This window comes from Astatotilapia calliptera, chromosome 20, assembly GCF_900246225.1.
Source record: "Astatotilapia calliptera chromosome 20, fAstCal1.2, whole genome shotgun sequence".
In the NCBI taxonomy this organism is placed as follows: domain Eukaryota; kingdom Metazoa; phylum Chordata; class Actinopteri; order Cichliformes; family Cichlidae; genus Astatotilapia; species Astatotilapia calliptera.
Genome location: NC_039321.1, coordinates 9,081,989 through 9,225,203, shown reverse-complemented (window position 1 = coordinate 9,225,203; position 143,215 = coordinate 9,081,989). Strand labels below are relative to the sequence as shown.

Sequence of the window (143,215 nt, the reverse complement as noted above, 5' to 3'; positions counted from 1 at the left end):
GATCAAATCAGCAGTTCAAATCTTTTAAGGTGAGAAGTGATGAATGGAATGATGGTGTTGCACATAAAGCAGAGACATAGGGTATGTTTCTTTTTTTTTCATGTGTGAGTGTTATTCTTTGTGCGAGTGCTGACACGGGGCAACATCTCTCTCTTCATGTGCATGATTTTAGAATCTAGGTCAGCCTGGTGAATTAGAAACAATCTGCATCCCTCTGCATGCCTACAGTGAAGCCATCCAATAAGGATCCGTGTGTATGCGCACGACACCCACTCACACAAACAGACACATACGCGTGCACATCAATCAAGCCCTAACAAATATAATCCAATTTTAGATATGAGCCCTAGTTTCTCAAAATTCTCAAAGATTTAAGAGAGAAAAATATTAAAGGTGTTTCTGTTAGGTCTGCTGACAACAAAATGATGTGTCTCTTTGACAAATGAGGGCATTTTTTTTTTCATACCGCAGTTCAGTGCATGAGAATGACACCACTGTGTGGGAATGAGTGGGATTTGATGGAGTCTGCGCTTTGTTGTAGAAAGCTCTTGGTTAATGATATGCCTCTCTCATCCAGCTCGAGTCGCGCCTCCCCTCCCATTCTGCAAGCAAGAGAGATAACGAGGGAGCAGACAGCCCAAAACTTCACACAAAGAAGAGAGGAATCAGCACAACCGCAATCTCAGCCTTCACTCGCAAAACTTTCTCTTCTTCTCTGTCTTCTGTTTGCCGATAGTCTTAAGATGCTTGTTCAAACTTGTTCAAATACGCCTACTGATCAAGTAGGGGACAGCTGCACTTGTGTAACTTAAATGTTGGAGGGCTCTCTGGAAACAAGTCCAATCTGAATGTAATGTATAAACAAAAAACTGAATCTGAGGGTAGCTCAAGGCAGGAACTGCAGTAAGGTGACGGAGACACTTTGAGTCCGTGACTCATAACTATGAGGACTGTTTGCTTGCGAGCGTGCCTGTCTTCACTCTGTGCACACTCGTGCGTGTGCACTTGCCTTCCACATATGTGCATGCGGGTGTGCACGAGTTTACGCAAGCTTACATGTTGTATTCGTGCGCGCATGTCTGCGACTCACTGGGACAGAGGCTCGTCCCCCTCTAGAGCACCATGCTCTGATGGATGTTAATGTGGACTGACGCAGGGGTGTCCCCCGAGGGAGGGAACATGGCCAACGAGTGAGGAAGGGTGTGTATGTGGGTGTGTGTTTCTGTGTATGTGTGTATGAGATGGGGAGGGGGATTCGTTCGTTCTAATCCTCTTCCTTCTTCACAGAGCCAGAGCGGGGAAGAGGCACTGAACCGCCCAATGAATAAATAAAAGCCTCAGCCCCTGCTTCCTCCTCCTCCTCTCCCCTCCAGCCCAAAGCCCTGCACAGGAGCACTTAAAAGCATTTTAACAAGAGAGTCACTTCATTAAATATGTACTTCCTGTCCACAAAAACCCTAGAAGGAAAACTCTGGGTGACTTTTCACATTGTGAAATATTGGGAAAAATGTGGGGGTGGGGGGTGGGGGCATTCATGGGAGTTTGAGGCAGACAGAGAAACTATTGCGCAGAGAGACAAAGGGAGAGAAATATAGCAGTGCTGAAAAAAAGGACAAGCAAGGCGAGATAACAGGAGCAGTGAGGTGGAAATTGGTGAAGACCTGTCAGATCTCTCTAAATTTTCACAAACCACACATCAGGGCAGTTTTGCGTTCATATTGCATCCTTTTTATGTTTGTGTGTGTGCGCCCATTTGTTACCTGTTTTCAAAGCTTTGACAGAAAACAAATTTCATCAAATTACATTGCAGAGTCGAATAAGACTGAAAAAGAAGAAACAGAGTAAGATAAAGACAGTGGGGGGATGAGTTCTGCTATGCAATCAGCTCAAAATTTTAAAGACTTAAAGTTTGTAGGAAATTTTGGAGGGAAAGAAATCGATGTTTCTTTCGTGTTTTTGAAGCCACTGCAAGAAATGGTGCAACTTAAGCACCAAATTCAGCTCGATGGTGTATTAATGTTGAAACAGGCTGCTGTTAAAAGGGACTGTACCACCTCTGAGCACTTTTCACCCAGACATATTTAATATGTCATAAAAAGAGGAGTTCAGGTCAAATGTTAAATCTTTTAGCTTGCATCGGTGTCACATCTGCAGTCTAGAAAATGCTCCACACAGACGGTGATGGTGTTTATCAAAAGCACATTCATTCGATCTTTTGCGAGTTTATAATTTAAACTTCAAAATACATTTTGAAATTTGGCACATTCTAGGATCTAATTTAAAAAATCATGCGAAATATGATTACTGACATTCAATTTTTCATACCAAGCTTTACAGACACATACCTCTACTATAAATAATGCAAAGTGGTGCCTTAAGTAACACTTCAGATTGGGATATCTGTTGGGAAAGGTGATAAAGATCAGGCATATACACCATAAATACAACAATGCATCTGTACAGACCTGCTTAAAATGAACATAATCTGACCTGTAAAGTTTCTCATTGCAGAGATCACTTTACTGGTTAACCCTTGTGTGGTGTTTGGGTCCGTCGGGCTTGTTTTCAAAATCTCAACAAAAAAACCCAAACATTTTATCACGATTCAACCTCAGATTTTTCTCGTTTTCTGTGACCTATGAAATAACACATTTTCTATGACTTCCCATTGTGACGTGTGCAGATGTTGTTCAACCAGAGCTAACAGTAATGTCTGCACGACATCAAATAAGAGTTTAAACCTTGCATCCTACTAAATAATCCTTATTGGGAGATTATTTCCTGATCTAAATTCTGTTCTAGATTCAGTAGTAAAAGATGAGCTGCACTGTGTGTGCCCAGGATAGACAGGAAAACACAGTATACGTGCATCAAGTGTAAGAAATACATATGCAACACACAGGAAAGCTCTGCCCCTCATGTGTTGCATAAACTGGCACGAATAAGATATTCCATTAGGGACTAAAAAAATAGACTAACATGAATCTCTTCACTTTCTAATTCAAGTAAATATCAAACTTTGGCAAACTTTGCTTCCTTTATATTTGTTCAAGGTACAGATGTTACGATTTTTCTTATTATATTTTGTTGTATGACTTGAAGATTAATGGTATTTTATTCAAACTGGCTCTAACAGAGGAAAATACCAAATATTTACTGTATAATATGTGGTATATGTTGCTTTAAAGCGGGATAAAGTAAACATCTGTTAAGTATTTCTTTGCATACATCACTCTCCACCATTTGGCCTTAGAACTGAAGAAGCTTCTCGGATGAGAGGTGAAACGTCTTCAAGTAACTTGAAGAAGTCCAGACGCTTTTCTTTGCAAGCTCCTTTGACTACGATGACCTGGATGACTGAGAACCTTCACAGACATTTTGCATACATTTATATGGCCGTATTGATTTGAAAACTAAAAAATGCAGTGAATCCATCAGACCTGCAAGCACTAGCTGAATACACCACACAAGGGTTAATATGCCATTCAGTCTGGAATGTTTGGCCTCCAAGATGAATCTAACTCGCCAGCATTATTCATGTAGGAAAGGACATTTTAACTCTGAATGAAACTCCTCCTGTGCTGTGGTCTTATTTCAGCAGCTGCAGGTTTGTCATTTCATACACTTTTCAAGTAGAAAATAACAGACTATTTGTAAAAAGAGGAATCACGAGGTTAAGGGGAATTAGCCAACTGACATCTAAAGATGTTAAAGCAATACAGCACTGTTTTAATTCTGGACATAGCAAAAATGAACATCTAAACACTAGCAAGGTTAGGGAGGGTTACTAAAGGAATACTAATTCAAATACACTCCCCAGTCACTTCAATATTTCATAAAGTGCCGATCTACTTGGACTTTTCTGCTAAACAATTTCTAGGATTTACAGAGAATGGTTGGAAAAAGATAAAATATCCAGTGAGCATCAGTTCTCTTGTTGATCATATGTTGGTGATAATTTGATATCTTGGTGATATGTTGTTGATGCCAGAGATCAGAGGAAAATGGCCTGATGGCTTCAAGAAGAAAGGACGGCAACAATAACTCAAGTAAGGACTTGTTACAACCAAGGAATGCAGAAGAGCATCTCTGAATACTACAGCAGCAGAAGACCACACTGGGTGTCACTCAAGTGCCCTATGTTTTGTATTATGTATTTATATATTTTAACTTAATTCATGATCTTTTCCCAAACATAACCAAAAACTAAAAGTAACATTTACATTTTAAAAATCCGCAAGTGCCAAGGTCTCAGAAGTGCATGAACCGCAGTCTTCTAGCTGACAAATCAGAGGCTGTTGTAGGCCTCTATTTTGGATCCATATTCTCAGGGTGTCCCATAAACCCCTTGCTGGTTTGTCAAGGCCCCAGTGGCAAAGGAGACCTTATGTGTAACACCGAGATTCAGGGCAGGGCAAAACAGCACTGAAGTACAAATAAGAACAAATTGATTTGGGAATTGGTCGCATGTCAAGAAGATATAGAAAGCTGTTAAAGTTGCATCCAAGAGTGTCTGAGATGACAGCATACACAACACGAGATAGTAATTAGTATGTTATTGCGTGGTTTGCATTATTTGTTGCTGAGCTTAATCTCCACGGAAAATATCTTAGTCATGGATTAGCTGGAATATTTCAAACAAACGGCGTATGTTGAAAAGACAAGAGACATTAATGCAGTGGGGCTTAGGGCAGTATTCTAGCAAAGTCCATCCAGTTAACAAACAGATGGATTGGCTGGTCATAGAAAATAATTTTTTACTGCTTACTAAGTTTTGGTTTTTTTTTCACTTAAAAATACAACTGCTGACTGCTTTGACCTCCACGGTGATCAGGCTAACAGAACAAATCATCATCAAAACAAAAAAAGCACACTTTTAGATAACATTTTTATGATCTACACAGTCAGTAGTGAAAACAGAGACAGGTGTTCACCTTGTCCCAATGCATTTTCTTTCAGCACAAATTCTTTGATGTTTTGACTCCAAATCTTGGATATACATATGTGTGTCAAAAGGGAACGGTTGGATTTATGCTGTTCCAGCTGTGTGTGGCTACAATGTGGTAACATCCAGCTCGGAGCGAAGTCCACAAACATGCCGAATGGCTACTTGTGGATGGTTATAAAACTCAGTCACTCTCCAAAGACACTGACGCTCAACTTTAAAGTCTAACACAAAAAAGCTTATGTTTGAAATAAAAATTACCAGTTCAAGCTGTAGTAAGGCTTAAAGTTGTCATGTCACACATGCCATTTCGTCTAGGCTGATAGTAAAAATAAAGGTGGTTACGCATACAGCCCATGGACATATATGATATCACAGTAGCTACAACCATCTTTTATTTACAGTATATGGTTACATACTTGCTGGTGGCTGTAAATCTCAGTTTTGCTTCTATGGAAAACATGAAGGTGCCTTTGTGCTATTTGCTATTTACAAAAAATGTAGGTGACACTCCGCATGTTATGCATCACCAACACAGCTTATATAATGCAGTTTTAGTATAGCCAGTGTTTAATCACTAATAAATATAATCAAACCCTTGATGTGAAAGAGTCATTCATGGTTGGTTTAATCTAAATCTGTCAGTGATTCAAACTGTTACTTTCAGCATATTACAAAAGCATAATTTAGAACAGTAAATAGCTTTCTTTTATACCTACTGTATCACATCATATTTGTGTTTTTTTCCCCCTTTTGTTCTTTCTTGAAGCGTATAACCAGGCGGTACATTATATCACGGCTAATTGGTACCTTCAGATCAGGTACAGAAATTACTGCTCACTTTGCTGATTCATACTGAATGAATGATTTAAAGTCACTGATTACATTCTTGGTTCATTTCTTTTATCACATTTCAAATGCACTCGAGAATATACATTAATTAGCAACTGTATTTCTTCTCATACTGCTGCAACAATCTGCACTGAACCTGACCGCCTTAACTTAACTGATTATTTCACTCTTCTGTTGGTTCAAACTTTTAGTGCCTGAAAGCTTGCGTGTTGTGCTTCCTGAGTAATTGTGTATCTTTTGATATATTAGACATTACATGTGTTAAAGGCCCATGTTTGAGTAGATTTTGAGCCATGTACATGCATCACTGTCCTTCTGAAATATTAACATGTAAGCTGCACAAAGCTTGTCATTATTATTTTGATTCTAACTTCTGTTTTTAGGAGTTCAACCAAATCATCTCATATTTATGCATATCCATGTCAGGAGCAAAAGAAAGACATGCACTGGAAGCACTAAATCTATTCAAATCAATACGAAAAAAATTAATAACACTAACAGCTAATGGATTTTTAAAAAAAACTACAAACCAAACTGCAGCAAGAAAATATTTTGCACTGATTCTATTTTAATTCTGAGTGGTATTGTATTTGCCCTAGTTGGTAGAGCCACATAGAAATAGCCAGATTCATGCACTCTGCATGTTACAATGCAAACATCATTATCAAACCTGAAGCATGACAACATGAAACAGCATTATAAACTCACAAGATTGCTGTATGACAAAGTTTTGCTGACAAAATCAAATTTTCACAACAGTGTTTACCCTAGTTCTGTGCACATGCTGATTAAATCATTCAGCTCTTTAAACCTGTTTACACAATCAGCTGCTTCTTGCTCTAACCTTTGTTACTTTCCAACATGCCAATCTACCGGCCAAATGCCACAGATTACTGAACAGGCCACATGGAACCTTTGGCACGTTCATCTATCACACAGTGGATTTAGTTCCTGAAGATACTACATCTGAGTAGTAACTCAAACTGTGGGGAAACTTGCTGCTCCTATTTTTGAGACTAGCAGCTGTTAAGGACTCACACTGATAAGAGAGGATATATTATTCTCATTTTCCTCTCTATATTTTCATTCTAATGACTCTGGAGTAGATCTGCATGATTCACATATGTACTAACAGTTTATGTACCCCATCAGTTCATTTTAGCTCTTTTCTGTCTTTAAGTCCAGTTTTTTCCTTTTGGCCAAGTTACGAAAGCCTGCAGAGGGGCAGTGACCAGTTCTTGTGAGGTGTCCTGCTTGTACATTTTGGGCAACTAGAGGATTGTACAAAGATGGCATCCATGATGAGATGGCATGGCCACAGCAGAAAAACATTTAAAAGCCTAGCAGAAGTCTGACGCCTGAGTTTTGTGCACACGGGTATTAGGTTTACCTCTTTATTTGAAACTGCTGCCACAGTCAGTATGAACATGTGCATCACTGTAGCTGCCTTTGGTCATTGTTTCTGCTACTGCTATGATCACAAGTTTTTTCCTCCTTGTGGCATCAATACAAATCAGTTTTATGTAATAGGACAACATTAAACATTTCATTCCAGCTCTAATTTAGTATGGGCTACTTTTGTCTTTCAGAAACCATTGCATTCAACTTAAAGGCATCTTCTAGAAAAGCTGGCGAGTGAGCACTGCGGAAATACTGTTTGTTTAAACTCGATCATGATGCATGTTCTTAAATAGCTGTAGACATGCGTTTGACAGCTGAGACCACACAACTCACTTGTGAATTGGTTCTGTTCCTTTTGCAGCACTCATTTAAACATTTTGCGTTGACTTATTACAGAGTACGGCTGCGGCACCTTTAAGGGGGGCGAAAGGGACTCTAAAGTGGGTCAGAGTAAAAATATCTTCAACAATTATTCATGGGACCCCGCCTATCTCTACCATACCTCCACCCTGTGAAAAATCTGCATTGCACTGCAGTGAGGGGAGACAAAATGGAGGGAAAAAGAGATATGGCGCGAGGGGAACCGTGGAGGATGGAATTTCGGGATAAAGAGACCAAACACAGAGTCAGGAGCGAGTACTTTGTTTAGTTCTTTTGGCTCGGCTTGTGATGAAACGTGGGTGCAATAGGCGATATGCAACGTACAATGTGCAAGCTGCACTTGACAAAGATTTCCTTTCATGTTCAATGCTAAATTTTGCCAACTTTTGCTCTGTCATCATCAGAAAAGATCTTCCCAAACACTAACATTGTACCCGCCATTTCAGCTGACTCCTAAGACTGACTGAATTAAACATTTACCACACCGACCACAGCGATCTCGTGCTAACTAACTTCCTGTCAATTCTAAGATGAAAATAGAGAGGTTTGAATTGGGGAAAGGCTTTGCAAAGCGGAAAGTTTTGCGAAATCTCTCTGATTGGGCAGGTACAAAGTGTGTCCGGTGATTTGTGACAGCGTGGGGATTTTTGGAGACTCTGGATTGCGTGCTTAAGGTTGAGTGAGACTAAGACTTTTGGGTTTGTTTCATGAGTGCCTTGGCTGAAAGCATCACGACCGGAGCAATGAATAAAATAAAGAGCTCTAATTATTTGTGCAAAAGAAGAAGAAGAAGAAGAAACTAGATTCCAGTGCAGCAGAGGGGTGTCATGGCTGCCAGGTCCCTGCAGGTCTGCACTGTAAATCCACACATTAATCAGAGTCGGCAGGGAGAGATCAAAGGAGCCTGTTCCATCTTTACTCAGAGCAGCACTTTGATGTGTGCATGTGTGTGCGTGTGTGTGTGTGTGTGTGTGTGTGTGTGTGTGTGTGTGTGTGTGTGTGTGTGTGTGTGTGTGTGTGTGAGAGAGAGAGAGAGAGACAGAGAGAGAGATGGGGAGTGAATCAGACAGAGAGGGAGCAGGGTTGAAAGACAGCCTGAAAAGAAAACTCTCATCCTGCTGGGGTTTGAGATACAATCAAGACCTGGTCTAACTTTGAATATCAGCACCTGTTAAGACTAAAAAGAGAAGAAAAAAAATGCTCCCGCTCACTGCATGCACGGGAGTCTACAAAGAGCAAAATTAGCGCACATCATGATGACAGCGTGAAGCCAACACAGCCGTGTGTATAACATGGATGCTCGCGTCCACACGTCTGCATGCATGCACATATAAACGCATTTGCCTACGTGCTTTGCCGCGTGCATTGTTCCTGTCAAATGTGACCGCCGCCAATTTCGGTGCAATGGAAAGTACTTTCCTGCCCCATGGTGGTCCTCCCCTGTCACTGCAGCGTAAGCCCTTCTCCCTTCCTCGCAGCAGACACTGTCACAGAGGATGGTGGTACGCCACCATCGCTTGGCAGCTGAGCCTGCAGTTGCCATGGCGACACGGAGCTGCAGCAGAGGCTTTAAAAGCATCATGTATTAATAGTTGGTGTGTTGACACTTTTTGTGCTTCTTCCATTCTCTGTGAAGCGGGAGCTTTTAGTGCCCAGTCCTGCTTGGAGAAGGTGAGGATTCTGTGTAGTGCTGTTAGCCGAACACTTGGGGATCTGATCTCAGTGAGCAGAGAAGTGCAGTACTGCCATTGCTGTATCTACTTACAGTACAAGGCTACGTTTCACTAACACTCTAGATCCTTAGTCTTAAAGTTAGTGATATTATTAATGCTCTGTGTACACCTTAGAGCTCTGCTTTTGTTTAGATGCTGTTTGCAAAACCCCTTTAAAATAAGCTTCAGTAGTTAGATTGACATGAACATTTGTGCGGTAGAAATAGCATAATCAAATCACACAAAATAACTCAAGAAATGACCAAAACTTTCTTTACAGACAGACCGTTTCTTTTCTGTTGTAATATGTCTAGGGTATTCTTTTTTTTTTTTTTTCAATTAATGGACGTCTCTGCCATCTGCTGGCAGAAACTAATACTGAAAAGGTGAATTGCACATTAAGTTTGAGAATTAGATTTAACAAACTATGACGTGATGTAACGCCCACCCTTAATCATCAGAGTAAACCTGGACTATGTAGTGTTTGAAGTCACACACGTGAATAAATTGTAATATACAATGAGGTTTTCACCTACAAAAAATATGTAAATAGCAACAATAAAAATAAAATCAAACCCACACTGAGAGGTTTGTGATCAAACACCTCGCTATTCTCTGTGTGATATTAAGAATATATAACTAGAAAGCATATTAATATTTCTATGGGAAGGATAGTGTAGAATTTGTTTGTTATCATGAAGCTACATGTTTGCTACAGCCTTCAATCTTTTGTATATGGAAAATCTTTATACCCTGTTGTGCTTTATGTTATCTTTTTACCTGAGATATTTTTATGTGTCTCGCTAAGCACTGATAACAAAATTAATAACAGATTATTCCACAAAGCTGCTGCATTTTCAGAGTTATGGCATTGTGCATGGTGCTTACTGTCACACTGTCATGACTTACTTTTTGTCATTACAGTATCCAAAAAGCTGTAAGACTGTAAAAATGTAAATAAAAACACAATAAATTGTTTTGGAAATGATTACAACTAGGGGCAAAGACAACATATCAGATGTTGGTAGACAGAAATGTGTTATTATTATTTTGGTATATGCTTATTTTCAATTTGATTGAAAAAGAAGGATGTCATATTTACCGATGTTTTGTGCTACCTCCTCTTTAAATGCACTCTGTAAGCAAATGAGAACTGAGGAGACTAGTTGCAGTTTTGAATACAAAATTGTGTGAGAGCTGTGTCTGTTTCTAATGTTACCTGGGAGCCTGAAGACATTTCCTGTCCTTTCAGTGTCAACTGCTTGCCATTGTGATGTGATGTGATTTCAAATTCCTGAATTCTTTGGAATCAAAAATGCATACCTATGCAATCTTTTATATGTGAACACCTTTTTCATTTTCTTTACTTTTGAGAGATTCAACCCAACTGGTATGTACTTTCAGGTCCAATCATTTGCCTATTTAGTTATCAGTATTCATCAGGTGTACACAACGATTTCAGTCGTTTTTGTTGATTTGTGGCCCCTCAACCTTTCTGATACACGCTGCTGGCATCAATGGTTTTTTTTTTAATGGAGAAAGAAAGTTGGAGCAAAACAATAAAATGTGTTAGTTTCAACAGTCTATATATTCTCCTTATTCTGTTGGATATGAAATAATTTTAATCAAATAATCTTGTCATTTGAAATCATTGTGTGCTATCATGGTTGGCACAGTGGTTAGCACTGCTGCCTGAAAGCTTTTCTGTATAAAGTTTGCATTTTCTCTATGTGTCTTCACATATTCCCCAACATTCTCCAACAGTCCAACATGCTTTATGGGTTAATCTATAAACTGACTGCGGGTTTAAGTGGTTGTCTGTTTCTGCAATTGACTGATGACCTGTCCAGGGGGTACCCTGCATTCTTTTACCGCAACTTTTTAAGAAACTTTTTTGTATTATGTTAGGTTGTCTTATTTTAGACCGCATCTGCCACTTGTCAAATCACACCAACAATAATTCAGTTAAATGTTTCAAAATTCAGTGAAATCAGTTGCTTCAGGATGTCAGAGCAATAGGTTGCCACACAACTACCACACAACTAAGTCATTATACATCAACTAGTAGTAATTGTGTCAAATTCGATTCAACAGTAATTCCTAATCCAAAGGAGTGGAAATACAAAAAAGCACATTGAGATAGTGTACCAAGAATGACTAAGACATGTAGTCCCGTGGACAGACTCAAATGTCCCATCTTTTAAGCCCCTGAATAGCACCGAAGCATTACAGTTTTACTGAGAGACCTAGACAACGTCTAATGCTGTGCTTCCAAGGGGCCATTAACCACACACATAACTCCACTCATGGTGCATTATCTATTTTCCACAACAACAACTGTACATCTGCAGTAACAAAACTAAAAACACCACAGCAGATGCAATAAACACAGTTCTCTTAAACTTAGCAACAAAAACAATGTTCACAGGGCTTGAGGGAAGTTTATCTAAGCCATTATAATAATACAATATATCAAACACGTGCTAATAATTGCATTTGCACACGATCAGAATGTCACACTTTCTCTCCCCATGAAATGAAGGTGCAAACTGCTGTGACTGAGCTTTTCACATACAGTGAATCATTGTGCATCATGAAGATCAAACATCTAAGTGTCTAAGTGAAGTATGAGCCCCTGGAAGTATACACTACTCTTCAATGCAGGTATACTACGGGCATCTTCAAGAGTACTGCGTGCGTATATATATATATATATATATATATATACCTCGTCAAGCTGTCGCACTAGAGCATTTTTAAGGCATCTCCACAAGGTGGCACCATCACCTAAACAAAAATATACACTAACATAGGGGGAGCTGAATGTACAGTGTATGGCTTTAGTGAGTTACGGGAGGCTTCACCGTGGTGTAATGCTCTACAGTGAACTCAGAGTGGCACCGTTATCTCAGCTATCAACTTAGTGACAGTCAGGACACCTGTTCCTCATCCTCAGGAAGTGTCTGACTTGCACTCTAACACCTACAGATATAATGACGTTTTAATTCTGATTATCGTTTGGTATATAATTGTATTACAAATCTTTATTTAGCAGATTTAGCAGATATTTAGAGATCTCAAGTTGACGCTGAGCTATTTTCTTTAAATTCTATCAAAGCATCCTATTGTCTCTTCTTGCAAAGAAGAGTATTGGCCTTTAATATTATCGCAACTTGTGACCATTTTGATGACATTTGGTTACTGATTCTTTCACTAATCACTGACTGGATAGTGTAAGGGGCTGTAACACCTGATGTCTGAGTGTATCTGCCCACGAGCTTTTGTTGGTGCTGATAGCAGAGTGCAGGTGAACGGCGGTCAGGAGGACTGTGGGTTCATTGTTAGGACTATCAATCAGAGAAGGCTGCACAATTGAAACTGATGCCCAAAACTGTCACTGCACTGTCAGCTTGTCTATCTATCACATTCACTTCAAAAAGCAAAACGCTCGAACCTGGAGGTCACATTCCCAAACCTCACAAAATGTCCTTTACCTGATCCCTCACTATGTTTCTGATCTAGACTTCTTCAGATAGGTGAGTCCTTTTTCTCCAACGACCTAGTCGTATGTTAAGGCTTGAGCTCTTCTTCATTTGTGCATTTTAAATGCCTAAAAAAAAATCCTACAAATACCTCCAACTTCAAGTTGATTTAAAGTATCGGAAAGAACAGTTTTGTTAAATTTGTATTTAGTCGTGGAGAGTGCCGGCATACACGCGGCTGTGTCAGTTTGTGTTGCATTTATCGCTTTGTGATTGAAATTGGGAGCAGACCTGCGCTCTTCCTGAGTTAATTAAAACGCCCCCCTGATTGGACGGGCAGATAATCCCGACGGGCCTCGTGCTCCTACTAACTTGCAAGCAGGGCAGAGCGCCAGTCACAATCTGCCCAAGGCGAGGGAGGGCAAGAAAGACGCGCGAGAGGAAACCGACCGTACGAAAGGGACACGAGCGCTCCGGTCTCAACGAGCACAGTTAGAGAAGTGTTGTTGAACGTGGGCTATGCGCGCAACAAGGGGGGAGCGCAGTGTACAGAGGAGGTGAATGCATGTAGAAGCTTCAGATTCACAGCCTCCTTCTTGAAGAGTCACTGCACTGACAGAGGAAAGGAGTGAAGAAGGAGAGGAACTCCTTGGAAACAGCAACTCTTGGAGAGAACTACGCGAGAACACGCTACTGTTTCCAAAACAAAAGCTAGGATAAAGGATAAGGATAAAGGAAGCGCGGTAGACTTTTCCTGGTCAAAACCTGCTCTGGAAGAGAAAATGAATGTCAACGAAGAGAATCTGCTCAAGTCCATCAGCAACGACGCGCTCCTCGACCTGACGCAGCGCTACGGGCAGTCAGCCTTCGGGTTTGGCGCTGGCCATGGTGCTGGAAGCCCCGGCCGGTACCCGCTTACACCTGCCACTGATTTCCTCTCCGGGCAGACCGCGAAGTCCAACGAGAGCGGCGGGGAACACACGAGCGACGACGAGGATGGCTTCGACTCGCTGGAGTCCCGGAAAAGGGGCTCGTCATTTGGGGACGACAAGCCCGGAGGGGCCCTCGCTAAGAAGAGCAAGGAGCAACGGTCCCTGCGGCTCAGCATCAACGCCCGCGAGAGAAGGAGGATGCACGACCTGAACGACGCGCTGGACGGCCTGCGCGCCGTTATTCCCTACGCCCACAGCCCCTCGGTGAGAAAACTCTCCAAAATAGCCACTCTCCTCCTGGCCAAGAACTACATCCTCATGCAGGCGCAGGCTCTGGAGGAGATGAGGCGGCTGGTGGCGTATCTGAACCAAGGACAGACCATAACCTCACCGATCCCCACCGCCCTGGCACCCTTTGGACAGGCTGCCGTATACCCCTTCTCGGGTTCCGCACTCGCCACCTGTGCCGAGAAGTGCACTACTTACTCTGGGGCACCGTCGAGTCTCTTCAAACACTGTAACGACAAGCCTTGATTTGCTTTAACTCTCTTTCCTGAACTTTTAGCCTACCTATACTGCACCCGTGTCGGTCTTTCACCCACCCTAGTTATTTTAAAACCATTCTGTGGAAAAAAAGAAGAAAAAAAAACGACTTTAGTCTAATGCATAATCTTAAGATATGGTTAAGTGAGCATATTGCAATGTTTCATCCAGATTTAACTGACGCTACATAGAAACTGAACTGCTTAGGCCTTCTTATAGGATGACGTCCCTGTTACTTTGTCGCTTGTACTTTACAAACACTTACAGGCCATGTCCAAATTTGGGTAAATTTGAGAAAGCTTTTGTTATCAGCTCATTTGTAATCTATGCAACATTCAGTAACAACAACACGAAACGACGAAACGGGACCCAATGCTACAACATTTAGATTTGAAACCGCAATTAAGGCTTCCCCCGACTGACTATATGATGCTATGTGGGAGATAAAAAACACAACTTTATGTGATTCTGACTGATATTTTCTGATACCATGTGTTGACAGGTTTGTTTTTATTTTACGTTACTGCACATTTCTCATGATTGTATTGTACAACTTAAAAAAAAAATCACTTGCTTCAAGCCCGGTTATCTTAATGGTTATATGACTACAGCCTATCAACTGAAGAAGCGTTTTGGTTGTGTTGCAACATGGATTTCATATATTGTTTATATGTCTTTATAATTAAAACACATATCTATGCTCGGACTCGGTTTGCTTCATTTCAACAACAACGCCACAGCTTTAAAACAGTTTTACACGAGACACACCGCTGACATGATATTTAAACTTCAGGCAGTGTAAAAATACACACTTTACTTAATTTAAAATTTCAAAATTTTCAAATGCATTCTGTTTATATTTACGTTCCGGACACAATGCCGTGTTTTTTAGGAAACCCTGAAAAAACTGACACACTTTTAACGCATCTATTTTTCAAGGCAAACAAATGGGAGAATAACGGTGCATTGTAGCCACAGACAAATTTTATATGTGAAAAAGAAAATAAAAACTATCACGCTGCTAACATGATCTCTACTTCTTACCCTCTGAGTTGAACCCCCCACTCACCCCGCAAAAAATGAGTTGGCATTTTTCTGTTCTTGCATTTCAAGCCTTTGACATGAAGAGATGGGTCTAAACGAGCTCAGTGGGGCTGGTGAGGCCTGTTTGGCACGCAGTGGGGTCGGTGGCGCTGAAGGGAAGTACGCAAGAGCCGCCCGGGGCACCCAGGACCTGTCTCTGGTTATTTGGGTGATTGTATGCTTCCTTGGCGGGCTCTTAAAGCCTGGACAGCTATTAACACGATTTCTGCTCCTGTCTCTTTGGTAGACAATTCACTGAACGTTACAGGGCCAGCTCCCCTTTGCAGGTTGGGCACTGGATGAATTTAGAGCAAAGTATATACATATTTAAAAAGAAAATATGCTTGGTATTTGTACTGGTCAGAGAGAAGTGATATTCACATTCCTGAAAACAAGCATTTGTCTTTGTTTTTGATCATCTCTAACTGTCTGATAGTATCTCTGTTTGGCACACTAATAACAAGTCCATGTTATCGCTAAGTTTACATATCAGTGCTTTATTATTTCTCTTTTTAGTTATAGTAGTGTACATATGTTAATGTAAATAGTCAGATTTCCATTTGTGGTTTTGGGGTGTAAATAAAAAACATCTAACGTCACAAAATATATTACATATTTAACCTATTGATCTGGAAATTAACACTGAACAAAGATCCACACAGTAGTAGTGGATTAAACAACGCTTCCATTAGACTGATTACAATTGTAAACCGTTAGGTAAATGTGCTCTTTTTCAATCACCACCAGCCTGAAAAGTACTTTGATTTGTAAGAAAGAACTTAGAAAAAATGAGTAATACCAGAATAAATGTTGCCTTTAATCTCACAGGTGCTTTTCCTACACTGACATATTCACACTCATTTGTGTTCTTTCTACTTGCTCCGATGAATACATTAAACCAGACATTTGTTCTTGAGCAGTCTGGTAAATCTAGTCAGAGACTAAGTGATCCACCACAGTGTGTCTCTCTTACAATTTAGATACATGTCACAACAACAGGCCACCCATGGCATCTTAAATGGGACCTTTGATGACACATGCCTTGTCTGAGGCCCCGTGAGACAGTTAGGACAGCGGAGATGAAATGTGACAAATGCTGCCAATGATGTGAGGACTCTGGCCCTGCGCTTCATCAGTCCCTGTGCAGCCTAATAGCCATAAATGAGACTGTTGCTTTTTGTGTACCGATGGTTGGGTGGTCACTGTTCCTCCCTATAGGCCTCAGATGTCGAGCTAAAGAAATATATGTTATATTTTGGCACCTTATTATCTTAATGGCCATCAGCGTGCATAGTGGTAGTGTGTTATTTGACATGTTGGCTATACATTAAGACAGATTTGTGGTCTTGCTGGTCACATGATGGTGTTCCCCGATGCTTTAGCCAGTCAGCAGTGAATGAAGTGTGTTTTAAATAATCATTTATCTTCATTTTTCTGTATAACGAGGGCACTTTTGTGTGTTTTACAATTTTCGTAAATGTAAATCAGAATCTGAAGATGTGGGAAGTGGCAAACATTCCTTTTTCTTGTTGTGCAACATGTTGACTGCTCATTTAATTTGCTGATAAATGGACTCAAATTAAATAACTGTTCTTAATTATCCATGTAATAAATTGATAATTACATGGATAATTCATGTGACTTAAAGTAAGTGTCTAATGCAATATCAGAAAGTACAATTTGGTGTTTAAAAATATTAAAATTGAGAGAAATGTACATATCTTTTTTCATAACGTACAGTAAAAAAAAGAAAAGAAAAGAAGAAAGAATAAAACAAACACACGTAAAGAATTTTTATCCATACAACTACAATTATACAAACCCATTGATTTTGGATGCAACACAGAAAATAGATACATTTCTGGATATGCTCCGGGCAAGGTTAAAAACAAAATCTGCCACATGTTTGTGAAGGCTACAATTATAAAAACAAGATTTAAAGTCATCATTTAAAACTATGAATGAAGTACAGTGAAAGACAGTTATGTGTACTTATATTCCTCATCTGGACCTGTCTGATCTGTTCTACCATGACAGATTGTGGAGTCACCTCACACACAGAATTTAAAAATAGTCATATTAACCTGCGTCATCACTGTCCTCTCCTCACAAAAACACATTTTCAAACAGGTAGTGGGAGTACTGCAGTTGAACGTAGATTCATCTCTAAATATGATATAATCCAGGTATTTCAAAGTGTTGAAAGAAAATATTTTACTATAAATGCATTGTAGTATTGTATAGCATATATTAAGATTGCAAACTATTATTGCTGCCTTTTCTCACCTATTTTCTCTTGTGGACAGTGTATTTATTCGGAGAAATCCTCGGTGCTTTACTACTCTCACAGCCCAGTGTGGTGCAGGAGTACGGACAGACTGTGTGATGTCTGTAAACATTTGTGTTTGCTCTCGGTGGGATAGAAAGGGAGTGATTTCATTACCATGGCTCAGAGCTTTGAGGTATGTTTGTGTGCTTTTCTCCAACCCGATGGTATAGTACTAAAACCATATGCCCTTAAGTGCGTACCTCTGCCTAATGCATCTGACAGCGCTGTTTTCTCTAATTAAGTTCTCTCCATGTGCAAGCTCATGTGTCTGATGCACATTGTAGCACTCCGTTTCACACACACATAGCCCAACACACAAACTGTACTTACAACAGGGGCCTTGAAGGAAAATGAACACCCTTCGACTCTGATTAAGCTTACTGCAGGGGGACCAAAGGGTTTATTAAACATTAGAGATTTTTTGTCTTCATTAAAATGCGCTCACAGAAGCATAGTTGAGGCTTTGTATGTGAAGTGGCATTGAAGGCTTGTTTTTATGCAGGTTCCTGAGAGGGGGAAGGGGCGAGGATGTGAGATAGAGAATAGACCTAGGCAAGTGGATGTGTGCGCGGGGGGTTCATCAGTGTGTGGAGTAAAAAAGAGGGCACAGCACGTGGAGGAAGAGATGAGGTGCTGAGGAGATGAGAATGCCAGAGGTTGCACTGTAAGGATGCCCCACATTCACCCACCCAGCCACCCGTGGACCTCCAACTTCTCTGCTTCACTATGACATCACACTTTGTCGTCCCTCCCAGCCCCGCCTTGTCGGAAGCGATAAGCGGGTGAGTCAGTTGGTTCCGAGGAGCCATGTGATTTGGGGCGACGTTCCTACAAGTGTAGCGGGGACGGGCCAGGGCCTTTCATTCGTTAATCAGATGTCTAAAGGGGGGTTGGAGAGAGGATGTCTGTTTGTATGTGTCTGTGTTTTTGTGCATCGTGTGAATGTGTGTGCGCGGATGCCCGTGTTTTGTGCTCATATGGCTGAAAACCCTTGAAACATGGCAGCCATGCAAAGCGTTTTGCCTATCGCCACAAGGCACCTGACACGACGCATGGTAGACCCAGACAGTGTGGCAGGGGCCAAATTGGGCCTGGTAGGGGGGGAGAGGAGCTGGGATAGGCAGCACTTGATGACAACAGTCTGAGCCATTGTTGAAAATGATATCCTAGGCCAAAATTACCCTCATTTTTTGTTGATCCCAGGACATTTTGATTCTCAAAGGCTCAATTTTCTTTCAAGACCTCTTTTGCACTTTACTAAAGCTTTTCTCACCCCTACATTCTCCTGCTAACTTGCCTCTTTTTCTCCTCCTCCTGCAGTCCCTCCCCCTTTTTCTATCCCTGTGCTCATCACACTCTTTCTCCTTTAGCTTGTTGTCTTGACAGAGGATATGAGCTGACAAACGGGGGCATCCGTTATTGTAGCATGGCCTAATCTCTGTAATGGTCCCAGACATACATAACTGGTGGTGGGCAAACACTAGACATACACAGACACATAGACACGCAAACACACCTCAACTTACTAGACAAATGTACATGAATGCCCTGGAGTCAGCAATCAGCAAACCCTCCATCACACTGTATCTCCTTCTAGTCCCAAAGACTTACCCTAACTTTAAACACTTCTTGCCTAGCACTAACCAGTACTCCAACTTTAAACCACATCTCAGCCATTGAATTTGAAGAATTATCGACAAGGCACGTAATGCAGAAGTAAAGTATACACCCATCTACACGCGCACACACACACTTTCACACACAGGCCCCAGCACCCCTCTCGCTGCTCAGTACCAGCTGAGGAGCACCATGGTTTTGTGGGGAGCAGGGGGAGCTCGTTATCCTCATTAATTAATGACAAAAGCGATGTAATTGGCCATCCATAATCCTCCATGCGGAGACGGTGTGACAGGCAGGGCCGGGACCATCCTCTACAGCGAGTGCTACTCATAAACACACACACCGAGGGTAAATGAAGACACATTTCATCCTGTTTTTGTGCGTCAGTATTTATGTGTGGCTTCTGATGCACATTAACTGAAAGACATGCAAAGTGATACCAAAGGTTGCAAGAAGAGGGAAGCGTGACTCTGTGTGTTCCCACAGTTTCGGTGTCATTTTACACAAATGAAGAACATTTCAAAGTGTGTCACTTGGTTTTTAATTCTCATCTTATTGTACTGTTTAAGGCTCCACTGGGCCCAGGCTGGAGCACCACACTGCAACATGCTGTAACCCCCCCACTCAGGATGAAAAGACAAGATTAATGGCACTTCCTGTCGCTGACGATCTTGCACTAGCCTAATTAAAACCACTGGAACATGCGCGTAGCCAAGGATCAGTGGCTTTTAATGAGGAGCTTGTAGGCTGATTTGGGCCTCATTTTCTGCTTAATAAGGCCGGTTTAAAAAGTAATTTTGGAGGGATGTGACTCCTTTAAACCTGCTCATTATCAATGATAGCGCTTCACTTAAGTACTTCAGGAAACGCTGTGTTTAATTAATATTGTGTCGCGCACGTGGATTAGCTGACAGGCTGGAATGGTGGAGTGCAAGCAAGTGAGCAAGGGAGCTGGAATTGATGAAGAACTTTCAAGGGCACTGATTTCATTAAGCAGCTTCATTACAGCCCAAATAACTCTTCATGTCATTTCAGTGCTCCAGTCACTCTTACTGTGCACATACACACACATACACACTCACTCACACACACACAATAATCCTTTGCCGAACAAGGAAGGCGCAGCAACAACTTTTACATTTTAAGTGAAAAGAAAGACAATGACAGTTTTGCTTCAGGTGATCTTGATGACACCCATTCTCAACCCGACAGTGTTTTTCTATTCTTTCTTTGTGCAGTGCTGCCAAACAGAATTAGCAACACTGCATTTTACCATGTTACGTGTTTTGTTTTGTTTTTTTCATTTTCTCCTCTTCCCACAGCTTTTTCTTTGAAAGCTCATAAACATTAAGGTCAAGCAGTTTAAGGGCTTGTGAGTGCTGTCACAACTTTCATTGTGCATTTCTAACCCACCCACAATACAGAGGCTACACAAAAGCTCTTACAGCCTCTTTATCCCATTGTGTTAATCTTCTTAGCCCCCTGACTTCACTGTTCAATATGTATAGAGCAGAAAAGAGCTGGACTTGAGGGGCTTTGAGTGTCATACAGCTCAGCCTCTGGGATTTTCTTCACTCTAGGACTAATAACCACAAACAATCAGTCGGAGGACCCTGCTCTGTTACAGTAGGCTGTTAAACTGAGACAAGTGTACATCAGTCATTCTAGATTCCAGCAGCTGATGGTGTTCATTTTGTTTCATTTGATGTGTAAAATTTGTTTTGGTGTGGGCAATGTGTGAAAATGTGCTTAGACAAAAAGACCCTGAATGACTTAGCGCAGTGGTTCTCAGTGATTTTCTGGCATGCCCCCTCACTTCTCAGTTCACTTCTCACAACCCACAATTTTTGTCAATGATTAACAATAACAAAAGATCCAAGCTAGCTTCTAGTTGCATAAATCTCAATCTGATTGCATTAGCAAACTTTTTTTGTTTAAAAAGGTAATTCATTCATATTTTTCCGCCGATCATCCATGCCCTTCATGCAGTGGCTTCGTGTCCTGCCAGTGTGGCCATCCCACAGTTTGAGAACCATGTAGTTTGTGATTTCAGGAGGGAAATAAACTCGCCAGCATCAAAGGAGTGACAACACCAACATCAAATGTTCAAAATTTCATAGCAATCACAAGCTGGTGAAATAGACCAAAGTCGTGGCCTAACTGACACAGTTAGAAATACTTCATTCATCACAGCTGAAAATCACAAATGTGTAAAATCCTCAAAGCTAACTGAAAAAGTGAACCCAAAATTATGTTTCCTTAATTAACCCTTTTATTGGAGATATAGTAAATAACTTCTGTTTCTTTAAGCTGCATGACAAAGAAAAAGAAACTGTTTATGACTCATTCTGGGGCAAGGAGAGAGAACTTCAGCGAAAAAAACAAGCTTTACATTCTGGGGAAGAGAAAAATTGGAAAAGAGACATGCTCGGTTTAATCTCCAGAATGGGAAACTGCTTACATTATTTTTCGCCATGCCTTGTTGATAGTATTCACACTGTACAACATCCTATCAGGTAATATCACAGTCTTTGAGGGATTAGCGGGAATAAGAGGGCTTTTATTCTGTTTTTTGGAAGGGATAATTCCTCTGAAATATTCGAACATTTTATTACTAATATGAAAATGGATTGAAGAGTATTTGTTTATTTTGTCCATGCTTAGGTTTCTCTGGGACAGTGTAGTGGACAAGCAGGGTGATTTTAGTGATTGACAGCGAGAGGAACAAACAAACAGACAGATGCTTTATTCTCAGAGAGGCTGGGTTTTAGCATCACTGTTATGCAATAAAGCCTCTCTCTTTCTCTCTTAGTAAGAAACAGGGGTTTTCAAGGCTTTTGATTTTTGCCACCCTCTTGATGTAGCATCTTGAGCTACATAACCAAGTTAGCTTCTGGCTGCTAATGCTAATCCCACAGTGGTTAATACAGGAGCTCTAGATAAGCCATGGACCCACTCTATTGTTATTCCCTTTTCATACAATACAAATAAGAGGATAATAATGCCAGATATGATCCCCGGAGACTGCTATTGTTTTTGATTCTGAGTCAAACAGCAGAAAAACACCTCTTGTTTGTTTCTCCAGTATCCCTTGTTGTTTTTGTTTTGCTATGGTGAATATCTGGAAGGAGATGAAATCATATGTGAGACCTACTAAGCACAGCACTGAAAACATCATCTTGTTAAAAGACAATATTGTTCTCAGCTAATGAATCAATCAACTTATCTAACTGCTAAGCTCCTGTATATAAATCATTCATTATCAATGCTCTGGTAACCTTCCGGTTTTATCTCGGAGGTCCAATTGTCATCCCTCAGGTCTCCTGTCTCAAGGTTGATCTGCACAGAGGATGGACAAGAGACAGCTGCCCATCAGTCTCCTGCTACAGCAGGTCATTAGAGCACAGCCTGTGTTTGTGTCTATGTGTTTGTCATTTACAGGTTTAATTAGACAGTGCTGTTAATGGAGGAGATGACTTTGGGGCTGTGGATGAATGACACTCCCTCATCTCAGGCTGCAGGGCTACAATATGTTTTGCTAAGAGTAGAGGAGGGGAGCTCAAGACGGAGAAATGTGTTAGAGGAGTGGCGATAAAGCAGAAGGAAGGAGGGACGAGTGGGTCATATTGATATTATTTATGAATGGATGACTCTGTGTGTGTGAGTATGTGTGTGTGTGTGTGTGTTTGGTAATGGAGCCCCATACTGTATCACCGTTGGTCCAGGTCACCTGCCGTTCACTCTGTTGTGTTAAGGATTATCCCAGGAAGTGAACTGAAGCAACAATAATATGAAGTGTGCCTCTTACTGTAAGCTCGCCCAGGAGTTGCTGACACACACACACACACACACACACACACACACACACACACACACACACACACACACACACACACACACACACACACACACACACACACAAATAAGCGCTCACACAGATACATGGAGAGACATTTGTTAAAGACCTTGAATTAAAGCTTGATGTCTGCAATTCAAGTATTTATTGCATCACAAATCCTTTGTGCTGGTGGCAAAAATTTGAAAACTGCATAATTTTCAAAATACTCACGGAACTGAGAATATCCTACAGTATAATTCATTTAACGTATAAATAAATAAAGAGATAAATAAATAAGCAGATTAATTGAGCCAAATCTTTGTACCCAGTGGTTTATTTCATATTTTGCCATTTCATAAGAGTCATAATCCAAAACCCCGCAGCACATTTGGAATATGTCCATACAGGTGACTCTGTGTTGAATCACATTAAAAACATGTTTTTGCTTCAAACAAACTGCACATGAATAAATTAATTTATTACTACTAAGAATGAAAACAATAAATATCACCAATCCAATGCTATCAGTTAGAATGTATCTTCTGTTAATACTGCAGACAATAAAACCCTATTTTTTTTTTATAAAAACAAACAAACAGGAAATAACACGGGATACATTTATCTTATCTTCCTCTTTTATGCACACACACACACACACACACACACACACACACACACACACACACACACACACACACACACACACACACACACAAAGAGCGAGACAGAGAGCGAGACAGAGAGAGAGAGGGCAAGATAAAAAGTCCTGTTTCCTTCACTTCAGAGGACAGTACATTGATTTAATTCATTCACTTGTCATCACCATAATCAGGAAATTCCTAGAAGACTTAACCTACACAGGGTAACGAGGTCCTCACATTGACTTAATAAACATGTGCGTCCTCACAGAGCCAGTAATACGAGTACACACACACACACACACACACACACACACATTTCTGATCTTCCTCATAAGGTGAACATGGGATTTCTGGTAATGTCCCAGCTCCATTTTCATTTTAATCACGACAATGGGATCAGACAAGCTAGTGGGACGGGCTTGGCCTGGCTTGGTTGATTGTTCTGATTGAGTTTTCTTTGTTTGGCAGATATGTAATGCAGCCTGCTTAAGAGGATTTGATAAGGGGAAGGAGGTTATTGTGTGATTTAATCATGTTCACTGAGGTGAACCTGCACTTATCTACTTCCTGACAGGCAGAAAGTGGTCTTAATATTTCAGCACAGACAGGGACAAGTTTGTTGGTATTATCAACATTCTGCCGCTATGCTACAGCGTGCAGCAGTGCATAGTTTATGATAGGATCTTTCAGCCATTTTTCATATGGTTGTACATTACTTTAGGACAGCGTTCCTGATTGTGTAGGATTAGAGGTAGGTGACAGAAATAAAACAAAAGGGATTGATATTGATATAGGTTCAAAAGTATTTAAAATTGTAGGTTAGCAATATTCTATCATTTTCAGAGAAGAGACAAAATAAAACATATTTGATGCCCCAACCCTGTCTGACACAACAAGCCTGTTCATTACAGACAAAGATCTAAATAAATAAGGATAAAATTTCCTGAAATACCTGGAAACTCTATTTTTAGGAAATGTTAATTAAACAGAAGTAAATGGTACCTTTGTGTGAAATTATCTTCAGCTGTGTATGTGATGTTTAACTGAACATTTACACACACAGTGCATGTCCTACTGCTGCAAATATAATCTACCATACTCTCTTTCATCATCACCCAGTGTGGTCATGCAGTTCACTCTTAATTTCTTTTGATAATAATGCACGTTTATGACCTAGGCTGTGGTGACACAAGCAATATTTGTCAAGTCAGTACTTATTGTGTTGACACTAAGGAATTTAAAAAAAAATCACTTGAGTTATGCTTTAAAGTTTTGCCAAAAGAAAAAAAAAGTTGAAAATGTAAGTGTAGGAATTTAGAAGACTGAAGGTCTGTTTGGTTTACGTTTTGTGTTTTTGGGGGTGGGGGCATCTTTAACATTTGACACAGCAAAGATGGATTACTTAGCAATCCCTAGACACATAATAGACAGATTATGGTTAAGCAAATGCTATGAGGATAAACTATGTCATGAACAATGTGCAAAAGATTAAAAGAAATGCAAAGAGTTAGTGTGTCACAAAGGATTTTTGAGGTAACTGGACTCATACATTCCTACATATTTCTTATTAAACTGCTTTTTGTGCAAGCTAAATTCAAATCCAGGGTAATTTATATATAAAATAAACATGTTTTAGTTTCTAGTCATACCTGTCAGATTCACATAAATTTCAAGTGTACATCAATATCAATGTGTTCATATAAAATCAGTGCTCTTAATATATCCATAGGGGTCCCCTGATATCTAAATGGTGTTCCCGTCTGCCACTGGGAGGATTAAAAAGGCTAAAATGGGGGGTGATCTCCTCCTCCTGATGTTCACTCTCCCTCTTACATTTTCACCCTGTGCTCTTCATTACTATCTGCTAAAATAATCACCTGAGGATATTTTTTTTTTTACCAAAAGGCAGATTGAACTACACTAACTAATGTCTCTGCAGTATTACAAATGTAAAGACTTAAAATACAAGGCTGTCTGCTACTGTACTGCATGTGTGTGGGAGACAGAGGAGCAGAGAGATAGATAAGCCGAGCATTAGCTTTGCTCAGTTAGTGGGGTTTCCTCCATCAGCAGCAGTATTATTTACATGAGTCCCAGCAGGGTGCCTGCTCCTGATCCAAGATTTTACTTGGTTAGTCTGTTGATATTTGACATGACAGTTTAATCTAGATTGAGAGAAACACGATACAGCATGCAAATTCATATATTTTTACTTTACAATAAATGACATAGATGTATCTTTTTTCAAACAAAATTATTGCAGGAGAGATCATCCAGTGCGTTTGGATTTCCTGGATATAAGCATTACAATATTAATATACATTTTTTAACAGTGTACACTTAATTACTTGATCCTCTTATGGCTTCTCCAATTCTCTGATAAACAAGGTCGTGTGAAAATATAGAGCATGTGTATGAGAAAATGATATGACCTATTGCAAAGAAATTGCCACACCCAAAAACACTGCGACACTATGACCTCAACAAACATTACCATTCAGCCCCTCCCTTCACCTCCTGCCACCCCCCTCACAAACACTCAGACAGGCCCATCTCATTTTAACCTAATCAGGATTTACAATATGTAGGTGCACACGCACACTATTTATTAAAGCATCTTGAAACTCGGATATTATCCTGATTTCCTTTATAAAATCTTTATTCTGAGATTTAATTTAATTGTGTTTTTGTTTTTTCCCCCTAATCTGGCACTTTTTTTTGTTATATTCTGCATTTGTGCAAAAATATTTTAAGCTTCCTCTAAAATGTCTCCACCGTCTCCTGTCTCACATCATTTTTAGGCCTATACTTGCACAGAGGCTTTGTGGCTGACTTGCTGGCTGGTTGAGTGTGACTGGCTGGCTTAGCGTCAGCTGTTGGCCCAGCCAGGCTCAACTCAGATTGCTCCAGATTAGGAGATGGGGCACTCTGAGAGCAACTATGATCCATATTAAAGCTGCATAAAATGAAAATTGCAAAGATTTAGAGGCGGATCATAGGCCACAGAGAATTTAATCACAACCTGGCAGTGTCTCTGTGTGTCTGTGTGTGCGTGCGTGTGCAACTCTGCATAATACAGAGTGCGCAGTGACATGAGGATTATTGATGTAGGCTGTATTTACTTATCAACCCAGTGTTTAAAGATGTATCACAAATGTTTTATCTGTGCTGTATTTTTTTCTCCTGTAAAGGCTCCCCGTGAGCATGGTGATGATGCATGAAAAGTGCAAGGCTTCTATGATTTAAACTTTGGACACAAATATAGTGCATTCATGGACCAAAGAGAAAAAGCTAAGTCTTGTATTTGTTCTGTGTTGGTGTGTGAGTGGGCGAGAGAGTGTGTGTGTGCTTGAGCACAGCCGGGGATGATTCTGTTCCGGTGTCCTCAACACTTGTAATCTCCCTAAAGCTTTAAATACTGTATTCAAATTGTAGTCTGGTAATAGATAGCTGCACAAAGGTCCTAAATTTAGCCATGATATTTACCTGTATTGTGTAATATTTTCTCTTATCTGCCTACCATTTAAAACTAAAATTAAATATTTCAGTTACTTTATTCGTATGAAGTCATCACATAAGATATTGTGAACAATACATATTAAATCCACAGTCCTTCGAGTCATTCAGAAGTCTGCCTGGTGTATCTGGACTAGTGGAAACATACAAATAACCTTTTTGGTTATCTTTTTGTTGTTTGAGTATTGTTATTATGTGCTGCTTGCATTTCAGAATTAAACATTGTACAACAGATGGCTATCCAGATTCAAATAGACAAAACATTAAATCTGTTCAGAAGCCTAAAATGTTAAGCGATAGTTCTGATTCAGACAGCCCATAACCGTAGAAAACACTTTCAGATTTGGTTCATTAGCCAGCTGCATTTTCAACATTTTTGGGAAAGATTATATAACAAGTGCAATTCTGCACAAATATTTTATTTACTTTAAAACTAGCAGCCAATGTCACTGCTGTTGCTTACATATAATTTTATGCACTTTTTATGGATCTTGTTGTTACTCCAGCAAATGTTTTGTAAACCTATTTTACTCCTGTATATTCATGGATGTATACATTGTTTTCAGCTTGGACAGTGTTAGTAATAAAACAACAAAAAAAGTATTTTTTTTCCTTTACAGTTTTCTATTTTTTGCAAGTGTGCTTTTTTTGCATGTTTGCTTGCAACCACAGGCTAGATGCGCTGAGGAAACCTGACAGAATTTGTAATTTGTGCCCTATTTGTGCTCACCTGTATTTGTGTCTCTGCTGTATCTCAACACATATGATGTTACCTACATGAACATTTTTTCAGACTCTCTCCTTATATCACTTTCATTGTTTCTTTCTTCATGTTAGCACAGGTTTTTGTTGTTCGTATCTCCTCTGCTAGCTGTTTCATCCTCTCTTTCTTCCTCCCTCCTTTTTCCTCCATCCCATATTTCCAAATCCCTCTCCAAGAGCACATTGTGTGTGTGTGTGTGTGTGTGTGTGTGTGTGCGTCTGCATGATTGTCATACACACAAATGTGCACACACACATGCACAGAACGCAGACTTAGATCGAGCAGATGGTGACCGTATTCATTTTTTCCCCGACTAACATTAACCATTCATTATAGACAGCAGACTAAGCCAATCCCACATCCGCCCCCATGCAACACGTACACACACATCCACACACGCACACACATAATGTCCAATAATTTGCCATTAGCTCAGTGATGGTCCCAAAATCTTGCATGCCCCTCCGTCAGTGTTGATACTCTCTCCTTCCAGACGGTCCCAGTTCTGCTCTGACTCAATCTGTTGACATTTCTGATTCCGTCTCTGTGACTCAAATTTCTTCTCCTTCACTTCAGCAACCCACAACAGGAATGAGGAGCATCTGACGATTCCCTCTGCCTCCCTTTCCATCCAATCCATCTATTTTTTTTTCTTTGTTCTTTCCACTTTCACTGTCTGGCTTCTTCTGGCAAGTTCCCCACAAGTAGGAGACACAATCACACAGTCACTCTGCTTCCTTCCTTTGTTTCTCTTTCTGCCTCATTTACATCCTTTCTTCTTTTCTATCTCTCTGAAATTAAATAGAACAAAACTAAAACCTGTTAGGCAGTAAATCAGGTTTAATCTGTGGCTTGAAGAAAAGATGAACATTAATCCACATCTGTCCATACAAATGTTTACCGCTTATATTTCAGACGTGATTAGGTTCCGCTGTTAATCTGCATGCTCACAGTTATGTACAGTACACGCATGGCTGCAAAAGAAAAAAAAGGAAGAAATACGTAGGAGTGCTATTATTTGCATACACAGTTTAGCTTAAATACATGCACATTTGCTTCTGTGCATCCCTCCCCCTGTAGAGAAAGCCATCTGAGGAGATTTTGGCCCTTTGCTGCTTTGTTCAGTCAAAAGGCTGCAGAGGCAGAGAACTCTCACTCTCACACACTTAAACTAATGAGAGTTGTAGCTGCACCCAGAGAGCAGAGTGAGTTAGTGTTCCTCAGCCACCCGTTGGACATCAATTGCCCTGAAAGGCCTGAAGGCTTTACTCAGTTCCCTTTGCGAAACCACACCCATCGCTGCCCTTTGGACACAGCCACACAGACCTGCCCACACGGACAGTCGAGGTATTTTTCTTGAGTAGTCTAACTCTTTTGTGGTCTATACCAGAAAGGGGTGCATCATCACAGCGAGCTCCTCTGGAAAAGCAGGTATAAAGACAGATGACTCAGTTCTGAGCTCTGATTCCACACAAGCAGTTGGTACAACAACACAAAGTTTAAAGGTGCCCTGTGGAGATTTTGACTACCATGGTATACTGTTATATGGAGGGGATCCCTGTTGTTGCTTATACAGTGCATACAGGCCAGCATTTGAATGACGCAAACTACTGCTTCTCATTTCAGCTATCCTGCTGATATTTGACAGTGACACACAAAGAGTGCACTGGACCTATGAAATGGGAATTTTAAAACAAACAAACAAAAACAACAACAACAGGATTTTATTAGGAAGAAAATACATTTAGCATCTTTTAAGCATCTTTTTAGTGCTTGATGATACACACAGTAGAAATCACTTTAGCATTGTTCTGAAACTGTACACATATTGTGTGTACTTTCATTAATCAACAAAATCACATGACTTTAAAGGAGCAAAACAGAGTTCACGGTGACAGTTTATGATATTACCTGTACAGTAGTTGTATTAAATTGTATAAATTGCACTTAAGCTTACTATATTTGTGTAAAAAATACTCCAGTTTGCAACATGAAATGCAGTGGAAAACTTAAATATTTGCTTTTTTGTTCTGATTGCTTTATCGGACATTAATTTGCCGTATGTCACAAAGGCCACGAGTCCTTTATATTGCACGGTTTAACTGTGATTCCTTTTCATTCTTCAGTTGGATTTTTTCTATGTTGGTGGTTAACCTGAGTAAAGCAGTGCAAGTGTCTGCCTGCGTAACGCAGGTGTGTCAAAATACATTTGATTGTCCGGTGCAATTTATTTTGTCTGCTCTGTCCATATTCCTTGCAAATAGGACCCATCCCCCCAAAAAAACACACCACAAAACACGTTGACAACACTCCTCTCCCTCCTTTTGTCTCCTCTCCGTCCAGCTCCTTTTCTGTCAGTCAGTCGGCTGCCCTAAAACTGTCCTAAATGACTTAATCTACAGGGCAATAGTACTCCAGAGAGGCTGGTGAGTGAGGACAGTCTCTGTGTGCTGTAAGGGGATTGCTGTAATTACTGGGATCTGTGCACCGTATTTATCTTTTCAAGGGATGGGTGATCCTGCCATAAAAAGCCCAACATTTGGCAGTTAACTAATGCACACCATTAGATTGATTGTGCTGGATTTGTGTCTGTGTGTGTGTGTCCCATATTTTCCTACTGCTGCCATGGTCTGTGATGTGTGTTAAATAATGCTTGGTTGTTCTCTGTAATCCTGATTAAATGAGGGTTAATGTGTGTCTGTTAAACTTTTTCACAGATCCCCCAACCGTGACCTTCTACAGCTAAATAGTTTGCATAAATGAACTGGCTTATGAGATATAATTAGATAGACGGAGACACAGGCAGACAAGGAAGAGGTACAAGGATCAGGTAATACCACAGGCTATGTCTGTTTTTCTGCCACGATGTCCACTATTCCATTTCAAAAAATAAATAAAAACCATTGTCTGATATGCTCCTTCCTTGAACATAAACCTCAGCAGCTTTCAAAATCTGACATTAGGAGTAAAATAAAAGAGAGAAAATAATGAAAGAAAATGAAATTATCACTCTTATTGGATGTGGCAGAGAAACAAACAGATTGACCACGCTCCTCTTTCCAAAATCCTCCCCCGTGCAAGCAACATGTTCCTCACGTCCATCTTGGCTGTTTTTTTTTTCGTTTTTTTTTCAGATATTTGGTGTCAGTGTGTGTGTCTATCTGTGTGTGTGTAAATGTGTAAATGTGTGCATTGGTTTGTGTGTGCTGGTTGTGAAGACGGAGGCTGCACCAGGCTGTCCAGCCTACACACAAACCGTCCCGTCGTTAAATCACCTTACTGTTCCATCCACCATCCACTGCCCTGAGCATGTTTTTCATTTGATGTATGTTTTGGTCGAAATGAAAGACACACGGGGAGAGAAGAGAAAATAAAAATGCAGGGGTATCAAGACAAGATGCATAAACATTGGATGTCAAAGTGACTAAAGACTGTCTTCTCCTTGCATTAATAAAACTAACTTTTGCCATCTTTTAAACTCTCGCACACTCGCTCTCTCATTTAATCTCTCTTCTCTATCCCCTTTCTCCCACTTGTTCCTCATTAATTTTTATGTTTCTGACCTCAGAAACGGGCATGAGTACACAGATATATTACAGTAATTATCTAATTTTACAGTGCCATTAAATGTCACAGAAATCCAGAGTTATGACATTAATACAATAAAGAGGTTTTGGGCCAGAGGGATGATAACTTACTACTGCTCCAAAGTGTCTGCTGTGGATTTTTGCCAGTTTCATTCTACCAACATCAGCAGTGTCTTTCATAGTTAAACACACTGCATACATTAGACAATTCGTTTATTAATATCAGGTTAAATGTTAAATTGCATGTGTGGAAATCCGTTTTATCTTTAACTGAATATTCAGAGAACAACCATAGTGTGATATGATTACCAAAGCATACATTCCACATCTTAATTTCTGTATTCAGAAGAATTTTCCAGTAGACATCAGATTCACAAAATATTATATTTAGATTCTCCTCATTTTCCCGGATTCTGGCCGGCAATAGTGTTATTTACTGTGGCTCTGACTGAGGCACATTTGGGAGCAGTTCAAATTCAAAGCTGTGCCAATCTACTCATTCCTTTTTTTGTCTTTTTTTTCACCCCCTCAGTCTCCCTCTATTTCTCTCACTTACTCTCCACTCATTTCGGTGTACCTCTGTCCCAGTAGATGGAGATGTGAAATATTTAAACACACTTTGTTGTTTGGGGACAATGCACTTCAGCAGATGGGCCATCGCTGCACAGACCCCAATGTATGCAAATCTCCATACAAAGCAGCCCAGGATGTTTTCAATATAACACAAGTGCCTCAGGCCTTGTTTTAATCCCTCTTTACCCGCAGCCAATGCACTGTTTCATCCAGTCAAACGCCTTAAGCGCTGTGTCAACTTGGACATCTGGCCACATAACTGAACCCAACAAAAGTGTGCATGTGTGTTAGGAAGAGAACATGTTTATGCTGGTTTAGAAGTGGAGGAAAAGGTGATATAGTGCATGCTATTGAACTAAAATACCCAGAAATAAAATCATCAGTGGTGTTATTAGAGTCAGAGTACATCAAAGGACCAGTCATTGTAGTTTCTGTGGTGGATTCTTCGCCCTCAACACCAGGGGAAACAGGTGCCAGTGTTGCTTTCTTCATTGTCTCTTAACTTGTTTTGCTGTTTTTCTCACTTGTTTTTCTCACCCCCACCCTCTAGGAACAGGCAACCAGAAGTACACACATGCAAATGCGTGCGCAGATGCACCAACACACATGCACGCACGCTGGTGCTCATGTACACAAATGTGGCAAGGTAACACACGCATGCTGCCTGCAGACTTTCTGGTCAGAACACTGATTTCTGTCGTTGTGACATCTGAAGGGCGCTACAGCACAGCCAGACACCTGGATACACATGGCATCCTTCACTACTGTGTGTCAAAGTCCACGTGTGTGTGCGTGAGGGTTTGTGTGCTAGCTAGGTGTGCATTAGGTGTGGGGGGAAGGTTCCATAGAAGGCAGCATCTCCTGAGGGTAACTCATGAGCTTTTCCTGGATGGACCACAAGTTCAGACGCTTAGAGCAGTGCTGCATGTCCTCACTGACCTACATGATACACATGAACACGTATGTACTGCATATGTACAGTGTGCATACTGCAAGACTCGTGTAGGAGGAGGAAGCCATATTTACTCATACTGTCAATAACTAGGTTAGCACAATTCATTGAGCAAAATTTTTAAAAAAAAATTTAGCTAAACTTTCACTGAATGACAGTTTAGTGTTTGGCTTGGAAAGGTTGGAAAAATACACTTCAGTGTGAAATAATGAAGCATTGTGTGTTTAAAATGTTTTCTGATTTATTTGCATCAGATAGAAATTTTCACTTAAGGAACGCAATCGAAATATTCTATGTTTTTTTAATTATAAAATGTGCGGGATAAAATGTTCCATTTAATGGAATGAAGCTAACATTGCTACTGACAGCATAAAATCCCTGCACAATGAAACTACATGGATCAAAGTATAGAGCCATGATTAGAAATACTGATTGAAAGTCAGAGTTTAATGGATACATCTCTTGGATTTTAACATCTCTGTTTGCAGATTTTTATCAAATTGTAAAAATGTGTTCAGTGAGCAGCCACTATAAATTGGAGCTCTGTAAGCATATTCCTTTTGCGCCGTGTTTGTAGCTGGCATGAGAGAGACTGCCTGCAGCTTGTGTGATGGTCTGTGGATATGTGTGGATGTGGGGGGGCTTATGTGTGCATGTGTACTTAAACCTCAGGCCATGAAAGTGTGTGCGTGTCTGTGCGTGTCTGGGTGTGTGTGTGTGTGCGCGCGTCTCATTATGTGTATGCGGTTGCATGTGTATGGATCAGTACGTGCGTGTTCAGGGGGAAGAAAGAGTGTAGGTGAGTGCAGGAGACAAACCTGTCAGTTTCACAGCTGGTTTCTCTGGCTGCAGGGCTCAGGCCGGAGCAGGGTGACACTCAGCATCACAGCACCACAGCACAGGGCCTGGGGTAAACACACCATCATATACTGTAGAGGCAAACACATACACACATACACATACCTTGGTTGGCTGCCCTCACCCATAAGACCAAGAGACCAGTGAAACACACCACCTGGGCAAGTCATCATATCTTGTCAAAGATTTTTTTTTTTTTCCTTTTTGGCTCGTCGAAGGTGTGAACAACATCACAGACCAGATTGCCTGGCAATGGACTGACCATCATGTTGTAAGGAAGGGGCGGGGGAGGTTGAGAGGAACACAGAGTGAGAGAAATAACAAGAGAAAAGTATAACGTAAGATGAGAATGGATGTGTCTTTAGTAGCTTTACCGAAAGACGGAGTCGCTTGTCTCCCCGCATTATGAGCCCCAGTTGCTCGTTTGCAACTATCACACTCACTCTTGACGCCTTATTGATGATAGGAGTTGGCGTGGACTATTAGCTGGGTTGTCGCTTCCTACGTCAAAAAGAGATGGCGCTTCCATCCTTTGGTCTCATTTCAGGACTTGTTTTATAAGTGCGTTCCCGAGCGGAGTGGACTCTGCGGATGAAAGAGCCTAAGGCAGTCTCCCCCACACCCTCCCCACATCCTCCACCATCACACATTACCATCTCCGAGTAGATGGAAGTGATGGCAATTTCTTTAGGGTATTAGGAGGATGCTGGCCCTTTTTAAAAAAATTTTTAGTTCTCATACCAAGTACAGTTTTGAAGAAAAATGATCATCAAGGTAAGAAATGTGTTACATGAGTTAAGGTGATAATTATAATTCTGTGCAAAGCAGCTGAGCAACAGAACGCAGGTATGTTCAGGAAAATAAACAGCCCCACTGTGAATTCTGTTGACATTTTGCAGAGAAAGAACCCAAAGTGAGTCAATTATAAAAATAAAGTAAACATGTTGACAGGAGAAACGAAACTGTGTTTTGACTGCTCCTGTCGAGGGAGGTTCCCCTGTCTAAAGTTTACATAGTAAATGATTATGCTTCACTGATTTTGCCCTGGATATGTGTGTGTGCGCGTCTCTCTCTGTTTGAATGTGTGCACTCGGCGATCAACTTCTGCTAAATACTAATTACTGAATACTTAGTACGGATGCCCTTTCTATTGGGTCCCTTTAGTATAAACATTCATTATAGTGCTTTTTCTCCTTTGTAGCTCCATCATCATTATTCCACCACATCCCCTGAGGAGTGAGACAGAGCCGAGGCCGAGGCCGGGGCCGGACCAGGCTGGGAGAGAAAACACTAGAACCAGAGCGCCAGGACCTGGGAATGCACACAAGTGATATTTGTGCGAGGAGATCAAAAAGCGTTTACCTTTAGATGTTTCCCTGATATGAATATTCAACATCCTTATTGAAATCTAATTTGGGTCTCCTTGTCTCAGGGGTCTTTTCATCAGTGCCTGTTGCCTGAGGCCACTGCTGATTGACAGCCAAACTTTAGTAAAGAGCAAGCAGGAAAAAAAGGGGAGATCTGGTGGTGTTGGAGATGTGAGCGGTGTGAAGCTGGGGAGAGCTGGAACAGATGAGTGGAGGGGTACTGAGGGGGGGTGGGGGTGGGCGAGAGGGCGGCGGGGGTGATTTATTTAACCTCCTGGTGTGCATGCACAAACAGAATGCAGCAAATTATTGGGAACATAACAAGCAAAACAGAACTATTTCACAATATTTTATGATTTCAGGCTTTTTGTTCTCTAACCATGTTGTCCACATGGACACAGCGGTATGTGAAGAAGGAATCACTATACTGGCATTTCTTTTCTGAAAAATAAGCAATTGGATTAACCACTTAATTGATGGTTAATCAGCAACTAGTTTGAAAAGTGACAATTTTAAACAATTTCATGAAACAGCTTAAAAATGTCTCCTGAAGCCAGATTCTCCAGTCTGAGGAGTTGCTGCTTTTCTCTGATATGTATCAATGCAAATCAAATATCTTTAGGTTTTGGACTGTTGCTCAGACATAACAGTGAATCTGACGATGCTGACCTGGACTCTGTCACTGATGAAATGAAAGTATGTTTATTCAAGCCTCATACTTTACATAAAAAACGTGGAAATTCTTGCTCATTTTGAACCTACTACAGTGATATTGGAGCTTTTTTAAACCTTATACTTTAGGTTTATAATTTTTATACCATTCCTGTCCATCTAAAGCTGTGTATCTCTGAATATGATTATCTTAAATGTGACATTTTTTTCTGATTAGATTAAGTAAAAACTGGAAGTTTGTTCATTTTAAAGAAAAAAGCTAAGCAATGTCTCTAATCTGAATACATGGCTGCTTCTGCGGGCTCATGAAAACTTTAATTTTAAAAACACCAAGGCAATTACAGGAATGGAAAAGGCATATGCGACATTGTAGAATATCATACACTACTGTAGATTAAACAGTATTAAAATCAGCTCAGCCTTAAACATCTACTGCAACAACAAAAAAAATGCAACAAGAATATTAATCCAAAATGCCACACACTGTATCTGCGAGGGACTATTTTATTGTGGAATAATTACCTTTATTTGTCATACTTTAATTACATTCTGCTAAAAATTGTTAAATACTTTTGAATGAAGGTTTTTAACTTGTACTGGAGTAGTCTTAATGTGTGCTGTTATTCTTACTTCGGTAAAGGATCTAAAAGCCTCATTCACCCAATCACATACATCGCCTTGACCAACACTCCCACACACACCATCCAATCAACCCCACTCGGGCCAACTCTAGGTTCAGTAGCAACCGCTTCAGAATGCACAGTGGAGGAGCTGGGGATCAAATCCCCCCCCCCCCCCCCCAATCAGTGCACAACCCGCTATTCCCTTCTGGGCCACAGCCACCCCCAGAAAGCTAAATCCAAATCCACCTTCCCCTGGACTCCACTTCTGGACTCAATCGGGATAATAAATTTGAGATTAATTAATAACACAAATAAACCGCAACCCTAGATCTGCATACCTGCTACACATAGCAAAGGGGCTGTGTTTATTTGTAATTTACTGCTCCAGTCACCTAATTTATTCACCCCAGTATTCAAGTATTCATTTTTTTCAAGATCATATAGCAAGAGATGCACTGAATGTTGTAATTCAAATTTGCTTGTTTCAGGTGAGATGAGACGGTAAGATAATTCATCCTCAACTGTTTGATATTTCTGATTAATTGATGATTTTATGAGCAGTAGCAGAAAACATTTTGCGATAAGAGCCTCCCATTTTTGGTTAATGATTTTTCTATCTCTTGCATTAGTAAACAGATTTTCTTTGTGTTTTGAATTTTTTAACAAAATGTACAAAACAGATTTTACTGGCAAATGATTTATGAAAAAATAATGAGAACACTGGGAGCTAAAAGAAATACTTTTACTCGTCTTAATATTAAAAATATTAGGAGAAGTAAAGTCATTCTCATTAACAGCAACGCACAGACATTCATGTTTAATAAATATACTTTCATTTGTTATGGGTGAACTGAAAAGGCGTGCTATATTTACCCCATCAGTGTTTTATCTGTTCTGTTCTTGCCTTAAAACCAAGCATCTGACACTCTGTGCCAAAGGCGTAGCACCATATTGTTTTCTAAAATTATATTTCTAAACATTTGTTCAGATATTTGTCTCTGTTTCTGACTAAGGACCTGTGAACTCCATAACCATTCATTTGGCAAAAGAAGAAAAATCTGTACTCTCACTCTGACTGCAGGGGAGAGCTGGTTTGCAGTGATGGAGTGCATTTGTGTCTTTGCTTCTCAGGGTTATATAATAAATATTAGACTCTGAAAACAGCCTGAGCCTCTTTTCTGCTGTTGTGGCTCTGAAAACAGAAAACATATCGCTGCGAAGGATTCAAACCAAACATACCTGTGGGTTCTAGAAACAGACCAAACAATTGCAGGTGAGGCTGAAATGAGATACAGTAGAGCCATGTGCATGTATACACACACACACACAAACCAACACTGTCCTCATCTGGCCAGTGGGCTGAGCATGGTTTAATGTTATTATCACGCAGGTGTGGGTCTTGTCCCTCAGGGTTCCATTAAAATGATGCCCCTCTCAATGGAGGCTCCATTTGCTCTTTAGATTTAACACGGGCCATATGTCTAGCAGGAGGCAAACAGCTGATGGGGTTTTAATTGACAGAAATCAACATATTTGGTTGTGCGCATGTGTGTGTGCGATGGTGCGCTAATGGTTGATGAGCTTGGGCATCAGGGGATCCCTTTAAAGGGTCAATTATCTATCAGAAGAAAGAAAGAAAGAAAGAAAGAAAGAAAGAAAGAAAGAAAGAAAGAAAGGGATGGAGAAACGCTGCGGGTCTCGTTTAGCATTGTAGGACATAATCATGCACATCAGTGAGTGATTACAATTTCCTTCATTTTGGAGCTGACATTCATTGTCCATCCCAGGAACACACTGGGTGTACAGAGCACTAACTTCATGTTTCATCCAGCTCCACAGAGATAATGCACCAGGCTGCAGTCAAATCATGTAAAATTACCTCTGTCACAGAGCTGCTTTAAGCTCAGGAGGGGACCCAAAACCAAAGACTGTGTCTGCTGTTGTGTTCAAACTCAATCGCTGCTATAACAAGAGACTGAAATAACAAGACGTAACATACGAAACCATTTTACACTCACTTAAATGGAAATATTTCTTGGACGATTGGTGAAAAATGGTTGAAAGTAGTTCGAAGTCCTGAAGGATAACAAAACGTTAGGCTAACAGGCGCAATGCAATTAGCACATAAAGCCTGTCAATGGCCTTCAGTATCACAGCCCTCTAAGGAGTGGGAGACTTGTAAAGCCTCCTGATCTATTGCCACAAAGTGATTAATCCTCCCTAACAATGACCAGTCTTAAACTGGGCCTCTATATTATTAGGTAGTCCTATATAGCATTTTAGCTTTTCACTAATTAGCATTCAGATCAGGGACCCGAGAGACAACCCCTCCACCACAGAGGAAGGACATAGGATGAGATGGCGACACAGTGAAATGTCATTAACTTGATGTTAATTACTAATTAATGGGGCTATTTCATTTACATGTATCTCTGGCTCTCTGATGGGCCCTGCATTTACTGGGTTACTCCTACCAGCCAACAAGTAGAGAGGAGGTGGGGAGGGTTTATCTCCCCCTCTCTCCTCTACTCTCCCCTCAGTGTTTCATCTCTGCTAATTAAATAGTGGGCCACTCATCATGATTATGTCTGCTTTTACAACACCATTTTGTGTCAGTGAGAGCACTCCAATAAGTGACTGGCCATCTCTTTAACACCGACGTGTTTTCTTTTTTTATATGAACTGTACATCAAAAAGCTAGATTCACTGCCAACCCGCTCCGCTCCTCTGACTTTTATCTGACTTGTTACTTTCACTCACTTGTGACCCCTCCTTTTTTTTTTTCTTTTCATCGCCACGCGGCAGCCACAAGCCATCCGTCTCCATAGCAACCCGAGCCATTCGGTCCCATGAGGGGGAGTGACTAGCGTCTGGCCATTCGCACGTGGGTAGTGCCAGCTAGCCAACATGGCACACAGCATCCTGCCATATGGTGCCACCACATAAGTACTGCTGGCCTGGACTCGGGATCCGGGGCTGTAGTGTGGCCGGTAGTGTGAACACGACGAACCTGCGGTGGAACCTGCTTTGGACTGGTCTAAATAATGGAGTCCAAATAAAAGGTTCCCAGGACAAACCTTTATGGTTCCTGAAAAGCTTGAACGCTTTGTGTATGAAAAGGCTCTTTCGTGCAGAAGCTGGCGATATTTGCTGCAAATCGACATTCATGAAAACTTCATGGGTATGCTGTTAAACAGGAGGACCCCTTTATACATAACAGGAACTGTGGAGTATCTGGAGATTGGGAAGCACGCCATGTGCTCGCCTCATTACTGATGCTGCACTGCCTCTCTGTGGAGATGCAGAGAAAATACACGCAGTATTTTCTCTGTGCAACATATTGAAGAAACTCAAAATAGTTGACAAAAATATATATTTTTTTATTCAAACTCAAGAGCTTTTAAATACAGTATATCTGAAACACATTAGAATTCTGCATTTTATTTTATCTAACGTGTACATTACAGGTTATCAAAAACTATTTGACAGAAGGCTTTCAGCAACCTGTAGTAAGATATGTTGGCGAAAACTATTTATAATGTAAAAGGTTTACATTTTCAAGATGTGAACATAACAAAAAAAAGAGGCATGTGGGCATTTGTGAATAGTGCAGTGCAAGCAACTGTGAGATCCAGCATAAGAAAAAAAAAAAACTGTTGAAGAGGGATTATTTTGTACAGTAGTCTTATGTAAGACACAAACACAAGCATGATCTGATGTCCCCGCATTTGTGTTGTTGTTGGATCATCAAAACCTATGTTGTGATGTCATCACAAGCTCATAACCATAACTATAGCCAGTAACACTAACCCTAGCCCAAAATCACACCCTAACGAACATTAATTATGATGATCCCGGAACAATACCAATACGTGGATATCGATACACCCAAGCAAAACACACTCTGTGTACGGCCACACTAAAAACATAGTGTTGGAACAGAATTTTAAGAGATTTGGGGAAAGATACTCGATTTTAGATAAGAGTTTTTAAAAAGGTAATCATAATTTATAGCTACTTAGGATTATGTTTTTCTACCAAACACAAAAATAAATAGGTAAAGAAATGTTCTTTTTTTTTTTTTACTCTGAAAGACGGAGAGCTGCGCTTTAAATAAATCCAATGACTTCATTCTTTTTTGTAACAAGTGACAATGCCAACATCAGAAATGCACTTCATGTTACACCTCCAAGTATACATGGAATAAAATCCTAGAAAATATAAGCCAATGTGGAGTTGTATGCCAATAACAGTAACAAAAGACAAAGAGGCAACAAAAATCCAACAAATAAGGCAACTATCAGCAATGTACAGCAATCAGCACTTGACACTTTGTTACCACGAAGGTGCATGTCTTGCAGTTTTCTTGTTGCTCAACTGAGGCACGAAACAATAAATGCATAGATTTAAGGTATCAAATAAGCATCTGGACCTAACATGAAAACAGAACTTGTAAAACTGTGAACGCCAAAGATAAACATTACATTTACCTAAACCTTCAGACGGAGTTATGCAGCTAGTTTTACGTTGCTACATAGGTTTCCAGTTCGATTGTACTGAATCCGATAATTTATCATTATCTCGCCTGTCCCCTAACATTCATAACGTCACTGTGTAACTTGGAGACTATTTCAAACTGCCTTAGTGACAGCTAGCACTATCTATCATGAAAAGTTAATGGATGCCCTCTCAAATACTGATATCACTTCCTGTCTAGTGCCTAAGTAACAAAGGTATTAAGTGCGATGATAATAATGCAACCTAAAAAGGTTTCTTCTTGAAGAATCGTGTTGTCTGCATGTGTTGTTTTTACATTATTATGATATCACACTGGTGATTATTTAGATATATTTGTTGTCTATTTAACACAATTTAAAAAAAGAAAGTCTTTCAAACTCTATCCATATAAATATAAAATTACTCAAAGCAGTTAGGTGAGGTATTTCTATTCCATGCAATTACAAATAATGAAAATACAATTATTTAAATTAATTAATAACCTTTGGTCTTTCAACTTAAAACAAACCCTTGGAGACAACGATCAGCGAGAGCGCCTAGGCAAAGCCTTGCTGCCATAAAGCTCTTGGTGATTCGAACCACAGAAGGTAAATTGTATAGGACATTAAACCGCCTTTAAAGTAATTAGTGGCTGGGTAATGAGGTGTCACTCAGATCTCTCAGTGACGGCTGAGTGAGGCGTACTAATAAAAGACTTCAGGTATGAGAGGCTGGACTCTCCCTGTGTTATCCACGCCGCCTAACCCATCCCTGCAGGGCAAAAACAAACCACCTCGGTCTGTCACAGCTCTCACTCCGGAGAGTGACACATCCATCACTCTCACAGCTCCTTCGGCACAAACACAGCAGAGCAGTGGGCTATGGCTTTCAGTTAACAATCTGTTTGATTTTCTTGTTCCTAAGTAACACAGTTTGTACACATGTTAAGTGTAAACTATTTTCCATGGAGCCTGGAGGTAGTGTAGTCTTTCCTACTTCCACGTTCTTCTTTAACTAGCACAGCACCCTTTAACACAGTTGTCTTCTTTCCAGGATCCAAGGTTAAAGCCCGACAAGACTTTTCAGTAACATTGTGCAGGCTCTGCTGTGTGCTGCTGTTGCAGTCAAACAACCACAGAGCCAATCAAACTTTTCATAATTGTTGTGTGCAGTTCCATCTATGCGCTGGATAATATCGCAGCTGCTGGTTGCCCGAGGTCACATTCAGGTCCCTCCAATAACTGACGATTTAGATGTGTATGTTGTGGTGGCGGAACTTAGTAGAGTCAATGTCAACCCGGCGTGCCTCAGCGAATGCCAGGAAGGTACAGAGGCCAAGCAAGTTGACCGTGGTGATGAGGGCAAACACAGAAGCCCATGAGCCTGTCGCCTCAATGAGATACCCCGAGAAGTACACCATTAAGACCCCTGCACAGGAACACAGAGTAGCTATAAATAGCAAAGCAGCACAAAGAGGGTAACAACATGTGCAAGTGGCAAAACTATTCAATTTGTCCCACATCTAAATTTCTACAGAGAAAATGTCAATCTTTTCTGTGTCCCTCACAGGACCACTAACTGTCATCTCCTCATCCCTGTATTATTCATCTGACACAAACTTCATCATGGTCCCTTGATGAAATATGAATGGGACAAAGAGACAAGCGGGACTGACATTCAGCACATCACCTCAAAGTTTGAATTTAGAGAAGTGAATCAATGATTTCACTTAAAAGCATGGAAGCAACTACTGGTAAAAGATTAATGACATGTAGATATTTTTTTAATTAATACAAACTCACCTGAGAAAGCACCGCATGTATTCATAACGCCTGGAAAAGAAATGTACAGTAATTACTCGTAAGGTGTGACATTTTGCCATTGTTCTAAAACACATTTTTAGAACTTACCAAATAAAGCGCCAGCACAGGACGGAGCAAGATCTTGAACATTTACAGAAACACCACTGCAACAGAAAAACATGTCATTGTCAATTTGAACTTCAGAAATGACTCTAAATACATCCCAAACCGCAACAGAGTATAAGCCTAACTCTGAATGGCATTTTTTCCCATAAAAAAACAGATGGAGAGAAAATCTGTGTCTGTATGGGCTACTGCTGAATGCATATTTACTGGTTTATTGTAAACATATCTATATCAATTCCACTCTCTTTTAGTCATCAAGGCTGGAACCAGAGTGAAGAATAGATTTTCTTTAGTGAGTTCGAAATATCATTAATGGAGCCACATAAAAACAAAATGAAATACATTTATTGTCCACATCATAATCATTAAATTTACTGATTATTACTACGAGGTAATATATGTATATAACTTATACTTTTTATTTACACCATTCAAATATGTATAAAATGTAGTATTAGGGCCACAGTTAAAAAAAATCTATATTGATGATTGTTTTGAGAATAAAGTTAGAATTTCAAGAAAAAAATCAAAATGTGGAGATTACAGTTGATTCAAGACCAACTGCCACGGTTGCTGTACCTTCTGAGTTAGTGAAATCATACTTCAGAATCAGCTTTAGTAACAAGGAAGGAAACTTTTTTTTCTTTAAGCACATAAACACTATTTTATCAAACAGAAAAACCACATGGCTGGTAAAAGGCTGCTAATGAACAGATGCAAAGTCATTGATGGTTACCATGGTCATTGTTCCTCAAGCTTCCCCTTTCAGTATGCAACTGAATACACTAAAAGAAGTGCACTCACAATTTCATTTAAAGGATATCTGATTATTTTTAGATATATTTTTGATAGGGTTAGCACTGTTGCCGCACAGCAAGAAGGTCCTGAGTTCAATTCCAACATCAGGCCGGGGTCTTTCTGTGTGGAGTTTGCATGTTCTCCCCGTGTTTGCGTGGGTTCCCTCCGGGTACTCCGGCTTCCTCCCACCGTCCAAAGACATGCAGCTTGTGAGGATAGGTTACCGGTAATTGGAAAATCCAAATTGCCACTAGGTGTGAATGTGCGAGTGAATGTGAGTGCGAATGGTTGTCTGTCCCTGTGTGTTGGCCCTGCGACAGACTGGCGACCTGTCCAGGGTGTACCCCGCCTCTCGCCCTATGACAGCTGGGATAGGCTCCCCCCCCCCCCGCGACCCTGAAAAGGAGAAGCGAAAGCGAATGGATGGATGGATATTTTTGATATCTTATTGCTTTGAACAAATCCCTTAAAAGCCCCAAACCACCAAAGAACTGATCATTGTTTTCTTATTCTTTTTTATCCTTTTCTTTAGTCACTCTTTTTTAAAATGTTCCTCTGTGCCAAAGAGCTCCAGTGTTGTTCACAAGTTATTAAATACACATCAATGAATCATACCATTGTAGCGGCTGTACCTTCATTACCATAAACCCAAGTTGGCTTGCATACTTATTAGCACACCAAACATGCATTGATGCATTCTTTAAAAAAAATGCAGTATTTACTTTGGAAGTTATTTTAACTTATTATAATTAAAGCCGATGTTTATGCCCTGTTAGTAGCTGGGATGACGAATTCCAAGACAAACCAAATGTAATAAGGCACTACTAGGTAAAGTGGTTAAAACATAAATGCTTACAGACACTGATCCGATACAATGACAACTAGACAAACTGCATGCCTAATAAAAGCTGAGATCTGCCAAGTCTTCCTTGGTTATGCCTGAGCCAAGCAGCATGATTTAAGACTTTTTCAAATACAAAGTTGTACACTGGGGGGCGGAGTGGTGAAATATTTAACATTTAATTTCTAAGCAGCTATGCAAATAAGGGTAATATTCTGAAATTGTATCATCAAGTTTGAGTGAACAAAACACAAAACAATCTCTCAGGAAACACCACATTCACATGTAAAGCTAACCTCACATCTGCACAAATACCCACAATGGGGAAAAACATTTCTTACTAAGGAACAAGCAGGTTAAAGACCATTTAATATTTGATCCAGTCACGTGGGATCAATGTGTTCTCATAAGCACCTCTGTCAGGTAATGTTTAGAAAAGTTCAGGGCTGCAGCATAAGTGTGAATACAGCTACAGAGTGTGAGGAAACAATGGGTGGCAGTACCTGTGACTGAAGGTGGTGAGGCCCATGGTGGCAGACACAAATGCTACAGCCCAGGGGAAGGTAGTTGTGCCACACAGAAGAAGGGTAAACACACTGGACACACCCATGGAGAAAAACTAACACAGAGGGATGGACACATTAAAAAACCCCACATCAAACACAATTGTACATAATTCATTACATAAGCAGTGTAAACAGGACAGTCATGCACTTTGTACTGGGAAGAAGAATCACACTAAACATGCAACATACAACAGAATAACTGAACAACTGAGAAATATCGTACCTGCATCAACTTCCTCACTGATGCTGTATCGAAGCCTGAGGGATTCAGAAGAGAGATTAGGGAAGTCCAATGTAACGATATCAGTGCACTAAACATTTAAAATAATACTGATGTACAGTTTATTTCTCCTATTGTTTACCTTGACTGATGAGGTGGTCAGAGAGACAGCCACTAAAGAGGGATGACGGTATGGCCACTAACCAAGGAATGACATTGAACACCCAGCCCTGGAAAGATAAAATATTTTTGGGCTTTATTTGACCACATACAGCAGCCAGCTTCGTGTAGTGTATCAAGGACATGTGCTGTTTTAGTGACCTGTCTCAGTGATGATGATCCTAACAATTAATGACAAATAACTGTGACTTAATGTTGCTTTAAAAAGTCGACGAGTCTTAAAAATTATTTTTAGAAGATGGATGTAGAAACCCAGTGGTTTCTTGACTGCATTTTAAAGCCTAAGCAATAGCATTTTAGTCACTGTCATGCTTTTAAGGAACCAGAGGAACCCATGTTTAGGAAATATGGCAGGGTGCTAAATATACTTGTTCTTCAAGTATGTTAAATACAAATATACCTGACAAACCAGCTGCCTACATCACCAAATCTGGCAATCAAAGTGGCCACAGCTAAAAATCTTAGAAAAACCACGAGTTAAAACAACAAGAAAACCCACCAATTGTAGAGCTGTTATGAATTTGGGCCATTTTTGTGCTAGGTTGTAAACATGCTTTGCAGTGGTGTTTGTTAATTTGGACATTTTAGCATGCAAATCTATGGAGATTGCCTCTGTTTTGCAGCCAGGCTCAAGTGGCCCCTCCAGGAACTATAGTTCTTGTAATTTTTCCAGCTGCTTGGTCAGACAGATTTTCAAGTTAAAATGCTCAACATTGTACCATAAGTAAACATGTTTGCAGCCTAGTACAAAAAAGGAGGTTTTGGCCAAAAAAACCCCCCACCTAATATCTACTTCCATAACAGTTCTGGGAGGTTGATTTTATTTTTCATCCTTTCTTGTAATCTCCTTCTTAAATTTCATTAAGTCTTAAAAGATGCAGAATAAGATGTCCAAAGCTAGTTCACCTCAGCTAATTTGAGTCACTGAACCAGATGACTCAATTGCACTTGTGTTACTTGTGCCTTTTGGAGCCTGTTTAATGCAACTACCTGACATATAATATTGCTGGCACCATTTTTGCTGGTTATTTTTTCCTACAGCCTATATGTGAATTCTAAAGAGTCAAACTGTAGTATTTTATTCGTATGTTATTCAGCAGATATCTGTGTCTGTGCAATGCAGTCTATGAATCCTCCACAGTGTCATTTAAGTGGTCACTTCTGGTTCCATGAAACCAGGATGGTGATGGCCAAAATTCTAAAATCAAAGCTTCAAAACAGGAGTTTACAAAAGAGTGCATTTTTCCTTGACTTTTCCTCAAGCGCCACCATTTGGTCAAAATTTTAACCTATTCAGAGTTTTGATTTATATAACTGCAAAACTTAGAACATAGTTCAAAGCGCCTTTATATCTAATTCTACTTTCACAAAGTCACTCACATGGCTGTAGACTCTAAGTCTAGTAAATAAAGGTGCAGTATTTCATATTTTTATCCCTTAAGCCCTTTTTTTATTGATTGGTTTCTCTAATAATCAAAGGAGTCATGAGAAAATAGTTACCTTGGCATCGGGGAATGTGTCTTTAAAGAATGTTGGCAGCCATGACAAAAGAGTAAAGAAGGTGCTCGCCGTGCAGAGGTGCGTCACTATTACAGCACTGGTTATTGAATGAAGAAAAACAAGTCTCAGTGAGCCCATTATAATTACACAACTACTCGCTCTGGGTTTTTTAGCACACAATGACACATTGACTTAGATACTGTTTTTCCTATTAGACAAAGGTTTGTATCTGTGCTATTTGTTATTAACCGATACCTCTATGAAGGTATGATGCATTATGTTAAAGTGAGTCAACAGCATAGTAATACTTACAAGCCTAAACTACCATGTAATATGTGGAGGTGTCAACAGGGATCAGATCAATTAAGACCACACATGTACTCTGTGTCACTGAAAATGGAGCACATCAGGTGTATTACAGTGTATAAATATCTAGGTCATAGGGAGGGACTGGAAGGAAAAGACCTCAGAGACATGATTCAGACAGTTGAGGAACACCAACATAAATCCAATAATAAGATATTTTACATATTTCCACATTCCTCCACCTATTTTTTTTCTTCTAGCTCAACACACATGCAATGGTTACAATTAGTATTCTGAAATTTTGAGGTTGCAGTAAATCAGCCGAAGCATTACATCAGAACCTGAAGGCACACAGGCAAGATTATTGCTGCTTATCCATCTGAATATGAAAACAAGCATGCAGTACTGCACATGTGCACAGAGCATAAAATATGTGTGCAAAAATTATAGGTGCAATTGCACATAAAGTCACACCCTCATAAATAAACACAGGCTTTATCTCACCAGACAGCAGGTTGTTTTAAGAGCCGTAACCAATGTCTTTTGGTCAGTTTGGACTGGGCTCCACTGCTGCCCAGGGACTCCAGGGTGATTATAGGCCCTACAAAACACAGATAAAATACAGGAACATGAGCACAGAAGAAGATGCTGACTCCAGCTGAGCAGGTACAAGATAAGAGACAGCACAGAAACTACTGACACAGCTGAAGCATCACTTGCCTTCTCCTTTGAGTAGATATTTCCACATGCAGTAGGCCCACAGGACTGAAAGGAGTCCAGAAACATAAAAAACACTCTGCCAGCCGTAAAGGTCCAACATGAGGGAGCCTGCCCCCCCAATTACCAGAGTGCTGGGAAATAAAACCACAACAACATGACAAGTTAAAACACAACCCTGTAAAAAGACATTTCCGCATGTGATTAGTATGACAGAATTTTATTGTGAAATTTCCTTATACAATTTTACAGAAACAATAAAATCACCATATGTAATAGTAACTGCTATTAAAATCAATAAAAGCACAAAAAAACTTCTTGTTTTGCAATAAAAACACCCAATAATGAACTAAGAAGGAACACTCAGCCTTTTCTCACTACTACCCAGTTATTGCATAACACTTGACTCACCCCAGATAGGAGCCACTACCCACGGTGCTCATGAGGAAGCCTCTTTCACTTTCCACCACCTTTTGTGAGCACAGACTTGCAAGAGAGGGGTAATGAACTCCTGACATGAAAACACAAAGCATAACCAAATTTTAGAAGGGCTTAAGGTTCAGCGGAAGAACGTTACACATTATTGTCTAATAAGACAAACATAAAAATGTGACAGAAAATAGAAACAGAGTAGTACATATGATACTGTGCTGGGTTATTTGAAATAAAACAATGCAGTCAAATCAATTTAAGGACACTTTTAAATGACTAAACTTAATCGCTGTTCTAAAGCCAAACAAAGCAAAGTACAGATGTCTGTTTGACAAATCGAACATCCCACCAGCAGAGGTAAATATGTCTTGATTGCTCAACAAATATGAGAATTATTATTTGTTTTCTATATAAAAAGTAGCCATGATGAATGTAGGATACTCAAAGATCTTGGATTCCTGGGATCCCACATTTTTAACATTAAAAGACTAGCTAGTGCAAGGGTGTTTTTAGCATTTCTTTGTTGTCTCTGCAGTGGACACGTTCAAGTCACATTCCTTGTAAGTGTGACTGACAAATTGAATCATTAAACACAAGACAAACGTCCGCAAACATGAACCAACAAGGACTTTAACAAGTGTCTGCACGAGTTCATGTGGGTCAGATAGATTATTTCGACTTCCCTGATGCAGACAGTAAGCAGATGCATTGTAAACAGAATTTTGTAAGAAATGCCACAAATAATAAATGAAAGATCATTTACTGGCAAATGTTCTTGAGGCATTAAAGGCAGCAGCAGTTGTGGTCAGATGAATAATGTCTGATTGCCCATCCCTACTGTTCTTGTGCACAATATCTTTAGAGCACACTGAGAAAATCTCACCAAATCTGGGGCAAACATTCACTTGGACTCAAAGAAAGTCACTCTGACCTCACATCGCTTTGTTGTCTCTTCAGTTGTTGTGAAGATGATATCTCAAGTAACCCTAAAGGAAATTTTGTGTCTTCAGGTTTGGCACGAACGTCTTCTTGGGCTTAAAAATGTTTCAAGGTCACATAAGGCCATAGATAGAATAGAAAATTACAAAAACGTTAGGGGGGGGGGGGGGGGGGGGGGGAGTGGTGACATTTTATATTCAAAAGGTCAAAGATTTGCACATTTGCATGTTAAAGGTCTGAAAAATAATCAAAAAACTTCTGGCCCTCACTCAACACTGTATTTCAGAAGTCTTCACAATGTGAGTCCATTTAAACGGAAGCATGACTTTTTGGCAGGGACATACGACTGAAAAACAGCAATTACAGATGCAAATAAGTCTGGCAGTTATCGGGAACCCGAAACTGCGACCGATGGGAGTACTGTCCGAGACCTTTTTCATTACCTGGATCTTACACCTCACTAATGTAATCTCAAGTGGTGATTCATCTTGCACACCGCTAATCTCACCTTGCAGTAGGCCCATGAGGAAGCGAGCTAGTGTCATAGAGAGGATCGGCTGGGAGCAGAAGTGGGCCAGGATTGGGGTGAAAGCTGTCATTGAACCCCAGGCTGCTGCAGACAGCAGGAGGACCTTCTCACCTCCCACACTGTGAACAGAGCACAGATGGGTTGCATTAGCTTTAACTTTGGCCTACTAAGATATCAACTTTTGACTTCTAAGATATCAGCTTGGAAGAACACATTGAGAGGTTTTAATCTTTTGGATAACTTTGGCTGAAAATATAATCATAGAGAATATTTGATCTAAATAAGGTGAGCATTTAGATCAAGTATTTTGGACTGTTAACAGTTTCTAGAGTGGGGAAAAAAAATACTGTGCAGACACCCATGCAGCTTATCTGTTAATGACACTGTGACTTAACATGACATTACAGGGCAAACATCTCGCTCTGTAGACTGAGCAAACACCACTGGGCTGCTTACGTCAGTGCCAGCACGGTTCAACATAAAGCGACTTGATTTTAATTACAACTCTAAAACTAGAACAGATGCCAATTGAAGACCCGCTTCAGAGTTCTGTAGACTCAAGATGATTTTCAATCATAAACCCAGAGCCTACCAACTTATAGAGCATGCGGTTTCTTACCGGTCACTCACGTAGCCTCCGAACACCTGAGTGAAGCAGTAGCCCCAAAAGAAGCTGCCCAGTACCATGCCGGACTCCCTCTTGCTCCAGCCGAACTGCTCTGCCATGCTGACGGCACAGATGGGCATCGCCACACGGGCGCAGTACAGGAGGCACGTCCCCAGCAGCAGCACCACTGTCCATATCCTTGCCACAGGCCTGCACCGGAGGAGAGCAGAACAATTTGAATTTGGCTGCACATCCCCCAACAGCTGGGGACAAACTTTGGCCTTGTTAGACCAGTTCGTAGGGGCTGTCTTATCTACAGTATGTGGCGGAAGCAAGTCCAACCTGTAGGGCATTCAACAGGGGTTAGTGGTGATGGGTTCTAACATGGTTTGGTTAGATTTATACATAAGATACTAGTATTCAAAATGTACATCATAACTTTATAATAGTTCATGGCAGTCTTTTCATAAAGGCAGCACTGTTATTTCCTTCTTTTTAGCCAAAACAGCACTGCATAAAAACACTGAGCCATGAAAGGCCAGAAAAGATACGTGTCACCACCAGATACAGCACTTCAGAAACCCTGAGAGGACCGGTGTTCCAGATCAACTGGCGTTTAGATCAACTGGCGTTGGTTGAACAGATGTGTGGCAGTCTTGCGTTTCAGGAGCTCCTACCGACAAACCAGCAAAAAAACGCCAAATGTGTCACCTGTGACACTTGTGAGGTTGTCTCAAACACACTCCGTCAGTCTTGATGCTGTTGAACAACAAAATGTTTAAAAATGTGGCGAGTTTACCTGGTGATATCCTCATGCGCGACGCGATCGCGAAAACAGCAAACAAGTAACACCACGCCGTTGTTGTTCACAGGACAGCAAGAGTAAACGATCGGGAGACCCTTGTCGTCGTTATCGTTCCACTCGCACGGTTTATTTCACCGAATTCAGCGTTTTTGCTCCACAACTAAAGCGAGCAGTTTGCTCTGTGCACCAACATGGAGTCGAGTCAACCAGCGCCACCTCTGGCCAAGTGCCACAGCCTACAGCCAGATCAACTGGTGACACACATCTGCAGCACGTTTGAATTCGTGTCATGCACATTTGTACCTTTCAATTGTGTCTGTTTGTGCGTCATGCAAATAAACCTTTGAAATGATATCATGTATTTATTATCAGCCTACATTTGTACAAAATGCCAAATGACATACACATAAGAATCACCATCCTGATATCAACACTTTTGCCCATAAGAAAAATGTCGTGAACAAATATATGACACACCAATATTTCACCAGTGTTGTAACTCACATGTCGCCAGCATAGTCTGCCTGTGTCCCCCCTCTGCAAACGCACATTTCAGAGTTGGATGTGATATACAGTCTGCATAAGTGTGGTCAATCTAATAAACATTTATAAGGAGATGGCAGTTACTGTGAATGTACAGCAGTTACACAGTGATTAGTAATAAACAGTCAGACAATGACCCTGACAATCACATTCAATCTTGCAGATTGCACCTTCTGTGGAAAGTGGTACCACACGGTGTGTGTGGACTTCCCCTGTGCAGAAGGCGACTACAAATGTTGTGGGTGCTAAATAAACAGAAACAAATGATCCCTGTTGTCTTTGCTTACTGATTGTTTGTAGTGTTGACAATCCACATTGCTGGCATTGCATGTTTCAACATATTTGTGGGTAGATTTAGATGCACCACGTGTGAGTGCAGCCACTCAGCCTTTACTCAATGTGATCATAGCAGCAGGTGCAGATGTGTGTCACAAGTTAATCTAGTGGTAGGCTATGGTACTTGGCCACAGGTGGCAGCAGTGGACTGACCTGCATTGGGGACTGGTCCAGCTGCTATGTGGTAGTCAGTAGATGGGCTCCACATTGGGGATTATATGCAAGTTTTGGGGACTGTTTATTGCTGATCACTGTGTGACTGCTGTACATTCAGCGTAGCTGCCATCCCCTTACGGATCGTTATGGGATTGACCACACTTATGCAGACTGTATATCACATCCAACTCTGAAATGTGCGTTTGCAGAGGGGGGACACAGGCAGACTATGCTGGCGACATGTGAGTTACAACACTGGTGAAATATTGGTGTGTCATATATTTGTTCACGACATTTTTCTTATGGGCAAAAGTGTTGATATCAGGATGGTGATTCTTATGTGTATGTCATTTGGCATTTTGTACAAATGTAGGCTGATAATAAATACATGATATCATTTCAAAGGTTTATTTGCATGACGCACAAACAGACACAATTGAAAGGTACAAATGTGCATGACACGAATTCAAACGTGCTGCAGATGTGTGTCACCAGTTGATCTGGCTGTAGGCTGTGGCACTTGGCCAGAGGTGGCGCTGGTTGACTCGACTCCATGTTGGTGCACAGAGCAAACTGCTCGCTTTAGTTGTGGAGCAAAAACGCTGAATTCGGTGAAATAAACCGTGCGAGTGGAACGATAACGACGACAAGAGTCTCCCGATCGTTTACTCTTGCTGTCCTGTGAACAACAACGGCGTGGTGTTACTTGTTTGCTGTTTTCGCGATCGAGTCGCGCATGAGGATATCACCAGGTGAACTCGCCACATTTTAAACATTTTGTTGTTCAACAGCATCAAGACTGACGGAGTGTGTTTGAGACAACCTCACAAGTGTCACAGATGACACATTTGGCGTTTTTTTGCTGGTTTGTCGGTAGGAGCTCCTGAAACGCAAGACTGCCACACATCTGTTCGACCAACGCCAGTTGATCTAAACGCCAGTTGATCTGGAACACCGGCAGGCATTAAGCGTCATTAACGATTTAAAAGTTAAAAACTCTCCCCCCTCCATATGGCCTCTGTGAGCCTTTTAGGCGGTGGGTTTGATTTAGTAGAGTTGTTAAAACATGGTTAAAACGAGCCCCGATGAGTTGGTGTTACCAACGGTTACCTTGACCAGCTGGTGGTGTGTTCAGGCCACTTCTTATGACACCCGGGGACGATCTTGGCGGGCGGGTGGTTGTCCTTGTGACAGACCAAATCTTGACTATAGGTCTTGCCATGTTTTTGAATAACTGCCATTCAACGTGAGGTGACGGACGGCAGCCTCTTCTCAACCGCTCCGGGTATACTGCACTTTCTTCCCTTTCCGGTCGATCAGTGAGAAAAGTAAGCGTTCGGGTGAAAAGGGGAAATCTTCTCCTAAAAGTATGCGCGAAATCACATCATAGGATCCTGACGGTGAATTCCATACCCTGTAAAACTGGACTAACAGAGAGAGAGGAGGTGATCGCCGTATTCGAAACAGAGCTAGAAGGGGGGGCAGTCTGTTTTTCCTGATGCCCTAGGAGGAGTAATCCACGTGTCAGTTTTTCTTCCCTGCCTCCTCCTCCAGCCAGCAGCCACGCAGCAGTTCTTCTTGTCGTCGCTAGGGTTAATCAGGAAGTGGTTTAGCCCGGCTGCTTCATCCGTTACCTTATCATCTGAAACGTCAGAGAGACGCCTGTGACTCCGGGCCCTCGGCGATGATGACGATGCAGTACTGCAAGTAGAAACAGAGCCTCCGCGGAGAACCAGGATGGGCTCTGTCGGTGAGCTGTCCTTGCCGGATGAAGATGTGATTCTCCCCGTGCTGAGATGCAGCTGTCGGGCTGGGGCACCAAAATGCGCAGTACCTAGAAGGTTGCTGAAATGCTCCCCCGGCTATACTGAGTTAGCAGGAAATTGTTACATAACACGTCACAGCATGTATGCTGGTTGCCGGTGGGAATTAATGTACGGCAACAGTGTAAAGTAACAAACTTTTTGATAGTAAAATAAGAGGACAAATTAACAGCAGACTTCACCTACACACACACACACACACACACACACACACACACACACACATACATACATACATACATACATATATATATGTATATATATATATATGTATGTATATATACATACATATATATGTATGTATACATACATACATACATATATATATATATATATATATATACATACATACATACATACATATATATATATATACATATATATATACATATATATATATATATATATATATATATATATATATACATACATACATACATATATACATATATATATATACATACATACATACATACATATATATATATATATATATATATATATATATATATATATATATATATATATATATGGTAACATCAGGTAGAAGGAATTCTCAGAAGCTTGAGAAATACCAAGGGCTGAGAGCGGCGATTTGAAGGGTGAAGCCAACAGTGACCCCCAGACTGGTAGAGTGGATAGACTGGTAGATCTCTGTTCAGAACAGTGCAGTTCCAGGAACAGCAAAGACCCAAGCTTGAAGGATAAAGACTGCCCGCAGGGGCAAGTTAAGAATTTAAGATTTTTTTAGTTGCATATTTAGTCACCGTTTAGATATCACCGCAGTGTCTGTCTCTATCTCATCCAATCACAAAACAAATTTCCCACGTGTGGGACTAATAAAGGTTATCTTATCTTATCTTATCTTAGCTTAGCTTACTCTTCTGTTACACCAATCCTTTGAATATCCTTTGAATTTGAATCCTTTGAATACATCAGTGAATTTTCTCTGTGTTCTTCCTCTTTTTTTCCTGTCTGGCATCTCCATATTCAACATCTTTGTCTGGCACATCCATTTTCCCTCCTCTGCACATGTCTAAACCATTACAACCTTGCCTCTTTATCTTTGTTTCCAAAGCACTTAACCTAAGCTGTCCCTTTGATATGCTCATTTCTAATCCTGTCCATTCTTGTCACTCCCAATACAAATCTTAATAGCTTCAGTCTGCCTCCTGTCTTTTTGTCTGTGCCACTGTCTCCAAACCATGGATCCATACAAACACGCAGAGGCCTCACTGTCATCTTATAAACCTTCCCTTTCACTCTTTCTGCTGTCCTTCTGTCACAAATTCCCCGACAACCATTTTCACCCAGTCTACCCTGCCTGCACTTTCTTCTTCATCTTTCTTGTGCACTGTTAGTTGCTATGGATGACAGACCCCAGGTTTTCAAACTCATGTCATCTCACTAGATCTCCTCCTTGCATGTTCACCTTTCCACTTATCTTTTTCCTATTCATTCACATCAAATCAAATCAAATCAAATCACTTTTATTGTCACATCACATGTGCAGGCACACTGGTACAGCACATGCGAGTGAAATTCTTGTGTGCGAGCCCCACAAGCAACAGAGATGTGCAAACACAACAACACAAACGAGCAAAATACAAGAATGGCCAACCTGAAACTAATAAATATATGTACAATATATAATAGTGTATGCATTTCTGGATGTGTATACTAAATATTTTCCTACGTGTGTGTGTGTGTGTGTGTGTGTGTGTGTGTGTGTATACACATTTTTACAAATTAAATAGTAAAAAAAAATAAATAAATAAAATAATAATAATAATAACAATAAAATATATAAAATATACAGAGTTGAATATGTGCAAAACAGTGGCATTACTGTACAGTATGGAGTGCATAATGTTAAAGTTCCAGTAGTGGAGGTGAGGTGTCTATGACGTGTTCAGCAGTCTGATGGCCTGGTGGAAAAAGCTGTCTCTCAGTCTGCTGGTACGGGACCGGATGCTGCAGAACCTCCTTCCTGATGGAAGCAGTCTGAACAGTTTATGGCTGGGGTGACTGGAGTCCTTGATGATCCTCCCCGCTTTCCTCAGGCAGCGCTTCCTGTAGATGTCTTGGAGGGAGGGAAGCTCACCTCCAATTATCCGTTCAGAGCACCGCACTACTCGCTGGAGAGCTTTGCAGTTGTAGGCGGTGCTGTTGCCATACCAGGTGGTGATGCATCCAGTGAGGATGCTCTCAATGGCACAGTGATAGAAGGTCCTGAGGATGCGGGGGCTCATGCCGAATCTTTTCAGTCTCCTGAGAAAGAAGAGGCGCTGCTGCGCCTTCTTCACTGTTTTGTTTGTGTGTACTGACCACGTAAGATCCTCAGCCAGATGTACTCCAAGGAACCGGAAGCTGCTCACTCTCTCCACAGCAGCGCCGTTGATGGTGATGGGGGTGTGTACTTCTCTGCACCTCCGTTAGTCCACTATCAACTCCTTTGTCTTTGCGACGTTGAGGGTGAGATGGTTGTCTTGACACCAGTGGGTCAGGGCGCTGACCTCCTCCCTGTAAGCCGTCTCATCACCGTTGGTGATAAGACCCACCACTGTAGTGTCGTCCGCAAACTTCACAATGATGTTGGAGTTGTTAGTGGCTGTGCAGTCGTAGGTGTAGAGTGAGTACAGGAGAGGGCTCAGTACACACCCCTGTGGAGCACCAGTGTTCAGTGTGATGGGGGATGAGGTGATGCTGCCCAGTCTGACCACCTGGCGTCTGTCAGACAGGAAGCTAAGGATCCAGCTGCAGAGGGAGCTGCTCAGTCCTAGATCCTGCAGTTTCCTGTCCAGCTTCGAGGGAACGATGGTATTGAATGCTGAGCTGTAATCTACAAACAGCATCCTCACATACGTGTCTCTCTTCTCCAGGTGTGACAGGGCAGTGTGTAGTGTCAGGGCTATGGCATCATCAGTGGACCTGTTGTGGCGGTATGCAAACTGTAGAGGGTCCAGTGAGTCGGGTAGTGCAGAGCAGATGAAGTCCCTGACCAGCTTCTCAAAGCATTTGCTTACGATGGGGGTCAGGGCTACAGGTCGCCAGTCGTTCAATGAGGAGATGGTGGAGGATTTGGGTACAGGGACGATGGTGGCCATTTTGAAGCAGGCTGGGACTACAGACAGAGAGAGGGAAAGGTTGAAGATGTGCGTGAACACTCCAGCCAGCTGAGCCGCGCATGACCTGAGGACGCGGCCGGGAATCACATGTACTCCATCTGGCTTCTTATACTCCAGAACATACCTCCACCACTCCAGGCTCTCTTCCATCTCTCCCTACTCTCATTAGAGATCACCTATACATGAATGCATCAGTAATAAGTATGATTCACAGGCAGGACACTTTCTAGAGTTAATAAAGTGAACACTTGTTTCACAGCATGTCATTCATCATTGTGTCTCTTTCAGTGAATTCCTATAAGTGAAAGTATGATATTGTTTGTTTGGTAACAGTCAGTATAACATGGTAATGTTTAATGTAATTGGTAAGCTGTCATATACCAGAATTTTAATGGAATTAAATATACTTGATTGCTCTTTACCTCTACAGTTTGAAGTCTCTAGAATTGAAACACACCAAGTCTTTCAACACTTGCCCAGTTTAAAAATCCCACTTTTATTGCAAAATAATATCCCAGCAAAAAAAGAAAAGCACATTAAATTTTGCAAAACAGCGACTGGTTTCATAAATGTAAATAAATCCATCTGTAAAAGTGCCTCCATGTCTGCGGACACATTATCCATTCACATCTTTAAACATTATCAACAGTATTCAAAACACTGAAACTGAGGCTGCCTTTACACTTGATGGCATTCCGGTAATCTCCTAGATTTTCCCTCTATTGCTAATATTATATTTAGTCTGAAAGTCTTTGTGGGCATCTTTTTTTTAATAATGCCTCAAGCAACAATACAGCATAAAATCTGAAGCAGATTTTAACTTTAAAAGGTAACAGTAGCTTCAAACACCCCAAGTATCAAGTTGTGGCTACTGTCATCACACAAGAGTAGTAGCTGAAAGACCAACAGCTTAGCTGAGCAGACTTTTTTTTCTAGGGATGGAATATATGTTTATTTGAAGCAGTGCACACTAAGCCAACCATTTATCCTGATCAAACTTTTCCTCCTCTAAGTGGTTACACACAGAAAGTGATAGCCTAATTTAGGCTTTATTCACACATTCCAATGCCAACAACTTTCCCTGCCAAAAGACAGAAAAACTAGTGTAACTTAAGTATACTAATTTTATATAAACAAATATGTAAATTAGAATACCAAGTGAAATACTTGCACGTCACTTTAGTGTGAGAGGTCATTTTAAAATGCCATCCAGTTTCCTGCACATTCTGAGTTAATAAAGTATCAAAAAGCAACCCTTACAAAAAGAAAAGGTTGTACTCTATATGAGTCAGTTTGTTGCGGGGTATGAATAGATAAAGGAAATGTGTCCATCTTGTGATGCTGTGGTACTTTTTTCACTTTGATCCTTATTTTGGGTCTTCAATGGTTCCCTTGCTGAGGTCAGTCATTTTGGGGTATTTCACCTTCTTCTGGTCCAGCTCATTTTGAGCCCACAGCAGCAACTTCAGCAGTTTGGCCAGTTTGGGTGTCGACTCTCTGTTTTCATAGTCTAGTACACACTGATTTACTTCACTCCACACCTAAAAAAACAGAAAGCAACATATAAAATAATTTCTTGTGTATGAAAATGAGATCACTTCATTTGATGTTCTCAGATTATAAAAATCTGTCTTCAGAACTACAGCAGACATCACAGGATGAAGGTCACTTCCTGTTGATGGGAGTTTTTATCTCACACCATCACTAGCTGCTGCTCATAAGGGACTGTCTGATTGTTGGAGTTATCTTTGTAATACTGTTGGGTTTAAACCTAATAATATAAAATTCCCTGAATTGACTGTTGTAAATTCGCACGACATAAAAAAAGCTGAATTGAACTGAACTTTACAAACGCTCACTGGGTGAGAGTAGTACTGATAATTTAAATTGGCTTCTTATGTAAAACTGCTAGAATGTTCCCTTCAATCAGTTAAAGGACACTTTGCCTATACAGTAAATCAGTTTAAAATTATAATGTGTGTATAATAATTATAATGTGCTGATTCTACCTTTTGCCGCTGCATCATGTTGAGCAGATCTCCAAAGGGTGACTCTTCTGGGTTGTCAAATGCCAAAAGGGCTAGCGTTCGCTCCATCTCTGTCAGACACTCTCGGCTCTCCTCCCCCTGCTCTGCCAGCTGAGACTGAGCAAATTCAAGGGCAGCTTCAGTCTCCCTCAAACGAATCAGCTCAATAAGATGCTGCTGCTGCAAAAACCAGAAAGCCATGGATGCAATCAGGTGTTAAAATAGCAAGGCATACATAACAAGAAGCAGTTATTAAAGTACAAAGCTGAGATGTCTCACCTGGAGATGAAAGTAGAGGTAACGATTTGTGTCCAACAGCTCTGGGTGCAGACTGTTGATTAGGGCGATAGCATCCTGGATCTGTCCTTTCAAGATCATTTCTCTGATCTTAATTCTTTCATCTAAGGAGTCCAAGTCCACACTAGGCTCTATCCCAGACTCCATCCTGAACTTCTCTGCTGCCTCCTTAAAACCCTCTGTTGGACAGGAAAAAAATATATATACATAAGAAAAAATCCGCTCCCAAAATCCACACTCACATCTGTACTTGGCTTCAGATGTCTGTAAGAATAGACATCTGAAACCCAACTTTCTGTAACAAAAACCACAAAAAGATACCTCACCTGTCACCAGGTAGTTCATAATGAGTCTGTTCATATCAGCCCTCTGGATGTGGACATTGTTGAGTTTTTCCATCCACTCCTCCCTTGTTATATCCTCCGGCTTCTCTGCATAACTCATTATGATAAGATCCTGCAGGAGTGCATCGGGGTTATGTTTACAATTTAAAAAGATATAATTTTAGACACCGAGAATATTGGCTTATGTAGTATTAACGGTTTATGTAACTAACTGTAATTCCTTCAGTGTGACTGCAACATGACAACATGACATATGAAATTCTACGTAACAATAGTTTGGGCCTTCTCTGAAAAACACAACACTGAAGCCTGACTTTCGTCAACACGAATCAAAACAAAGATAACCTGCACCTTTAAAAGCATATACTTCGGATAAACGCATCAAGGACGAGCCTTAATATATTTAATTATATTCTATTAGTATTTATATACTACATAATGTCCACATAATGGGTAGTTTTATCACAATACCTGAATATTTTGTCGCTACTTTCAAGCAGTAGCTAGGTAGCTAACGGAGAGTAAGCCTCTTCTTCTTCTTCCTTCGTCTTCCTTATTTCCGGTAGCAGAATGTGCCGCAGAGAAAATGCTGCCCCCTAGAATAAACCCGAAGCACAGCAAATGCACACTCTGTGACAAAGTCCATTGTGCATAAAACATACCGTTTTCAGTGCGGTTTGAAGAGGACCACAGGTGTAGAATAGGAGTTAGAACAATCTAAAAATGTCTGTATTCATGTCTCTTCTTCAAAAAAGAGCTTTCTTCAGTAATCACCGCGAAATTAAGTTAGTGTGAATATCCTGATAAATCCTAAACCTGATACTTTACTCTGAAATCTGTTCAAATTATCAACTGACCAGACTTCCCTTTGTATTGTATTACAGCTATTTAAACGATCATTTCACTGGTGAAGAAAATATATTATAAATGCATGAGCCACCCGTATTTCTTTCAATGTTGCTTCCAGGGAACCAGATTTTCTTGTAATTTTGTTAAACTGTTCTTGTATGCTTTTTTTTTTTTTTTTGCAAAAAAAACCCAAAACATTCTTAGTCAAGTTCATAGCCATTTTCAGAGAAATATATATATTTTGTCTCTTAAGGCACTTAACAGTTACCAATTTATCATTCAAGCATAAAAAAGCACTTAGTTGATGAACCAGTGCTGTGTTTACACATACCAAATAAATTGGCAAAATAAATAAATAAATAAAGATGTAAGTATCTTTATGCACTTTGTTACTAGCGATCTGCCATTTGTTTCAAGGATGGGAACAATAAACTCCGCCTCTTCCTGTGGCCTGTTAACTGTTTCTATGGTAACGACGCCGTTAAAGCTTCACAAGTCGGTTCAGAGACTAAATTGTGATTATTTACGAGTAAACTAAGCAAAGCGTAAATGTATTGGAGGAACAAACAGGTGAATCGACAGATTTTCACTGCAGGTAAATACTGTAATAAATAATGCAACGTAACGTTTGCCTGTTCACGGTGAAATGTTAGCAGAACACTAAAGTTAGTTAACCAAATAGCTTGGAATCTTTCAGCTAGTTTTTCTTCTGGTTCTCTTCAGTTTCTTGCTGTCAGGAATGGCCACCTCTCCCGGAGTGTTCAAAAACACACAGAAAAGGATGTTCAACTTTCCAGTCCTGCCCCCTATTGAAGGGGCACAACAGCTTGGAGAAATTGAGCAAATCATAGCCAAGAAGGAGGAAATAGCGGAGAAGGTAGCGGTCTCCAAGAAGCTGCTGAGACACAAAAGGAGCAAAATGGAAGTAAAGCAACGCCTAAAGATACTGTATGTCCTTTCTTCAGCTATGATTTATTTAATTTTTTTTTTCTGTGTTAAAGTAGTCCATATGTCTGACATATGCAGGTATTTATATTGGTTTCTGTTTCCTGAAGTGTGGCAGTTTGTTGCTTGAATTTTTTAGGGTCTCTAAAGCAGCAGAGGATTTAAGACAGAACAGAGAGAGGGGAGTTGTCCGCAGCTTGTCCCCAGAGCCACAGCTCCCACCTTCTGTATGGCATCTACTTATTTATGCATACATACATACAAGTACTAGCTAAATAAGAAAATATTCCCCAAAATAATGGTATATTTCAATCCTTACTTTACAGATGTTTAGTCAGCAACGGAAACAAATGGTATGTGTACTTTTAAGTATTAAATTTGATATGTGAACAGACAACCTCATTAACATCTATGTTAATCCTTGACTATTTAATGTATTTCCACTTTTACAGATGAATTACAACTTCCTTAAGCAGTGTGTGGAGAGACGCGAATGTCCAGTTATTCAGCAGCAGTGGTTAGACTCGATTGTAGATCGAGTCCCAGCAAGACTAAGAGGCAGCCCCGAGTCAGAAAAACTGCTGCAGGAGCTCTGCAAGGAAGTCAGCGACAATTTCAATAGTGTAATTGTAAAGTACACAGGTATTTCCAGTTATTTATGTTGTATGAATGTACAGTGCAGTGCAAGAGTGTAGGTACTGAAATTAAAAACAGAAAGCTTTCAAAAATATGTTTTACTTTAATTTTTAAATGTAGTAAAAAAACAGTTTTCCAACAGTAAAGAAGAAAGTTGTATTCCTTTTTCAGCAGTAACTTGAAGTAATAGTTTTCTATATGATTTCATCAGTCTCCCACATTGCTGTGTAGGAATCTTGGCCCACTCTTTTTTACAACGTTGATTCGATTGTGGTTTGTGTGTGTTTGTTAATGCACAACTGGGAATCTGCAAAATTTTAATTGTTTTATTTTTGACCAAGTGTTAGCTGTTGGACAGATGGCCTCACATTTGGGTCTTGAATACTTTGGTATTCAATGGTGGACTCAGTAGCTCCAAAACAGTGTCAGATTATTCAGTGCTGTACTTCACAGCTGATATGAGGTGTTTCTGATATGCTGTGTTTGGGTTTCATCCAACAAGACACTGTGTGCCATGGCCAAACATCTCCACTTTGGTCTTGTTTGTCCAAAGGACATTACTCCAGAAGTCTTCGGGTTTGATCAGATGCAACTTTGCAAACCTAAGCTGTGCTGCCATGTTCTTTTTAAAGAGGAGATGCTTTTCTCCTGGAAATCCTTCATAACAAGCCACACTTGTTTAGTTTTCATGGTTCTGGCTTTAAATAGTTAACAGGTTATAGTCTGAGCTGCACCTCTTACTTTTTTTTTGGAGCGTCTCTGAGCATTGCACAGTCAGACCTTGGCGTGGATTTGCTGGGATGTCTACTCCCTGGGAACAGTGTGGCATTGCATTAAAACACACCTGAATCCTCCGGACTAGCAAACTAACAAGATGTTTTCCTTTGATAGAGGTGGTCACACAATCAGTTGATTTGACTGCAAATCAGATCAATCACTTATTAATTTCAATGGAAGCAGAAGGGGTGTGCAATTCAGTGAAAGTTTTCTTTTTCAAATCCATATAAATGTAAACATTTGCATGGTCTTCCAAGCAGCTTAGACACCATACCTTAGTTTTTCTGTGGCTTTATACTTCCCCAAAGTGATTTCTTGTTAAAACTGGGGCTCTGGGGTAGCAGGATTTTGCAGGACTTTTTGTTGCAGGTTTTTTCAACTCACTTTAAGTGTTTTATGGCTATTGTTATGTTGCACAATGACAATATCTGCTGATCATATAGATTAGAGTCTAAACATCTAGATTGTCTTAAACTAACCAGATATGTGTCACTGGTATGTTGATCTCCTATAGTGGGCACAGTGTTAAAGAATCCACAGGCAGATGGATTGAACTCAGAAAAACAGAGCGCTACACAACCAAAGTGAGTCCTTAGTGTGCGTTTAGATCTGTGATTTAGACATAATGACTAATATTCATCAGTCTTTTTATGTTCCCATTTTTAAACTGTATTTTTGATCATTTGCAGAATTCTCAGCTTCTCCCGTCCATGGCATGATAGTTTTATCAGAAGCCGCAAGATGATAAAGGCAAACTTGCATATTCTTAATCCTGTAATGCAGACTCTGTTGGATCTTGGAAACACAACATTCTCTTCACTGGTCCTAATTGAGCTTTCATCATACAGGTGAGGGATGTGGACATAAAGGCAAACAGGCAAATTTGACCTGTCTCAGCAAATATAGACATCTATTTGATTTTACTTTGGCTTCTGTTGATATAGAGCTTCAGGACCCGTGGATTCTAAGAGCCTACAGAACAAAATGGCTGTGGAGTGTAAGAGGACAGAAGATCGCATCATGAACACCTGGTTTCCCAAAGTCATCCACCTTTTAACAAATCAAGAAACTCTCAAGGGAGTTAAAGAGGAAAAAATTGATTCCTTTTACAATTGTGCTTCCACCCTAATTTCCAATCAGGTAAGATGATGCTCACTATATTTTAACCTGAAGAATGTCATAAAGACCATTTCATAATTGGCGGTTGACAGCTAGTAAAATCAGTATTTCACAGTGTTTCATTTAATGAAAAGCTTAAATATATGTAAAATGTGATTCTTAATTGTACAGTTAGTCTCATGCATATGTTTTTCTGTAAATTCGTAGCTGAAATCTCTTCTTCATGGAAGTGTGGAGGAGTTTGTCGGTGTATTTGATCCAAGCAATCACCACCGCTTGCCCATCTTTCGGATGGCTTTAACCTTTGACGATGAAAAGATGGAAATTTATCCCGCCTTACAAGATCTGGAAGCTGCTGTTCTTGACATTCTAAGTGCCATAACAAACACTTTTCAGGTGAAATTATCACTTTATGCCAAATGTGTCAAATTTATGCTAAATTTGCCAAAAATGCATTCAGAGCTGGTAATGATATCTATGACATTGTTCTACAGAAAGTACAAACTGTCCAGTCGTGGCTGGCACAAAACACATCTTTATTTATGGATGCCAAGGTGACTGATCAGATCCATGCTTGGGCTCAGGCCACCGTGAAGAGTGCTGTGCGCAGAAATCTAGAGGAGCCTGACAAATATTTCCAGAACTATGGTAATGTGCCATAATATGGTCATTTGTAATCTGCACTCCAGTAATATTACTTCAGTTTATTGGTGAAATTTGTGGTTTATTTCGTAGTTGACAGTTACGACTGGCTGGTTAATGGAACTGCACAGGCTAAAGTAGAGACGTTTATGGAAGAGGAACACTCTTTTGATGAATACACTAAGGTAGCAAATCATAAAGTTGAATTCAGATTCTTGCCTTATCTTGTTTTATCTTGTTTTCTGGTGACTGTCATTGTGTAATCTCACTGCTTATTAAAGCAAGTGGAGGAGTTTCGTGCTCTGTCAAAGGAGATTATGAGCCTCCCATCAAAAGCCCGCTTCACAATGGTCCATCTGGACTGTGAGGAGCTGAAACAAGGGCTTGCCAACAAAGCCAAAGCTTATGCCGAAATACTTCTGAAGAAATTAGTCTCCAGGCACCATGAACAAAATCTAGAGTAAGTCAGTTCTTATAATACTACCAAACAAATCTGTCCTTCTATGCTTAAATTGGTCACATTTTAATTCTTGTTTGTGTGTGTGTGTCTGTAAAAGGATTTGCTCTGAGTTTGAAAACATCAGAATGAGAGCTTTGAAAGTTCCAGAGAATACAGAGGAAATGGCTCAGATGCTTGACTTTATACATGAAGCTAAGAGTAAAGGTCTTGCAGAGCTTAATGAAAAAATTAAGGTAAATAAACCAGTAATTGCTTCCACCTGTTATAAAAGCATACTAATTTTTGATGTCTTGCATCAATTCTAACCTGGTTTGCTGTCTCGCTTTGACAGGAAGCATGCTGCAGACTAATCTACCTCTTGGAAGTCCACGTCATTGAAGCAGAGGATATGGAGCTTAATTCGACTGTTTTTCTCTGGCCACAAAACATCCTTCATACTTTTGAACTCAGCGATGAGGTAATGCGGTAGCGTGTGCTTAGTTCAATATAACATGAGTGTTTTGTTTTGTTATGAATAATCTTGATTCTGGGCGGCTCTATTGTTTTCCAGTTAATGGAGAAGGCCAAGAAGAAAGGAGAGGATGAGTTGGTTGCTAAAAGAGAAAAATTAATGGTGCAGCTTGAAAAGTTGGGACGCAGGACTGAGGAGTTTAAATTTCTCTCTGAGCTGGAAATGATGCAGCAGGTAGAGCATGGTTTATGTTTCAGAATACCTTTAATGAAAGAGTTTTTTCTTCCTTTCTTTTTTTAGTAAATTCTTTATTTGTATTCTTGCCTGTCCCATCTGTACAGTAAATATGTTTGTTACATTCTTTGAAAGTCCAGTGGATATGGGGAAGCAACAAAGGAGGGTCTAGGTCAGGGGTCTCAAACTCCAGGCCTCGAGAGCTGGTGTTATGCAGGTTTTAGATATCACCTTTTAGATATCATACACCTGAATCAAATGATTAGTTCATTACCAGGCCTCTGAAGAACTTCAAGACATGTTGAGGAGGTAATTTAGCCATTTAAACCAGCTGTCTTGGATCAAAGACACATTTAAAACCTGCAGGACACCGGCCATCGAGGCCTGGAGTTCAAGACCCCTGGTCTAGGTTGAAAAAAGAGACAAGAAAGCAAACTTGGCAATTAAAGTATTTTCATTGATTAAACTGAAGAAGACAGTCAAAACACTGTCACCATTACTATCACCTTAAGTACTCTGGCCTATTGCTGAGTAGAGTCAGCTGCACAGAAGGGTAGCGCCTAAAGCTTGACAGCGAGCAAGACACACCCACAGGATCAAAAATCACAGTAGGCCATGCTAGGGATGTAGCTTAGCTTAAGAGACAGTCTGTCCAATATATGCCATCGCCAAGCTTCAGGACCTATGCCTGGCCGGGTTTGGTTTTTGCATAATAGTGATTTACTTCTGAACAGAGTAGATTATCCGTTGCTCCAGCCTGATGCTAAAAACGTCAATTCTGAAAGAACTGTAAAATTTAGCAAAAAGTGATACAACTTTATACTCCTGGCCTAAATTGCATGTTATTTTGACATATTTATTACACAGCAACAATAAGACTGTATTATTTGTTTTGTTATTTCCAGCTTAGACGCTAATCAATAGCAAAACATGTCAGCAGCATTGCTATAACTGGTATCTCTTTTTTTTAAATCAGTATGTTGCGGATGTCCGAATAGTTCAGAAACTTCTCCACGAGGCTGAGGAGGCTATTACAATCATTAATAAGGAAGAGGCCTTCTACAAGTGGGACCTGACATGTTTCCCAGAAGTTGAGATCATCAACGAGAATATCGAACCATATCAGAAGCTGTTTGGATTTGTCCTGAACTGGCAGCGCACAGAGAGCAGGTCAGATTCCTATTTGATGCATGCTGTTCCTTTTTTAAATTTTTAAATCCTGCTAACCTTTTGTTTCTTTTGTGCCTAGGTGGATGGATGGCTCCTTCCAGGACCTTAATGGTGAGACGATGGAGGTAAAAGTGGATGAATTCTATAGGGAAATCTTCAAGATGCTCAAGTTTTTCCAACAGAAAAAGATTAAGGCTGCGCAAGAGATGGAGAGGATCTCTGAGAAGAGGCGACACCCTACTGAGGATGATGTGACAAAGGAAGAAAGCCCAACTATCAGTTTGTGTTCGGCTGTAATGGAGCAGATTAAAAACTTTAAGGTATTCTACACAACTGATATTTAAAAAGAGTTCATTAACAAAGTGTTGCTTTTTATGGAATGCCATTAAAAGGAATGTGTTTGTGTTTAGAAACATATCCCCCTGGTGTCCATCTTGTGCAACCCTGGCCTCAGATCTCGCCACTGGACCCAGATGTCACAGATAGTTAGCAATGAAATCACCCCCAATGGTGGTACAACACTACGGAAAGTTCTCAAGCAAAATCTGACTCCATACCTGGAAGACTTTGAGTCCATCAGTGCTGCTGCCAGCAAAGTGAGAAGATTTTGAAAGTCTGTGTGTGTTTATACAGGTTGTACTTTATTCTTTGTGTTAAATTATATATGTCCACTCTATTACTCACTACAGGAGTTTTCCCTTGAGAAGGCTATGAAAACCATGGTGGGCATTTGGGATAGTGTCTCCTTTCACCATCAACCTTACAGGGAGACTGGCGTTTCCATCCTGACCGCCTTAGATGACATTCAGACAATGTTAGATGACCAGATTGTGAAGACTCAGACTATGAGGGGCTCACCTTTCATAAAGCCCTTTGAAAATGAAATCAAGGTTAATATGAGTTTTATATTTGCATAACAAATAAATGCTGAATTTGCCTATTAAATTTGTATAATTTGGCACCTGGGAGTATTTTTTTAACCTCCTACATATAGAGAAAGCTTTAACCATTTGTTCTGTGATGTTAGCAATGGGAGGAGCGTCTGCTTCGTATCCAGGAATCCATAGATGAGTGGCTGAAAGTACAAGCCCAGTGGCTTTACCTGGAGCCCATCTTTTCATCCAAGGACATCATGCAGCAGATTCCAGAAGAGGGGCGACTTTTTCAAACTGTTGACAGGAACTATAAAGAGGTTATGAGGCATTGTGTTAAGAACCCTAAGGTAAGAAAAAATGCATTTACATTTACAGAAAGTAAATCTAAAACTATAATTTTTTGGTTGATTAACTGGATAATTTGTTAACATAGATTCTCCCAGCAACCTCGCTACCTGGTTTGCTAGAGAAACTGCAAGATTCCAACACCCTTCTTGATAGCATTATGAAGGGCTTGAATGCATATCTGGAGAAGAAACGTCTGTTTTTTCCTCGGTAAAAATATTTTTTTGCAGATTTTATTTCTGTCCAGATCTTTCATATTATCACAGATTTTAATATGTAATGCTAACCCTGGTGATAGGTTCTTCTTCTTGTCCAACGATGAAATGCTGGAGATTCTGTCTGAGACCAAGGATCCACAGCGAGTGCAGCCACATCTGAAGAAGTGCTTTGAGGGTATTTCCAAACTAGACTTTCTGCCCAATTTGGATATCCAGGCAAGGCAGTCACACATGTTGTTTTCATTACATAATGGTGTGGATGATTAAGCCTTTGACTAAACTGCACAATGTTCTTGTTCAGGCCATGTATAGCAGTGAAGGGGAGCGCGTTCAGCTCATCCAGCACATCTCCACGTCCGAAGCCAAAGGAGCTGTGGAGAAGTGGCTGATTCAGGTGGAAGACGTGATGCTTCGGAGTGTTAGAGATGTAATAGCCCGGTCCAGGGTGGTGAGATCACTGTTCTTCGTACCTAATTTGAAATAGTATTATGGTTTACTTACAATGCTGTCATACTGTGTATGATCCTGTGCATCAATATATATATATATGCATGTGAGTCAGTGACAAATGAATGGATGTATATGGGTGTCTTTGGCAGGCATACGCTGAGACTCCACGGAGCCAGTGGGTCACGGAGTGGCCTGGGCAGGTGGTACTTTGCACCTCACAGATTTTCTGGACATTGGAGGTTCATGAGGCTATCAGAGCACACCCTAACGTGGGTCCTTTTACGTGTTTCTAATAAAGAAGTGATGTTTCTCACTCTTGATCAAGTGACCTGAGTATCTTTTACAATGAACTAGACACCTTAAAAATATCACCTTGGGAAGAAACTAAAATAGTAGCCGGCTGTTCTCTGCAGGGTTTAAAGAAGTACTATCAGAAACTTCAGAGTCAGCTGAATGACATCGTAGAGCTGGTGAGAGGAAAACTGGCCAAGCAAACACGGATTACTTTGGGAGCTCTGGTCACAATTGATGTCCATGCCAGGGATGTAGTCATGGAGCTTATTGAGAAAGGTACTGCAAGAACAAAACAGGTTTATTAGTATTATGCATTATTATATAAAATACCTTTGAACGATAAAGAGAAAATGCACAGCGATTAAAATGTTTTCTGGATTTTTAATAGGTGTATCACAAGAAGCTGACTTTCAGTGGCTGGCCCAGCTTCGTTATTACTGGAGTAGTGATAATGTTCGCGTTCGCATAATCAACTGTGATGTTAAGTATGCCTATGAGTATCTGGGGAACTCGCCACGCCTGGTCATCACTCCTCTGACTGACCGATGCTATCGAACCCTGGTAAGAAAACATTTCTTAAAAATAGTTAATTAAATATGTTTCAGAACTTGCATACTTTTGCTTTTGCTGTAGGAGTGATAACTGACATCATATTTTAACTATTCTTTTTGAGATTGGAGCTTTCTACATGAATTTGGGTGGTGCACCAGAGGGTCCAGCTGGAACAGGAAAGACAGAGACGACTAAGGATCTGGCTAAAGCACTTGCTGTGCAGTGTGTCGTCTTTAACTGTTCAGATGGACTGGATTATCTGGCTATGGGAAAAGTAACATCCACAAGTTGAAAATTTTCCTTTCTAATGCTTTTTCAGACATTCAAAACATGGTTTACTAACTTGTAATTTCATATAGTTTTTTAAAGGTCTTGCTTCATCTGGTGCGTGGGCCTGCTTTGACGAATTCAACCGTATTGAGCTGGAAGTGCTGTCTGTAGTGGCCCAGCAGGTTCTCTGTATTCAAAGGGCCATCGAGCAGAAGCTGGAGTACTTTGACTTTGAAGGGACCATGCTCAAACTCAATCCCAACTGCTTTGTGTCCATAACAATGAACCCTGGCTACGCAGGACGATCAGAACTCCCAGACAACCTCAAGGTCTTTTACCAGTAAAATATTTTATCACACATAGCATACACATTGCTGTTCTGTTTCAAATCACACATGCTGGTGCTCTACACATCCTTAAGTATAATCTGAAAAATGTATGTTACTGTTCAACGTTTTTTATATTTTCTCTGTGCAGGTTTTGTTCCGAACAGTTGCCATGATGGTGCCCAACTATGCACTTATAGCAGAGATATCTCTGTATTCATATGGCTTCTTAAATGCCAAACCTCTCTCGGTGAAGATTGTGATGACCTACAGGCTTTGCTCAGAGCAGCTCTCCTCTCAGTTCCATTATGATTATGGCATGAGGGCTGTCAAAGCTGTCCTTGTGGCTGCAGGAAACCTCAAGCTCAAGTATCCCAAGGAGAATGAGGACATTCTGGTATTTACTAAACATCGATCTATACTTTGTGTCCTGATTGTGAACTTTATTGCCAGTTTTTGATCCTTTCAATTTCTTATTCATGTTGTAACATTCAGCTCCTGAGATCCATAAAGGATGTTAATGAGCCCAAGTTTCTCTCCCATGATATTCCGCTGTTCAATGGAATCACCAGTGATTTGTTCCCAGGCATTTGCCTTCCCGAGGCTGATTACCAGGTCAGTGTTGATTTGGGTCCATATTGTTTTGCCTAAAATCTACCAAAACCCTTTATTTGTGTGGTTATGTGTGTTAGAATCTGTTTTTTGTTTGTCAGCTGTTTCTAGAGGCTGCTAAAGAATGCTGCAAAAATCACAATGTACAGCCAACAGACGTTTTCATACAGAAGATGATCCAGACCTATGAGATGATGATTGTTAGGCACGGGTATGTTATGTGTTTCAGTTTCCATGCTGGTGTACTATATTATGATTTCCTGCTTGATATTCACATGATTGGAAAATGGCTTGGAGGAAATGATCTAAAATTCAATATGGATTTATAAATATTGTTATAAATACTGTTTTTAAGATTCATGCTGGTGGGAGAGCCTTTTGCTGGAAAGACCAAAGTGCTACATGTTTTAGCTGACACTCTGACTCTCATGAATGAGAGAGGACACGGCCAGGAGGAGAAAGTCATCTTCAGGACGTTAAACCCAAAGTCAATTACTATGGGACAGCTGTTTGGACAGTTTGATCTAGTTTCTCATGAGGTAAACCCGTGCCATCGATCTTTTGTTTTACAGATAAATAAAAGCGTGTTTACAGTATTGACATAGAGGTGGCTTTAATTTTTTATCCTCATTCTTAGTGGACAGATGGGATTGTGGCTAACACGTTTCGGGAGTTTGCATCGGCTGACACTCCTGACCGTAAATGGGTGGTGTTTGATGGTCCAATAGATACACTATGGATTGAGAGCATGAACACGGTGCTGGATGACAACAAAAAGGTACATGTTGCACAGTAAAATAATGTATATAATATATATAATGTAATTATATATATTTTTCTGTTTTTCATACCTTTTTATTTTTTGCTTCCTTGACAGTTGTGCCTGATGAGCGGTGAGATCATCCAGATGTCAAGTCAGATGAGTTTGATTTTTGAAGCTATGGATCTATCACAGGCCTCTGTGAGTTGGATGTTTGCAGTTAATAAAGTTATTTGCTAATCTTATTTTAAAATGTAAAATAATTTCTAGTTAATTTGCAAAATGATAACCTTTCTTTTATGAAGAAAACTGTCTTTCTAAAAGGTGCTTGATAAGACTGTTACTGTAGCATTACTGTAGCTTGAATTGATAGGATGCTTTTTTCTGCATTTTCTCCAAATGAAGCCAGCCACAGTCAGTCGATGTGGTATGATCTACATGGAACCATCTCAGCTGGGCTGGAAGCCCTTGGTGCTCTCCTGGATGAACACTCTTCTTGATGATCTTCAGACTCCAGACAACCGTTCCTTGTTACTGGAGCTTTTCCACTGGCTCCTGCCACCTGCTCTCACAATGCTTCGAAAACATTGCAGAGTAAGTGGCCTCAGAATCCAGGGAGTGTATGTGTTATTCACATTATATCAATACAATAATTATTTGACATGCTAAATTTTGGTTTGGTTTATAGGAAGTCGTTTCCAGGAGCAACAGCAACATTGCGGTGTCTTTGTGTCGACTGTTTGAGATGCTTCTCACTAAACCTGTGAAGACGGGTCAAAGTGATAAAAATATCCGCTGCTGGATAATGGTAAAAGGGCTTATATCTTTTAGAATTTGATATAATATTTGAACTTATTTATTCAAAATACTTGTTAGGATCTGCACCTTGCAAATGTTTTGCAAAAATGTTTTTTGTATATGCACTTTGCACTGCTACTTTTTCTTTTTGCCCGCAGGCAGCATTTGCGTTCTCACTCGTGTGGTCTGTGGGTGGGAGCTGTGATGCAGACAGTAGAGAGAAGTTTAGTAGCTTCTTCAGGTTGATTGTTGCAGGACAAAAAAAAGAACATCCTATCCCTGAAACAGTGGGAAAATGGGAGTGTCCATTTGAGGAGAAGGGGCTAGTGTATGACTATTTCTATGAGGTATTGTGTAATTATGTCACTCAGAAGACTTTAGCTTGTGTTATACCAGAAAATCATAATATATTCTTTCATTTCCAGTTTAAAGGGAAAGGCAAATGGTTTCACTGGAATGAGGCCATTAAAAACATCAACCTGGGCGACAAAACCACCAAAGTGCAAGAGATCATTGTACCCACCATAGACACAGTTCGCTACAACTACTTGATGGATCTTTGCATCAACTACGAAGTGTCAGTATTCTCTGAGGGATTGGTCAAAACTGTTTTTGTTGTTCTTTGCATCTTTAGTACTATGATAATAGTGCATAGCCTGAACTTATATACATTTAATCAAACATAATACACTTAAAAATATATGTTTTGTTTTGCCTTTAAGTCCTTCCCTGTTTGTGGGTCCTACTGGAACTGGAAAATCTGTGTATGTGAAGGAAAAACTCATGAATAATCTGGACAAAGATCAGTACCTACCCTTCTTCATCAACTTTTCAGCCCGCACAAGTTCAAACCAAACTCAGGTTAGTGTGAGAGACATGAGACATACAGTTCTTAACAAATGTATTAGACCACCTGTCATACAAACGAGAAAATAAATATTAACAAATATTTTTTTGAAAATCTGCCTAAAACTTACATAAAAGGAACAAGAAACATTTTATACCCAAATTTGACCTGATGCACTGGTCAAGAGCATAACTTTCAACCAATAATTTTTTTTCTGTTCAGGAATGCAAGTAAATAACTGTAATTTGCCATCTTAATTCAAAAATAATAATGTGCTTCAGTAATTATTAATGTTAGCCTTAAAAATCTGATTTTGATCAAAGAAGTTGCACATACTGCTAAATTAACCATTGGTGGTCTAATAAATTTGTTAAGCACTGTATGTGAAATAATGTCCCTGTAGAGAAACAGCTTTAGTGATCATATATTATGTGAGGTGTTTGTTTGTTTCTAAACAAATAAGAGGTTATAGTTATTTAAATTGTATTTATTCTGTTTATTTCATCATGTAGAATATCATCATGTCCAGGTTAGATAAGAGAAGGAAGGGCGTGTTTGGACCCCCCATGGGAAAAAAGTGTATCATCTTTGTAGATGACATGAACATGCCTGCACTGGAACAGTTTGGAGCACAGCCTCCTGTAGAGCTTCTTCGACAGTACATAGACCACGGAAACTGGTATGAACCACCTATTACAGGACAAATTCATGTTCTAACGAGAGAAATATAAATATATGAACAGGACTGAATTCACTAGATTAGAGCACTGTTCTTCAAACAAACAGACCTCATCTACTCTTGCAGGTATGACCTGAAGGATACCTCCAAGATCACTCTTGTTGATCTCCAGATCATCTCAGCTATGGGCCCCCCTGGCGGGGGAAGGAATGCTGTGACTTCACGCTTCTTGCGGCATTTCAACATTTTTAGCATTAATCCCTTCAGCGATGACACCATGGTTCACATTTTCTCCAACATTGTGTCCTTCTATCTTAAAAACAATCAGTTCTCACCTGAATATTTCACTGTTGGCAACCAAATAGTGACAGCAACAATGGAAGTGAGTGCTGTAAAAACAGACATTGGGAACACAAAAACCAGAAAGCTGGATAAATTCATTTTGCAGTTGTATAAAAATCTAAATCATCTTTATGTTTACGTTTTTTATTTTCCATAGGTCTATAAGAAAGCCATGGAGAACCTGCTTCCAACTCCAGCCAAGTCTCACTATACCTTCAACCTGCGGGACTTTTCACGTGTTATCCAAGGTTGCCTGCTGATTAAGAAGGGATCTCTGGAGAGCAAACGCACTATGATACGGCTTTTTGTCCATGAGGTCTTCCGTGTCTATTATGACCGTTTGGTAGACGATGACGATCGAGTGTGGCTCTACACGCTGATGAGCAGCATTGTGAAAGATCACTTTAAGGAATCCTTTCACCAGGTCTTTGATCACCTGAAACAAGGCAGCAAAGTGAGCTGATAGTCCCTTATCCTTACTATTTCATGTGCTTTACTACTTTTAAAATGAAACAATACAGCAAAGAAGATGTGCTTGCAGAATTACATCTTGATGTGCCTGAATCTGTGGCATTTAAATTTGTGAATTTCTAGCTGGTTGAAGAAGACATGCGAAATCTTCTGTTTGGTGACTACATGAAACCTGACCTGGAGGATGATGAGCGTTTGTATGCTGAGGTGCCCTCAGTTGAAAAATTTGCCGTGGTGGTAAAGTCCTGTCTTGAAGAATACAACCAGATGCATAAGAATCGGATGAACCTTGTCATCTTCCGGTAAACAGCTTTCAAAGAGGATATAGTTTTTATAGATTTTCTTTCTTTCTTTAGCAATAACTTTACAAGTTGACTTGACTTTTGTGCAGTAAATGAATGAGATATGTTTTTATCTGTAACTTGTAATTTGTGTTTAAACTTAATTAACTGAAAATAAAATCTTATCTAGCTATGTCCTGGAGCACTTGTCCCGTGTCAGTCGTGTGTTAAAGCAGCCAGGAGGAAATGCCCTCCTTGTGGGAGTGGGAGGAAGTGGACGCCAATCCATCACCCGTCTGGCCACATTCATGGCCCATATGACCATGTTTCAGCCAGAGATCTCCAAGAGCTACGGTATGACTGAGTGGAGAGATGACCTCAAGGTAAGCTGTAAAGGCTTCTGTTACTTCTGTTTAATACAAGTGTGTTTTGGTCGTATTATTCTCATTAGATCCTGTGGCTTTTTAACAGTCCTCGCTGCTGTACTCTGTCTCACTGCTTTCCTTTCAAATAAAGATGTTGCTAAAAAATGCTGGGGTGAAAGGCCAGAAGACAGTGTTCTTGATAACTGATGCTCAGATCAAAGATGAAGCTTTTCTAGAAGACGTGGACAGTGTCTTGAATACAGGAGAGGTTCCCAATCTTTTTGCCATAGATGAGAAACAAGAAATCATAGAGGTAGGATATTATAATCTTATATACATACCTTATGAAATTGTATGCAATAAAATTCTCATTTCATCTGTTTTTCCCCAGGCAGTACGTCCCATTGCCCAAGCTGGTAATAAAAACTTGGAGCTGAGCCCTTTGACTCTGTTTGCCTTCTTTGTGGCACGCTGTAAAGAGAACCTGCACGTTGTTGTGGCATTCAGTCCTATTGGAGATGCCTTTCGAAATCGCCTGCGCCAGTTTCCAGCTCTTATTAACTGCTGTACCATTGACTGGTATCAGGTAGGGCACTATAACATGCGTGCATTGTAATATACTACATATAAAAATGTCTGAATCACTGAAAACTATATAGGTATCTGTTAAGCGTCAGCTGTGCTCTTGGATCTGGAAATAAAACCAAAGAAAGAAAATAGGACATGTAAATTCATTAGCAGACCCTGTTCTGTGTCTTCACTCTTGTCTTTGTATGCCATCTTTGATCCTGCCCTTAGTATCGCTTTCCTCTCTGTACTTTGACAGCCATGGCCTGAGGAAGCTCTTGAGCGAGTAGCCAACTCCTTCCTGGAGTCACTACAAATGAATGAAAATGAGAGGCAGGAGGTCATACCTATCTGCAAGACATTCCACACCTCTGCCAAAGAGCTTTCACAGAGGTATGACAGCTTTATTCATACTTTTCAGAATGAAATGTAAAGTACATTTCTAATCCTTTAATTATGCTGTTTTCACTTGCAGATTCCTTTCTGAGCTTGGTCGCCATAATTATGTGACACCCACATCCTACCTGGAACTAATTGCAGCTTTTCGTCAACTTCTCACTCAGAAAAGAGACACTGTCATGAAGGCAAAACAGAGGTACACCAATGGCCTGGATAAGCTAGCCTTTGCTGAATCTCAGGTATATGAAATACTATTTTCACTGGAGCTGTTTTGTCTATTCTCTATTTCTTGTATTATTCCTATGCAGTAGTTTATTTGAGCAATATATTTCCATAGGTGGGTGAGATGAAGAAGGAACTTGTAGACCTACAGCCTAAACTGGAACAGGCAAAGATAGAGAACACCAAAATGATGAAGGTGAATACATTTCACACAATCGATCAACATCAGTATCCTCCCCAGAGTACATATGTATCAGAACATACATAAATCCGTACTAAATGTACACATGTATTAATTTTCAGGTTATCGAGGTGGAGTCTGTGGAGGTGGAAGCCAAGAGCAAAGTTGTGCGGGTTGATGAGGAGGCAGCAACCATAAAAGCCAATGAGGCCCAGGCTTTGAAGGATGAGTGTGAGAGTGACTTAGCTGAAGCTATCCCTGCCCTGGAGGCTGCTCTATCTGCCTTGGACACTTTGAAGGTGAGCGCCCTTCAGCAAAATATCTTTTTTTCATTACATATCATTGCCGTTAGATAACTGAGCAAGTCAAGCTGTCCATTTCTTTTCAGCCCTCTGATGTCACAATTGTGAAGTCTATGAAAAATCCACCTTCAGGGGTGAAGCTGGTGATGGCAGCTGTGTGTGTGATGAAGGAGATAAAGCCAGATAAGATAGCTGATCCAGCTGGGACTGGAAAAAAGGTTAGACTGAGTACAAAAATTAAAAGAAAAATTAAATCATGTGAAATGATTAAAGTCTGGTACTTATTTTTAGTCTTTTAAAACACAGCTAAACCTCATTCGAATGATATAGTTTTTCATTCTGTTAGAAAAAGGGCATAAACACAGTGAGTGACATGTTTGCTTTATTATCTAGGTTTTTGACTTCTGGGGTCCGAGCAAGAAGTTGCTGGGTGATATGAATTTTTTACGAGATCTTAGAGTATATGACAAGGACAACATTCCTGTGAGTGTCAAAATTATGTCACAGTTAAAAAACATTCAACTTGCACTTACCCCTAACTTACTCGTCTGTCTTTGGGTTGCAGGTCCATGTGATGCAAAAAATCCGAAGTGAGTACATGACTAATCCCGACTTTAACCCCAGTATAGTGGCAAAGGCATCCTCTGCAGCGGAAGGCCTGTGCAAATGGATCCAAGCAATGGAAGTGTATGACAGGGTGGCAAAGGTGCAGTGTGTTTGGATATTCAAACCACTTGTAATTGTACCTGCACACTTACTTTTTCACACATTTCTTGATTTCGTCTTTGGTTTCAGGTTGTGGCTCCTAAGAAGGCCAATCTTGGAGTGGCACAGGAGTCCCTGGCAGCTACCATGGCCCTTCTGGACCAGAAGAGGGCTGAGTTGAAAGAAGTTGAAGATCGCTTAGCAGCTCTTCAGAAAACTTTTCAAGAAAAGACAGAGGAGAAAGCCCAGCTGGAATTTCAGGTGGATTTGTGCGCCAGGAAGTTGGAAAGGGCGGAAAAACTCATCGGTGGTCTGGGTGGAGAGAAGACCAGGTCATGAAGACACTTATAAATATTTCAGTGCCAAGCAGTGAAGCTGAGGAGACTTGTTTATGCGTTTACTTATAGGTCTTCTTCTTCCTCTTTGTTTTATTATTATTCATTGGACTGTAGAGTAAAACATTTGAAGATTTTGTTCACTGACTGGGAGCAGTTTGCCAATTTCTCTAATTAAGACTCACGTCTGAAGTATTATAGCACCACCAATGGGTGGAAGTTGGAAGTATGTCCATGCATGCAGATTTTTAACTGTTAGCCTGCTTCTTTTAAGGATTCCTTGAATCATTCAGAGTTCAAGCTATATTTCAAGAATTTAAGCTATACTTAACTTTCTGAAGCTTTTTCCAGCCTTCACCAAAATTGGCGCAGATGAAAGTTAAATACCAAGCTTGAAAGACCAAGTATCACAAAAGCAAGCAGTTGGCATTTACATTTTCAAAACTGTTAGAACCAATAAAAATTAGCAGTTAAACCACCAGACGGCAAGTAATTTCCTGTAATTATAACCTCTTAAAAGTTTACCTGCGTCACTCGGGTAGCTTCAAAATGAAAATGTGTTTTTACATCTTATAGCTATGCTTTTATCATAGTTACATGAAGTTGTTATGACAACTGTGCCCAGCTGACCTGCTTGGCCTCCTTATTGCCTTGTTCTGTTGCTTGTTTCCTGCAATTTGAAGAATAACTGCATACCAGTGACTGAATGTGACTATTTACTCAGATGGTCTAAAGCAGCAGACGACCTGCAGAACACGTATGACAATTTGACCGGAGATGTTCTTATCTCTGCCGGTGTCATCGCTTATCTGGGGGCTTTCACAGCTGGCTTCAGACAAGAATGCACCAAGTTGTGGACCAAACTTTGCAAAGTACAAAGTTCTTCCTTCTCTCCTCTCATTTTTATGAATCTTTGTCATACATATGTATTTCTATGTCTATATTACTTACCTTAGTAAATAAATATCTATATTTCCACCTCCCTCTATCTCTAGTCTAAGAACATTCCATCATCAGATGACTTCTCACTCAGTAAAACTCTGGGGGATCCCATTAAGATCAGGGCATGGAACATTGCAGGGCTTCCCAGTGACACTTTCTCTATTGACAACGGCGTCATTGTCAGTAATTCACGCAGATGGTGAGTTTGTGTTTCTGAAATTTGTGAAACTTATGTTGAAATATTTGTGAAAAGATCCTTTTCATTTATTACCTAATGCTAATGTTCTTGTAGGCCCTTGATGATTGACCCTCAGGGTCAAGCCAACAAGTGGGTCAAGAATTCAGAGAAAGATAACAGCCTGAGTGTAATAAAGCTAACAGATGGGGACTATATGAGAACTTTAGAAAACTGTATTCAGTTTGGAACACCACTGCTGCTGGAAAATGTAGGAGAAGAACTGGACCCTTCTCTGGAACCATTGCTGCTCAAACAAACCTTCAAACAAGGTGCTAGAAGTATAAAATGGATGCCAAAGAATAATTTTGAATTTAGAAAGAGTGACAGCTCTTAGCTCCCAATTTTTTTTTTGTTTCTCTTAGGCGGTGTTGATTGCATCAGGCTCGGGGAGAGTGTGATTGAGTACTCCAATGATTTCCGTTTCTACATCACAACAAAGCTCAGAAACCCCCATTACCTACCAGAGCTGGCCACCAAAGTGTCCCTGCTCAATTTCATGATAACCCCTGAGGGCTTGGAGGACCAGCTGCTCGGGATTGTTGTTGCCAAGGAGAGGTAATACCTGCAAAATGGTTACTTATTTTATTGACCGAAACGTTTTTTTTTATAGCTCTTTTACTCATGTCATCTACTTGTATTTCCACAGGCCAGAACTGGAGGAGGAGAGAAATGCATTAATCCTGCAGTCAGCTGAAAATAAGAGGCAGCTAAAGGAAACTGAAGACAAGATCCTAGAGACACTGCAGTCCTCTGAGGGAAATATCCTGGAAGATGAGAGTGCCATTCAGATTTTAGACTCAGCAAAGATCATGTCCAACACAATTACCAAGAAACAGCAGGTGTGAATTACACATAAAATCAAAGCTGAATTGTGAATTTGATGTCTTTTAAGTTAATTTGATTGTCTCGTAGTCTAACCTAATGTTTACATCTTTCCAAGATTGCAGAGAAGACAGAGATCAAGATAGCAGAGTCCAGAGAGGGTTACAGAGCTATTGCAAAACACTCGTCCATCCTGTTCTTCAGTATTACTGATCTGACCAACATTGACCCGATGTACCAGTACTCTCTCAGCTGGTTTGTTAATCTCTACATTAACTCCATACAAGACAGGTAAGTGATCCAGGTGGAGTAAACCTGGTTAGTGGTATGGTGAAGTAATGAACTATGACACATCTGCCAGAACTAATAGCTTTTAGTTTGTCTGTGTTATTTGGAAACTTATAAACTGTATTTTGCCTTTTGTTCATCAGTAACAAGTCCAAGATTCTGGAAAGAAGGCTTCAGTTTCTTATTGATCACTTCACCTATAACTTGTACTGCAACATATGTCGTTCTCTGTTTGAGAAAGATAAACTCCTCTTCTCCTTCCTTCTCTGCTGCAAATTACTACTGTAAGTTAAAGTTACAAGCAATTTTGACTCTTACTCTCATGCTTAGTGCAAATCTATGTGGATGTTTACTTTTATATTTGATGCTATTTTTTTATCAATGTTTTCTTCTAAGAGCAAAAGGGGAGATTAAACACACTGACTTTATGTTCCTGCTGACTGGGGGAGTGGGCCTCCAGAACACCACTGCTAATCCCGACCCCACCTGGCTACAGGACAAGAGCTGGGATGAAATCTGCAGAGCAAGTGAACTCCCTGGTTTACGAGGATTGAAGTAACAAGCTTTAATCACTAAAATAAAAATGGCCTCATCATCATCATCATCATCATCACTGTTTACCCAATGTGGATTGTTATTTATTTTGCAGAGAAGCTTTCATTAAAAATCCAGATGACTTCAAGTCCATTTATGACAGCAAAGATCCATGCACTATTGGTTTGCCTGCTCCGTGGTGTGAACAGCTCAATGATCTGCAAAAGATGATCATCGTTCGCTGTCTCAGGCCTGATAAGATACTGCCAGCTGTGGCTAAATATGTGAAACGCAACCTAGGGAAGAAATTTGTCCAACCACCTCCCTTTGACCTGAGTAAGAGCTACTTGGACTCCAACTCTGCCATCCCACTCGTGTTTGTGCTGTCTACAGGTGCTGATCCCATGGCTAGTAAGTTCTATAAATCTGTTTTACTGATTTTCAAAGGGCCACATAAAGTCAGTGTCAAATCCTGAAACTAGGAAAACTAACTCTTTTAGAAAAACTAAAACTATCCTTCCACAGGCTTGCTGAAGTTTGCCAGTGACAAGAACATGGGTGGTGCCAAGTTCCAGTCTATCTCTCTGGGTCAGGGACAGGGGCCCATTGCTTCTAAAATGATATCCACAGCCATGCAGGATGGGACATGGGTGTGTTTACAAAATTGCCACTTGGCCGTTTCCTGGATGCCCATGCTAGAGAAAATCTGTGAGGACTTTAGTCTTGCAACATGCCACCAAGACTTCCGCCTCTGGCTCACAAGCTACCCTTCAGCCAAGGTAAAACCCATAAATGAACAACTTTAAGGACTAAATAGATATAACTGTCATCTGAAAGAGCCTTCAGTATAGTAAAAAAAAATTAATCAGTTTCCAGTGACCATCCTGCAGAATGGAGTGAAAATGACAAATGAGCCCCCAACAGGACTCCGTCTCAACCTGCTCCAGTCTTATTTGTCAGATCCTATTTCTGATCCAAACTTCTTCAGCAACTGTCCCAATAAAGAGCTGGTGAGTCAGGAGGAAACCTATTTAGAATTTTTTATGCATAATTATGTATTAATTCTATAGGTGTGTGACACAATAAATGAATTTCCTAACTAGATCTGGGAGAAGCTCCTGTATGGACTGTGCTTCTTCCATGCTCTCGTTCAGGAGAGGAAAAAGTTTGGTCCTTTGGGCTGGAATATTCCGTATGGCTTCAATGAGTCTGACCTGCGCATAAGCATCAGACAGCTACAGGTATTTACTCAAAACACTCAGTTCTTGTGTTTCTACCCTGAAAAAAAACATCAAAAACTCATTTAATTTCTCTTCCTCTTTAGCTGTTTGTAAATGAATATGACAAGGTGCCCTTGGAGGCCATAACATATCTGACTGGAGAGTGCAATTACGGTGGCCGTGTGACAGATGATTGGGACAGGCGGCTCCTGATGACTATCTTGGCTGACTTCTACAACAAGGACATCATTGAGACTTTTCGCTATCCTTTCTCACCTAGTGGCGATTACTGTGCCCCACCAAAATCTAGCTATCAGGATTACATTCTGTTTATCAAGGTGCAGACACTCCAGAAGCAGTAGTATATATAATTTATATAAAATAACTGCATATAATCCTTAATTTCTTTCAATTTTATGGTATATTACTGACAGCAGTGTCTTTGTTGTACTCTAGGAACTTCCATTCAGCCAGCATCCAGAAGTGTTTGGGATGCACGAAAATGTAGACATTTCCAAAGATTTGCAGCAGACAAAACTACTGTTTGATTCACTGATACTCACCCAGGGTGGAGGCTCCGAGGGCGGAACCCATTCTGAGAGCGACAACATGCTGTACGACATAGCGAATGACATCCTCACCAAGGTACAACTTAATCAAACTTCCTCTTCATTTAGGAGTTTTTAGCCATACCAATGGCATGGTTGGTCCAAACAAAAACATTTCAAATACCAACAGTTGGATTTCCCTAAGTTTTTATGCAGAATAATCCTATTAACCTTTGGCAATTACTTAATGTTCCCTTAAGCACCATCACACATCGAGATTTCACTCATTCTGTGAAATACAGCATCTCAGCATTGGCTAAGTTAATTGACACATTTGGGGTTTTTTTTTTAAATAACATTTTTCAGTTCCCAGACACTACTTTCAATTTTACCGACTTTGGTCTTACTTTGTCTCCTCTGTTTTGACTGAAGCCAAATTTCTCAACATCTGTTCAGTGGATTTCAGTAACTGCAGTGCAGGTGGACATATTCCTGCTTCTCCTGGATGAATTAATTTAGGTTGATAACCTCCCTTTTGATAGAGAATTATTTTTATTCTCTGTCATTAGTCAAATAGTTTGGTTAATGACTAGTTTATATACTGTGTAAAAGTCTTGAAGCACCCCTAGTTTCTTTATAATTGCTCCCAAGGAGCCACAATGTTTTGAAAATTGGTCTTCAGCAATAGTTTTTCAGGTTTTTGGAAAGTAAGTCAGTTTTTCTTTGAATGTTGACTGCTTTTTTGTTTTCGGTTATCTTTCGTTCAGTTCTTAAGCCCGACCATTTTCAGAAGAATGTTTTTTGTTTTTTTAAGCCACACTGACCTATGACTCATTCAAGCATAAAAAGACACCTAACCCAGTGTTGTGTCTACACAAAGCAGACAACTTAGCAAAGAGTCCTTTGGCCCTTTCACAAAAACACAGATTTATTTCCCATCACTTTAGTGGAATTTATAAAAAGTGCCAAAGTCAACAGAGTTTGAGTGCCATAAAATTGCATTTTTGCACCAACAAGGTGATTCCAAGTGAGCTATCCCATATGGAAAAGAAATAGAAAAGACTTGCATCAGATGTGGCCTACTTCATATAGTGAATCATATAAGGCTTATATGATTTACTCATGAAAGTGGCCACTTTCATAGATTGTTTTAGTAAGTATCCAAAACATACAAGTTTCATTTATATAATTTTTCTAGGGATCTTATGTCTGTTTTCACTCTTGTATGCTTTTCATACAAGTTTCACACAAGACAGACACAAACTTTATAAGATTTATATGTATCTTTTCCATATGGGATTATCCAAATTGTTTCACAACTTGGCATAGTGTGCAGTGTGTCCTTAAAACATGTGAGGAAACTGGAGAAGTGGAAGTCAAAAAAGAAGTATCAGACCTAAAGAAAAGCCCTACCAGACACCTGAGAGATACATCTGGCTCCATACATATTGGTTTGAACCAATATGTATGGCCAGTATGTATGGAGGAAATGAGTAGACAGGAGTAAGCATCTGCAACCATCTGAGAAACACAGTGGAGCCTCTGTCATGGGTTGGGGTTGCATTTCAGTCAGTAGTGTTGGGGATCATGTCAAATTTCATGGCATTATGAATGCAGAAAAGTTCTGTCAGATTTTGATCAACCATGCAGTACAAATGGAAAATGTCTGATTGGCAACAGCCTCATTTTTCAGCATGACAATGATCCTACACACACCTTGCCAGTGCATTAAAAGCATACTTGGATAGAAAAACATACAGTAAAACACAATCAGTCATGGATTGTCTTTGCCTGAACTCAGAGGTCAACATTAGTAACAGAACACAAAGCAGCCAACATCCAAAGTGGAGCTCTGAAATGTTCTTTAAGAAGCCTGGAGAACCATTCCTAAAGACTGCGTGCTTATGTCATTTATTTCTATGTATGTTTTCATACTTCAGTATATTTCTGAACCTATATCACATTATCCAAGCAAAAAATAAAGAAATGAGTGATGGCTCAAAACATTTGCACAGCACTGTAAAAAAATAGCATCCCCATTAAACATACATGTGCTTTGTGTTTACTGCTTTGCGTTTCCTCTGGGTATTCCAACTCCCTCTCAGAGACAGTGTAAGGAAGTCCTACTCTCCAGCCATATGGTTTTGGGGGCCAAGTGGTAAAGAAAGTTGATAGATGGATGTATTGTGAGCATGTTAACATATTGTTACTAGCGTATTAGGTACATTTACTTTTTATTGTCCAGATAGCACCAGTATATCTATAACTCTCTACGTTGTACAAACGTTGAGAGTTGTCTGTGCTCTGTGTCCACTTCACCGTGTGTTTATAACTGCCACATTTGCTTATTTCCCTAAGCTCCCAGCTAACTTTGACACAGAAGCAGCTCTCTTGAAGTTTCCTGTGCTCTATGAAGAAAGCATGAACACAGTCCTTGTCCAAGAGATGGAGCGCTACAACACGTATGAACAGACAGCTCTCCACCCTGTTTTAAGCTATATAACCATTGCAACCATTTTTCTTTCATGACTTAACTGCTGTCTTTGCTCTCTCAGGTTGTGTAGTTTGATTCGTATCAGCCTGCAGAATTTGCTGAAGGCTATTAAGGGATTGGTGGTGATGGATGCAGAGCTGGAGGCAGTTGCAGGCAGTTTGGTGGTTGGAAAAGTGCCAGAGAAATGGGCCAAGCGCTCTTACCCCAGCCTCAAACCCTTGGGCAGTTACATTAATGACTTTCTGTCAAGGCTCAAGTTTTTGCAGGTAAGACTAGTGAGCAAAAGTGATTTGAATGAGCAGTTTCAACTCGGCATATCAAAGCTTTGTGCACCTTTTCAGTCTCATTATATTTTCACTTTATTTTGTGTGCCTGTAGGTTTGGTTTAACACCAGCAAGCCCAATGTGTTCTGGCTGTCTGGCTTCTTCTTCACCCAGGCCTTTCTAACTGGGGCCATGCAGAACTATGCCAGGAAATACCACATCCCCATTGACCTGCTGAGCTTCGAATTTGAGGTCTGGAGACTCACACTTTTGGATCTCTCTTCACATGTAAAGATCTTATCATAGCCCTTAGACATTACTAATTAGTGGTTTGTCTTTTATGATTTTATCTTACAGGTCCTTCCTTTTGACGAGATACAAACAACGCCTGAAGATGGTGTTTACATTAATGGATTGTTTCTTGATGGAGCTCGGTGGGACAAAGAAAGGTACATGCTCACAGCAGCGTTAGGAATACAATATTGACTATATGCTTATAGCAGTATAGCTTATAAGCTATTACTCTGCAGGAAAAAAGTCATTCACTGTACTTAAGCACACATTTGAGGATTTAATGAAAATATTCTACTTCATGTTGCTTTATATTACATTTCAAAATTTAATATTTATAATACTTTTTATTGGGCTAAATTTATATTTTTTAATATTGGCCCTTTACTTGTAATGGGGATTTTTTTTAATATATATACAGGATTTATATAGGATTTTTTTTACTTTGTTCATCACTAGTGAAATATAGGGAGACCTGATAAGGATGGGTTTGTTTGTCTCTCTCTATTATCAGTGGAGTTCTGGCTGAGCAGTACCCCAAAGTCCTCTTTGACTCAATGCCAATCATCTGGGTAAAACCCAGTAAGTATTGCCTGACTTTGTGCACTTCTAGAGCTGGTGTTTCAGATCTGCAACAATCTGGATGCAATTAATGTTTTCAGATATCTCTTTCAAGTGCATAATTGCTTGTTTCCTTGTATTATTTTATCACCATCTAGCTACCATTTTCTGTGTTCCTTTGCTTTCATTTCTGCCCAACAGCTCAAAAGAACAGCGTCAGTCAGCCTCAGAAGATGTACATTTGTCCTCTATACAAGACCAGCGAAAGGAAAGGCACGCTGTCCACCACAGGCCACTCCACCAATTTTGTCATTTCCATGACGCTGCCCACCAACAAGCGCCCACAGCACTGGATCAAGCGTGGTGTTGCCATGCTCTGCCAGCTTGATGACTGAGATCAGTCAGCACATTGCTTTAAGAATCAAATGCTTTACTGCAGCTATTCTCAATCCTGCTTGGATTAGTTTAAACTCTGTGTTCCTTAATACAATAATAAACACAATGTCTATGGCTGATGTGGAGATCTTAATGTAATATAATGTTGGTATTTTCAATTCACAACTTTGTCCATTAACTACTTACAAAATAAAAAAGCTGCTGTGCTTTCACCAGAAATGTTACAGTGAAAGATTAAGCGCATCAGATGTGCTGTTTTCTTTTTTTGAACAGAAAGACATGGAAACAGGTACGCCTCGGTGCTCAGCTGGTGCTGTGTGAGTCCTGATGGAAAAACCTGTCAAAAATTAATTGCAAACACACTGGTTTCAAAATATTTGGCTCACATTTTAAAAATATATTTCATGTAGGTTCTTATTTTACTTAATACAACGTTTGACTGCAGTACACAAGAACAAGCCAAGAACATTGCAAACATTCTTTGAACGCTTAAAGGATAGTTACACCTATACGGTATATCATTGCAGTTATGCCTTTACAGTTTTTACATTTAGCCATGTGTCTCCTTGGAGTGACTTTTTTCATGTGCTGTAATACTAAGGTGGACACAAGCCCAATAAAATGATCACTCTAAAGATAAAAACATGGATTATACTTAGAAAACCTACTGACGGAGAGCCTCAGCTTCCAAACTAGTTTTGCTGTCTAGACTGATACCTTATTATAAACCTTTTGTCCTTTTTCTCGCTGTTCATTTGCCTTCTTAGTAACCTGTTTGCCTCCTTTTCCCTCAGTGTGAGCTGATACCATCTATAGACTATAAGCTATTAATGTGCAGCAGCAATAACAAGTAGAAAATAAAAGTCTTTTAGGGTGAATCATAAGAGATTAAATATAATTGAATTTAGCAGTGTGCTATGCACAAAGAAAACAATCTTGTTAAATCTGAAAAATTTTATTTTAAAATTGTATTTTATGGAGGGGGTGAACTTCCAAAGTGAACCAACTGTTGGTTTGTGTTTGAATATTAGATTTTGCATTATGAATACAATTGCTTATGAGTTGAATGATGGCAGTTGTTGCAGTTGCTTAGTGGGTCAAACTAGAAACTGGCTGTGAAGACCTTGTGATCTGATATTTATAGTGTGTGTGTGTGTGTGTGTGTGTGTGTGTGTGTGTGTGTGTGTGTGTGTGTGTGTGTGTGTGTGTGTGAGAGAGAGAGAGAGAGAGAGAGAGGGCAGGATATAAATAGCCCCAGTATGTGTGGCTGCTAAAGAGCCCCCTGGCTATACTGGTGTTAAAACTACACAGAGAGCAGCTTTTTGACTGAAGGTAAACACCACGCGATGAAAAACATTTTTATTTGGTTGAAAACTTGATTAGTGTGGAGCTTGAATGCCACGCTGTCATATTATACAAACTGTTGCAATACATGTGGCATTTGAATTTCCATGCTATAACTTTGTGTCGTGTTGCAGTCTCTGCTCTCGTAACAGCATTTCCTCTGCTGCTTTATATGTTCTTTTTAAGAAATGTCCACTGGAGTCATTTGTGAATCTCCATTTGTTTGTTTTTCCGATGCTGAAAGAAAAAAAAACCCTGCAGCTTCTCAACTGGAGATTTGCTTTTGACATTGAGAGTTATTAGACTGAAAATTGGGACAATAAGTCCAATTAAAGTCATTAGATCCAATATCCTGCATGTATTATGGTGTCAGTAAAGTAAAAACAATGAGACTGACTGCCACATTTCCTGCTTAGCTGCACTGTGTTGCAGTTGTTATTCAGGACTGTGAGTGGTGTGTGATTTAATGCTCTTGTTTACCTTATAGCTGTGCCTCCTCAGAGTAACCCCTTCTGCACTGGCTCTTTTTACACTTGTCAGATGAGCATGGAAACAGAAGATGACTTTTATCAATCAGAGGAAGACTTGGACGAAGATGAGGCAACGCAATATATTATTGAACAAAGTCTAATTCAGTATAGAAAGCTAAAAGGATTAAATCCAAGGTTTCTATCTACTCACCCAGCATTCACATATAAGTATCTATATTATGAATGTCTTGTTTGTTTAAGTGAATCCTTATTCTGTGCAATAACTTTAAATAGTGATCTGAAACCTTGTGAAGACCCTGATGAGATTTTTAAAGCAATTAAGGAGGGTAAGCTGATGACCTTTAACCTCAGTGCTGATTCAGACAAGTCTGAATCTTTCTCAAAGATCTGATACGTCCCGTCTTCATATTCAGGTGATGAGAATGCCCTGAACAGACTTGCAGCCCAACCGGAGACTCTGTCCAGAGTTGATACACGAGGATGGATCCCGCTGCACGAGGCTGCGGCACAGCAGAATAAGAAGGTGCTAGAGATTATCTTTTCAGGTAAATGTAGCTGTAACTTTTGACTGGCACAGGCTTGTTCATTTCAACCCTGAGGTGTTGATCGGTTCCTGGGTGTTTGGGTTCCAGCATCACCCCCGGGTGCAGCCCAGTGTCGCACTCTGAAGGGTGAGACGCCACTGTTTTTAGCTGTGGTCCACGGGCTCAGAGAGAATGCTACATTCCTGTTACAGAATGGTAGCAACCCAGATCTCCAGAATGACGAGCAGGATTCTCCATTAGTGGCAGGTATCTCGCGCTATGTTCGTCTAACTTCAAACACATTTTATTTTAGAGATACCTCAACATGTGTGACACTTTCTCATCCTTTTCTCTCCTGCTCCTTTTGCTCACAGCTCTTCTAAATGATCAGTATGATTTGGCCACGCTGTTGCTTCGTTACAATGCCAAAATAGACCAAACCGGACCACTGGACAGGACAGCTCTACATGAGTCCGCGTTTTTAGGCTTGGAGAATTTTGTGTATCTGCTCTTAGAGTCTGGTGCTAATCCAAATGCATGTGACGTTAAAAAGAAAACTCCACTGGCTCTGGCTGCACAGAATGGACATCTAAATGTGGTGGAGGTTCTGTTACAGAAAGGTAAATGTAGTGATTCAATCTCCTTTTGCTTTTACATATGTATATAAGTAAATGCGTGTTCTCATAGTGCTTTAATTCATTTTTTAGGTGCACAGGTGTGGTGTGAGTCGGAGTCAGGTACGATTTTGTTTGATGCAGCGGCATCAGGAAATCCTGACATAATCTCCTTGCTGCTGGAACACGGTGCAGATCCAAACGTACCCCTTTATAGTGGGCACCTGCCAGTTCATCGAGTGGCATACCATGGACACAGACTGTGAGCATTATCTATACTTATTTTCCTGAATTTTTAAATAGGGTTTCAACCAATATCATGTTCTCACATAAAGATTTTTTTTGGGTTGTTTTTTTTACAGAGCACTGGAACATCTCATCCCAGTGACGAAGCTGCATGCTGTAAAGGAAAGTGGGATGAGTCCTCTCCATTCTGCAGCTGCTGGGGGACACGCCCAGTGTGTGGAGATACTGCTCAAAGCTGGCTACGATCCAAACTTCATGCTGCACCCAAGGATCCGCCGCAACTATGATGATGACCGCAAGTCTGCCCTCTTTTTTGCTGTGTCCAACAATGACCTCCAGTGCACCCGCTTACTGTTAGAGGCCGGGGCTCTCGTGAACCAGGATCCCATCAACTGTCTACAGGTGGCTCTGAGACAGGGCAATTATGAGCTGATCAACATCTTGCTGAAGTATGGGGCAAATGTCAACTACTACTCCCGTGTCAACACCACTCATTTCCCCTCAGCGCTGCAGTATGCCTTAAAAGATGAGGTTATGCTGAGAATGATCCTGAACCATGGTTATGACGTGAAGCGCTGCTTTGACTGTCCATATGGTGACAGTTCCCATGATTACACTGCTTGGACGACGTCAGTCATTAAAGACATGGTGGTGAGGCCAAGTTTATGCTAAAAAAATGATAAAGAGTGGAACATGTGAAGTGCAATGGAGTAATGCTATTCTACAAAGTTTCAGATTGACTGTCACATCTCTCTTTCCTTTCTAGTTCTGTGAGGTGATAACAGTATCCTGGCTGAAGCACTTATCTGCCCAGGTGGTGCGCATCATGCTTGACTACACTGACCACGTCTCCTTCTGCACCAAACTAAAGGACACACTGCAGGAGCAGAAACAGTGGCCAGAAATCTGCCACATTCAAAGTATGAACTGCTCACTACCTGTTGTCAGCAAAAATGTGCGCTTCATCTGTAGTTGCTGACTTTTTTTGTCTGACAGGAAATGTGCGGAGCCTGAAGCACCTGTGTCGCCTGCGGATAAGGGAGCACCTTAGACGCCTGCGTTTGAGAGCACCAGCTTTTATCAACTTCCTTCCTCTTCCTCCCAGGCTGAAAGATTATCTGCGTTACAAGGAGTTTGACATTTACAGCAGGGGCAGTATGATTATCCCCTGATGAAAACATATTTATAGATATCAAAGATGTCACTCTTTTATAGAAAGCTTCCTGCTTTATTATTATTATGTGTGATTAAAATTACATTACTTATACAGTCAAAAAATGTGAACATAAATTGTACTCACCTTTTAAATATCTATCAGAGACATATATATGAGCGCAGCGGGACATTGGTGGGTAACAGTTTGTTTGCAGATGACGTGGCGATCTGCAGTGAGAGGAGGGAGCTGGTGGAAGAGAACCTGCAGAGGTGGAATATGCGCTGGACAGAGGATGAATGAAAGTCGGTAGAAGCAAGACGGAGTACATGCGTCTACATGAGAGGGAGATAGGTGAAATGATGAAGATGCCAGAAGTAGAGGTAGTGAAGGTTAGATGAGTTCAACCATCCAAAGCAACAGACAGAGCACAAAAGAGAAGTGTAGGTAGGGTGGAGATGAGTGTCAGGGCTGATTTGTGACAGAAGGATAGCAGCAAGAGTGCAAGATAAATGGTGGAGACAGTGACAAAAACACGGGCCAAATGGAGGTGGCAGTCTAAAATTTTTGATGGGAATGACCAGGATTCGTACAAGATTAGGAATTAGTATATCAGAGGGACAGCTCAGGTCGAGTGGTTTGGAGACAAATTTTCAAAGGCTGACATTGTTTGTACATGTGCAGAGGAAGGATAGTGGATACACTGGACAAAGAAATCTGAATATGTTAGCATCCAGCCAGAAGTCAAAGAGGAAGACTGCAGAGAAGGGTCATGGATGCAGTGAAGGAGGACAAGCAGAGGGTTGGTGTGATCCACTATGGCGACTCCAAAAAGGAGCAGCAAAATAATAATAATAATAATAATAATAATAATAATAATACCCTTTAAATATCGATTTTACTTACTGTAGAGGTTTACGTTTATTGAGTCATGTATGAAGGCAAGTGTATTACCGATACACATATGAAAATCACAGCCTCTCTGCTACCATCTAGTGGTAGAATGGGGTATTACAAGCGTGATTGCTCTGTATTTAGTTCTACACAAGATTTTAATACATTTTTAATACATAGAATAGAATAGAATTAGAATAGAATTCAACTTTATTGTCATTGCACATGCACAGGTACAGGGCAACGAAATGCAGTTTGCATCCATCCAGAAGTGCTTTAGTGATATAGATATATTACAATATATATTGGCAATAACATAGATATGTAAGTATATTACAGAAATGGGTCTATTATGGTATGTTATAATGCACACGGTATGAAGTATGTTGTGAATATTCTATAACTATAAGTATGTACAGGCTGTAGTCTTTAATACGTCTTTAATACGTGCACGGTGCCCGAAAATACATAGCAGAGCCAGTACTAAAAAAAGAAAAGAAAAAAGAAAAGAAAAGAATCGGTTTGCATAAGTCACACTGTCAGGGCTTTCACAGCTCCAAAGCGGTGTTTCACATCCTCTTTCTTTTTCTCTTTTATTTAATGTGAGAAATAGTTTCACTTTTGCCATCCTGTTCCCTCCACACACAGCCAATCAGACGGACGGTCACCGCGTCATGTGTTGCAGTACGCCTATCGGTCGCTGGGTGGCGCGGATTCCCTCGTATGTAAACAGTGACGGCAGCGTTTTGCAGTGGTGGAGAAGACCGTGTACGTCATTTTCACAATGGCGGAGGCTGGGTGAGGAGGAGAGTGTGTGTGTACAGCGGCGCCGTAATCGTCAGAGCTACATTGTCTTTAATACGTGCACGGTGCCCGAAAATGGCCCTGAACCCCAGCGCGGTGGGAAAAAGGGACTCAGACTATACCGAGACGACGGATCTCCACCCGAAAGGTGGCGAACCCCAGAAGAATTCAGCCGCCACCTCGGCCACAGCCAACCAAAATGGCGATCAGCCTGGATGTGGAGACAGTGTAATGCCCGAACAAGAAGCCCCTGAGCGGCGGAGGAGCATGCAGGCGGACGCTCGGAGCTTCAGCAGTTCTCCTCTGCCTGCCCAGAGATCGACCGATGAGCTGCCACGGAGAAATTTCCAAATCCCGAGGAAGATTCGCGAACGGAAAGGTGGTGCCATATCGCAGCTATTTTGAACAGAGCCTGTCCTGTCTTTCATGATTCTGCTGCTGCATGTTGCTAGCCTGCTAGCTAGCTACTTGCTTTCGCCAGTTATATTGGTTTAGCTAAAGGTTTGCGAACATTTCGGTTTCGGGCTAGATTACCATGCTGCAGTTTGAGCATGCGAATAATGTCGGTTGGCGTAGCGTCTGTTTGCAGGCATGCCGCTAGCTGTGATAGTCCAAGTTAACCAGCGGGCAGCAACGGTGCAGCGAAGGCGCCACTTTGAAAGACTGGCCATCTGAAAGCACACCTTGTTCCGTTTCCTCATCCCTACCCGGCACCGTAGTACTGTTTAGTAATACAGCAGGAGTCATGAGTGGTTTGCAGTCATCACCTGACAACATGTGGGTGTCTCTTTGACCTCAGTGAAGGGCACGGATTTATCCACCCCACACGTCCATCCCGGAGTGTTTTCATAGCACCATGGTTCATTTGGTGGGGCTGCCCACCCCTTAACCCAGCTTGATGTCGCTGGCATTTCAGAGCATCAGTTTTGCACTTCACCTGAGTACCCCTGAGAGCATTACTCTGTGCATCCACCTACCTACGTTACACCCGCCCTTCCCCTTCCTTCTTGCAGAAAGGTGGATGGGCACTGTTGGTTACATTTTCCACAACTATGCTGTGGAGCATCTGTTATTTGGATATATGCAAAGTCCTGTTGAAGTGGAATTATTCTAGCACTATAGGTTGCATAAGTAATTTATAAAGTGTGTTAGTTTCCTAACAGCAATGAGGTACACTGGGCTGCCCCAGTACCCCGTCTCCAGCCTTTTTGTCATTTTGACTTACAGTGGAGAGGTTTACTCTTATCACACAGGCTTGAGGATGTTGACATTTCATTCAGGTTGTCTGCTAGTCATGGTTTCACTTCTTTGCATGAGTTTGGATTACTTGATAAACCTTATGTAAATAAATGCAGGTACTAGACTTCATCCACTGTGTCAGTGTAGCTGCCAGGATTGTAAAAAAAAAAAAGCACTGGTCACTGGTGTTACGTGCACCATCGAATGCCCATGGTTATTTTGTATATTTAATATTTCAAATGATAACACGTGACATTCATATTCAGCTAAAGCCTAAGAAGGAACCGTATGCTTTAGACTTAAAGTCTTACGGCGAGGTTGTCTTTTAATCGAGGGAAATGGTTGGTTATCAGTTTGATGTGGCTGCCTCCTGCAGGTTAAATTTGAGTTTAAAATGTGACTTTTCGAAGGGATCGTCCTCTGCTCATTCGCTCAGTCCTGCAAACTGCAGATGGGAAATGCTAATCCGCTGATTCGCTTCTGTGTGCAGGCTTGTACCAGTTTCTCCCCCCCGAGAGCCGGGAGTTTGAGGACCTCGTGAAGATCATCTCCTCGTTTTACCTGGACGCATCATCGCGAGGAACCTTCACCTACTGCAAGGCCAGGCTAATTCACAATGAGCTGCTGGAGAAGGAGGTCAGTCGTCAAGTTTCTGGATAAAATGGCAGGCAATTTAAATAGCTGTGCTGGAGAAATGTTAAATATTGCGAGGTTGCCCCCGTGTCTAATTTACTGTCTGCTTGCCTTTTCTTCGTCAGTTCATAGAAAAGCGGAGAGAGATGAAGCAAGAGGGGCGGACCGAACAAGAACTCGCTGAGTCGTACTGCTTCCTTTTCCCAGACAAATCCAAGGTTGGCCTGCTGGCAAAACCTCACTCATATATGCAGAAGGATATTGACAAATTGGGAAGGCGCGGAGGTTTTTGACTTGCTTCTGAGCTTTGCCTGTTCTGTGTTTTCCAGCTCCAGTGGATCTGTGAGAAGGGTTTATCAGTTGGACACTGTAAGATTAATACACTAGGAAATCCATCAGTGGGTAAGCCGGGTGCTCCCATGTTGCTGTTATATGAAAATGGGCTTTGCAGAATAATTAGTCGAATTCCTTTTTATTTTACTTATCTGCAAGTTTCACAAGCATTTTACAATTGCCTCTGAAGTCTAAGGTAATGGCTCTTACAGCAATAATATATTAGTCCAATGTTTATTACATACTTTGTTTTCGGATACATCGTTTCTAAGTAATATTAACAAGCATCAGCAAGTAATTGACATAAACGTAGCCTATTAGAAATGTTTTCCCTTAATTTGTTTTTTGTAATCCTTGTAGGTGTTTACCTCTCCAAATATTCCGATTTGTTACAAATCAATCCTTTTGAAGTGGGAGCGTTTGGAGACATGATCATTTTTAAAGTTATGAGGGTATGAATACCTTATCTGTGTTTTGCATTAGAGCTTTGACAGTTCTCTGTTTCCATTTGGACTTTGAGTCAGTAGTTGCATTTTGTCTCTCAGGGACGAATAAAGCACATCCACGAGAACACGCCGAAGAATGCAATCGAATCTTCACCCAAGTTTGACTGTCACTTGTCCAAAAGTGCCAACAGGGTTACATCTCTGCTGTCTTACAGGGCTTTTGAGCTCACGCAGGTAAGTGCTGGTTCCTCTTTATTACCCTGTTTATTTAATCTGGTGTTCCGTCGCGCGTTAGCCAGGTTCTCTAAAAGGTCCCTTCCTGTTAAAAGAAAGTTCTTCCTCCCCACTCTCAGCAAATGCTTGCTCGTAGTGGGTAGCTGGGTTCTTCCTGTGTAATCTTGCGCAGTTGTTGTTGGGATCTAGTGCTGTGTTTTAATCCATCTTCATTTGTGTGTTGCAGCAATATTTTTTTGAGTTTGCATTTGATGAGATCAAAGCGCGGCCCAGGCACGTGTGCCCCTACGCTGTGGTTTCCTTTCAGTACAAAGGCAAGGAAGCTGCAGCAACTCCTATGGCTGCACACAGGTACGTAATCCCGCAGGAAATGGTAAAACCCAGAAAGCATTTCTAGGCCGTTGAAGTTTTTAAAAAAACAAAACAAAAGTATTACATCTCCGCTGAGTTTGTAAACAGCCTCTATGTTTTGCTCTTTAACAGGTTTAACACTATTTCCTCTGAAGGGAGTAAAGGTAATGGTATTTAAGCTTTTCTTAAATGTAATCAAAGAAATTGGCTTCTTTTGTGTTGTGTTAAAATAGTGCCACGTGTGTGTAAACGTAATAATATATGAAGTGGGTCTGTGCAATAAGAGAAAAATCTATGATGTGCTATTACATGACTTAGGCTAAATAAACAAATACTGAAGTGGGGCTATAAGATACATGGTTCATGTGTCTTGCTGCTAGCTTTTAAGACACCAAATGTGTCTTGAAATGAGGCAGCAGTTACAAAAAGTTATGAAGTATCATGCCTGATGTCTGTGTATGTCTGTGAAGGTTCTCAGTCATCCAGGTCATCGTAGTCAAAGGAGCTTGCAAAGAAAAGCGTCTGGACTTCTTTAAGTTGCTTGAAGACATTTCACCTCTCATCCGAGAAGCTTCTTCAGTTCTAAGGTCAAATGGTGGAGAGTCCCAGATATAAACCTAGTGGGAGTAACCCCCCACAGAGGGACAAAAGGACCCCCTGATGATCCTCTAATCGCCTGAGCCAAGGTGTGAAACTGGGTGTGGGGCCCAATCAGCCAGAGTTTCGGGTGTGCTCATTGAGAGAGTTCAGGAGAGTTTTCTCCAAGCATGACATCCCGGTGCATTTCAGACCCAGCAACACGCTCAGACAAAAACTGGTTCACCCGAAAGACAAAACGCCAAAACACAAACTTAACAATGTGGTGTATGCTGTACAGTGCAGCGAGGAATGCTCAGACCTCTACATTGGAGAGACCAAACAGCCACTTCACAAGCGCATGGCACAACACAGAAGAGCCACCTCCACAGGACAAGACTCAGCAGTCCATCTGCATCTTAAGGATAAAGGACACTCTTTCGAGGATGCCAATGTTCACATTTTGGACAGAGAGGACAGATGGTTTGAAAGAGGAGTGAAAGAAGCCATCTATGTCCACTGTGAGTGACCATCTTTGAACAGAGGCGGTGGTTTACGACACCAACCCTCTGCCATCTATAATCCAGTTTTGAGATCCCTCCCCAGACGCCTTAACGCCCACTCACATCCTGGGCCATCTGATCTCAGGAATTCGCATGATAAGGTGGGGCCAGGTTTCACAATGAACTCACCCGAAACTCTGGCTGATTGGGACCCACACCCAGTTTCACACCTTGGCTCAGGCGATTAGAGGATCATCAGGGGGTCCTTTTGTCCCTCTGTGGGGGGACACTCCCACTAGGTTATATCTGGGACTCTCCACCATTTGACCTTAGAACTTAGAAGCTTCTCGGATGAGAGGTGAAACGTCTTCAAGCAACTTAAAGAAGTCCAGACGCTTTTCTTTGCAAGCTCCTTTGACTGATGTCTGTGTAGGTTCTCAGTTATCCCGCTCACGTTAGTCTCAGGAAGAATGACTGATGTTTGACCTCTGCCTGTTGCAGGGAAGAGCTGCTACACTGTGTGGAGTGGTCCACTAGTGAACAAGGGCCAGGAGTTGTTCCCCATCTGTTTACGATCCTCCCTGCGTCCTTACCTTCCTTTCAAACTGTGAGTAAACTTTTTCCCCTCTCATGCAAGTCTTAACAAAAGGTCCACAGAGCTACTGGACTTTTCTTTGTTAATCATTAAGGACACTCTTTGCTACACAAGGTTTTTTTATGTGCTGAACTTTAACTCTTTGCATAATTTGTAGGAGAGGAGAAAAAGCTACAATGTCCTGTTTTGTTGTTCTTGTTGTTGTATGTTTTTTAATAATGTAACATGTGCCCCGGTGCAGGCCTGAGAAGTTGGAGGTGAATCGGGGCATGCAGCTAGAGCAGGTGAAGCGAAAGATTCCCTCAGTGCTCTTTTCCTGGGACACCTACAGCGTCTCACGGGAAGGTTAGTCCAGAACACACATTTGTTTCTCCCTTTTTTTTCCTCTCATAATGATCATAATGGCCCCTGGCATGTGGGCGGTTGTGCATTACTTGAAATTCTGTAAAGCTTTTCTAAAAGCATTCATGCATCATGAAGCCCGGCTGTCTCAGTAAAGTAGCTTTTGTGTGTGTGTGTATCATAAATGATTACATGTTGAGTTCCGAGTAACGCATTCCCGCCTGCTTATTTCTGTCTGCAGTTATGAAGTGTGGGATGTCCTGCAGCCTGTTTGAGGTGGTGGACGGGAAAGGCAAACCAACCAGCGGCAGCTTGGCCGCTCTGGTCAACAAACTGGAGAGAGACCGGATGGTGAGTCACATACCTGCAGTTTATCCAGGTTCTCTCAGCAAAATAAACACAACATTCTCAGGTTGTACAATATTCAGGTAAATAAAATGCTCCTTTCTGTTTTGACAACTTTGCATTTCTGTGCATTTGTTTGATACAATTAAGGAGGATCTCGTTTCATAAACAGTTCCATTTTCTCATTGCTTAGAAAACAGTGTAGGGATGTCATCTGTCAAGCTGCCGTGCTAATCCTGTTCTATTTTGTTCAGTAATTTTAAACAAATGGCATAAACCTGTCAGTTTAGCACTCATTTACACACTGAGCAAATGAAATCCTGTCCAGAAACAGACTGCTAATATGATTGCTCCCATTGTGCGATAATGATCTATTCCCTGATGTTCTGACTGCAGCTTTTGCTTTTCTTCTTCAGGTGCTGGTGAAGTCCTTATTTGATAAAGGCTTTCTCTTCCTGTTGTCCTCGGCTCAGATGGTTGAATCCAAAGGTGCCAGAAAGCTTTATCTGCCACTCTCCTCTTGTAATTCTCTGTTGTGTGAGTTGAACACCTACTTGTTGCCTCCGGTGAGAGTTTGGGTTTTAAAAAGGTTCTCTGTTTGTTTTCTAGAGCGGCGGGGGCGGGTAGAGAAGAACCTGCAAGCATTATTCATCTTTCAGGAGCCAAGGATGATCGTCAAGTACTGTAAGTCGTATTCATTGTCTCTACATGCATTTTCTGACTGATCCCGAGTGCCAGCATCTCCGTGCAACGCTAAAGAATATTTCATTTTTGTTTATCGCTGTTATCTTTGTCATGCCGGTTTTTACACGATTCTGATGCATTTTTTCCCCCTCATTCTTAGCATCGAGGCTGTTCGAGCCAGAGCCGCTGACGGTGGAGCCTCATCCGGCTTTCTTGTCATCCATGGAGTCTTTCATCCCCGCAGTGCACTACGGCCTGTTCAAGTTGCGCCCAAACCCAGGCAAGGACCTGAGCTCTGGGGTGGAGCGTCAGGCCACCGATTACCTAACTCGTATGGATTCGGGCACAGTGCGTCCATTCATCCTACCCGACTACAAATATAATGTAAATGAAAGGACGAACCCCGTCACAGCACCCAGACCCAAATGTAACATGGATGCTGTGCTGCGATCGTACGTTCACAACCCCGCAAACTATATTTTACCTCTGAACAAGGCAAAGGACATCATTGAACGAATACGGAACCCTGCACCCGCACCCGCTCCAGCCCCAGTGGAATACAGCCCTGTTTCTGACTGGGGCGGCTCGGACAGGGGCTCGGACAGAGCAGAGAGACCCTCAGAAAGGCTGTCCCAGGAGAGGGCGCCTACAGAAAGGCCAGCCCAGGAAAAACCGCCGACTGACAGCAGCGGCGGCAGTAGTATTAGTAGCAGTAGTAGACGGAGGCCAGGGGTGGCCCATTCAAACGGAGCCCAGCTGCAACACAAGCCCCACGATGAGTCCCAGCCTCAGCCGCAGAGGTTGCGGCTGTCCCAGAACGAGTACGATAAAGACAAAATGAAACAGCTGCTTAAGCTAATTCAGCTTCATAAGAAGGCACTCGTGAAGGATCCTGGGAAGGATCGGGGGGAGGACGGCGCCTGGGATGCCAACAGTCTGAAAAGGAAATTTGAAGGGGACGAGAGAGGAGGCGCGAACAAACATCAACGCACAGATCAGCTGAGCAACGGAGAACCCAGCAGAGGTGAGGCGCGCTGCGATCACCTGTGGAGCCAGATTTCAGTCGTAGAATTTAAGTCACAGCCAATTGAATGAATGAATATTTTATTCGTTTCACAACAGTCTGATTAGTTCTCAGGAATTGAATAACTTCAATACATTTTTAAACAGGTTCATTTCAAGATGCATGTCTTTTTGTCGCTAACCCAGGGGGCTGTTTGAATATCTGTGCATACTGAGAAGAACATCCTAAAGCTGAAAAATAACCTATGTGATGAAATGATGAGAGGGTTTCCGAATAACCTCAAGTTTATTTTGGCACATCTGTATTGCAGTTTCAAAACGTGCACTACTGCTAACTTATCTGCCTTACTTGTGCCCCACTAGGTGCACAAGGGGACGACCTTGTGGATGAGGGTGGGCAGAACGAAAATCTGACAGCAGTGATGGAGAGCATGGGGATCTATGACACCGACCTAAGGGCCCGTGGCAACACCAATACCTCAGCCGTCAGCGAGACCCAACGCCTTCTCAAGATCCTCCTGGCCACACTCAATAAAGCTGTGGCTCAGGGTTCAGTGTCTGCAGACTCAAACCACGGTGAACCATCAACAGGTTCAGGAAGGGTGGAACCCGTTTACCACGACCCGGACCATAGGAAACAAAACGAGCCTCCGTCACAAACGAACTACGCCGAGGTGAGATGTAAACAGCTGATAGGGTTGTTATTTTGGAATATTTTTTCCTATCCAAAGATGAATAAGTATTTTATTGTACTTAAAAATATCTACTGGTGTGTTCTCTCTGTGCAGGAGGACATGGACTGTAGCCCAGGTAGTCCATTCAGCCCGGGCTCCCCACCAGAGCAAAAATGCACATCAGAAAACACAACCTGGGATATCCCCGCCAACGAAGGTACCTGAAAGCAATGAGTTCACACAGTCATCAATCTTTGAGGCATATTTGTGCTAACAAGGCATCACCGTGACTAATTTCATATCTGGCTTCCTCAGACAAAGCGCAGCCATTTAATGAGCAGAAGCCCGAGCCGAAGCCCGAGCCAAAACTAGAGCTGAAGTCCGAGACGAAGCCTGAGCTGAAGCCTGAATTGAAACCCGAACTGAAGTCCGAGCTGAAGCCTGAGCCAAAGCCTGTGCCAGTGGCTGTGCCAGTGGCTGCGCCAGCGGCAGACGTTGACCCAGAGCCGAAAACGCCTGCCGTTGTGGAAGTAAAAAAGATGCCTAAACCCACGCTACCTGCTGTAGAGGAAGTTCCATTCAGGCCCTCCATCAGCTTGGACACAATACTAAATCAGGAAATCCATAGCCTATCTTCTGACATTAAAAATATCATGCACACACAACACATCAACTATACCTCGCAGCTGCCTCCGCGGTTGCCTCCTCGCCACTGCTGGGTGTCTAGCAGCTGCTTCTCACACTTCGTTGTGCCCTACGTCTCCCCTGTCCCCATTCAGGGGCACGTCAAAGCGCTGTGCGAGAAGATGGACAAGTTGATCCCAGCCCCACCTGCTCCCTCCAAGGTCACTTCTCCACCTCCCCCATTGACACCATCTAATCTTACTACCCCACCCCCTGCCCCCATCCCGACCACCAAAACGAAAGCAGAGCCCTCTCTGTCAAAGAGCACCGTCTCCTCACAGAGCAGTAAAACAAGCGCCATCAAAGAGATGACATCCACTAAGATTAAATCGGAAGCCCCGTCAGCAGAGATGGGGGGAGAGGTCTACTCTCCTTCTCAAGTCACAGCGGAGTCTCCGGAGCAGAACTCACAAAACCCAGGCGCAGCTTCTGGCAGTGGGCCTGGGCTGCTAGCCGGCAGCCTGATTGGTCAATTGAAACCCGAAGTTTTCAGCAGCCTGGTGGAGATTTTTAAGGACGTTACCAAGAATACAGTTAAATTTTACATCTATTCTGGAGACGAGGGGGAGGAGAGTGCTGTCTGCAAGGAGATCAAGGTACAATGCATTATGTCATTATGTTTGTAAAGATTATTGATTAACCACAGGATTCTATAAATAATTCATTGCAGCTGAACCTATTGCAGCTACAATACAGTCAGTCAGTAAAAAGCCAGACAGTAATAAAAATGACGCTGAGGAAATTGAGTTGAAAGATAAAAGCAGAAATAATCTTTTTTTTTTTTTTTTTTTTTTTTTGTGTTTGCATCTGTTTTGGGGGCATCTCAAAATATAAATAAGAGGTGGAAAGAGTCTGTAAATCTGCAAAGGTTTAAAAAAACAAACAAAAAGAAAACAGTGGCATAGTTATTTTCTATACAAGTCTAGGATTTCCAATATTTCACTGCTTAAATGTCACAGTCATCATCATCAGTTATAGTATAAAAAGATGGATGTCATTTCCAGGTCAGCAAACATCAGTGCTTTAAACATGCATTTTCTCTAATAACCAGCAGAGGGCAATTCTTCTGACTGCTAAAAGATTACATGCTGTGTAGAAGTCAATGGGAAAATAGCTCTTGGCTACATTGCTCTGTGACCTCAGATGGGTTTATCTGTTCAGGCATGATTTCCAGGTCACGTCTAATAAACTGTGAAGTTCATTTTATAAATTATGGTCATTATTAGGGTCAGGAAGGAGGATATCCAGGGTTTGCTCATTGGCTAACGACTTGTGAGTAGTCATTAACTAATGAGTGCACACTGTCCTCAATCCTTAACACCCCTAGTTGACATCTAAAGTGCTGCCATTTTGGAAGAACTACTTAACAATGTTACACCGAGCTCCAGCGGTTACGTGATGATTTGATAATGAACAAAAAGTTTAGTTTTTTTACTCAAAAATGCCAAATGGTTTCAGAAAAAGGCATTTGCTGTTTTCATTGTCGTGTGTAATAGTCTTCAGATATCATTAGCTGCTGGAGTGTGAATCAGACATATAACAAGCAAACTGCACGCAGTGTGGGCTCATTAAAAAAGATGGAAAAGCACTTTTTCAGGTTTTTATGGCTAAAACTAATATTTTGGAGAAAATTGTAAGAATTCGGCAATGAAAATCGTAATTGGTTGCGGCAGTAATGGTGTTGTTACTGCCCATTTTACATGTTTTCTTTCACTTTCTTCATTACTTTTTTTTTTCTCCTTTTACTGGAACCAGAGAGCTCATGTTTATTCTTCAGAGGGGATGCATACCATGAGTGCAAATACAGGTCATTGTGGGAATGTGCAAGGCTGCAATAGCTTCTCTTTGTCACTGTGGGTTCATGTCTTAGTGCTCAGCTCTTTCTGTATCTGTCAGTCAGTCAGTACTCGTATGTGTAAAAGAAGAAGACACATTCATCTGTCTGTCTCTAACAATCTCATCCTCTCCTGTCTGTCACAAAGGAGTACTTGAAAAGTCTTGGCAACAGCGAGTGCAGCCCACAGACATTTTTGGAAAACAGCAGCAGTTTGGATAAGCTCCTCATCATCATTCGGAACGAGGACATCGCAGCACATGTGCATAAGGTACAATCGCCGCCCGTTATCCTCCCTCCAGTCGCTCACATCCAGATTGTAGTTCGGATGAATCGGCACCCGCTGAGGCAGGTAGCGATAAAACATAAATAATGGGAAGTTTTACATCTCCCGCAGAGTGCTGTTTTTCGTCTTGTTGCCTGTTATTTACACGTTCTATTTAGTTATAGTGCTGCGGAAAGGTTTTAGCGCCAATAGCAAAGCGAGGATGCTTTTAAAATATTATCATGAATTATTTCTCTTTAATTTACTTCACACAGTGCAGTAAACAAAACTACCAAATAACTGAGGATCAGTATTCGCAGTGAGCACCCTTTTCCTTTAAAAGAGCACCAGGTCTCCTACATATACGTATCTATAAAAGTACTTTGCTTTTAAGTTTTGGGTGTTTTTTGTTTTTTTTTGTTTGTTTGTTTTAGCTTTGTTTATTTAGTAGTGTCCCTAAAATCTCAGGCCAGTTACTAACAGATCAACGTAAATAGTTCTTAATAACACTGGCTGTCTGTTGTTTTGGGTCTCAGTGATTCTGAAGAATCAGTTTGGGATTAGTCAGACACTTCCCTGATGCTAAACGATTTAAATGCTGGACCTTATATTTCGAATTAAAAGATGTTTAATCTGGAAACTATAAAAACAACTTAATGTTTGGGGAATTAAAAAAAACTCACTCTTTCCTTTATTATGCAGATCCCGGCTCTGGTGTCTTTGAAAAAGTTGCCTTCAGTGAGCTTTGCTGGAGTGGACAGTCTGGACGATGTCAAGAACCACACTTACAATGAGCTCTTTGTGTCTGGCGGCTTCATGGTGTCTGATGAGTTTGTCCTCAACCCTGATCTTATCACGCAGGGTAAGTCGTGTTTTTCTTTGTGTGGACTGTACAAGGTCCAAACAAATATTACTCGACTAATGCTTGTATTGCGTGTTGAACTTGTATTGTGTGTTTTGTCCAGATCGTTTGCAGGGACTGCTGAAGTTCCTGGAGGAACAGAGCACCCCTGAACACCCCTGGCAGTGGAAGGTTCACTGTAAGTCCCAGAAGAAACTTAAAGAGCTTGGGAGGTCAGTATCTCAGTAAGAGATTAGCCATAATAGCTGTATCCACATCAAAATGTTTGCCCATACTGGTTTTAACTGACCTCTCTATGGAACTGCTTTTGCTGTTGTTTCTTAAAGGTTAAACACTAATGCCATGGGGCTGCTGAATCTTCTGACAGCCTATCAGAAAAAGCATTTAGTGGAGTTCCTCCCGTATCACGAGTGTGACACGCAGTCGCGGCAGGCTCCAGATCTGGACTGCCTCATCAAACTCCAAGCTCAGCACACACAACAGCGACACCTCATCTTCCTCACAGGTAATCTCACTTCACCCCCCCCCCCCCCCCCCCCCAAAAAAAAAAAAACAAAACCACCATTTCCACATGCCTCGTTAAGATTGTATTTCTGTTGTGTTAGCAAATGTCTTTTACTCACTGAAAACGCTCATTTTTACAGAGAGACCGTTTGAGATGTTCCTGCAGTACTCCAGAAACGGAATTGTGATAGCGAGCATCGACGATGTTATGAGCGGTTTCCACAGTCTCATCGGATCCATTAATCAGAACGAGCTTCCTACACCTCCTTCTACTGGTGGGTAGCATCAAAAAGGGCGCAGAACACAGAAACAGCAGAGTTCATGTTTTCTGTATAATCTCATTGTTTTGCTAAATTGCCTTTTTCTCCAGCCATCTCACCAGTTAAAGATTTATGTTCTGCCAGACAGTTTTTTAAAGCACAGTTGTTAATTCAGCCATAACACATTTGTTGATTATATCTTTCTTTCCACTTTTCCATTACTCTCCCACTTTCTCTCTCTCTGTCTCTCTCTCTCTGCCCTCTCCTGGTCTCCCAGTAGTGAATGATGAGTGTGTGGAAGAGGAGGACATGTCATTAGACTCTGATGATGGCGAGCCACCAACCATATTAGATCCTCCAGAGCAAAAGCAGCAAGTTGCAAAGAAGCCTCCGCAGCCACCCCCGCCAGAGAACGAGTTTCGTCCTCCGCTCCCAGACCAGCAGACCACCCCTGAGACGACGCCTACACTGTCTAACTACAGTGCTTTCAAAACAGCCATCTCTCAGTTCAAAGCCACGAACCAGATAGGCATGGGCTCTTCAGACATTGGCAGCTTGTCACCGGGAGGTTTCCCTGTGAATCCCCACCAGAGCTTCCTGTGCCCTTCGGCCTCGTGGTCATCATATACGGGTTCCTCTAGCTACACGGCCTCCCCAGCCTATCCCGCCTCCCCCTGCAGCGGCACACAGGAACCTCCAACCACAGTTTCTTCCGGAGCCCCAACCCCGCCTGTCATGCCCCCAGCAGGACCTCTAGCTAACCTGGCCTCCCTCCCCTTGGAGGTCAAGCCTCCCCCTCCCCCTCACCTCATGATGCTGGGTCATGGATATAGCTCGGATGCTGGAGGAGCGGGAGCTGCTGGGACCTCTCCCCTCACCACCACAGTCCCCCCCTTCACAGACCGTAATGACGCAGCTCAGCCAGGTTTCATTGCTGGGACCCCTAAGAATGCTAGTGGGACCCCCAATCAACCGGACAGGACACTCAGTGGACCTGGGGACGGGGTATGGGGGACTGCAGGGACCACAGCTTGTGACAATGCAAGCAACCCGGGCGTGGTCCCACCTGCCCTGGTGGATCCCAGTGGGCTCGCTAAGACTGGAGAAGCACTTATAGGCAGCACCCCTTGTAGTCAAGGGGTCAGGACTCAGGTGAATTGCGCTGACGGCCTTGGTGCATCTGTGGGTATTCCCACAGTACCCACAAGGGGGGGCTCTGTACTCAGACCTAAGCTGCCTCCACATCCAATGTCTGGTGTGGGCTATGGCAGTATAGGTTGCATGCCTCCACATATGGATCACAGGCCAATGATGGGTGCTATGGGCCCGGGTTCTTTAGGAAGTTATCGAGGGAGAGGAGTCCCACCTGTAGGACTATGGCCTCGGCCTGGGCGAGGGCACGAACGAGGCGGTGGGACTGGAGGTGGACCCTGCTCTTGGGGTTACCCAGCAGGCAGGGGTGGGCCACCAAATTATTACACAGACTATTCATATTCTCACAATTATGCCCCTGAATAGACAATCAACATGATTCAAGAGGCAACACAAACACCATACACCAGAGACTATAAGTGCTGGCTGAATGTATATATTTCCTTGTCATAAATGCATTGATTTAAAGCAGAAAATAAGGATCCTGGTTTTCTACATTAATAAAAATTGATACAGGCAGGGTTGAGTGTCCTACTGTCGTGTAAACTGTCTGTACACTCTTTCCATGTGAGCTATTTGAGACCCTGTTCAAACCACTATATTTATATTTGCCAACAAATGTTAATGGCCTTCCAGCTTCTCCGAATTAATCATGTTCTGTTTGTCCCAGTTTGGAAACGGTTTGTGAACAAGGGGAAAGGCTGATATTTTTTTAAAGAAAAAAAAAGAGTGAATGAAATTTCACTTTTGCTGTTGGTTTTCTTTTCTTTTTTTCTTTTTATTTACACACTTGGTTGTCCAGAATTCTATGAAAAATAAAACATTTCAAATCTTGTGTGTGATGGGTTTGATGACGGTGTCAAACAAACCATTAAAAAGATAAATCCCAGCTGTCTTACTATTTTTTTTTTTTCTTTGCCTTGGAACTTCCCACCAACCAAACAGTTCAATTTTCAGCATGGAGGTGGATGATGGAGTTAAAGTGTAATATTGACAGTGTAGAGTACTGTAATGGAATTAAAATACTGACATCAAATGTTATTGCTTGTGCTGGTAGATTTAGAGGCCTTTTTAAAAAAAAATGCAGTAAGGAAACATTTCCTGACATTGACATAACATCAAATAAATCTATATTCTCCAGCACTTACATCCTTTGAGGCTCCATACGGAGTGCGACCACCTCTTCAACTCTGTCACAACCGAAAGACTCATTAAGAGGGTCGATGAGTGAATTGTCTCATCAGCCATCTGATAGAGGGGAACGCCAGGGGGCGCTGTTTGCTTTTAATGTAAGAAATGGGTTAGCAGCACCTTTTTCTACAGAACCTCATTCCAGCTGTGCCATGGAAGCTTAGGGAAATGTGAAAATAAGTTCTTCCTGCTAAATCAATTATGGTTAAGACCCGTCACACAAATGCTGAGCAAGATGTATTTTTATTATTTATTTTAGCAACCTTCTCCACATGGTTATTTATACTTAAAATAACCACTATAAATGCAATATTGAGCGGAGTTCTGAGGCTTGTATGCCTCATACAGGTATGCTTGGTTCTGGAGCATGAAGCACAAACAACAGACTGACTTCTACTGATTTTTAAAGGGACATACACATTACGCAAAATATATAATTTACTATGCAAGTTATGGAAAAAATGCAATTGAATATGCTGCTGCTGCTAGCCTTTGTTAGTTGCTGCTAAGAGTTGTAACGAAAAAAAAATCAATTGATGATAGCTGAGGTTTGTAAAAATGATCATTTCAAGCAACTCATAGAGGTTAAAAAATTAAAAGGTTTGAAGTTAGGTTTTTATTTTGAAAATAGGACATTTAAAGCACGGCCTAAAAAGTAGCTTGAGACTTTTATTTTGAAATCCCCACAGAAATAGTTTTAAAAAAATAAAAAAAAACATGACATTTTAAAGCATTAAATTGGATATTTTATTTTAAAACATTTTTCATAATTTTAAGCATCTACTTTTCTTAGAATTGGACACCGTAATAACAAATTTTAAACTGCGCTAAAGCTAACAGTAGCTGCTCGTTCCTGGCTAATCGATTCATGTAAGTCTTTACTCATGTTCCCTCGTTCCCCTTAGCTTGTTTGTTCGAGGAAAAAATATCTGACTCTTAAGTTATCTGCACAGAGAGCAAGTAGAGTAGGTCTTGGTGCATTTTCTTTCAAAGAATGTGGGCAAAACAATGAATAAACCTGAACAGAAAAAAAAGCTTTTGGCAAAAACAAAAATAACAGGTTAGTTTTAGCTGAAACGTGTTAAAATGCTCTCATCCACTCTGTTTGTCGTATTTTTCATGAGTTTGTCACCAAGAGGCATTTTGGAGCGCAACTATGTGCATTTAGTCCCTAAAGTAGAGCCTGCATACTTGACTGAAGCACTTCCGTTTTATTCTCCTTTATACTTCCAGTCCCTCCACTACATTTGACAACTCTCATTGCTTTTCAGACGAAAACAAAGCCTGGTTTCTACAACCTGTCACATTCAGAAAATCTAGGAGTGAAGTCTCCACCACTCAGAAAAAAGATATTTCCACTCTCAAGCTGTCAGTTGGTTTCCATTTAGATAACTGTTTGAGAGGCAAAGATGTAAGAGGAGTCAAAAAAATGAACATAAACTTGGATAGCAGAACTTTGCTACCCCATTAATCATCTCTCAGCACTTCAGCTTTATCAGATAAAACTACCCAGCCTTGTATAATAAAGTAGCACACTGCAGCAGGTTCAAGAGTAAAATGTTTGGTAAAGCAGTGATGTATCAATATTAAAAGTCATAAATAATAATATTTCTGTCAGAGGAACCATTTTTTTCTGCAGAATCAGGACTTCTGCTTTTTCTACCTTTTGGTGCTTTCAGTATGTCGATTTAGGTACAATTCAGAATGGAAGAACTTTTACTTAGTATTTCTTAAACTGATATTTTATCACCCAGCGCAGGAAGAACATTTCAGATCTTTTATTTAAGCTAAAGTGCCTGTACTGTACTACACTTAATATTATTAATAAAATACTTTACAACTAAAAGTCCTGCATTGTCGTTGTTACAGAAATAAGAAAGTAAAAATAAAAATGGATGTTAAAGTGAGTTAATGATGCATTTTATAATATTGCTTAATATTTTAATTTGAATGTGAAGCCATTCTGGTGTGTTTGATCATAAGAGAAACTTAACACCTACATCTGGATAAGCAATAGATGGACCTAAAAATAAAGGAACTGCACCAAATCTATGCTAAAATGTAATATTTCTCTCTGAAATGTAGTTAATTTGAAAAATAAGTCATCTTAAATTTGTACATTCTCGAGGAAATGTGCACCTCTGTTGGAATTTCAGCTGAAAATTCTGATCTGAATAGATCTTTTACCACTAAAATGTGATCATTTTGAACATAATACACTTGATTCTTTAAAAGAATTTTCATTGGATTATGGGACACTGTGGAAGAAAGAACCAGGTCAAAAGAAGTATGTATTTCCATTGCTTTAAAATTGGTCCTGTGGGTTCAGTGAGCAGCAGAGATCTCTGGGTTTAGGTGTTACCTTGTAGATGTGCCTTTGCAGGATGTAGGGATTTGGGCCAGAGTCAAACTTGCCTCTGTTCACGAGCAAGTGTAACACCAGTACCCCTTCTCTCATTACCTGACATTATGGAAGACCCATTCCTCCTTACACTGCAGTTTTTCTTGTCTTTAGTTTGCAGCCTAAAGGCAACATTGCAAACATTACATTAGAATGCAGCTTGAGCAGAGAGAAGTAATGTTGCTTAAAGACAGCTTTTTTTTATGAAGCCCTTTGAGGCGATGCACAAAACAATGTAAACAACACAGCAGAGGAAAAAAATGTAATCCAGTGCTCTTCTATGAGTCTCCGTCAATCACATATAGCTACATTAAGATTATAAATGTAGCCAACATGGCGATACCATAACGACAGCCTTGCAGGCAACACTATGAGGCTGCACTTGGACACAGCAGAAGTTCTAGCTACATTCATGTGAAAAAAAAAAAAAGTTTTCACACTATTTTGCGCAGTCCTCTGAAAATCTAAACACACTCTCACTGCATCCTTAGGATCTAAGTGGGTAAATAGCAGAGAGGGGCTGCCAATCAAATTGACTTGTTTAACTGATAGTCAACAAGTGTTGCCACCTGTGTAAAATCAGGTTTTGGTAGGAAAATATTTTGCGCTGCTTTCAAATTGGTCCCAAATAGAGCCCTTTTTCTCACATGACTGTGCATGCTTACAAAGATAATGCTAGCTCGCTGACGTTAATCATTTCAAATTCCAACATCACTCTATTATTTGCTAATTAACAAAATTGAGTGTGACTGTCATTGGTTCTTTAGAAAATTGGTAAGAAACCAAATGAAACATACAGTCGTGCCTGATGAAACATCAGGGGATCAGAAGAGTTATTCCTAAACAGACTTGGATGTGTGCAACATTTTTTTATGGCCATCCATTCAGTACTTGTTTCTTTCACTCAAAAATCGAATATCTTCAGATTTACTTCTTCGAGGTCTGTACAAAAAGTAATGGGAATCCATTAAATAATAGCTGAGATGTTTCAGAGTTTTAGACTGACCAACACTGCAATCCTCAGAGCCATTGTGTAAGTATGGTAGCAAATAGTATCATAAAGTTGTGAGTGTCTGCCACCAGTGACACTGTAATGTATTGCAGATTGGGTAGCGCTAGTGTCTCTGACAGTTAAGGTCTTTTTTTTTAATAGAAATAATAAAGCCAGATTTCATCAAAGTTTATTGTTGTCTTTTAGTGGACAAGTATGACACGTTATAACAAAAGAACCGGTACAGCATGATACAGGTACAATAAAGCCAGTGGGAAAAAAATACAACTGAATGCCAAGGAAGAATAAATAGACAAGACAGTGTTGTAAAAAGGTAGTCATGGGCTGCGGTATAAAACTTGAAACACACTGGGTCATTTTGATTGTCAGATCCTATAATGTCCATCTAAATTCTACTTGGTGAGACACAGTGAGCCAGGAGACTGCTCCAAAATATGCTGCTTAAGAGCATATACTCATTTGTTTGCAATGAAATGTGACGGGCCTGTAGGTCTGATTAAGGAAGTATTCATATGCTATGTACTCCACAGTGCTCTGATTGAGACCAGATCCCTGCTGGAAATCCCGCTGCTTTTCACTGCTTTGAAAACACAGAACGTGGCTTGCATTCGCATTCAGCTCAGAGGTATGATGAACAGCCTGTTGTCTGGTGTAGCAGTGTGCATTTATTTTAGGCTTTTTTTGGAAGCAACTGACCTACCTCCTAAAAAAAGATAATGTAGCCTAGTCAGTAGCTTTTCACAAGCGCATATTCCAAGTTAGGTGCCCAGTTAGAATAAAATAAGGATTGTAGGTGACACAGGGAGTGTGTGTTTGTGGGTGTCACAGCATTTGAAAAATGAGTATGTATCTGACACAGCTGGATGCCTCCACTCTTGCCTGATGACTGTTTTGACAGTTCAGTAATAGCCTGTGTTGACAGTCAAGGCTGCCTTCCACGAATGAAAGCAATTCAACCCGTGCTATTCAGACTAAAACTCCTCTTTCACAGTAATTAGATTCTTGACTAAGATGATTTCGAATCCCTGGGAGCCCAGTCGAACTTGGGAAAACAATTAATCTGGAAAGGGGAAGTACATGCTTTAATTTGGGCCTGATGGAGTGTTTCGCTTTGGAGAAGGACATCTTTTCGAGCATTAAGGAGTTGCTTCCTTTACATCTGGGTAATTTGTCAGAATGCCTCGGGATGATTTGCAGGGAGCAAAAAGACTGAGCTGTACAGAGTTGCATTTTTTTTTGTATGCTGGAAATTAGCTATTTATTTTACAGTGTTATTATCAGGACTTTCCATCAGCGGTTAAATGTTAGTATAAACAAAACATGAAATGCTGGAAGGGTCCTGATTTCGGCAAACCAAATCTGCCTCTTGACTACCTCCTCATGTCTGAAATGAACTGGAAAAAGCACAATAATCATTCATTCCATTTTTGCAACGCAGTGTTGAGGCCTCCCATTATCAGTTAAGTACTTGTTGTCACAAGGTTAAAATAAAATGCTGGATTCCAAATAGCTTTAGGATACCAGCTTCGCTCATCCTGACTCTGACATCCTGCCTACACTGAGGTTTATTTCCTAAAGCTGGAGTGAGCTTGCATAACCAGGATCACCTGTGGACCCTCGGCGAAATGGAAAGCCCTCCATGAAAAGCTCACAACATGTCCTCTTTGTTTTAACCTGTTAATCTAATCTAATCATATGAGAAAAACAATAAATCCCAACCCAGCTGTGTTTGCTGCGTCAGAGAGCGGATTAGAAGGATTTAAAAACAGTGCAATTCACCAAGAACCTGGTTTTTTATCCTTGTGGTAATCTCCTGAAATCTCACTCCAACTCATCGCACCATTTAATGTTTCTAGTGCACTGTGTCTGAAAAACAAGATACAAGACGTTACATCATACAGGCGCACAGCAGCGTCTTATGTAATCTTTGTTGAGAAAGGATGCTTACCACACTGAAAACGTTTGATACTCGATCAGTGATGGTGTCATGAATAGAGTAGTGCATTATAGCACGGTGATCTATCACGGCTCATCGTTTCTGACTAAGGTCCACACAGCATCATCAATAAAGGACCCTTAAAATTCAAACTTCAGGAAACGCTACTGATTTTATTTTATAATTAGAAAAAAACCCCTATAATTTTATAAAGTTCAGGTGCTACTTTGAGAATAAAGTGGTAATGTCAAAAATAAAGTCAGCTCTCATAGATCTAGTAGTTATTACCACACTTTATGTGCTAAAAGTGAAATAATATCCCCATTACTAAGTCTAAAGTATGATTTATCTTAATATATGCAAGGCATTTGGCAGGGGCAATCATGACAAAGTTAGTGAGGCAAGGCTGAGATGGTTTGGACATGCACAGAGGAAAGTTCATGGATATTTTGGGCACAGGATGGTTATTATGGAGCTGCCAGGCAGGATGAAAAGTGAAAGACCACAGATGAGGTCCATGGATGCAGTGAAGAGGGGCATGCAGAGGGTTGGTTGCTAAGGATAAGGTGAATTGGGGGCAGATGATCCACCATTGTGACCCCTAAGAGGAGCAGCTGAAAGAAGAAGACTATTTTGTAGATGTTGCCAATTACTAGCAGGTGTAGTTTGAATCGAAACAACTTTTTTCTAACTTGTTATACTTTATTCTTGAAATGTTACAAAATTTTGACTTCATCCTTATAATAAAAAACCACAAGATAAAAAAGTCCTTTAAATTTAATACTTGTATTATTTTGGCCCTAATTCTCCTAATCCCTCCTAATCCTTCGTAGGTATCTGGGCAGGCAGAAACTTTACGATTACTCTTATTGTAACCTTTTACTGCTTTGTCCATGAACACCATATGCTCGTGTATTACTTTCTACCTCATCATCTGTCAGTTAAAAAAACCTTTCCCTAACTTTTCCCCGCTGTTGTGCATCCTTTTCAGTATTCTTCTCCCAGCACCCAGTCCTCTCCTTCCTGTTTACGCTGATACACACACGCCCATGTTGTGAATGCACGATATTATGTCCATTTACAGCCGTGTTAGTATATTCAGAGATTATTTTGTAAGCTGTTCTAAAACCAAAGTTGTTTTCATTGTTCTAAAACAAAACAAAAAAAGTGTTATTATGGATGCAGCCTTAGTCTCACGAATTTTTTTGGGTTAATCCCTGTGAGTTTAATACTGATGAAACTCATCGCTGTCAAAGAGCCAGTCTGTTCCACTTTCATGCACCGTTGGCCATTTGATATCAGATTTCCCACCTCCTTTTGAACTTGAATTTACATATAAGCTGCACAACAATATTAGTCGCCTCTATCTTAAAAGGAGTCATGTTTTAATTAAGGATTTCAAAATAATCAAAGGCCCTAACTCCAATGACAAGCTCTGCTTTGTAATACACGCAGTTACTGATGACTTGTCCCTGACATTATATGAAGGATTACATCTGATCCTTTTCAATCTTGATGCAATCCCTAGTCCCACCCAGTGTTTTTATTAAGATTAAGCTACAATCTTAAAACATTATGGATGCTTAGACTTGAAGAAAATTGATTTGTTTCTTTTGAGGCTGCTGTTTGTCTCGGCAGGGTTCCCTTCATCATCGACCAGCTATATGCTGTCTTAGCTCTTTTATGCAGTCAACCTCAGGGTTTTTTCTAGGCTCTGAAACGGCCTTTGTGGGGTGACTATACGCAGCAATAAAGCCTGATTGATCTACATACGGTAGAGGCCATAAGTCATAAGAAAAATGTGCATTTTCAGGCTTTTTTCCAACCATTTGATAAAATGCGGCCAATATGCTGATGCAGGGTTAAGTAAATGAAATCCAATGAACAAAACTGGTTTGAATGAGTTCTAAAAGATTGTAAAGCTGTGGACTAGAGGGGACCTGACCCCTGGAATTCAAAAGACACGTTGCTTGTTGAGTGGTTGTTTGATAAAGTGTTATTAAGCTCTTTTAGAGAGGATTTAAATTGCTACTTTTATTCTCAGTCCCTTAATCATTTGGTGCTGGTTGATTTTCCTTTGGGGGCTGGCTAAAAACCTCTGCGGGGGGTGTGCCAAAAATGTCTTTATGCAGGAAAAACCCTCTCACCCATGTACTTTGTTCCTTCAGTGCGGAGCATGGGAGTCTTTTCTTTAGCATCTTTCATCTCTGTTGTTGGAGTGTGTAATTCTGTCATTTGAAGCATGTTTTGCTGAATTAAAAAAAAGAACAAACAAACAATATTCAGTCACTTCAGTCGAAAAAAAAAAAAAAAAGCACGCACAAAAACACAAAACACCAAACAGTAAGAACAAAGCTATACAAAGTAATGCCACCTTCAGGGTTTGAGTCACAGCTGCTTGAAGAATTTGTCACTTCAGTCAAAATTTAGTGGTTGTGTTTATTCTGCAGTGTTCAAAGTGCTCTGCTGTGTTTGATCAAAAAAAGATGCTGTCTTTGAAGAGCAGGCCAGTTGCTGCTTTTTGTCTGGGTTCTTGACACTCCTGATTTCTACACTTTGCTCTTTGCCAGATAAGCAGCATGCAGATCTTTTTTTTCCCCTGCCAGATTAATGCAACAGGTTTATATGAAACATGTATATTTATGATGGCTCACTGCAGGATGCACCTCTGTTTTGAGCTAGATAAGATTTTTAAATGTTTGCTGTAAGCTATGGCTTCTGAAAAAAAAAGATTACTAAAATAATACAAAATCAGACATAAGCAGTTTAGGAAAATGAGGATATGAAGTTTTCAGGAGCTGGTGCTACATGTTCAAGCTACACATTAGGGGATATAGGGTGTATATTGCATTTCATTTTTAAATTTATCTTTAGTTTATGCAGTGCTAGCACTTATCTGCTCTACACTATCTGTAAAACCTCAATCCAGGTAAGGTGTGCAAACTGATCTTAGTTCCAGCAGTCAGTACAGTCATTCACTTGCATTTTTTTTTTTTTGGGAGTGGGGGGAACTAATCCATCTTCAAAACTTTGAAAGGGAAGCCATATTCATTCTCAGATCCCATGAGAAATATTCCCCCTAGTGCTGTAGCTGAGCACGGAGAAATTATTAGCTGATTTTAAGGACTGATAATGGCTCCGCTGTGATTTGGTGGTGCCAGTACGTTGCGGGTATAAAGCAAAGTTGAAACTTTCATTCCGACTACCTGGCCACATGGCAGAAAGAGGAGAATTGAAACAGGAGATATTACTTTTTTTCTCTTTCTTTTTTTTGTTCAGGATGCCTCTTAACTGCATCTGACAGTTGGAAAGGAGACGTGAAGTTCTTTTTTTCCCTTTATAGTATTATTACTCAAATAGCATGTCCTAGCTAAATACAGAGGAGTTTTCAGTTAAGACTTTCAGTTTCCGCCTGGGGGGGTGGAAAAAAAACTTCAGCTTTCCAGAGACCAATCTGTTCCTTCTTCATTCATCACCGGGTCAATGAAGGCTACGTGTTTATTAGTTTGGCTTTTGGTCTGGTCTCTTGTAGAGTGGAAGAGGGTAGAAGATAGACTGCTTGACTCATACTGCTTTGACCGTTTGCAGTAGATGCAGCGACATGGAGTCAGATAAAGGTAGATGAGGATAATCGTTGTAGTCACCATACAGCCGAGCAGCGTTGTGTAGCCAGTGTTGAATAACTCTGCCGTGGGCAGCAGCACCGTCACGTTCACCTCCCGAGTTGCATTCAGTGCCTGTTTAATATCCACAGCTGTGCACACATACAGTCCCGAGTCATTGACCTTGGTTGCTCGGATCTCCAAAGTACCATTAGGAAGCAGGTTAATTAGATTATCATCTATGTTGGCCTTGGTGATGTGCCCCTTGCTTGGGGAGAGCCACGTAAAGGAGAGATCTGTGCTCGTCAGGGATGTTTGGCAGTCTAGACGCATCCTTTCTCCCTCTGAAACCAACACGTTGGAAAGGAGAACTGTTACGGGCTGCAAAACGGGTTTTTCCACAGTGCAGTTGAGGAAGAATCGGTTCTGTTGTAGAAATTGGATGGACGATCGTAGGTCTCCGTTAATGAAGCAGATATGCTCCTCCTTAAAGTCCCTCACTGAGTCATAGCCCCTCAGGTCCCAGTGCCAAAACACGCTGTACATGGAGCAGTCACAGATCAGAGAGTTGTTGTAGAGATACAGGCCCCGCTGCACCAACCTGGGTAAAGCTTTCACATCCTCCCATTGCAGATGGGTCAGTCGGTTGGATGAGAGATCTAACATGCTCAGGAATGGATGAGTGTGATCTTGGATTGAGAAGAAAGGGAAGTCTGTGATTTGGTTGAGGCTGAAATAGACCTTTTTTAAGCTGCTCAGGCCACTCAGTGTGCCGGCCTCCACCCGTGCAATCTTATTATTGAAGAGAAGGAGCTCCTCCAGCCTCCAAAGCCCCTGAAAGTAGTGCTGCTCTACCGCACGAAACTTATTGGAGGACAGGTCAAGGTGCCTGAGACCAGAGACGTTTTGAAAAGTTCCAGGATTCAGGGCTTTGAGTTGATTGTGCGCCATCAGCAGGTTTTCCAGCCTGGACATCCCGTTGAAGCAGCCTGGACTCAGCCAGGAGACATGGTTGTGGCTGAGGTCGAGACTTATTGAGAAAGAGGGCAGGGAGTGAGGTAGCTTGGTAAGTCCGCTGGAGCTACAGCTTACTGCATCGGATATACAGAGGCACACGGAGGGGCAGGTCTCCTCAGTGCTGTGGAGAAAACAGAGCAGCACCAAGAGAAGGCTTGGATTTAGTCCGCAGGTCATGGTTTTTGAATCCTTCAAGGTTTCTAATCCCTCTGGTTCTCCCTGAAAAGATAAGAATCAAATGAGAAACAGGGTGATATATGAGAAGGGTATACTATTTTCAAGTGTTTCAGGCTTTGAGCTGTTCAGCCATACTGGAGCTCTCAGTATCTGTGGTACAGTAGAAGATGAAATGGTTCACTTTAGTGACCATGAATCCTTTTAACTCTATATAAAATATTTGGAATGCTTTGGAATAAGAAATCCTCATGCTGGGATATTTTCAAATGTTTCAACAGTCAGATTCATGCAGACTACTTATTCCTCTATTTAGTGATTATGCCTCTGTAGATCAGCAAAAGGCGATTTTAAATGACAAGAACTTCATCTTTAATGCAAAGGCTCTAGCAAAGATATTGCAAATATGAAATCTTTTCCATAGTCATTCTATTTGCACAGACCCCAAAGTCTTTGAATAATTAGACATTTTTAAATACAAAGACTGTTTTTGACTGCCTTAACCTGAAGACATCACCATGCATGTTTGTTCAGTCTTTATTTTGGACAGAAATCATGTTTAGGTGAGTTGAGATCAGGGCTTCTTTCTCAGTATATTTTATTTTTCAGTTGTGAAGTTCCATTCTGCAGCATTTCACTGATCTTGCGCAAAAAGTCCAACCAAGGTCGTTTTAGAAGCAAGTCTCGCCAGCCGTTATCTTAAAACCCCTCTGGGTACCTATTTTGGAATATTTTTAAAATGTATTAAACTTTCAAAATAGAATCAGTCAGTCAGATCAGATAAAAAACATTTAAAATCAATGCTGAGTTTTACCTAAAAGTATATTTTCTTTAAAAAAATATTTTTTACTTGAACCACAGTTTGTATTACTACAGAAATCGACTATAGTTTTCAGCTATTTTATAAAGTCTCTGTTACACCTCTATACACTTACAGTTATATACTCTTATTGTCTTGATAATTTGTTTTGTTTCTGTTTTTCGAGTCTAATGATGACCTCTTATTTTCCATGTTCACATCTTTTCAATAAACGGCTACACAATAAAAATACTTAGCCCAAACCAAACACTTAAAATCAGTTTCTTAATTTGTCATGAATAACGTGTAAACTGACCAACCATGAACTGCTCAGTTGGCTCGCTTAAACCTAATTCTTTGAAAAAGGAGGACTGTGTATAAAATTGGCTGTAATTTCTAAATGGTTAAGGCAATGTTTTTGCTTACACCCTTGAATTAAAGCTGAAAGTGCAGTGCAATCACATCTTGATTGCTTCATTTAAAATCCATTGAGTGTGCACAGTCTAAATTGTGAAAACTGTGTTCTTGTCCAGCTACACGCGGACCTGTATACACAGTAATCACTGTCTCTAAATGACAATTATTTTTATTGTTTCTTGGCACGTCGATTGTTGTGTGTTATTAACTGAGCATTCAGCAGCTAACAAAGAGGCCAAAGCCAAAACTTTAAAAAAGGCAGACATAAACTGAGATTATCCGCAATCACAGCAGAAAAGTGTCTTTCAGCCTGCGACATAAAGCTTTTTTCAGTTCAATACCTCTGAACTCTAACAACTCATCTATACCAAACTTACAGAAAATAAATGCCAACTAATTTCCCTTTAATCACCAAATTCATAAACTGACTAATCACCACAGCTCTATATAATTAAAAACTTTTCAGCACATTGTGAAAGCATAGTGTGGACATACTTTACCTTCAAAAATGTTTTTAAGTCTTTATGAAATTAAAAGCTCAAAAGGAGAAAAGTTCACACTACTCCCAGACAAGTGAGCAATTTTGTTCACTTAGTTAATCTCATTCTCCCTTCCAAAAAAATAAAATGAAGAAAGGAACACACGGCCAAACCACAAATCCAAAATAAACTGCTTAGCGACAATACGAGACTCCAACTTTCTTTCGTTTTCCCGCTTTCAGAGTTGTATCCCCATCAATGAATACCCACAACATAGCTGTCTAATCCTTATCTCCTTTCGGATCCTCCTCCCGAGGCGCTCGAGGAATAATTCAAGGCTCCCGCCGTTCTCCTCAGCTAACTTTAAGGTCCCCCTAGCAGGCTTTTTCTCCTCTTCCCAAATGAGAGTGCCGCTCGAGAAACATCCTGCGGTGCTTTGCAGTGTATAACAAACAGCATAGAGCTCAGTTAATCTCCCACAATCCCCCCTCCTTCTCCGTGTCATTTAGAGACCAGTCTTGTGTCTCCCTCTCTCATCATTAAGTAATCATGCTGGTGGCTGCCCTCCTCGTTCTCTCTGTCTCTCTTTCTCCATTTTTAACCAATATCAGTTTTCCCACACTGATCTGTTAGTGTGCTAGTAGATTTGTATGATTTTGCTTGCTAACATATTAGCAGAGCCCAGGAGCTTTACACATGAATATTGCATGTGTTATCCGGTAACCTTTCACCAGTAATCCCAGGGGCATGAAACTTGGCTGTGCTCGATGTGTTTTTGTTTTTCTTTGAGTATGTGTGACTGTGTCTTAGTGCTGGTTTTCTTAATGCTGTAAATACACCTGTTTTTTCTGTGAGCTTGGAAACCCTCTTCATCTTTTGGTGTATTTGAAGGCTTTCAGGCTCTTCGGGTCTTTTCCTCACCTGTGTGCTCTGCGTCTATTTGAGTGGTTTTAAGTCGATTGACATTAGCTTCCTCCTGCCCCCGAATATGCACACATTCACTCTTCCTCTAAGTGCCTTATGCAGTACATCCTCTGCTTTCTTTCTGAACTCCAACATTGCTCCGTTCCCATCTCTTGGCTGTGGGTTTGACTGGATATATGCTGTCCATGGTGCTTGGTCATGGTGGTCCTGACAGCTCTGGTTTCTGTCACAGTGAATTAGCTTTGCCTCCCAGCAGCCACCTCCTCTCTGCTAGCCCCAACCCACCACCTCCCTCTGTGCAAGTGCTCGGGGCTTTGACTGACTCCCACTCACTCACTCACTCACTCACTCACTCACTTTGCAGAGGCACATAACCTGATTCCCCACGGATTCAAACTCGCTGGATGGGCTTCACTTCTCAGACGGTGGGGTAATGGAGAAAGATGTCGGTGTCCACAGAAATGTGGATGAGAACGACTAAGGAGGAATGTTAAGTTCAACAAGAGATCGATTTAAAAACCTGCTCCTTAGTTTGTTTGGGGTTTTTTTTTGTTTTTAAAAATGGGTTGAGCATGAAGAAAACACATTTGGCTGTGTTTGTGCTGAAATGAAAAAGCAATGACACAATCTTGTCCCAGGGCTAGTCATCAGCTTGGCTGCAACATGTAAGAAATACATACACCCACACGTGTACATTTGAGATATGTTAGGAATGGATTCTAAACAGGCCCTTCTTGTAGGTGTTATGTTTACGTGGGCTTGTAATGTGGCTCAAATGGCTCTCTTAGTAATTTGTCTATTTGCCTGCAAATTGAACCTTGTCCTACTATAAAGAAAGCCTTAATCTCGATAGCTTTTTAAATATTCACCTTTCATTGATTGTTTTAAGGTGTTATGTAACACTAGCACCGTTTGCTGAATGGGCTGCTGAATGTACTGCTGTAGTGTTAGTCCCCAAGTCCCTGATTATAAGGGGATCACACATGACCTATAAACCAGAGTGTGCATAAGCTGATAATGATTCATGGTTTTGGCATATGAGGCTTTAAATTAGGTTCATGATTGTGCCAGTGTGATGTCACTGGCAGCATTTGGTTTTAGCTTCGGTGTAACTGTGTGGGGAACGTATTCTTTTGCTCAGGCAGGCCCTTGTTTTGCTGCTCTTGATGTGGTTGAACAATTGTGGTACTTTATTATTTTTGATTTTGACTCCCAAGATCAATTCAATCAAAGCACGAGGAGGTAAACAAAAGAAAAAGAGTTGAGCGTCTATGCAGCTTATTCTCCTAAATTGCAAAACAATTATTTTTGCCCTTTTCTGCTGATTGTCTCTCATCATACAGTAAAAGTCTGTGTACTTTTAACAGAATGAGGTCCCCTGGAATGTCACTTTTAGCACCTTCTTCATCTCTTCCACCTTTTTTCCACTTGAGATTGCCTGCAGATCTTTTTGGGAGTCTCTATTTGTCTCTGCATGTTCCGGTGTGCGTCTGTTGTCAGGCTGGTGTCTGTTGCTTCAGCCCGCTGTTCTGTAAAATCCCTAATCTAATCAGTATCTTTGTATCCAGCTGCTTCGCAAATCCTGCCTCCCTCCTTCTCATATATGTGATTGGACTCAGCCAATGCAAAATACGCTTGTCAAGTCAGCCAGGTTCAGAGTGGACCTCAAAGCTTAAACCCTGACCCTGATGCATCCTGCCCCCAGCAGAAAGTGATTTTTTCTCTTTACCATCTGCTGCAGGGAAGGGGGAAAGGGGGAAAAAAAGAAACGCAGTGGTGCACAGCGAAACGTCTGCTCTTATCTTGCCCTTGAGAAACTGCAAAGCTCGCTAAGAGTCGATAATATAAAGCTTTAAATTCTCAGATGTAAGAAGAATATTTTTGTTGAACATTAAAGACATGCGGGGATGTAGAAAAGACTATTTCAGACTTCTTTTGTTATTATACTTCCTCTTACTTAAAAATAATACCTTGGTTCAGAAAAACCTCGCTGAGATTAAACATCTCTTTCAAGAAAAACCTGACAAAGATAGGCAAAAAGAAAGATGAACACAGGTAAACAACATTACACAAACAACACAAAAATAAAACATCTCTCCGAAGGATATGTCACACTGCAGAGCGAAAAACACTCCAGCGTGAGTCCTAAATGAAAAATATGTTAATATCACAAAACATTTGGTGATGTGATTTGAAAAACAAGCTAAAGTGAAGGAAACTCAGGTGAAACAAGTCATGTCAAACTGAGAGTCAATCACTGAATAAATGACTGACATTGTGACATGTTAGGTTGAGACACAAAAGCAGGTTTGACTCTCACATTATTGCGCAGGAAAGTCCGACATGATCTCCCAAGTCCCGCAGATGAAGTGTTTCCACTACCTCTGTGTGCCAGTTGTGAACCTTTGAACCTGAATAGGTGCACCCTTGTTCAGTGTCTTTCAACAGCTTTTTGTTAGCATGGCTGGCAGCCAGGTTCTCAAATATAAATGAGTCAGTGCCTGGGTAAAGATTTGGAGCGTTGCATTTTATTTCTTTTCTTTCCCCGGGCGAATTTGCAGTCTGGATGAGTTCTTTGCTGAAAAGGAGTTGCAGGCAGTATGAGACTGTTTGCTTGTCACGAGGAGCTGCTCAGATGCTCCATATGTTCTGTGTTCACTGTGATTGCAGTGCATTATTCAAGAATATCTTACTCAAAGCTCCCACAACCTGGTGAGTTTTTTTTTTGTTTCACGTTGCATAATCTGAATCACAAACAGCATACTTAGGCACAACATGACTATCTCCACTTTGAAATGTTCTTCATTCATCCAGTCTCTTGCATAAAGTGACTGTAACTGTGAAGAGACAAGCACCCCATCTAGTGGTTTAAGACTTTAACATTCCAGTTACAGTATTTTTGTTATGTTTTCTTATTAGAATTAACACTTCTACAAATTAAATAACATTGATTGAAAGCATTAATCTGTAGCATTTACATGATAACACTGAATAAAACTTGCTAGAAGACACACAGTACTTTAATAATGATGCAGTCAAAGCAGCCTTTATGTATTGGTTCAGTTCTGGATAGTGACTGTCTTGTGTATATTTCGTGCATGTTGCCTGAATCAGCAACAGTTAGCTCAGTTTAATGGTGAAAAATTACTAGCCTTGCCTTGTGGAAACTCACTCATTTAATTCATTTAGCATATTGTTTACTTCATATCCAAGCTGCACATATTAAACGCATGATGGATAACTTGATAAAACAAGGTGGTAATCTAGCCTTGCTGGCTCCCAGTGCTTCCAGCGCTTTTTTTATGCTAAGCTAAATTACTGTGTGCCTGCTTTGGCTCCGTATTTAACAGACAGTTATGAAATTAATATTGATCTTGTTTTAATAGTGCAATTTTGTTGATTGCATTAAAAAAAAAACACTGACAGTTCTGGACATCGTTCGATTTTTAAACCCGCTTGAATCTTGCAGAGCGTGAGGCGGGCGGAAAAGAGAACAAACTTAAATTTGAAAAATTATCCCTCACTGAGGTGAAATCTCACCTCACTGCTTTCATGCTCAGATGTTTGGTGTTTACACGACCGTCGAGTACAAGCGTAACTATCGATTATCATAATAACACGTCTTGATGCGTATCAGTATATGAAGAGCAGACAGAGGGCTCGGGGTGTGAACTGCCCATGTCTCCTCAGCCTCTATTATCTCTGTTGATTGTTAACGGATTTCAATTAGGATTCGCAGGAGTTAATATGATTGCTTGCTGTTTACCCTTTCTTGCTTCCTTCCATGAAAGCCAATTATGCATGAGTAGCAGCGGATGACTACTGGACACTGCTAATAGCTCTGCTTCTCCCTTTGTGTTCACATTACTGAAGGATATGGGTTGTGAAATGAGATCGCTACTGACTACTGTGCTATCAATGATTGTGCTATAAAACATTATGGGCCAGAACATAGTAAATTGTGTGACGTGACTGTGGGGTGGCTGGCTCTCTGCTCATCCTCTGCTCTTTTATCTGTTATCCTCTCATCCCCTTCTTTTTTCCTGTTTCTGTCATCTCTTGTTTCTCTCCTCAGTTTCCATATCTCCGCTTGCCCCCCCTCCTCCCCGCTCTCCTGGCAAACCTTCCTTCTGTTCCATTCCTTCACTTCTTGCCTCATCCCCTCTCATCGTTTATTTCTCGCCTTTCGTTTATCCTCTCAACTTTTATCTCCATACATCAGTTCTTTACACCTTTCCTCTCCGCCTTTCATCTCCAGCCCCTTGGTTATCAACCCAGACAGACAGGACATGAGTCAGGCCTCTAGCCTTTTACCCTTCAATATCACTTATGAGAGATTGACATATCTTAGAAAATCCATTATACCCAAATCAATGAGGATTAACCTACATAATATAGACCTCTCATATAAATCACAGCCATAGAATTAATCATTATCTCATTACTGAGGGAATCCGCTGCCCACTTATCTAAAATGTCTGATTGCATGTATGCGTGTGTTCTCATGCATGACCACTTCTGTTCTGTAATGAATGAGTGAAGTTGAGAAACGCCGGGGCTTCATCAGACCGCAGCTTGTGTTCGCTTATTAAGAAAAGAGATGGCAAGTGGAGAAGTAGAATGTTGCTTCACGTCAGTGAAAGATGGAAACAGCAATGTTTATTTGGAGCAGATTTATCTGACTGCACTCCACAGTTGAGCTAGTGTGATGGATCCTGCGGCCAGCTGTCCGTGCCACCTGAGCCACGCTGCTGATGTCGCCATGTCGCTGCTCTCTGCTCAGACAGACACTGGAGGACATGAAGGGTGATGAGCAGTTAGCAGTTCCATCAAGGCTCTCCGGGGCCATCCGTGGAAAATGAAACCATCTCCGAACAGGTAACTCAATTTAACTCGTGGCCGCCTTCTCTGGAGCTACAAGCACAAATACTTTCCCAGCTGATGAGATGAGGTAACAGAGCATGGCCAGAGTCACTGAGTGCAACAGGAGAGGCCCTCTCCGACCAAATTGCCTGGACATGGTCAAGGTTTTCCACCACTTTTACAGATGGAGAAGTGGAGACTGAAATGTTGAAAGGTTCTGGGTTTTTTTTTCTCCTTCCACTTCAATCGATAAAATGGACTGGCTTTAATCACAGAGCTATTGAGTGCTGAAGCTAGCAGAATAGATAGTTGGTCTTCTGCAACCATTTCCAACTTTGCCCTGGTTCAGAAGTATTTCCGTGCACAGGAGGGAAAATACTGAATTTGGACTTAATTTGTAGCAAAGCAGATGAGGTGTCAAAACTTTAGAAAGGTTCTTTTATTCAGAGTTACTTTGTGCATTTTGCATGGAAATCAATTACTTAAAAAAAAAAAAAAACAAGATGCGAAAAGACAATGAATATGTTATGTGAGTCTGTCTTGTTTTAGGGGTTTGTTTTCAAAAAATACTCACAGAAGGAGAATTAAAAGCACTTATCATGCAGAAAATGGCTCTTAAAACCCACATAATATATGCATGTTAGATGATTATTAGACTGTTTATACAGGGTTTCAGGCTTCTGTAAAGAAATCTACACACCAGTGACAAAAGCACCTGACGGCACTTATTTCTACGGTTTTACAAGCCAAATAGTTTTTTGAACCCACTGGTTAATTTCTAGAAGCATAAACAAGAATTTTTTAAGCACTCACATATTTTAAAATCCAAGGTGTTAATCTGTAAAGAAATAAGCAATATAAAATGCCATTCAATGGAATTAAAAATTCTCTATTTTGGCTTAGTATAAAGAAACAAAACTATAATTGAGTTGCTTTAGCAGTCTCAGTGTAGGTACCACAAACAGCTAAAGGGAGAGTAATCCTGAAATGGATGTTCACATTTTGACAATGAGATAGATTAGCTGCACCGACGAAGGGGTGTCACTCTCACATTGCTCACATCGCTCATTAGAAATCACTCTTATTAGACCATTTCATAATTGTTCTCCAGCTAAATTATATAACGATCACATTGACCTTTCCACAGTCCTGCTTAGTAGTCTGAGTTGGTACATTCAGGGAAGTCAATTTAATGAGTGCAATTTAATGTGTGGCTCAATAATGGTATCTTCTACTCTATTATTAATCACAATAAGAAAGTTAGCTCTGTTAATTATTGCAAATGTGTTACAGTGAAAATGCCAATGTGGCTTGAAAGCCTTCAGGTATTCCAGAGGAAGTGATGCAGGCTTCGTGCTTCTGGAGGAACTGTTAATAAAACGTCTGCTGCGAAAGTGAGCCGCGGCAGCAGATAGATATGACTCTGGATGTAGCCTGCTGTCTTTCGGTAAAGTATGTATGACTCCATTAGAACGCATTTGATGAAAGTTTAATGTTGCCGGTGGGCAAATGGGTCATTACGCCTTCATGTTGGGTGGTGTTGGGTGGAGGGGAGTATATAACCTGTACTGGCATCATACATTTTCTATATTTCTTTTTTCAAGCAGGTGCTACAACAACCAACCTTTCTGGCTGAAGTGACCTTGGGCTGGACAAAGAGCCCTTACCTGCTTCAGTTATGCTGTTCAGCAGCTGAATCAGAGGCACAGTGGAGCCACAGAATAGACATAACGAGAGGACAGACTGGCGTTGATCACCTGCAGTGATTCCCATTGATTATTCACTAAAGCAGACGCTAATTCAAGTTGAAAAACAAAATGTATGGGAAAAATGACGTGCTGCTGTGGGTTCTAAAACGGAGAGATGCAGCCATATATCATGCTTCTCTGTCAGCCGCACGCTGTGAAAGTGAGGCAGAAGATGAAAAAGAGAAGGGGGGATGGGGAGCGGTGGGTACGAAAACAGGATTGAGTGAGACTGATTGTCGCCTGCAGAGGGAAACCATTAAGCTCACCAAATATCATTATCAGATTTTCAATAAGGTTGCAGCCATCAGATAGTGAATACAGACAGTGCTGCTGCTTCTCTTTCCCATTCTTGCTGCACCAGGTGCAACATGTTTTTTGCAATTCAATCTGGCTACAAGGCCACGAGGAAGCTTTACTTATTGCTTAGATCCCAGAACAAATCACACGCCCAGCAAATATCAGGGGCTGTGCTGCCCGGGGAGTGGCTGGAGGCTCGGGGGCCTCAGTGTGTACTGTTGTTTGAGTGATTACACAATGATTACCACCTGCTGCGTACTGTTGTGCTGTGTATACTCTGCTGTACGGGGGCACTTGGGGGATTTACAGTGTTCTTCATTATAAACATTTAAATAGCTTTGCTGATAAAGTCTTTCCAAAATGAAACCATATTTCAATAGATAATCGCTCCCCTGTAAAGCCCCAAAATTCATCACAGGCTAAAGCTAATGAGAGATAAGAAACTGGAGATAAGGGAGTTTGGGCTTGCGGAGTGTTCTTTTGCTTTATTGTGGACTAAGCTCTAAAGTAGCTGAAAGGTTATAAAAGACAAAATATTCTGCAAAAGCCAGCAGATATCAAACACGCATTGGTTGGTTTGGATAAAATAAGAGAGGAGGGTAACCAAAGAATAAAAGTAGGAACCCATCTGTCAGTGCAGTCTGGCTGAAGTAGTCCCTCGCCTCTCTGTTTTGATTATTTCCTTATCTCTCTCTTTTACTGGCTGGCGGTGAGTAACAGTGACCCACTGGATTGCTTCCTAGACAATATTTCCTGGTCTGACTGTGGCATTGCAATTTATTCCTAATGTCAGTAGATTTTTTTTTTCCGAGGCATTTTCTGTAATTAATTCATGATAAAATAAACTTTATGTTGGGCATGTAGCTTACATGCTGCCATGAGGAGGCTGAATGTGACTTGGCGATTAATGGTCGGTGAAAGTGAAATGAAAACAAATAATAGACTATGGGTTAGCTCTAATGAAAAGTCAGACTTCAGATAAATGTCTGCGTGGATTTAAAAGTTTTCTTGTTCTTTACAGTCTTGAGAAAAGTTAGTTTACTCCAACTCTTAGACCAGTTAGGACAGTATTTTAAGCTAAAGAACATGGAAGACTTAGGAATCACATCATATTCCTTATCTCCAGACAATTGAATTTAAAAGTATAACAAAAAAAACTTGACCAGGAAAATTCATGAATAAGGTCAACAAACGTCCAATAACATAAAATTTCAGTGAATTGCAGAGATTCTGCCTATTTGTAATGTTCATGTGGCAAAAGAAACAACAGACAACATCCTTGTTGCTTTCTGAGGGGAGTTTTGCCATCTCTAATGATTTTATTGTTTCCAGGTCTCACTAATAGTTACCATAGAAACAGTCTTTCACAGGTGTGAGTGATTATTATTGTTGAAACACAGCTAGCGTTCCCCCGTGTCACAGAGAGCCTAAAAAACATGGAATTATGTCCATCTAGAAACAGATCTTATCACTCTGGAACCATTTAGGAAATACCTAAATGGCATTTATTTGGGCAATAATTAAAAAACCCAATTGGGGAGCAATCCATCCATCCATCTTCTTCCGCTTTATCCGGGGCCGGGTTGCGGGGCAGCAGCCTAAGCAGAAAATCCCAGACCTCCCTCTCCCCAGCCACCTCCTCTAGCTTATCCGGGGGAACACCAAGGCGTTCCCAGGCCAGCCGAGAGATATAATCTCTCCAGTGTGTCCTGGGTCTGCCCCGAGGCCTCCTCCCGGTGGGACATGCCCGGAACACCTCGCCCAGGAGGCATCCTTGTCAGATGCCCGAACCACCTCAGCTGGCTCCTTTCGATGTGGAGGAGCAGCAGCTCTACTCTGAGCCCCTCCCGGATGCCTGGACTTCTCACCCTATCTCTAAGGGAGAGGCCAGCCACCCTTCGGAGGAAGCTAATTTCCGCCGCTTGTATCCGCGATCTCGTTCTTTCGGTCACTACCCACAGCTCGTGACCATAGGTGAGGGTAGGGACGTAGATCGACCGGTAAATTGAGAGCTTTGTTTTTACACTCAGCTCTCTCTTCACCACGACGGACAGGTGCAGCGTCCGCATCACTGCGGCTGCAGCACCAACCCGTCTGTCGATCTCCGGCTCCCTTCTCCCATCACTCGCGAACAAGACCCCGAGATACTTGAACTCCTCCACTTGGGGCAGGAACTCATCCCTGACCCGGAGTGGGGACTCCACCCTTTTCCTATATGGAGCAATCCATAAATTTTATTTCAGTAGTCAAAGACACATGAAAACTGCAGTTTTACAACATAGCAGCTTCATAAATGATGTGCCGACACAATAAACAACACTGAAAAAACCATGTGCATACAGGTAGTCCAGAAAAAAACAGTACACTTACCTATATATTTACCTATATGATTCTTGGTCCAGCTTTTGGTTGGCTTTGGTAGCAGTTTCATATTCAGGATTCACTGACTGCCATGTTTTGTCCTGTCTTTGGTTTCATTAGTGGATGGGAATGAAAGGAAGTGTTTATGAATGGCCTCACCACTGTGGCTTTTTGAGGTTTTGAATAGAGTAGAGATGTTTGAGTTTTGAGAACATTTAGTTTCATTTAATTTCGATAACACACAACTTGTTTCAGGTACGATTAAACAAAATCTGTACTGTGATAGTCATCTTTAAAGTAGACCATTACTATTGATGCGTGAATACATATTTGTCAAAAATTATCATCAGGGAGGCATTTTTTATAGATTTGCTTTGATGTGACATTTTTTTATTGCTTTGTTACAGTTATGTTGTTATTGCATTTTATTGTTAGCATTATTACTGTTATTTGTTTTAAAACTTGTTGGCTGTATTTTTTAAATCATTTTTATCTCTTCTTGTTGCTCTGCTTTGCCCTTAATTTCATGAATTTTGTCTTTATTTTTTTTTTGTTCGTTGTTAAAGGTGATAAATATGTAAATAAGTAATTCGTTATTATTATTATTATACCAATTTTTCTCTTCGAGGCAATTATTATAACCCAGGGTCATGAGAAATATCTTCAGGGACAAGGACAGCAATTAATCCTGCAACCAATGATATTGCTTCTGACCACATGGACAAATAAAAACTTTAAAAAAATATATATTTATGTTTTATATATGCATTGTTAAGTCTCACTAAACTGGTGTCTCCTACTCTGCTTATTATCCTTTTTTAATGTGTTGGGTGAGAAAAATAGGAATGCGGTCTACAAACTTCTAAATACTCTAAAAGTTGTTTTGTGTAATTATGCGCCAGCTGTTCCAACCCCAAGATTTGGAAATCATTAAGAAAATTCTCTAACATAAGAGACATTTTTCCCAGAAAAATCACAATTTATAATTAATATATATTAAAGTTTTTCTTCAACTACTCCATTCAGGAATACTGTCAGCTGTGATGTACTGCATATGAGTTATGTGTAAATAGGTATACTGCACAGCAATGCACGACACTTGCCATTTATCAAGCAATCCTTCTTTGCCTTGTTACTCTGCGGATGATATTTTCCTCACCTGGTTTGTGTCTTGTCCAAGTAAACAGCGTCTTTGAAGTATTCTCCCAATGTTAATAGCCATGGCACCTTTAATGATGAGGCAACAGACAAGGCCTGGGAGAAATATTAGCTCAGCAAGGTCATAGCAGACAAGGTCCCATCTGTCTCTTTGCAGCCTCGGTGGATCCCAGGCCCTTACATTACTGTGGCCCCGGGGCAGGAAAAATGGATCATCAATCTGATTTAGACAGACTCTGGCCAATGCTGTCATTTCCAAGCTGAATAACACTACTTTCTTTTCCCATCACCTTTTGCAGGTAAATTCATAATGGCTAGAGATGTTAAATTGTCTCATATATGGCATCGTTGAGCCCTGGACCTTCAAAGAGCATCACATCACATTACATCACACCAACAAACCTCACCACAGCACGCTGCAGCAGACACGAGTATCTAAGTTTAGTGCAACACCACAGCCAGAGCAGCAAAAAGAAAAATGAAGTAGAAAAAGCGGTGGCCTTAAAGCCTTTTCTTTTTAAATAACACTGAATATACTGCTGCAGTGGATTCACGGGTCATTCCCTACCATTGTCCTGAAATTAAAGTCTGGGTGGTAAACTCAGTGGCTAGTCACTTTGCTCCAACTTTAGAAGTGAGACATGGTGTTAAACTGGATCAGCCATGCCTTTAGTGTAGCCACTTTGTTTAGACTGTGTTCTGTACACACTCACATACACAAAAAAACCCAAAACGCACACCCTTTGATACTCCCCGGCCATGGAATTCAGTGTTGTAGCTGACACAGTGGAAATGTGATTTAAACAACAGGCCTGTGTGGCCACGCAGAGGCCTGTTGATAATGAGTCTGTAATCCATTTGACAGTCAATAAACAGGGTGAGAATCTTATGAACCTCAGCCAGGAAAAAAAAACCTCAGCCAAACAGCACCCTGGGGTGGATATTACCATAAAGAAATAAGCTTGAAGAGGAGCATCAGTCTGTGGACTGGCAGGTTATGACTCCTAAAACCTCAGATGGTTTATGGATCTTTACATAAAGGATGTTTTGAAATGAAAAGGCCTGGAGGAATCCAACCTCTCGGCATCTCTTTTTCATGCTGGTTTTCCAGGCTCTCCAATCCCAGCTGTCATCTTATCAGCTTTGCCCACCTATGATACCTCCTCCTAAGCGCTTCCTGCACCAGCAAAAAGTCACGTTTGTCTGCCAGTGTAAATTTGCTTATCTTATATAGAATGGAGCCCTTGAGAGGGAAGAGGTTGTCTCCTCAATACGAGGCCTTAGGGGATCTTTTGAAACCCAGTTCTTTTTTGCTCAGCAACCCTCTAATGTGACACAAATCCCTCTGATGGAGAAATGGCTCTCCTATCCGTAGGTTTGCTTCAGGTGTATTTACTTGCATATTTGTGCCCTGTGTGTGACGCGTTTCCTACAAGCACAGCTGAGAAGCAGCAGGGGAAGCCTGAATGTCACCCCTGGCTGTGCTCTGAAGAAAGGAGAAAAGAAAAAAAAAAAACCTTGGCCACATCCCAAGACGCAAGTGGGTGGCCTGGCTGTGCTAGCTGTAGTCCCACAGTCTTTGAACCTGATTCCTGCAAATCTAGACATTGTTATTCACCTGGAACTTACTGTTTGGTTGACTTCCAAACCCAAACAGCATTGTAGCGCGGCTGCACTACTCTCTCTAGCATTCATCTCAGCATACCCCAGGTCTTTATTCTCTGCATCACATCATGCTTTCATACTGAGTCCAAACATCCCTGTAGTATCCCCTCCCTCTGCACACTGTGTGAGTGTGCTTTGTTCTCTCTGGCAAGGTGAATATCGTCAAGGGATCATTTAATAAGAGAAGGATTGCTTGGAAAGGACAAGAAAGGGCCTCAGGTGGAGAACCTCACTTTGATGAGGATTAGTTTTTATTCTAAATATGCAAATGACATTGATTAAGCCAAAGAGAGTGCATCCCCTGTTTTAGTGTAGCATTCCTCTCCTGCAGGTAATCTCTTGAGAAAGTACTGCAGTTCAGCTTTGGGAGACAATAGTAATAGCCAAAGATGAACTGACATCATCGTCATCATCATTTGTGACTCACAGACAGAGAGGGGTAGTCGCAAATTACACAGACATGTAATTGAACAACTGGTGTTTGTTTTTCCTGATCTGCATGCTGATTAGCACAATAACATAGTTTTCTATTCGCTAAAATACACTGGATGACTCTCACAGTCCATGACTATACAGTCTTATCGTCTTTCCATGTTGGGACTTTTAACGTCTTAATCCCTCAGCATATTGCAGGAGATTATCTTTCTAAAATTAACTAGCCCCTTGAGACTGCAGAGATAGCAGCTGCTTTTTTGCCACTTGGCGAGTTTTCAACAAACAAAGTGGCTTATTGCATACGGGTGAGCATGCCCACATTAGCTTTTTAAAAGCTATAAGACTATTATGCTTGCTGCTTGAAGCATTCAAATAGAGGAAGTGTTTGAATCAAGGTTGGAGGATTCTTAAGATATTTCGTTGTTGTTGCAAAGGCTTCTTGGCAGCATATGTGCTCTGCATGTTGCTGCTGTGCAGGGAAATGAAAATGAAGGAATTCTAAAAGGCTGCCAATCCTACTTCAATCCCAGTGTGTCTGGCATTTATGAGAGGTAGTCAATCTAGGTTACTCAGAGGGAAACTTTAGCTGTATCCTGTGGATAAAAGCTCACTGGATATTCTCCGAAACAAAATATAGATTAATCATGTTTATGGCCCCAAGTAAACAAAGATTTAATTAACTCACATTGATCATAGCGCTACTTTATATTTTCCCAAAGAGCATCAGATAATCCTCTTTGAAGCCAAGAAAAATAAGCGGCCTCTCAGCACGTCTTTGGTAAATTTCCACTCGTAATTTTGTCATGAACCGTAGAAGACTTGATGGCTTCTCTGAAAAGCAGTGAGTCATTAATACTGTACATTTTCATGAGTTTCTCACTTTATAATTCATCAGGTGTCTGAAGCTAAATGTCCTCTAGTGTACGTCATCCTATCTGGAATTATAAGTGTTTTTTGGTCAGTCATAAATTCTTGGACTTTGCAGGTAATTTAAAACAGAAAATGTTTTTGCAGCCTGTTAACTCAGAGACTGTTTCTTTATTTCTGTTAGGGTTATAATGTGCCCCTCAAAAGTTTAGTCAATATAAAAAATCATTAATATTTCATATTCATATAAATGTAAGCCAAAGCTGTGCTGCTATGTTAAAGTGCCCAGATTAGTTGTGGGGTTTTTAATTTTATTTTTGCGTATATATTGTTTAGATTTCATGCATTTTCAAAGTGGAAAAAAAGGTAAAAACACCCACTTCTCTCCCCCAGAAACTGCCTTAAATGCCTTGATTGTAGTCCAGGCTTTCTCCTGTATTTTCTCTGTATCAACACATAACACATCTGTATCAAGCCTGATTAGCAGCTAGTTATTGGCACGCCTTCGAATGGAGAGCAGCTGCCTTACAATCCATCATTATTCCCTCGCTAGAGCTGCTTCTGCTCTTAAAATTTCTCAGCCATGAGCAAAGAGTGCCAAATATTCTGTTGTTGGTTGCCAATGCAAAGACAAGAGTCTACATGTACTCCAACCGTTTAAGTAACCAAAGTCCAAGTGGATTACTTTCTTTTTTTTATGTCAGTGCACCCCCAATAGTGTTTTAGTGTTAAGATTTTGCAACGCTAAATATAGAATAGAATAGAATTCAACTTTATTGTCATTGCACATGTCACAGGTACAGGGCAACGAAATGCAGTTTGCATCCATCCAGAAGTGCTTTAGCCATGATATAGATATATTACAATATATATTAGCAATAATATAGATATATTACAGAAATGGGTCTATTATGGTATGTTATAATGTACACGGTATGAAGTATGTTATGAATATTCTATAACTATAAGTATGTACAGGCTATAGTGAGTACAAGCTATGTACAGGCTATGAACAAAATATAAATATGAAATAAAAAAACTTTACAGAAATCTGAGATATACAGTTATACAGAAATGGGAACTATGCAGGTTATAAATAATTGTAGGATTTAAAATTATTGTGTATATATATATATATAAATATCATCTTTTGAATAAAATAAACAAAGGCTGGATGCACAGTCATAAAAATAGAGCTCTATTAAGTCATAAAAAATTATACTAATTATTCAGTAGCTTTTAGAACTACTTTTGGCAACAAAAGTGTAAAGTAGTTATTTTCTATATGACATTATCAACCTCTCACATCATTGTGGACTAGTTATAGCTCACTTTCCTTTACAGTGTTGCTTTAGTTTATTAAAGGGTTTGCAGGTTTATGCACAGCTGTCTTCAGGTCCTGCCAAAGTATTTCAGTCAGGTTAAGGTCTGGCCTTTGGACCATTGCTATACAATTAGATTTTTTTTCTTTTTCAGCCATCCTGATGTGCTGACGTGCTAGGGATCATGGTTCTGTTGCAGATGAATTGACTCTAAAATTCTCTCTATATATGGTTATATATAGTTCATGGTCAATTCCACCATGACTACAAGGTGCACACGTCCTGTGGCTTTAAAACCAGCCTAAATCATCACCACTCCGCTACTGTGCATGATAGGCTGTATGTATAAGTTTTTGTGCTGATATGCTGTGCTTGGTTTCTGCCAAATGTGGCGCTGTGCATCACGGGCACACATCTCCGCTTTGGTTTCAAATATCCAAAGGACTCTGGGTTTGTTCACATGCAACTTTGTAAACTAAGTAAACGAAGATTACAGAGAATCCCATTAACGCTTTCTTTTTCACGTGAATGTGTCTCAAAAGGAAACATTTTTATGTTGTTGGTTTTTTTTTGTTTGTTTATCTCTTTAGCATTATCTGATGATATACATGTGAAATATGAATGGCACTACTATGGCATGAAAGCATTGCACACTGTGTACTGTAGTCATTTCTGCAGGAGTCCCTCCTTGTTCTGGGTCTGTTTCAAACATGTATGCTTGCTTGAACTCAATGGTTTTGTGTAAAGCTGACAGCTGCAGGGTTATGCCTAGTCATAATTTTCACATGATGTCACATCTTTATGGAGAGCCCCACCTGCAGGGCAAAACAAGGCTTTCCTTTGCTGCCTCTCAGTTAATTTTATCAGATTCATTTAGCACAAATTCCAGATAGTTTAGGTCTGATGTTTCAACAAGAAGCCACAAAGCACTGGCTCTTATCTAATCTTCTACTAGTGCACAGCCCAAATGGCACCTATGACTCTCTGCTGCAACTTAATTTGTGGGTTCTGTGAACTGCAGGGATTGTTTATCTTGCACTGAAAATACGTTTTTGTTACATTTGTCATGTTGATGCACTTACCTATGGCCACAAACTCGTGTGTAGTCAGCAAACGAATAAGACTGCAGACAAAAGTGGATTGTGACCTAAAGAACATATTAGTGCCTTATCACCATTGCCTTAGAGCACTGACTGCAGTGACCCCTGAAGATTAACAACCCACGGATTGACATTAGGAAGCTAGCAAGAATTTCTTGTCCTTTGTGTCCCAAAAGACAGCATTATTGACTGATCTAGATTGAACAGAACTCATCCTGGCAGCAGTGAGAGAGGAAGAATTCATCACAAGATAGATGTAAGCATTGCCAAAGCGGAGCTCTGTAAGGGGCTTGGCTGTTTTTAGTGATTAAAATACTGTGGTTTAAGCTGCATATGAATTAAGTGTAAATATATCATAATATATGAACTGTGATGTGAAACTACACAAAATTAATTCAATTTCTCTAACTTGTCATCCTGTAGTCAGGGCCTGGGGAGTCTTTTACGCCATTCATTGGAGTAAAGGAAGAAAAACAACCTGGACAGATTTCAGAGTGATCACTGACTCATTTAATAAGCCACACTTAAATCTATGGGTAATTTAGAGTCATTAATCCCCCTGATTTCATTTGCATGTCTTTAGGCTGTGGGAGGAAAGGGACTGTCGGGTCATTTAGAAAAACACTTTTTTAAGATTATAAACTTGACATCCAGGCTTAATCTAACAAATGTTATCCTATCCTATAATTTGCCCACTAATTTTTCCAGTTATATTATTTTTCTTTTTGATTTACAAATGCAAATCTCCTTAACTAAACACCGTGATCACTTCGTTAGTTACACCTTCACCGGACGCCCTTTTGGCTTCGGAAATGCCTTAATTGGCATAGATAATCACAAACATTCGTCAGAGATTTTCGTCCATATTGCTATGATAGCATCACACAGTTGCTGCAGATTTGTTGGCTGCACATTCATAATGACAGTCTCCCATTCCACCACATGCCAAGGAGGCTCTAGTGGATTGAGATCTGGTGACCGTGGAGGCTATTTGAGTACAGGAAACTCATTGTCATGTTCAAGAAACCACTTTGAGCTGATTAGAGCTTGGGACATTATTCTGCTACAAGCAGTACACCGTGATTCTAAAGTAATGGACGTGGCCAGCAACAAACTCAGATAGGCTATGGTGTTTAGAAATGCTCAGTTGGTGCTTGTGACAGTGTGTCACAAAAATATCCCCACACCATTTAACCACCCACCAGCCTCTTGCTGGGGGGTGTAATGGATTCAAGCTTTCGTGTTGTTTAAGCCAAATTCTGGGACCATTCTCTGTAAATCCTAGTTGTTGGTTATTTGGGAAAATCCCAGTAGATCAGCAGTTAGTCAAATACTCAGGTCAACACTTTTGACATCATCAACCGTACCATGTTCAAATAATCTTAAGTCACCTTTCTTCCCCATTCTGATGCTCAGTTTGAACTTCAGCAGGTTATCTTGACCATATCTACATAAATAAAATCATGGAGTCCCTGAGATGTGATTAGCTGATTAGATATTTGTGTTAATGAAGATTTGCTCCAGAAAGTGTATAGATATAATGGCAGGCTGTGCAATGAATCTAATTTTCATTTCTAGTACAATTTTGCCTGTCCAACAATTATTACTCCAAGATAATAAAGTTAAAAATGATTATTATGCTGTTCTAGTTTGCAAGTAACGCTCTCTTAATGCTTCTCCTCCTGTTCTGTAAAAATGTGAAGTTCCTGTGGCAGGTTTAGGTCAGCTTATATTTGCAGGTTTATTTATTTTGCTCATTTCTAAACAAATTCAAGGAAAACCACTCAATTAAAAAACAAAGCCACTCTTTCCCACATCTGATGTCATGTCAAATAATCCCGATTAACAATAGAAATAATAATAATATGATATTATGATTCTGATCTCTCCTGTTCTGAAATTAGCCATATTATAAACAGACCCCATATTACACCTACAGTCTCGCTGTGGACTAGACTTGTATCCTCCATCCACTTCAGTGAACTCCAAAATGAACCTCACCCTAGCTGGTGCACGGGCAGAACTGTGGTGAACACAGGGGAAGGAGAAAGCAACTGAAATCCACACAAAACGACACATTCATAGGAAGAGTAATGAGGTCGTGTATGGCCTTTTACCTGTATCAATGTTTGTTTGTGATTTTGTAAAATTATGGTCATTATTCACTATTTGGTGCAGAACCGTGTTCCGCTTCAGCTCACTCTCTGGTAATATAAGCTATTTCATAGAGTGCATCTATTATCTGTAATCTGATAAAGATTTCACAGCAGTGTATGGTTGCTCTGCTCGTGCCTCCTTTGTGTGCAGTAAAGCTAAGAGTCAGACAAGTGAGTCATGTTGCAACTGACAGCAGATATTTATCACTGCCACTGTTTATGGTGCAGCCTTCATGAACACTTTTCTATTTTTTTTATAATGTCAATCTGGAGCCCTAAGCAGGAAAGTTAAGCACTAATAAGACAGCTTCAGTGTCCATCTCACACACTCCCCTCCCTCCCTCTGTCAGATGAAGAAGGAGATCAGAGCGCATCCTGGAGAGCCTCCCCGGTGATCACTGAATGGAAATAAAGCTCTTTTCTTAAATAAGTAAGAACAACCACATCCAACTGACTGGCTAGTGGTATAGTTTGGCCCCAGGCTGTATTTTAATGTATGAAAATCAAAACCAGTTACAGGTTTTGCATCATGTACACAGAGCATAGGGAATTGGGTTGCTGCTGAATGCTGGCAAGTACTGCTTTTCAAAATTAGGGCTCGCTCCCATATCAGCATGCCGTTTCCCCCCTCAAAACATGATGAATAATTAAATAATAAATAGTGGAAGCAAGGAAAATGGCATCAATGCCTCAACTTGATTTATACGGTATCCCTGAAGTAAGAAAGGGGAAAAAAATAAATTCCACTATTGAGTTTGTACAATTTGTTTGTTCTTTTCGAACTTGAAATATCCCTCTCTAACCTGTTTTTCTTTTATCTACGTCCCCCTCCCAGCCCCTTCCTATTGGTAATTGGGTTTTATAAGCAAAATTTAATAAGGAATGATGATGAATGATGTTTACCTGAATTCCTCTCGGAGCAGCCTTCATGCCAAGAATGTCCTTCCTGCATAATATGTGAGCAACTTGAAGAGGTTAATAAAAAAAACATTTACCGCAAAATGAACTGCACACAAATTCACTGACCCTGAAGGGAATGAATTTCTTGTTTGCTTTTAGTCTCAGTCTGTGATCGTGATATACACACATCCCTGCAGCGGCACTGTGCACTTGCTGAGGTTGTCTACTAATTATTGGCTGTTGGCTTTCTACGCACTTCCAAATCGCCTGTATCACTTTGTAAACTTCAACATGCTTTCTAAAAGCATCGAGGGAGAAGGCTGAAGATGTGGCTTCGCTCAACTCTGCCGGTCCCTTGTGCACTGCCATGTCTCTGAGGCCTTTATCAATTATGTCCTTAAGGCTCAATCTAACAGCATATTTCCGCTTGCAAATGAGTGGAATTCTCTATTTGTTAGCTGCTAATATGGCTCCTGATGGCCCCCGAAGTCTGACTGGATGCTTTTGTGTTTGATGCCTTCCTGCACTCTAGATCAGTGCTGACGTAAAAAGAGGCCTACTCTGGCCACACTGGTCATTTTATCTGTTCTCCTCGTTTCCTGCTAGTTGCATTAGCTTGTCCGTTGGGGTTTCTTTTGGCACATTAAAACAGATTTGGGTTAATAATTGATGCTGCGATTTATGGACTCCAGTGCCCGAGGTTCAATCGTAAGCCTCCACTTAAAAGGAAAGCGTGCCTTTCATTCCTGCCTTTACCTCCGAGTGCCATGATTTATAACGTTGGTTTGATGGTGTTCAATTTATTGTATGGGAGTCTATGAAAGAAAGAACTAGAGGTATCGTTTTTCATTTCAGCAGTCATTTTGATGTGATTATGTTTGAGTTTTGGATTTCTCATTCACACGTCAACTCAAGACAATGAAGAAAAAATATTGATCTATGCACCGCGAGCAGTAAATCTGTTTGTATTTGAGCAGAGCTGGACTGCTGGCCTTTCTTTGATTGAGAAAAGTTGCCTGAAATGAATGTTCGATAACACCGATTTTCTGAGAAGATTTTAAGGATGTTAATCAATAGTGTTACTTAGGTGATCACAGCGTGTGTGACGTGTGTGTAGGTATTAGGCTTAGCTTTAATTAAAATTCAGCAAAGAGGCTGTCAGGAATTACATGAGTCATCATGTTTGCTTGTGATTCGTCTCCACAAAAGCGGGAGTTAGAGTCATGTTGACTATGTCATTCTCAGTTTCTACTAAATGTCTGAGTGTATACCATCTAATATCCTTTCTGGAGGAAAAGCAGAATTATATTTCTCTTAATTGGGCTGTTAAGGCTTCCTTGGATACATTTTTAAACTGCACATTTTATTCATGGCCATATGGCTCTAGGGATCCTAGTATGCAGTATTCAGTATTATTCATTCCAGTAGGCCTGAAATACCGCAACATCTTTAATCTGAATTGTTAGGAACTTATGCCCAAATATTTACGTTCCCCAATGGTTGAACTTGAGTGAATATGACAATTTTCTTTTCCTGTAGCATCACTATGATGTCGACTTTTGTGCTAATAGTTGTCTCATAGTTATCTGATCATTAGAGTGCCTATAGAAGTGTCACCATCAGTTAGATGGACTCAAATATGATTCAGAAAAAACAATCTAGCCTAGCTTAATCTGTAATCGCTTTATTCCTCATGTTAAGTTTTTTTTTTAGTTGTTTTTATTTGTTATTTTATTTTTGTTTAGTGGATGTGGATGCCCAGTGGGGGATTAACCTACAGGCCAGGTGGACACTGGGCTTGTAAAATATTGGCAGAAACCTTTAATGTCAAGTGAAATTTCCAGTGGTTTTCCATCCATTTATTTTATTCTGCTGATCTATTTCAGGGTTAGGGTAGGTGCCAGAGTCTATTCCAACTGCCATAGGTCAGGAGGTGGGGTACAGCCTGGACAGATTGCCAGTCTGTCGCAGGTCTAACACAAAGAGACGGACAACTATTTGCACTCCCGGCCAATTTAGAATCACCCGCTAACCTAACACACTGCTTCTGTGGTCTGTGGTAAGAAGCTGGAGTGCCTGGAGAGAATTCACACAGTTGTTAGGAGAGCATGTCAAGTCCCTAGAGAAGAGCCTCAGCCAGCTAGTAGATTCAAACCCAGGACCTATTTGCTGACAGTGCTAACCACTGCACCACGGTGCTGCATTTTCTGTGCTTATGTTCAGAGATGGTGTAATCCGATTACTTTTTTCAAGTAACGAGTAAAGTAAGGGATTACTATTGCGAAAACGGTAATTAGATTACCGTTACTTTCCCGTAGGAACGCTGCGTTACTGCGTTACTAAAACCGTGATTTTTTTTGCGAGAATGTCTCATGGCAGTGACATAAGCAAGTGCGACGTTCGTGAAAACAGCTGTGTGCAGACCAACAATGGATAATATATCGAGTGCGGGAGAGAGTATGAGCATGCAGCGTTTAAAGCGTGGAAGTACTGACCTTACTTTAAGTTTGATTCCATAAAAAGTGACAAAAACATTCTTTTGAAGAAAACTTCTTTTTACAGCGAAAAAAACCCCTAAACTTCCAAGCAAGCACCGAGTGCGCTACGACGTAATGGGAAATTCACAGAGAAACTCGCGGATTCTTCCACTGACCGCTGCGGCACACCTGCACCAGGATAAACCTCCACCTACCCAACTCTTGCTTTACAGGTGAAAATAGAGCAACAGGACCGCTGAGTATTTGACTTTATTTATTTTCTGCTGTGTTTTACTTGCATCTATTTGAAAGAGTGAGTGTAAACACAAAAAATATTTTATGTGCTGGAATGTGCAGAAAATAGGTTTAAATATTAAACAGATTTCTTCCAGTCAGAGAATGTTGCATATAATAAAATTTTTGCTTGATGCATAAAGTTAAAAGATTAAAACTGATAAAACAAGTTTTAAAAAGGGACTTTTCCCATTTGATTACATTTTGTATGATGGATTATGTAGAAAAAGTAGAATTGGGCTGAAAGATCTATCGCTTTATCACCTATTCAGGTTGTAAATCGTGTTTTTAAAAAGTAACTAAGTAACTAAGTAATTAATTACTTTTGAAAATAAGTAATCAGTAAAGTAACGGGATTACTTTTGGGGGGAAGTAATCAGTAATTAGTTACTGATTACTTTTTTCAAGTAACTTGACCAACACTGCTTATGTTTATGCCAAAATGTCAGGTCCATTCTTATCTCATTATTGATTGTGTGGTGTGTAGCAAATGCTCGCATGCTAACCCGCTAAGCTAACATAGTAAACATGTAATCCTTATCTACTCTAGCATTTAACTCAAAGCACTGCTGTTCATAGTGCCACAGATCTTGACAGGCTTGACTGTGGACACCTGTTGGCACAAGTTTGGCCAACGGGTGGTAAATTATGGTCACCTGCTCTTTCAGTCATGAACACAGCCAGTGCTTGTCAAGTGTGAACAAATTTGTTTTTGCAGTGGTGGCTGCACCTTGTCTAATCACAA

The 143,215-nt window shown here is 40.7% G+C and overlaps 7 protein-coding genes across 11 annotated transcripts; 4 read left to right on the top strand and 3 right to left on the bottom strand.

The window, feature by feature from the left end:
* Positions 1-13,127: 13,127 nt before the first annotated feature.
* Positions 13,128-14,954, top strand: bhlhe23 (basic helix-loop-helix family, member e23). The gene has a single exon (XM_026154171.1). The coding sequence runs from the start codon at positions 13,556-13,558 to the stop codon at positions 14,237-14,239; it is 684 nt and encodes a 227-aa protein (XP_026009956.1). The 5' UTR covers positions 13,128-13,555; the 3' UTR covers positions 14,240-14,954.
* A 25,075-nt stretch (positions 14,955-40,029) lies between these two features.
* slc17a9b (solute carrier family 17 member 9b) lies at positions 40,030-54,439 on the bottom strand. 2 transcript variants are annotated; one of them, XM_026154489.1, is made up of 13 exons: positions 53,681-54,439; positions 50,743-50,940; positions 50,103-50,242; positions 48,635-48,734; positions 48,227-48,357; positions 48,011-48,107; positions 47,201-47,297; positions 45,663-45,750; positions 45,524-45,558; positions 45,238-45,353; positions 43,078-43,133; positions 42,970-42,999; positions 40,030-42,595 (listed from the first exon to the last, which is right to left on the bottom strand). In XM_026154489.1, exons 1-13 carry the CDS (start codon positions 53,809-53,811, stop codon positions 42,417-42,419), a joined length of 1,398 nt encoding a protein of 465 aa, XP_026010274.1. In that variant the 5' UTR covers positions 53,812-54,439; the 3' UTR covers positions 40,030-42,416. The 2 variants fall into 2 exon arrangements, with proteins under 2 accessions (XP_026010274.1, XP_026010273.1); XM_026154488.1 differs by lacking the exon at positions 53,681-54,439 and having other exon boundaries at positions 50,743-51,370.
* A 3,557-nt stretch (positions 54,440-57,996) lies between these two features.
* Positions 57,997-60,771, bottom strand: LOC113013231 (glucose-induced degradation protein 8-B homolog). The gene is made up of 5 exons (XM_026153965.1): positions 60,661-60,771; positions 60,172-60,301; positions 59,828-60,024; positions 59,531-59,728; positions 57,997-59,062 (listed from the first exon to the last, which is right to left on the bottom strand). Exons 2-5 carry the CDS (start codon positions 60,287-60,289, stop codon positions 58,889-58,891), a joined length of 687 nt encoding a protein of 228 aa, XP_026009750.1. The 5' UTR covers positions 60,290-60,301; positions 60,661-60,771; the 3' UTR covers positions 57,997-58,888.
* Positions 60,772-61,476: 705 nt separating this feature from the next.
* dnah12 (dynein, axonemal, heavy chain 12) lies at positions 61,477-87,385 on the top strand. The gene is made up of 74 exons (XM_026154505.1): positions 61,477-61,633; positions 61,762-61,986; positions 62,123-62,210; positions 62,310-62,336; positions 62,436-62,625; positions 63,911-63,980; positions 64,086-64,244; positions 64,341-64,536; positions 64,723-64,911; positions 65,010-65,163; positions 65,251-65,342; positions 65,439-65,617; positions 65,715-65,850; positions 65,949-66,074; positions 66,168-66,302; positions 67,279-67,472; positions 67,552-67,792; positions 67,883-68,068; positions 68,162-68,362; positions 68,500-68,694; positions 68,781-68,902; positions 68,991-69,126; positions 69,212-69,358; positions 69,510-69,629; positions 69,774-69,930; positions 70,043-70,215; positions 70,328-70,480; positions 70,566-70,805; positions 70,954-71,199; positions 71,298-71,417; positions 71,516-71,625; positions 71,770-71,953; positions 72,052-72,192; positions 72,292-72,375; positions 72,580-72,768; positions 72,863-72,982; positions 73,131-73,319; positions 73,398-73,549; positions 73,695-73,833; positions 74,332-74,498; positions 74,625-74,880; positions 74,998-75,294; positions 75,435-75,613; positions 75,783-75,975; positions 76,109-76,270; positions 76,349-76,543; positions 76,784-76,917; positions 77,000-77,162; positions 77,261-77,341; positions 77,449-77,625; positions 77,715-77,846; positions 78,022-78,111; positions 78,194-78,334; positions 78,424-78,665; positions 79,393-79,540; positions 79,664-79,809; positions 79,903-80,117; positions 80,211-80,403; positions 80,495-80,687; positions 80,789-80,961; positions 81,102-81,242; positions 81,355-81,513; positions 81,608-81,903; positions 82,018-82,271; positions 82,362-82,502; positions 82,596-82,733; positions 82,817-83,050; positions 83,169-83,357; positions 85,619-85,722; positions 85,816-86,020; positions 86,133-86,270; positions 86,376-86,467; positions 86,824-86,891; positions 87,072-87,385. Exons 2-74 carry the CDS (start codon positions 61,778-61,780, stop codon positions 87,263-87,265), a joined length of 11,919 nt encoding a protein of 3,972 aa, XP_026010290.1. The 5' UTR covers positions 61,477-61,633; positions 61,762-61,777; the 3' UTR covers positions 87,266-87,385.
* A 1,109-nt stretch (positions 87,386-88,494) lies between these two features.
* Positions 88,495-92,423, top strand: asb14b (ankyrin repeat and SOCS box containing 14b). 2 transcript variants are annotated; one of them, XM_026154163.1, is made up of 10 exons: positions 88,495-88,598; positions 89,151-89,275; positions 89,375-89,427; positions 89,515-89,646; positions 89,734-89,892; positions 90,000-90,245; positions 90,333-90,501; positions 90,602-91,136; positions 91,252-91,405; positions 91,482-92,423. In XM_026154163.1, the coding sequence occupies exons 2-10, from the start codon at positions 89,151-89,153 to the stop codon at positions 91,655-91,657; spliced, it is 1,749 nt and encodes a 582-aa protein (XP_026009948.1). In that variant the 5' UTR covers positions 88,495-88,598; the 3' UTR covers positions 91,658-92,423. The 2 variants fall into 2 exon arrangements, with proteins under 2 accessions (XP_026009948.1, XP_026009947.1); XM_026154162.1 differs by having other exon boundaries at positions 89,098-89,275.
* An 835-nt stretch (positions 92,424-93,258) lies between these two features.
* Positions 93,259-107,626, top strand: tasorb (transcription activation suppressor b). 2 transcript variants are annotated; one of them, XM_026154098.1, is made up of 23 exons: positions 93,259-93,715; positions 95,066-95,211; positions 95,334-95,426; positions 95,538-95,610; positions 95,902-95,993; positions 96,087-96,221; positions 96,448-96,572; positions 96,705-96,736; positions 98,153-98,258; positions 98,488-98,591; positions 98,830-98,939; positions 99,350-99,422; positions 99,543-99,617; positions 99,778-100,641; positions 101,004-101,314; positions 101,429-101,531; positions 101,630-102,594; positions 103,981-104,103; positions 104,800-104,959; positions 105,063-105,171; positions 105,286-105,464; positions 105,604-105,738; positions 106,004-107,626. In XM_026154098.1, the coding sequence occupies exons 1-23, from the start codon at positions 93,412-93,414 to the stop codon at positions 107,239-107,241; spliced, it is 5,655 nt and encodes a 1,884-aa protein (XP_026009883.1). In that variant the 5' UTR covers positions 93,259-93,411; the 3' UTR covers positions 107,242-107,626. The 2 variants fall into 2 exon arrangements, with proteins under 2 accessions (XP_026009883.1, XP_026009882.1); XM_026154097.1 differs by having other exon boundaries at positions 93,260-93,715; positions 106,001-107,626.
* Positions 107,627-116,399: 8,773 nt separating this feature from the next.
* Positions 116,400-120,443, bottom strand: LOC113013954 (amphoterin-induced protein 3). 2 transcript variants are annotated; one of them, XM_026155211.1, is made up of 2 exons: positions 119,925-120,443; positions 116,400-118,253 (listed from the first exon to the last, which is right to left on the bottom strand). In XM_026155211.1, the coding sequence occupies exon 2, from the start codon at positions 118,209-118,211 to the stop codon at positions 116,850-116,852; it is 1,362 nt and encodes a 453-aa protein (XP_026010996.1). In that variant the 5' UTR covers positions 118,212-118,253; positions 119,925-120,443; the 3' UTR covers positions 116,400-116,849. The 2 variants fall into 2 exon arrangements, with proteins under 2 accessions (XP_026010996.1, XP_026010997.1); XM_026155212.1 differs by having other exon boundaries at positions 120,174-120,443.
* Positions 120,444-143,215: the final 22,772 nt, after the last annotated feature.

Coding starts and splice junctions, on each gene's coding strand:
- LOC113013231 (XM_026153965.1), bottom strand. CDS start 60,289: ATGAGTTATGCAGAGAAGCCGGAGGATATAACAAGGGAGGAGTGGATG. Junction 59,729..59,827: donor ACCTCTACTTTCATCTCCAG/GTGAGACATCTC, acceptor TGGTTTTTGCAG/CAGCAGCATCTTATTGAGCT. Junction 59,063..59,530: donor ACATGATGCAGCGGCAAAAG/GTAGAATCAGCA, acceptor CTGTTTTTTTAG/GTGTGGAGTGAAGTAAATCA.
- slc17a9b (XM_026154488.1), bottom strand. CDS start 51,083: ATGCCCTACAGGTTGGACTTGCTTCCGCCACATACTGTAGATAAGACA. Junction 50,243..50,742: donor GGAGGCTACGTGAGTGACCG/GTAAGAAACCGC, acceptor CTCTGTTCACAG/TGTGGGAGGTGAGAAGGTCC. Junction 43,134..45,237: donor CTCACCACCTTCAGTCACAG/GTACTGCCACCC, acceptor TTTCTGTTGCAG/TGGTGTTTCTGTAAATGTTC.
- dnah12 (XM_026154505.1), top strand. CDS start 61,778: ATGGCCACCTCTCCCGGAGTGTTCAAAAACACACAGAAAAGGATGTTC. Junction 72,983..73,130: donor ATATCCGCTGCTGGATAATG/GTAAAAGGGCTT, acceptor TTTTGCCCGCAG/GCAGCATTTGCGTTCTCACT. Junction 73,550..73,694: donor CTTTGCATCAACTACGAAGT/GTCAGTATTCTC, acceptor TTTGCCTTTAAG/TCCTTCCCTGTTTGTGGGTC.
- tasorb (XM_026154097.1), top strand. CDS start 93,412: ATGGCCCTGAACCCCAGCGCGGTGGGAAAAAGGGACTCAGACTATACC. Junction 100,642..101,003: donor CAACGGAGAACCCAGCAGAG/GTGAGGCGCGCT, acceptor GTGCCCCACTAG/GTGCACAAGGGGACGACCTT. Junction 105,172..105,285: donor AAACTTAAAGAGCTTGGGAG/GTCAGTATCTCA, acceptor TGTTTCTTAAAG/GTTAAACACTAATGCCATGG.
- bhlhe23 (XM_026154171.1), top strand. CDS start 13,556: ATGAATGTCAACGAAGAGAATCTGCTCAAGTCCATCAGCAACGACGCG.
- asb14b (XM_026154163.1), top strand. CDS start 89,151: ATGAGCATGGAAACAGAAGATGACTTTTATCAATCAGAGGAAGACTTG. Junction 89,647..89,733: donor GCTAGAGATTATCTTTTCAG/GTAAATGTAGCT, acceptor TTTGGGTTCCAG/CATCACCCCCGGGTGCAGCC. Junction 91,137..91,251: donor CAGTCATTAAAGACATGGTG/GTGAGGCCAAGT, acceptor TTTCCTTTCTAG/TTCTGTGAGGTGATAACAGT.
- LOC113013954 (XM_026155211.1), bottom strand. CDS start 118,211: ATGACCTGCGGACTAAATCCAAGCCTTCTCTTGGTGCTGCTCTGTTTT.